Source organism: Acartia tonsa, chromosome 5 (genome assembly GCF_053477335.1).
Source record: "Acartia tonsa isolate MP-2025a chromosome 5, ASM5347733v1, whole genome shotgun sequence".
In the NCBI taxonomy this organism is placed as follows: domain Eukaryota; kingdom Metazoa; phylum Arthropoda; class Copepoda; order Calanoida; family Acartiidae; genus Acartia; species Acartia tonsa.
This window is the reverse complement of record NC_137264.1, coordinates 270591-414769: the sequence shown is the minus strand read 5'-3', so window position 1 is coordinate 414769 and position 144179 is coordinate 270591. Positions and strand designations below refer to the sequence as shown.

Sequence of the window (144179 nt, the reverse complement as noted above, 5' to 3'; positions counted from 1 at the left end):
TTTTTATAATCTTAGAGTCTCAATTCATTTTATATTCAGTCTGAAAATAAATAAAATAATGATTTTACAAGTTACACAATTCTAATAATGAGATCTTATTAATTGAATATAAGAAAATGAATTGGAGAACAAAAATTACATGATTTAGTTAAAATATAATTAATTTTTACAACTTTGTATAAATAAGTATTCCTCAAACTTAGGTTAGGGTAAATTGGGTATGTACATGAACAAGGTATCCCCGCAGCAGGGTTAGGGCAACACAGATTTGTGTTTAAACAATAAAGGAAACAAAGTATATAATATATATGATACTCTCTATTTAAACATTTTTAATCTAGGTTCCAATAACATTTTTTTCTTCAGTATCATGATTTTGTGTTTAAAATCATTTTCAGAAAAGTTAAATAAGGTAGAGTTGCACGAAGTGCATTTAACAAATTGGGGGTACTTATAGTAGTGAACCTCTAAATGTTTTTGTAGAATATGAGATATATACTGGTTAACTATGAAGATATTTGAAATGAAAATAAATTACCAGGCAGAATTGAGTTGCTTTCCTAAATCTCTAATTTGTGTACGTAAAAATCAAGATTTCAGTCTTGATTTTTTCAAAACTAGTGGTAGAAAATTTAAATTTTTCAAATATATGCCCTATAAAAAACATGTGGTTCATTAAATTCAAGTTCAAATGCATTTCGTGCATCAACCCCATTACTTTACACGTTTATCAAATCTTAAATACAAAAGTAAATTTTTAACAAAGCGCTTGCTAAAAGACATTTACAACAAATGTTTATCTACTTATACAAATTCTTCCTCTTTTATAATAACTTCCACACTCTCAGCTAACTTATTGAGATGTCCAGCAGTTTTAATGTGTCTTGTAAAGTTTGATCTATCATTAAAAGATTTCTTGCATAATTCACAGGAGTATGGCTTCTCTCCTGTATGAATCCTCTTATGTTCTGCTAATACATTTTGTTTTGAGAAAGCCTTATTACATGTATCACAAGAGTACGGCTTTTCTCCTGTATGGATCCTCTTATGATCAGTTAAATGTGCATTTGTACGGAAAGCTTTTTCACATGTATCACAAGAATACGGTTTCTCTCCTGTATGGATCCTCATGTGCAATGTTAAATTACCCTTTGTAGAGAATTCCCTGCAGCAGATATGACACCTATATGGCCTTTCTCCTGTATGAATTCTCATATGTATTGTAAAATGGCTCTTTCTAGAGAATTCCTTGCTGCAGATATTACACTTGATCATGATGGGTTATTATTTGTTCTTGCACCTGAGATAAACATTTATTTAATGCAATTCTTGAGTAGAAGTAAATCAATTAATCTTTATTATTTCATCTTTGATTGGGTGAGTGGGGGAAGATCAACCAATCAAATTAATTCTTACTTTGCCAAGCAAGCATTAGAATCACTCCCCCCTAAAAAAAAGAAAATACGAGATATTGAGTTTTTTTTCTTTTATCCTGACAATCCTGTACCCAATATAACCTAACCTAACCTAAAATAAAACACAAACACACATAAGATTACCTTGCACTCTAGAGGGGGGGGGGGGATGGGTTCTGACCTTGATTAGGCATATTAGGTATATTGAGAGAAACCATTCTTATAATAAATGAAAGAAAAAATAAATGGAAATTTTTTCCATTATAAGTTTGTATTACACTCTAACAAAAAACAATAACCTAGACTTATATAAAGATTCCTTAAAAAGAGAACTAAATTATTTCAGTGGTAAGTGAATTTTTTTTATATGGACAGACAGACATTTACTTACTTTAATTTGCTAAGATAAAACTTAAGCTAGATTTCTGTTTCCTTTTATGTTTCTCTAGAATTCCGTTTTATGATCTTGAGTCATATTTCATTTGATATATTTAGTCTGAAAATAAATATGATAATTATTTATGGATCCTTCTATGCTTTATAAAATCACCAATGTTAATAAATGATAAGTGTCACAAGAGTATGGCTTCTCATCTGTATGGATCCTGTTATGTCGAATTAAATTACCATTTTGCATTTAGCATTTTTGAGCTCAGCACCCATAAAAACTTATCCCTAGACACGTTACAAGCCCTATCTACTCATTCTACTCTTGGCCACTCCCAGCTGAGCTGCGGCCGTTACCCAGCTGCCAAATGGATGGGCCACCACTATTTTTGGTAGCATTTTTGAGCTCAGCACCCATAAAAACCTAATCCTGGACACGTCACATGCCCTATGTACTCATTCTACTCTTGGCCTCTCCCGTCTGAGCTGCGGCCGTTACCCAGCTGAGCTGCGGCCGTTACCCAGCTGCCATATGGATGGGCCGCCACTATTTTTGGTAGCATTTTTGAGCTCAGCACCCATAAAAACCTACCACTAGATACGTCACAAGCCCTATCTACTAATTCTACTCTTGGCCGCTCGCAGCTGAGCTGCAGCTGTTACCCAGCTGCCATATGGATTGGCCATCACTATTTTTAGTAATATTTTTGAGCTCCGCACCCATAAAAACCTACCCCTAGACATATCACAAGCCCTATCTACCCTTCATACTCTTGGCCGCTAATAGCCGTTTTCATCCGGTTCTAGCCGTTCAGCAGCTGGTACTAGAAATTTAAAAAATGGTTATTGCTATCATTTAACATGAATTAAACCAAAAATATGTTTTAAAATGTTGATTCCTACGTAATTAATGATGAATTTGCCCAAAAAATAGGCAAAAAACGGCTAAACGGCTGAGCTGCCAGCCGCCAGCCGTTACTTTTCCAACTTTTTGTTCAATTTAGGGAAAATAGACCTACCAAGGATTACTCATGCAAAATTTCAGCTCGAAATTCGAATTCTAAGTGCCATTTGCTCACTGATTACGAGATGGTTGCATTAAAACCCCCCCCCCCCCTTACTATCTTGAGCTTTAATTTTAAATACATACTATAGAAAACAATCATCCCAAACCCCAACTGTTTTTTTAATGATATTTTTGTTACAGCAAACTAATTCACTTTTATGACAGACAGATATACATACTTTATCTTAAATATTAAGATTTTAAAGATTCTGCTACATAATATTTGTATTATATATAAGCTGACTTACTTTACTTTGCAAACTCAAATAATTCGTTTGTTCTTTCTATTTATAATCATTGAGTCTCAATTCATTTTTTATTCAGTCTGAAAATAAATATAATAATAATTTTACAAGTAACACAATTTTAATTTTAAGAACTAATTGAAAATAAGAAATAATAAAAACTAGAAATGGTAGAAATACCTTGCTCAATAGGATAGAAAAATGTATAAACAGAAACGGTAACTAAATGATTTAGTGGAAATGCAATTAATATTTACAATATTATATCAATTAGTATTCAATTTTAGGTTAGGGTAAATTGGGTATGTATATGTACAAGGTAGCCCCACAGGGTTGGGCCAACGCAGATTTAAGTTTAATCAATAAAGCAAACAAAGTATATAAGATACTAGGTACTTATTTACACATTTTTACAAATAACGTTTTTTTTTCAAAGAATTATGATTTTTTTCTTTAAAATAATTTTTGGAGAAGTAATATCATTTACACACTACATCAAATCTTAGGACGACACATGTTTATGTTTAATCAATAAAGCAAACAAAATATATAAGATACTAACTATTTACACAGTTTGTTTAAAGAATTATGATTTAAAAAAAAAATTATTTTTGGAAAAGTAATATTATTTACACATATTATTAAATCTTAAATACAAACATAAATAAACATAATTAAGCACTTTTTAAAAGACATTTACAACAAATTCGCTATTTAGGGTCATGCATTCATCAAACATTTTTATTTCTATCTCTTAAACGAATTCTTCACTCTCAATTCCTTCTTCCTCCTGTATTTCCTCTTTTATAATTACTTCCACACTCTCAGCCTCAATCTTTATAGATATAGGATCCTCATAAAGAGTTTCATCATCTTTTATTTCCATCTTTATATTAGCTTCACCACAATCAACAAAACTGGTAGAAGCAGAAGGTGTGACAAAATTCCAACTGGATTTATGGATCCTCTTATGCTGAGTTAAATTACCTATATGAGAGAAAGCCCTGTCACATGTATCACAGGCGTATGGCGTCTCTCCTGTATGGATCCTCTTATGGTTATTTAATTCCCATTGATATAGGAAAGTTTTTTTACATGTATCACAAGAGTATGGCTTATCATTTGTATGAATTCTCATATGACTTATTAAACTACTCTTCATAGAAAATTCCTTGCTGCAGATATGACACTTGTGTAGAGTTAATTTACTAGAGTATGGCTTCTCATGCTCAGTAAAATGATAATTAAACTCATACTTTGTACGGAAAGCTTTGTCACATGTATCACACGAGTATGGCTTCTCTCCTGTGTGCATCCTTTTATGTAATGTCAACTCTTTACTGAGACGGAAAGTCTTTCCACAAGTATCACAAGAGTATCGATTTTCCCTTTTATGGATCTTCTTATGAGTAATTAATGCACTTTGTTGTGAGAAAGCCTTTTCACATGTATCACATTTGAATGGCTTCTCTCCTGTATGAATTCTCTTATGTACTGTTAAATTGCTTTTTGTAGAAAATTTCTTAGCACAGATATGACACTTGTTCATGATGGATTATTAATTTTTCTTGCACCTGGAATAAATATCTAATATAATACTTGTGTAGAATGGAAATTAATAAGTTTAGCTATATGTAGGGAGTGTCCGTCACTATGTATATAAAAGCAATCCAGATGTACTTTATAAAAAATATTCTCTCTACATCCTTATCTTATTTGTTATAGCTACTCTATATGTTGGGTGTGTCTGTCAATGTTATTTAATGTTGTGGATAAATCTATCCTTTTACTTGTTACAATCTAACTTACTTTAATTTTCTGAACTGAGACTATGCGAGGTTTGTTTCTCTTTATGTTGACTTTATGTTGTCTGAAAATAAAAAAAAATCATTATTTCATATGTAGTACAAATCTAATAATGAGATCTAACTTAATATAAGTGATGCCATATTATTCATTAAATATTTCCCTATAAAATACCAATGTAAAATATTATTTTTGCAATCATCTTTATAAAATGGGAAACTTAAAAATCACAAATTAACCATTTTTATGTGTATCTTCAAAACTGTCAAATAAAAGTTAATTTTCTTTCTAAAAACATTTCGTCTATGATATTAAAAGTATAAAAAGAAATATCCAGTAACAAACTTTATATCTTTTTTCACTTAATCTTAATTATTCTATCCAAGTCTAAATCCTGTCTACAAGATAGTTTCTATTTGAAGGGGACAGTTGTATGAAGAGCATTTAACGAGTTTAGGTACTTGAAATAGGGAAACATAAAATGTTTTTATAGAATATGATAATTATGTGTTGACAAAAAAAGATATTTGAATGAAAAATTAACTTTTATCTGGCAGTGTTTGAGGTACACCCAAATTTGTACAATTTGTTGTAGTTAAAAATAACATTTCAGTGAAATGATTGAAGGCATAGGTTACAAAAGTAATGATTAACATCTAGTGTATTACATACAGCAAAATTAGGAACCTTTAAATTAAGTTGGTTTTGTGAAAATAAGACACCTATATAAAATACATGTAATTTAAGAAAAAAAATATGTAGTTCATTAAATGCATGTCGTGAATCTACATCTTTATATCAAAAATACATCTAAAAAGAAATCCTTTATCTCTACTTAATAACCTATGGCCTTACTTCAATGCCTAAAGCAATAACTATGTACCTGTTTTTATTCGTGATATTTTTTATATACCATGTAAGAAAATTTCATTTTCATATTCTGAAAATAAAAAAATAATAAATAAATAAAAAAATTTTACGAACAAGAATTACTGGTTTACACTGAGAGATAACTTAAATTTAAAAATATATAACAAAATAAAAAAGTGAAAAAAGTCTTGTGTATATAACAAAGAAATAAAATAACTTTGTAGGTAAGTAATATTTTTATACAACAATTTCATTTACTGAAAATGGATATTTCTTATTAAATTCTTTTTTTGATAAAATCAATACTATCATAGACTTAATCATATTCAACTTTATGTTCGACTATGTCAATAATATTTATATGATCCTCATCAGGATTCCGTTTACAAGAAAGAGAATCTTTATCCTGAATTTCTTCTTCATCTATTTCCTGTTTTATAGTTTCTTTAACATTCTGCGCCTCCATGTTGACAGAGAGAGGATCTTCATCAAGAGTTTCTTCTTCTTTTATCTCTAGTTTAATATCAGCTTCACCACAATCAACAAAACTGGTAGAAGTAGAAGGTAGAATTGTATTCTTAGTCGGTTCCAGCTTGTTGAGATGTTCAGCTGATTTGTTATGTCTTAGAAGTTCTAAATTAGAGCAAACATATATCTTACATAACTCACAAGAGTATGGCTTGTTCCCAATGTGGATCCTTTTGTGGGCAGTTAACTCTGTACTTGTACGGAAAGCTTTTACACATGTATCACAAGAGTAAGGCTTCTCTCCTGTATGGATCCTTTTATGTCTTGTCAGATCATGATTCTTATTAAAAGCTTTTTCACATGTATTACAAGAGTATGGTTTCTCACCTTTATGGATCCTCTTGTGCTTAGTCAGGTCACTACTTTCTGAAAACGCCTGTTTACAAAAATTACAATTGAACGGTTTCTCTCCTGTATGAATAAAATACTATCCTCTGAAAATGTTTCTTCACACAATTCACATTTGAATGGCTTGTTTTCTTCATGAAATCTAAATGTATTAGCAAATCGCTCTTGAATGAAAATTTCTTGCGGCAAATATAACACGACAACATGATGAACAGTTAACTAATCTTGCACCTGAAATAATAATATAATATTTATATATAATATTTCATATATTATATTCCTCAGTAGAAAAGTAAATGATAATTTTTTGCCCTTAAACCGTGTTTTTAAATGAATGAAAAAAGAATAGTTTGCAGAGAAATTTTCCATCTGACTTTTCCTTTAAAAAAATTATACTACACCTCAACAAAGAGTAAAACTGAATATCAGTGGTAAGCAAAGTTATTTATTATTATTACAGATAGACAGACTTTGAGTTACTTTAATCTAATAAACTTACACTAAAGTTTTCTTTCTTTTGATGTTTATAATTTTTATTGACTTCAGCTTTATACTGTTAAGGCGTATTACATTTTATGTTCTGTCTGAAAATATATATGATTATCATTTTACAACTAACAAAAGTCTAATAATAGGATATAAATAAATCAAACAAAACTATTAACAAGATTTGAATAGAAATATTTTAATTTAGAAAAAAAGACATTGTAAGAAAATTATGAGTAAAAGCTGTCTCTAGTAACTAAGTATAATTAGAAATAGGATTTGTAGACTATTTTGATATTATCAAACATAATGAAAATCATTAAAATAAGAATTTGAATTTGATAAGATCATATAACAATCATATAAACTTTTGAATTGTTTAATACTAGGTTAGGTTGGGTTAAAAAAAACCCTAAAAACAGGGAAGCCACACATACATAGTTAAAGAACTATAGGTACTATTTCTACTAATAAGAATATGTAAATAATTTAGTCGCATAATTCACACTTTGAACTGTATTGTGTCTGTAAAAACTATCTATCTGGAGAGTATTCTTGACCATTGTAGTTGATTAAATCCTAAAATATTACAAAATTAAATAGAGCCATTAAGGAGGTAAAAATATTTTTGAGATAAAGTTAAAGATACACATTTCCTTATCATTAATTAGATGTGTCTTCTCTAACGACGCATTTCCTGTGCATTACAGAAATTGTTTGATATTGTTTGTATATAGGTCATATTCTAAATATATACGACTAATCCAAATTTTCCTCAATGTATAATTTGATGAGAGTGGTATCCCTCTAATTGTCAATCCAACATATTACAAGTTTAAATCAAAATAGCCTCAAACCATCGCAGAACCTATTGGAAGCTTTCTTAAAATGGAAAACTTGGTTTTGTGTTTAGTGAGGTCTTACTGTAAATCCTTATAATAAAGTAACAAGATGTCTGTCTGTTTGTCTGTACTGAAGGATATCGCTAACCGATCAGGTTCTTTTTAACAGGGTATCTTCTCAGAGGTCCCGGGAAGGTTTGTAACTATCTTGGGGGAGGGCACTACCACCCTCCCGAGAGAAATCGCCACTAGTATAAAATCTCCCCCTTAAAAAATCTAAAACTAAAGTAAAAAATGCTGTTAAAGGGGGAGGTGTCAACCTCCCTCCCAAATTTTTTTTTTTAAAAACCATTTTATAATCTAAATAAAAAATGGGTTTTGGGATTCAACTACCCTCTCCTCAAGTGCCCCTTGAGTCCATTAGTAATAGGATAAAATAGTAAGAACTAAATATCAAATCTGATAAAATTTTCAATTTTCAATACCTGATTTTGGATGGCATAAAAAAGATTCGCACATTCATTAAAATAATTTAATTGTTTAGCTTAGTCTGAAAAATAATAAGTATATTGTAAGTAGGGTTGGGCCGGATACTTTTTTGGCCGGATACCGGATACCGGATATCCGGCCAACGCCGGATATCCGGCAAATATCCGGTTATCCGGCCAAATTACCGGATATCCGGCCGGATAACCGGCCAAATTACCAGATATTACAGAAGCAAAAAAAAATTTCATCAGAAATCTTATATAAATTTACATAAAGTTAAACTTGTTCAGAAAAAATGTACTTCTAGCTTCAATAATAAGAAAATTATAGCCATTTAAAATTTAAAAAGCAGAGATTTTTGGTGTAAAGTATATAAAATTATAGAGCCGGATATCCGGCCGGATAGTTTCAATATCCGGTATCCGGCCGGATATTGAAAATGGCCGGATATCCGGCCCAACCCTAATTGTAAGACTCAATAAGATAACAAGTATTGATACAAAGTTAGATTTTACAGATATTATATCAGAGGAAAATAAAATTCAAGAATTATTTCAACAAAAATAATTTAAATTGAATGATGAAAAGTAAAAAAAAAACAGTATATACAAAATATTATTAGTTTAAAATATTTGTTAAATCTACTATGAATAAATATTTACATATTAGCATTTAGTTTATCATATTTCAATCTTGTGTTCAATAGAATTTATATAATTATCATCAGGATTCTGTTTACAAGAAAGAGCTGATTTTTAATGAAAACTTTTTCACATAAATGAACTAAATAGCCACTACATATTTCATTTTGGCACTTTCCAAAATGCAAATGTCAAAATACATTTACAACAAATTCGCAATTTGGGTTCACTCATTTATTAAACATTTTATTTTTATCTACTTAAACAAATTCTTCACTCTCAATTCCTTCTTTCTCCTTTATTTTCTCTTTTATAATTTCTTCCATACTCTTAGCCTCCAGCTTTAAAAAGAGAGGATCCTCATCAGGAGTTTCTTCTTCTTTTATTTCTAGTTTAATATCAGCTTCACCACAATCAACAAAACTGGTAGAAGCAGAAGTAGAAAGTGTGACTGTATTCTTAATAGTTTCTAACTTTTTTAGATGTCCAGCTGATTTGTTATGGTTTGACATACTAGAACTGTTGTAATAAGATTTCTGGCATAATTCACATGAGTATGGCATTTCTCCAGTATGGACCCTCGTATGTATAATTAAATGACTTTGTTGTGAAAAGCCTTTTCACAGATATCACAAGAGTATGGCTTCTTCCCTGTATGGATCCTCTTGTGCACTGTCAATGCACTTGGTTGTGAGAAAGACTTTTCACATGTATCACATGAGTATGGCTTGTCTCCCGAATGGATCCTTTTGTGTACAGTTAACTCAACGTTTGTACGGAAAAGTTTTTCACAGGTTTTACAAGAGTATGGCTTCTCACCTGTGTGGGTCATTTTATGAACAGTTAGATCACCATTTGTACGGAATTCTTTCTCACATGTATCACATGAATATGGTTTTTCTCTTTATCATTTACAGTTTACATCATAACTTCAGTACAAACATAAATATTTAAATAAGCGCTTGCTAAAGGACGTTCACATATAATTTTATCAAAGAATTGTGATATTTTAGAAATGTTTTTGGAGAAGTAATAGGTATTATTCACACATTAAATCGTGGCTTAAATACAAACATATATACATATATAACAAATTAGCAATTTAGGTTTATTCATTATCAAACATTTTTATTTTTATCTACTTAAACAAATTCTTTACTCTCAATTCCTTCTTCATCTTTTATTTCCTCTTTTATAATTACTTCCACACTCTCAGCCTCCATCTTTATAAAGATAGGATCCTCATCAAGAATTTCTTCTTCTTTCTTCTCTATTTTCATCTCGTAGCTTAACTTTTGTTCTAGATGCAAATTCTGTTCACAAGAAAGAAAATCTTCATTCTGAATTTCTTCTTTTGTTTCTTGTTTTATAGTTTCTTCTACATTCTCAGCCTCCATGTTGATAGTCAGAGGATCCTCATCTAGAGTTTCTTCTTCTTTTATTTCTAGTTTGATTTTAGTTTCACCATAATCAACAAAACTGGTGGAAGTTAATTTTAATGGCTTCTCACATGTATTAACCTCCTTATGACGAGTTAATGAACTACGTCGTGAGAAAGTCTTTTCACATTTATCACAAGAGTATGGCTTTTCACCTGTATGGATCCTCTTATGAACATTTAAATGACCTTGTTGTGAGAAAGACTTTTCACATAAATTACATTTAAATGGCTTCTTTCCTGTATGTATTCTCATATGTCTTGTAAAATTGAACTTTGTAGAAAAATCCTTGTAGCAGATATGACACCTGAGTAAGACACAAGAGTATGACTTTTCTCCTGTGTGGATCCTCTTATGGGCGGTTAACTGACCATTTGTTGTGAACACTTTTTCACATGTATCACAAGAGTATGACTTCTCTCCTGTATGGATCCTCTTATGCACTATCAATGCACTTGGTTGTGAGAAAGCCTTTTCACATGTATCACATTTGAATGGCTTTTCACCTGTATGAATTCTCTTATGTTCAGTTAAATGATATTTTTGTGAGAAAGCCTTTTTACATACATAACAAGAAAATTGCTTTTCTCCTGTATGAATCCTCTTGTGGACAGTTAACTCTCTTTTTGTAAGGAAAGCTTTTTTACATGTACCACAAGAGTATGGTTTCTCTCCTATATGGATTTTATTATGGACATTTAATTGAGCTTTTGTACAGAAATTTTTTTCACATTTGTCACACGAGAAAGGTTTCTCACCTGTGTGGGTCATCTTATGAACAGTTAAATTACTAATTGTACGAAATTCTTTCTCACATGCATCACAAGAGTATGGCTTTTCTCCTGTATGGATCCTCTTATGCGCTATCAATGCACTTGGTTGCGAGAAAGCCTCCTCACATGTATCACATTTGAATGGCTTTTCACCTGTATGAATTCTCTTATGATAAACTAGCGCATTTTTGAGTGAGAACGCTTTATCACATGTATCACATTTGAATGGCTTCTCGCCTGTATGAACTCTCATATGCACTGTTAAATTACTCTTGTAAGAGAATTCCTTGGAGCAGATATAACACTTGTTCATGATGGATTCTTTATTGTTCTTGCACCTGGAATAAATAATTTTTAATGTATAACTTGTGTGAATTAAAAATAATAAATTCAAATTTTTATTGTATATTCTGAATAGAAAATAATTATTCTTTGCTTACATTATTTTATTATTGTCTATTAGCTGTGTTTTAGTGAATTGGGGGTGTTGAGAAGGAGGACGTTTAACCAACAACATTATTTCTCTTTTTAGTGCTTTACCTTAATGTGCCTAGCGAGCATAAGCAACCACAAACCCTTGTTTTTAACAAATAAAATAAGTTGAAAATAGGGAATACTTTCTTTAAGCACCTCTCGTCATGGAGACCTACCCTGCAAGACCTATACCTGTAGTGTATTGGCGCTGCAATACAACCCAATATAACCTACTTAACCTGGACTTAAGTAAAACACAAAAGCACGAACGAATTCTTCCCAATATAGGGGGGAGGGGGGGGGGGATTTCTGAGCTTTACTAGGGAAATCATTATTATTTCAAATGAAAAAAAGGTAATTTTTTCAGTGGCCTTTAACTATTATAGGTTTGTACTACACACTCTAACAAAATTTAAAAACTATACCTATACTATACTATATTTAATCATTTCAGTAGTAAGCGAAGTCTCTTTTTGAGGACAGACAGACATTTAATTACTTTAATTTGCTAAAATAAAACATACCTATGCTTTTTTCCTTTAAATATTTCAATAAAATTCAGTTTTATAACATTTAGTCTTATTTCATTTTATATTTTGTCTGGAAAAAAAATCACTATTTTACAAGTAACATTTAGTTATAAGAACTAATTAAAGATGATAAAATGATAAATATAAATTGGTTTACAAAAATTAAAGTAGATATTTTAGCATTCAAGAGAAGAACAGAAAAAATAGAAACCGTATCTACATGAATTTTGAAATTATTGAAATTAAATAAATTTTAAAAATTTACAAGGTGGTATGCAAGGTTAGGACAACATGGGTTTACGTTTTTGATTAAAAAAAAATTTCAATTTTCTACCATGTAGTTTTTAAAATATTATGATTCATATTCTTCTGATATCTGCCGAATTTTTTTTTGCCTTTTCTCGGCGGTTTTCGGCGGTTGCGCCGCCGTTTCTTCACAGTTCCATATTGTACCCCTATAAAGCAACTGCCATGCAAAATGTCAGACCTCTAACTCTTTTTTTAGTTGAGTTCCTTTGACTTTTAGTTTTGGTTTCAAAAAGTGTCACTTTCGCCCCCCCCCCCCCCCCCCTATTAAATAGGAACATAAATATATAATAAAGCACTTACTAAAAGATCCTTACAACATATTCGCAATTAGGTTCATTCATATAACAAACATTTTTATTTCTAACTACTTAAACAAATTTTTCACTCTTAATTCTTTCTTCCTCCTTTATTTCCTCTTTTATAATTACTTCCACACTCTCAGCCTCAATCTTTATACATATAGGATCCTCATCAAGAGTTTCTTCTTCTTTTATTTCCATCTTTACATTAGCTTCGCCACAATCAACAAAACTGATAGAAGCAGAAGGTGTAACAATATTCCAACTGGATTTATGGCTCCTCTTATGCATAGTTAAATGACCTGGATGATAGAAAGCCCTGTCACATGTATCACAGGCGTATGGCGTCTCTCCTGTATGGATCCTATTGTGTATATTTAATTCACTTTGTGTCTTGAAAGTCTTTTTACATGTACCACAAGAGTATGGCTTCTCTCCTGTATGTCTCCTCTTATGGTTAGCTAAATTACCTGGTCGAGAGAAAGCCTTTTCACATGTATCACAAGAGTATGGCTTCTCTCCTGTATGGATCCTATTGTGGACAGTTAAACTACTACTTGTAAGGAAAGCTTTATCACATGTGTCACATTTGAATGGCTTCACTCCTGTGTGAGTTATCATGTGTTTTGTTAAACTACCATTTGTAGAGAATTCCTTGGAGCAGATATGACACTTGTTCATGATGGATTATTAATTGTTTTTGCACCTGATATAAAAAAAATTGAATTGATAAATAAGTTAAATTCAAAAAAATTATTTCAAGTCCTTATATAAATTTAACTATTATCATTTTAAATACTGATATTATTGTAACATAGACTCTATACTTAAGATGTGTCTGTTCGTTTGTTACTATGTAGGCAAAAGTATTCTAGATATACTATATAAAAACTTTCCCCCTTTCATTTATATCTTATATAGCAGGTTGTGTCTGTAGATATGCTGTGCTGTTTAATTTAATGTCATGTACTTGTTAAAAGCTAACTTACTTTCTTCTCATCTCAAATTTGACGTTTTATTTCTCCTTATGTAATCTTAAATCTTATTCTATTTTATATTCTACCTAAAAACAAACATATAATTATTTTTTTACAAATCTTATCAAAATGAATATAAGATAATGAAATAATAATAAACAAGATTTTAAAAGTCTAAATTAATTTAGATAATGCTCATAAAAATTAGGGATAAAAGTTTACATTAAAGCTTAAAAACAAAAAACACATTATATACATTAATATATTTTATCAACATTAAATCTACTGAATATTTTTGTAACAGCATTTAGTTTGTCATATTTGAATTTTATGTTTCACAACATCAATAGACCTATTCTATTCTAATCAGAATTATGTCTCATGATAATTATGTTCAGTAATGACATTAATTTCACCAAAACTTCTTGACATGTCAAGCTGATTTATTACCTATGTATTGAAAAATCTGAAGGAGAGGAACAGGAATTCTTGTACAATTTACTTCATGCATCTATCTCTTTCTTTTTGACAGACAAACGTACATCATATTACTTATAGGCAGTTAGACATCAAATAACCTAAATTCATGACTGGAAATTATTTTCTAATGACTTTAGCAATAGAAATTGAAAATCACATAAAAATAGGCCTAAATATCTAGAACTATAAAAAAAGTTTTTCCCAAAATAAAGTTTTGCTATAAACAAATTTTCGCCTGAGATAATATATTACAAACACACATCTTTTTGGAGACCACTGTTTTGGAGGTAAATAAAAATAAGGGGGTAAATAAAGAACGAGAGAGCATTAACAACCTAATTTAACCTAAAATAAAACACATAAACACCATAAACTACCACACAACATAGAGGGGGGGGGGGGTGAAGGGGGTTTCTGAGCTCAACTAGACACTTTGTGGAAAACTTTCTTATCTGAAATAAAAGAAAAAAGAATTTAAATATTCCTTGGGGCCTTTTTCCACACTACACTCCAACAAAGAAGTAAACAACCCAAAATTTGACTTATATTAAGATTTCTTAAAGAGAACTCAATCATTTCAGTGGTAAGCGAAGTCTCTTTATGAGGACAGACAGACATTTACTTACTTTAATTTGCTAAAATAAAACATACCCCAGCTTTTCTTTCTCTTTCAATTCTATCAACTTAAGCTTTATAATCTTGAGACTTATTTCATTCTATTTTCTGTCTGAAAATAAACATATAATTATTATTTTACAAGTAACACAAGTCTTATAATTAGATCTAAATGAATAAAAAAATACTTTAGTAGGTAGTTGATGAATATTAGAGTAAGAAAAATAATATTTATAGATAAGAGTACAGATTACAATTTTTATCTTGAGTAAAATTCTGTCTTTAGTTGTTAGTTAATATTAGGAATAGTAATTGTTGTAAGAGTTTATCCAGGGGGAAAACAATATCTAAATTAATCAAATACTCAGGCAGACAACTACAAATACAGACATTCAAATATCTCATATTTCATTTTATGAAGCAATACCTGGCAGTAAGCTCAAGTTTAACAGATTCTATTTAAATTAGAAAAAAACTTATTTTAACCTCAGCTTTCTGATCATTATTTGCTTTCAACATGAAAAGTGTAAAAAATTTATCCATTAGAAATTTAGTAAAAGTGATTGTTTTAATGTTTTATTCTGGGTTAGTTTAGGTTAAACTAGGGGCAGAATAATCCCGCATGGCTAGTGCATCGAAAGTGCTACATAAGAAAAATATATACATAATTTAGTTTGAAGATTCAATCAAAGACATTTATTATGTTAATGTTAAATGGAAGAGAACATTGTAACAAAAAAATTAAGCTTTGATTTGCAAAAAAAGAATACTTATATATATAAACAAAATATTCCTTAATCAAAAAGTGGGAAAATAGTAATTACAGATTAATACAATATTTACAAATTTAGGTATCTCATAAAAGAAAACCTATTGTTTGTCATATTTCAATTTTATGATCAACAATGTCAATAGAATTTATATAATCATCATCGGGATTCTGTTCACAAGAAAGAGCATCTTTATCATGACTTTCTTCTTCTATTACCTTTTTTATAGTTTCAGCCTCCATGTTGATAAGAGAGAGGATCCACATCAAGAGTTTTTTCTTCTTTTATCTCTAGCTTAATATTAGCTTCACCACAAACAACAAATCTGGTAGAAGTGAAGATGAAACTGCATTCTTCGTAGATTCTAAATTCTTAACATGTCCAGCTGTTTTATTATGGTTTGAACTAGAGTAATAAGATTTCTGGCATAATACACAAGAGCATGGCTTCTCTCCTGTATAGATTCTCTTATGGTCAGCTAATGTACTTTGTTGTGAGAAAGGCTTTTCACATGTATCACATTTGAATGGCTTCTGACCAGTATGGATCCTTTTATGTTCAATTAAATAAATTTTTTGTGAGAAAGCCTTATCACATGTTTCACAAGAGTATGGCTTCTTCCCTGTATGACGAATTAATTCAATTTTGGTACGGAAAGCTTTTTCACATAAATCACAAGAGTATGGCTTCTCTCCTGTGTGAATCCTCTTATGGACAATTAATTCACCTTGTTGTTTGAAAGTCCAAATAATCTTAAATAACCAGCAAAAGTAGAAAAATAATATTTACAGATTTTATAAAAAATAAAGTAAGGGTTGGGATGGGAGGTCGGGGAGAGTTTTGCCACAATCACTTACTCTGTAGTTATCAGGCTACGTAATTATGTTTGACAATATAACCTAAAAGTAAAGTTTTATCCCAAATAACCTATGGCCTGGCATTAATATCAAGTCTAATAATGATGGGGTAAGTGAAAGTGGCAAAACTCCCCTCCCTTTAATATTTACATTAAAAATAATACAATATTTACAAAATTTGTTATTTAACATAAGAAAACCAATTGTTCATCATCTTTCAATTTTTTGTTCAACGATTTCAATGTAAGCTTTATTCTCAATTTCTTCTTCTTCTATTTCCTGTTTTATAGTTTCTTCAATATTCTCAGCCTCCATGTTGATAGAGAGAGGATCCTCATCAAGAGTTTCCTCTTCTTTTATTTCTAGTTTAACATCAGCTTTACCACAATCTACAAAACTGGTAGAAGCAGAAGATGGAACTGTTTTTTCCTTAGCAGGTACTAACTTCTTCAGACGTCCTGCTGATTTAACTGATTCTAACTTCTTAAGATGTTTTGCTGATATATTGTGTGTTGACAGGTTGGAACTGGTGCAAAAAGATATATGGCACAAATCACAAGAGTATGGCTTCTCTCCTGTATGAATCCTCTTATGTTCAGCTAATACATCTTTTCGCGAGAAAGACTTTTTACATATATCACAAGAGTATGGCTTCTCTCCTGTATGGATCCTCTTATGGGCAGTTAACTCTCTATTTGTACAGAAAGCTTTTTCACATGTATCCCTGTATGGATCCTTTTGTGTCTCGTTAAGACACTACTGTCGGAAAATGCCTTATCACAAAAATCACATTTAAATGGCTTCTCTCCTGTATGAATTCTCATGTGTCTTATTAAACTACCGTTTGTAGAGAATTCCTTGCAGCAGATATGACACTTGTTCATGATGAATTATTAATTGTTCTTGCACCTGAAATAAATATTATATAATGTTATAAATGGTTCGTAAAAGTAAACAAAGGAACTCAACTAAAAAAAGAGTTACAGGTCTGACATCTTGCATGGCAGTTGCTTTATAGGGGTACAATATGGAACGGTGAAGAAACGGCGTCGCAACCGCCGAAAACCGCCGAGAAAAGGAAAAAAAACTTCGGCGGGAAACGGCGGTTTCGGCGGTTGCGCCGCCGTTTCTTCACAGTTCCATATTTTACCCCTATAAAGCAACTGCCATGCAAAATATCAGACCTGTAACTCTTTTTTTAGTTGAGTTCCTTTGTTGACTTTTAGTTTTGGTTTCAAAAAGTGTCACTTTCGCCCCCCCTCTTTAAAATATATACTTATACTTATATAAAGATGTTTTTTTCTTTTTATGTTACAATATAATTCAGTTTTATAATCTTGAATCTTATTTCATTTTATATTCTGTCTGAAAATAAACATACAATTATTAATTTACAAGTAAAACAATTTTAATTATGAAAACAAAAAAGTATGAGAAAATAAGAAATATATTTTGGTTAACTAACAAAAATTTAAAATGTATAATAAAAAATAACAATTTTTCAAATATCATGATTTTTTCTTTAAAATTGATTTTGAAGAAGCAATATTATTTACACATATAGGTAATCAAATCTTAAATATGAACAAATCTATAATACAAAGTACAATGATGTCTGTCCGTCTGTCTGTCTGTCTGTCTCTCCGTTTGTCCGTCCCTCAAGGTCTTGGTAACCACTGAACCGATCGGATTCTACTCTTCAGGGAATATACCTACTAATCCTGTGGTGGTTTTAGGCTATTTTCTTGGGGGGTGGGACACCCCCAACCCCTTCAAAAACAAAAAATCCCCCCAATTTTTTTTGGATCACCTCTTGGGGAAAAGCCCCTAAAGGCTAGGGGCGAAGCCGATAGTATTTAATAAAGAACTTACTAAAAGACGTTTACAACAAATTGGCAATTTAGGTTTATTTTTTTATCAAACACTAGCGGCTACGCCCCTTGGAGGCCTCTAGGGACATTTGAGGAGGGGTGAGTTCAATCCTAACACCCATATTATTTCGGGGGGGGGGGAGGTACGACCACCCTCTCCCCAACCTAATCTTTTATTTTCGTTTAAAATTTTGGGATGGTGGTGGTAACCTCCTCAACATAGTTAGTAACCTTCCAGGGACCTATGAGAAGCTACCTTGTTAAGGAGAACTTGATCAGTTCAGCAAGTAGTGAGATCCTTCGCTATAAACATACAGACAAACACAAACAGACAGACACACCAACATCCTGTTACTTTATTTTCATTTTTATTTACTTAAACAAATTCTACACTCTCAATTCCTTCTTCCTCCTTTATTTCCTCTTTTATAATTACTTCCACACTTTCAGCCTATATATTTATAAATACAGGATCTTCATCAAGGGTTTCTTCTACTTTCTTCTCTAATTTGATATTAGCTTCGCCACATTTAACAAAACTGGTAGATGTAGAGGGTGAAACTGTATTTTTAGTAGATTCTAACTTATTGAGATGTCCAGCAGATTTATTGTGTCTTGTCAGTTTGATCTATCATTAAAAGATTTCTTGCATAATTCACAAGAGTATAGCATCTCTTCTGTATGGATCTTCTTATGACGAGTTAATGCTCTCTGTTCTACAAAAGCTTTTTCACATGTATCACATGAGTATTGTTTTTCTCCTGTATGGATCCTCTTATGGACAGTTAATTGAATAAGTTGTGAGAAACATTTTTCACATTTATCACAATAGTATGGCCTTTCTCCTGTATGAATCCTTTTGTGTTCAGCTAATGTATCTTGTCGTGAGAAAGCCTTTTCACATGTATCACAAGTGTATGGCCTCTCTCCTGTATGAATTCTCACATGTCTTCTCAAATCACTCTTTTGAGAAAATTCCTTCAAGCAGATATGACACCTGTTCATGTTGAATTCTTAATTGTTTTAGCACCTGGGATAAATAATATTTAATGTAATACCTTTGTAGAATTGAAAATTATAAGTTTAAGCCTTTATTATTTTATAAATCTTTTTTAATGTATGGCTTTATATTTACAGCATCTCAATATTTAAGGTTGTGTTCATAGGTCTGTCACTGTGTAGAAAAAAATATTGTATTAAAGCTCTCCTCCTTACATCTATATCTTATTTATATAGCTCCTCTATAGGGGTGTGTCTGTCATTATGTACAACAAAGTACTTAAGTTACTTATATTTTTCTTTAAAATGTTGTTAGTTAATTTTTTTCTGTACTACTTAATTATAGATAAATTATCATTGTATTTATAAACTTACTTACTTTTTTTTCTGAACTACAATCGAAGTTTTATTTCTCCTTATATTTCAATTGACTTGAGCTTTGCATTCTTGAATCTACATTCTGTCTGAAAAAAAATATTTCTGTTAAAATATGTATTTGAGGCTAGTGACTCAAGGGACTGACTGGAAGATATCCTCCAAGCTGATTCACACCTCAGCTGCGTATACATACCATTGGTGAACAATTGATTAACTAGTTTTGATACTCAATATGCATATAAAAAAAAATTAGTACAACTCTTGGCCTTAGCTTCTCTATAAAGATCATTATTTTATAAATCCCCATAATACTGTTATACATTGGTTTTTAGTAGATAAGAAAATAAAAATGTAATTCATGAATAGCAAAGCTATACGATAAAAAAGAAAAGCAAAGCAAATGGAAAAGAAAAAAAACTGGGCAACAGACTGAAATATCATAATAAAGTAATTGCTATGGTTATATAATATATATCAGATTAATTTACTTAAACAATGTTTTTTTCATCCTTTATAAAATTGATATCGTATTCTTTCTTATTTTTTACTTTTAAGTGTTGATTTATAGGTATGTAAGTGCCTTAAACCTCCCACATATACAAGCTTACATCCTAAATACATCATCAGAGAAATCTTTGATCTCTAATAACCAATAACCTCATTTCAATGACAAGCCTTATTAATACGCAGTGTTCAAACATAGACGTCCAAGGGGGGGGGGGGGTAAAGTGGGAATTACCTCTCCCCAAAACGAATTTGTGCCGTGCAAATAAAAAAATCTCTAACAAAATTTTTGCGTGCTTCGCGCTCATTTTCAATACTAAATATTTAATAAAATTTAAATTACCCCCCCCAAAAAATTTTACCCCGGGGGTAAATTTGGGGGGGGGGGGTTAAACAAAAGGGGGGAGGGAAATGTGGTGACTCATCACACGACATACCAGCAATTTTATTTTGGGTGCTACTCCCTTAGTTTTAGAGATAATTGGGTGAAATCTTTTTTATTGTGTCACTAATTACCCCAGGTTTAGGTATCTTTCAAAATAAACGGCCGCTCCCGCCGCCGACCGCCGTTTCCCGCAGCCACCAAAAAAATTTTTTTTATTGTATTTCTCGCCGAATTAGGCAATTTGGAATCATATGAGACCATGTTATTTTTTCAAATTTTTTGAGGGGCAGTGGCGGAAAACGCCGGCGGCGGATGGCACGAGCAAGGTTGCTTGTAAAAGGAAAATTTTTGAAAAAAAACCACTTGATATAATTCCAAATTGCCTATTTCGGCGAGAAATGCAATAAAATTTTTTTTTGTGGCAGCGGAAAATTACGGCAAATTTTACCCCCGGGGTAAAAATTTGGGGAGGGGGTAAAAAAAATTTGCGGCGCGCTTCGCGCGACATTTCACCCAGGGTGGGGAAAAACCCAGGGTTTTTTAAAAAAGCCCAACCCAACCCGTAAAAACCCTTAAAACCCTGGGTTTTATTGGGTTTTTTTCGGGTTTTATTGGGTTTTTTCATTTAGGAGTCAAATACATTTGATATATTGATGTAATATTAATGTTTATGTTGTTGTAGGTAAAAGGTAAGCAAGATTTCACAATAAACAAGATAGATAATAAAGAAAGCTGGCATTCCGATCTATTATAAACCCTTATTAGCAATGGTGCACAAAATATTCTATTAAGGGGGAGGGAAGGTTAAAAGCTTCAAAACATGGAACCTCTTCCTCTATTCTTATGCTGTCAACACCCCCCCCCCCCCTTCCAGAAATTATTAAGGTCTTCCCTTTTTTACATCCCCTTAATAAAACCCTCTGCACGCCACTGTAACTATTTCCTTTCATAAATTGTTATGTTTTAGTTTAAAAATCAATTATGATTATGTAATTTACACAATTTATATATCATCAATTTAGTAGCAAAGCGTTTTCTGAAATTAAGTTTTGAGAGAAAGTAATTTTATAAACATTTGAACAATAAGTAGAGCATCATTTATATAATTACTTCATATTTTTTTCCGTATTTTAGGTAAAATTTGCTTTAAAATGTTATTAGATCCTAGTCTTTGAGTAAATAGAGGTTTAATTTGTAAATTTTAACGTGAAATTTCAATGTTTTTTCAAAAACTCAAAAAACCTTGGGTTTTTTTTCAATGGGTTTATTAAAAAACCCTGGGTGGGTTTTTTTGGGTGGGTTTTTTGTATGCCCACCCTGATTTCACCCCCCAAAAACGAATTACCCCCCCCCCCCTTAAAACTATTTTACCCGACCCCCCCAAAAAAAGCTTGGACGCCCCTGTGTCCAAATACCTGTTTTTATTTCTGATATTTCTATAATTCCATGTAACCAAATTTCATTTTCGTGTTCTGAAAATATAAAAAATAATCAAGAAATAAAATTATATGTACAGAAAACAAACAAGAATTACAAACATATTTACACAGGGAAATAACTTGTGTTAATATAGAAGAAAATAAAATAAATGGAAAAAGTTCTTGTTTTTATTACAAGAAAAAAATTAACTTAGTAGGTAAGTAATATATTGTCTTTTTATATTTAAAGCAATTTTATCAAAAAATTATCTTTCTTATCAACTGACATTATATCATTTAGTTTATCAAATTCAATTTTATGTTCGACTATGTCTATATTGTCTATCATTTTCTCATCAGAATTCTGTTCAAAAGAAAGAGATTTTTCATGATTTGAGAAGGTTAAACTCAAGGAAAAATATTGCTGGCATAATTCACAGGAGTATGGCCTTTCTCCTGTATGGATCCTCATATGTACTTTTAACTCATCATTTCTACAAAAATATTTTGTACATGTATCACAAGAGTATGGCTTCTCTCCTGTATAAATTCTTTCGTGCTTAGTCAAGTTACCACTATCTGCAAATGTCTTTCCACAAATATCACATTTGAATGGCTTCTCACCTGTATGAATTCTCAAATGTCTAGTTAAATCACTCTGGAAGTAGAATTTTTTTTTTGCAAATATTAACAACATGATGGATAGGGAACTGTCATATTACCTGGTATAAATATTATTCAATTAAAAATGTAAATAAAAAATAATAAGTTGTTGTCACATAGTCAATAACTTTTAGCTGAAACCCAGAAAGTCTAAGGCGGGGTGATTTCCCTCCCAATGTAGAGTTGCTTCACTTACAACCTTTTCCAAATTTTTGTAGAGAATAAATTAATGAAGTTAAAACGTACATCCCAATCTGTAAAGGAGACCGCCATGCCTCCTCATCAAGTGCCACTAGAGGCCTCTATGGGCGAAGCAGCTAGTCTCTAATATCCTATGAATTTATTTAAATGCCTAACCCAATAACAACGATCATCCAGAATGATACCTGTTTTTATTTGTGATATTCGTATTATTCCATGTAATCAAATTTCATTTTTAAGTTCTGAAAATATAAAAAATAATCAAGAAATAAAAATTATATGTACAGAAAACAAATAAGAATTACAGATTTACATAGATAGATAACTTTAAAATCCTTTAAAATAAGTAAGAAAAAAAATTGGAAAAGTTCTTGTTGATATAACAAAGAAATAAAATAACTTAGTAGATAAGTAAAATATTGTCTTTTTATTTACAACAATCTAATTACCTGAAAATTTATCTTTCTTATCAAATGATATTCTATTTTTAGATAAAATTAATACTATCATAGAATTAATCCTATTAAATTCTATGTTCAACAATATCAATGACGCTAATTCAATGTTCCCCATTCAAAAGGAGAAGAATGCAAATAGTAAAATAACAAGTATTGATACAAAGTTTGATTTTACAGAAATTATATCAGAGCAAAATAAAAGACAAAAATAATTTAAAATGATAAAAGTAAAAAAATTATAAATACACGATATCATTAGTATAAAATATTTGTTATAAACATTAAATCTACTATGAATAAATATTTATATATCATTACTTAGTTTATCATATTCAAATCTTGTGATCAACAATGTCAATGCTATTTTTATAATCCTCATCAGGATTCTGTTCACAAGAAAGCTAATTTCTATCCTGAATTTCTTCTCCCCCTTTCTCTTGTTTAATAGTTTCTTCAATATTCTAATCCTCCATGTTGATAGAGAGAGGATCCACATCTAGAGTTTCTTCTTCTTTTATCTCTGGTTTAATTTTTGGTTCTGGATGTAAATATTTGTGGATACTTAAGACTTCTTTAGATTTAAATATTTTAAAACAAACTTCACATGAGAAAGATTTTTCATTCGGAACTTCACTACAAGCAACAAAAGCAGAAGTATCAGCCTTAATCTTAATAGAGAGAGGATCTTTATCAAGAGTTTCTTCTTCTTTTATTTCTAGTTTAATATTAGCTCCACCACAATCAACAAAACTGGCAGAAGCTAAAGCTGGAACTGTATTCTTAGTAGATTCTAACTTCTTGAGATGTCCTGCTGATTTTTTATGTCTTGACAGGTCTGAACGGGAGATATAAAATTTCTGGCATAATTCCCAAGAGTATGGCTTCTCTCCTGTATGGCTCCTTTTATGTTCAGTTAATTCTGAATTTGTTTTATAATATTTTTGGCACATTTCGCAAAAGTATGGTTTCTCACCTGTATGGATCCTCTTGTGTATAGTTAACTCACATTGTCGTGAGAAAGTTTTTTCACATGTATCACATTTGAATGGTTTCTCACCTGTATGAATTCTCTTGTGCACAATTAAATCATATTGTCGTGAGAAAGTTTTTTCACATGTATCACAAGGGTGTTCTCTTGTATGGATCTTCTTATGTCGAATTAAATGAATACTGAAAATAAAAGCTTCTTCGCATAAATCACATTTGAATAGCTTTTCGCCTATATGAAACCTCATATGCATTGTTATATGGCACTTTTTTGAGAATTTCTTGTTACATGTATCACACGATAACATGATGAATTTTCCTTGCACCTGGAATAGATTTTTTAATGAAATACCTGTGTTGAAAAGAAAACAATTACATTTTGCCTCTAACTAGGCGCAACCCTAAGTTGGGTAAAGAGGGGAGAGGGAGGTGTACAACAAACAATTAATTTTAGTTTTAAAGTATAGAAAATTTAGTTGTTGAAGGAGAAATTTACCAGGGGGCTTTTTCTCAACGATAGTTTCAACCAAAGCATCTACCATAGAAGTGGGGGAAAAAATCTGGATCTCAAAGCCATAACGTTTCATATAGACCAGAATAAAGGGGTTAAATAACTGTATGTTCAACGTTCATGTGGTGTGGACCCTATTGCGACTTTCAATTAAGTCTTTGAATATTAGCCAATACCATCAGAAATAATAACACAGCTAAGTCGCTATAAAAGGGAAGAAATAGAAATTTGCTAGCAGAATAAAAAGTCCCCACCACTGGAACCATCAATAATTGTCTGGGTTATACATATGTACTTATACATTTATAGATCAGAGAACAGATCTAACCCTAACAATCTCTGAATTAATGACGTAAAGCCCGAAAAACTATAAATACCTTATGATGTGAAATAGATCTGTATAATGGATTTCTCTCTGTTCACTGTGATTGTTACTTGCTGACTGACAATGATACTTTTGTCAACCTAAATCATAAACAATGGTTAACTCTTGTTTATCAAGAAAAGCTAAACTAAATCTCCGCCCATTTACTTAAACATGATGCTCAATGCAGACTCCTCCCACTTTTAATCTGAAACTTGACAAGCAATTATTAGAGGAATAAAGATTCTGGCGGCAATTTATTTCATATCGTACATTATTACATGATATAGGTTTATAAAATGTACATTGTACTGTACATATATCATTTTGTCATTATATAATATAAATGTAATTTAGCGGCTCAAACAGAATAAATGTAAACTTAATACAGACAGACGGTCAAAATTGGAGAAAGGCTTTGTACATAAAATATGATAAGAAATTAAAGTACCTTTCATGAGTTTATTCCACAATCCAAAATTCCTCTGTGGATTTCTCTCTGTTTTCTGGAAATGTTAGTTACTAATGACATTGATTCTATTATCAATCTAAAATAAAAACAATAGTTATACTTACATTTACAAAAACTAAATCTCCGCCCATTTACTTAAATATGATGCTCAATGCGCGGACTCCTCCTACTTTTTATCAGGAACTGAACAAGCAAATATGATATGGTGTTATTTTAGATTAAGATAATGCGGCAAATTCAGGGTAAGAGGAGACAATGGAGATAATTATTACACTAGTCCCCAAGGTTTTATAAGTACGTTTTCCATTGACCATCAACTTTGGGGACTATAAATGCATTTCAATTGGTGGGTATATTAAGTTGAGTGTCCAAACGTTTGAACCAAAAATTTATACCTACAGAAGGGGTTATTTTATGTATTAACATTCGGGATTTACATCAAATTATCGGTCATTGTCTTATCCCTTTATACCCTTTCGGGAAATAAGGAAGAAAAATATACTAACTTTAAAATAGGAAAAATATTGTTTATTTATATAATAGACTGTTTTAAAATTAACACAATTCTAAGGACATTTTAATGCAGAGAGAGAGGTCAATCGGCTGATAAACGCAGAGTTAAAGTTCTGGAGAAGCAGTTAGAGAGAGTTGTTGCTGAGTACAACTATCTTCAAGGACTGTACGAGCAAGGAAGAATGAGGAACACAAAGATCCCCAACCGCAAGTTTGCTTAGCCTGAGGATTTCCTCATTAAGAAAAAGTAAGAGACCAAAGATCATTTGCTTTGTTAAGCCAACGGGATGAAAGACCAAAACAATAAAAAGAAGAAACTGTTTATAATGAATGTGAGAACAGACCAAAATATGTATTCCTACCTAGGTACCTGTGATGCCAAGCTAAAGACCAAATATGTGCCATGGAAGTGAACAGAAGAAGACATGATCATAGACCAAAGTATGGATACTTCTGTTACAGTGATCATAGACCAAAATTGTATTTTTGTATTTTTTATGTCACTTTAATGCTATTTTGTATATTTTAGAGAGGCATCAAATGATCAGGTTCTACTAGGTGGAAAATTACATTGTGTGTGTGTTAAGCCAGTTTTATACAACTTCTCAAGGGTGTCTCAAAAAACTGCGTCTTCCAGATTTAGGAAACAACCATTAGGAGCACCAAAAAATATCTATATAGAAATATACATCAAAGTTACTAAAGGTGTTTTTTGATCACTCTAAAAACAACGGCGAATTTTAAAGTAATTAATACTAAAAGGCATGAATGATAATTTTTCGGTCAGTTTTTAAGGCTTATTATATTGATTTATATAAAAATACTATTTCTATCTTACTAAAAAGATAAACAAACATTTTTATAGTCATTTAAATTTTTTTTTTAAATTTACTGAAACATAAAACACCTTTATATTAAGGGCCTAATGTTGCACAATTCCTGTCAAACTTTAAAATGGAATTGGAAATATTTAACGGACATTATAATTCACCCCTCTTCTTTTCAAATATTGGTCAACTGTTAAATATTTAAAAGTCAAAGCATTCATCTCACTTGCATAAATCAACATTTAATTAACATTAATTTGCAGGTTGCACTTTTAAGTAAATTAATCAAACTGTTGTAACTTTTTTGTTTTTAAAGATAACTTCTTGGGATAAAAAAGTATTTTAATTTTTATGTTATAAATTAAAATACTAAAAAGAGTTATTTCTCTAAAGTTTGTTCAACCAAGAGAAATAGGAAATATTGCAGTTTGTAAGGATCTAAAAAGCGTTTTTCAGAGAGAGAAAAATGAAAAAATTACAAAAACTTATGTATGGACTTTCATTTACCCATTTACTACATATGTCATCAATGTGCTTTTAAAATTTTTTTTTTAAAAATATACATACCTATATTTTTCATTGCTTTTATGTTTCAATAAAATTCAGTTGCATAGGTAACATTTATTTCATTTTATATTTGGTCTGAAAATATTTATAATAATTTTACATGTAATACAATTTTAATTATGAGAATTAGATATGATAAATGATAATTATCATATCTAATTAATATAAGGTATACAACACATTTTGGCATTCAAGAGGAAAGAAAAATGTGAATAAAAAAAGAAACAGTATCTACACGATTTAGTTAAAATATAATTAATTTTCAATTTTTATATTAATCAATACATATGGTGCATTATTTGCCAAGTGTATCACTTTTCTGCACTACCACTCCGATTTTGTTAATACTCTATATTTTGGTCCGTTGGGTGATTCAAGGATGCTGGATGGCTAAAAAAAAGTTTCAGAGTCCCTGGGTGTTTTGGCCATCCAGCATCCTTGAATTACCCAACGGACCAAAATATAGAGTATTAACAAAATCGGAGAGGTAGTGCAGAAAAGTGGTACACATGGCAAATAATGCACCATATTCATCAAACATAGGTTAGAGTAAATTAGGTATGTAATTGTACAAGGTTAGGTTAGGGCAATGCAGATTTATATCTATACAATAAGGCAAACAAAGTATATTGGGTATTGATTTTTTCTTTATAATTATTTTGGAGAAGCAATATTATATACACTTACTATAAAATCTTAAATCCTTATACTACAGGATGTCTGTGTGTTTGTGTGTCTGTACCGAAGGATCTCGCTAATTGCTAAACTGATTGAGTTCTCCTTAACAGGTTAGCTTCTCATAGGTCCCGGAAAGGTTTATAACTTTTTTGGGGGAGGGTACCACCACCCTCCAAAGAGAAATAACAATATATCAAAAAATTTATTTTAAGTATAAAGACTCAAACAACATATTGTAGAAACTTGAAACCAACAAAAAAACCAAACATTTAAAGTGCCATTAGAGGCCTCTAAGGGCGTAGCCTCTAGTACCAAGATAAAGAACATCATTTTTAATCTTTCAAACTTTTAATCTTAAATTTCACAATGTAAATAATGTTTTCTTTAATCTTTATGAAAGTTCTATTTATAAGATATTGAATCTTTTCTCTGATTTTCTTCTATTTCCTGTTTTATACTTTCTTCAACATTCTCAGCCTCCATGTTGATAGAGAGAGGATCCTCATCAAGAGTTTCTTCTTCTTTTATTTCTTGCTTAATATCAGCTTCATCAAAAACAACAAAACTAGTAGAAGGTGGATCTGTATATATAGTAGATTCTAACTTCTTGAGGTGTCCAACTGATTTATTGTGTTTTGACAGATCTGAACTGGAGAAATAATATTTCTGGCATAATTCACAAGAGTATGGCTTCTCTCCTGTATGGATCCTCTTATGAAGATTTAACTCGCCATTTGAACGGAATTCTTTTCCACATGTATCACAAGAGTATGGCTTCTCTCCCGTATGAATTCTCATGTGTTTTGTGAAAGCAGCCATTTGGGCGAATGCCTGTTCACATGCACTGCACTTATATGGCCTCTCTCCTGTATGAATTCTCATATGCACTGTTAAATTACTCTTTACAGAGAATTCTTTCTCACATATATCACATGAATATTGTTTTTCTCCTGTATGAATCCTCTTATGTTCAGATAATGCATCTTGTCGTGAGAAAGTCTTTTCACATGTATCACAAGAGTATGGCTTCTCTCCTGTATGGATCCTCTTGTGGACAGTTAAACTACTGTTTGTAAGGAAAGCTTTATCACATGTGTTACATTTGAATGGCTTCTTTCCTGTATGGATTCTCTTGTGGAGAGTTAAACTACTACTCGTAAGGAGAGCTTTATCACATGTATCACATTTGAATGGCTTCTCACCTGCATGAACTCTCATATGCACTGTTAAATTGCCCTTTCTAGAGAATTTCTTGGAGCAGATATGACACTTGTTCATGGTGAATTCTTAATTGTTCTTGCACCTGGAATAAATTGATATTTAATGTAATACTTCTGTATAATTGAAAATCATGAATCATGCAGGGTGGACCAAAATTCCAGTAGAAGTAAGAAAAAAATAATTATGTGTCCATAGCATGGTCAACGAAATATTCTAATAATCAAATTAAAAATTTAAAATGCCTTTTTTTATTTTTTGTTGTCAAACGCAGTTTTTTTTACAGTCCACCCTGTTATGTTTGGAGTACCCTTACATCTGTAACTATGAGAAAGAAGTTCCAGGGTTGTGCAAAACTTGGGGTTTTTCAAAAAAAACCACGGAGTCTTGGAAAATAGGGGTTTTACCCGGGTTTTAGGGTTTTAAAAGGGATTTTTGGGTTTTTATAGTTATTTTTGCTGTAAAAGCTTGAATAATACATGATATATAAATATCTATAATACTAAGTAGCTTGATGTATGTCCGTCCATCCCTTAAGATCTCGGTAACCACTGAACCGATTGGATTCTACTCTTCAGGGAATAAAACTACTGGTCCTGTGGTGGATTAAAGCTTTTTTTCTGTGGGGGTGGGACAACTCCAACACCCCCAAAAAAACAAAAAAATACCCCTCACTATTTATTTTTGGGAGTTGTGTGGAGTTACTTAATTTTATTTTTAAAATTACCTCTTGGGGAAAAGCCCCTAGTATTTTCACAGTAGCTTTTCTCTTATTTCTACCCCTGCGGGCCAATTATTACCCCTTAACTAACCTAACCTAAAATAACCTATTGATAGCTATTATAAAAAGAAAACCACTGTGCAAATCTTTTGTCATATTTAGAAACAGGCTATTACATAAGAAAGCTGAAAAGTTGGCTTCCATTTACAGGACAAACAGAAAAATTTAAAATCTAAAGATCCTAAAACTGTACATGCTTTCTAGCTGGTATTTTTTGTATAAATAATTAAAAATAAACTCATTTTTAAAACAATTTTTGCATTTAAAAAAAAAAACCAAAAAAAACCCAAAACCTCTTTTTTAGGTGGGTTAAAGGGCAAAAAAAGACGGGTGGGTTTTTTGTCTGCCATTTTTGGATACTCACCTACCATTGGGAAAACTTGTGGATATTCAACTACCATTGGGGGAAAAAAAGTTTGAAAAAAATTATTTTGGTTAGCTTTTTTGTTAATTTATACATTTTAGAATTGTCCTATTGATTCAATAAAAAAGGTACAATTTAGGAAGCGTAGCAACTCTATAATAGAAAGTCCGTAAGTCAATTTTAAACCATATTGCTTTTTTACCTTTTTAAAATTTTTTTTTCATATAATGTAATAAATGAAAGCAAAGTTTTTCTACATTTCTAGGAAATTATATCAACTCTATAAAATCGTGGCTTTAGGGATTTTTGGTGCAAAAAAAATATTGGATTATTAGCCCTGTAGATTGATCATTTTTAAAAGCGAAGCTTTTTATAATAAGGGTCTGTGCGACTGTCAGTCCGTCGATTTCAAACTTGGCGTTTTAATTCCTGTAAAGCACATTATAAAGAACGTAATTACCAACAAATCAAATTGATTATTGTATGCCCAACTACGCTTTTAATGATTTTGTCATCCTTGTTTTAAAGTGCAAGGTGCAATAAGTGGGTGGAGATTTTTCGGCTTCTTTGTAAATCTTAAATTCTAGACAAAAACATAGTGGATTGATTTATATCTAAACGGTATTTATTATTTATAAGTTTGAGGATATCTAGTATTTTATGATTACAATAAAATATGGACCTTAAAAATCACAAATTAACCATTTTTATGTGTATCTTCAAAACTGGCCATAAAAGTTAATTTTCTTTCCAAAATCTTTCTTACTAGCAAAAAATTTCAAATCATGAAGAAATATTTTTAGGTTTACTACTCCAACTAGATATTTAAATTCGTTAAATGCACTTCGTGCAACTATTCCTGTTAACATTAACTCTTAATTATAGTTATAGTATCAAATATTTAGACAGAATACATACAATCAAAATAATATAAAGCATTTTATCTCTTTATTAGTAAAATCATAGCAATAAGTTAAATATAAAAGATTTTAAAATAAGCAAAAATAAAGAAAAACTCTTAAATGTCATTAATACATTTTTAATATTGAAAGTATTAAATTATAAAATCTCCTATGAATAACTTTTATCTTTTATCACTCAATCCTAATTTTTTCTATTCAAGTCTAAATTCTGTTTACAAGATGGTTTCAATTTGGAAGGGACAGTTGTATGAAGAGAATTTAACGAGTTTAGGTAATTAGAGTATTGAACCTTGAAATATTTTTATAGAATATGATAATAATGGGTTGGCAATAAAGATAATTTAAAGAAAAATTTACTTTAGAGGTAACTAAAACATATTATTTGTGATAGAATTAAAGATAACATTTCAGTGAAATATTTTAAAGTATAAGTTACGAGATTAAATATTTACATCTAGTATTTGATAATTGAGTACTCTAAAATGGACTTCTGTTAATTTTGTGCTTTTAAGACACATATCTAAGATGAATGTAACATAAGAATTAGATTATCAAGTCTTATTTATCTTTATTTAACTGTGTGGTAGAAAAAAATGAAACTCTTTCAGATGTCTTGTAAATGTTGTTTTTATCATTTTACAAGAAAAACAATATGTGTTGGTCACTAAATTAAAATTAAAATGCATGTCCTGAATCCAAAATGGATTCCAAAAGAAATCCTTTATTGTTACTTAATAACATAGGCCTCACTTCAATGCCTAACCAAATAACTAGAAAAATAACTGTTTTTATTTGTGATATTTTTATTATTCCATGTAATCATATTTCATTTTTTTGTTCTGAAAATATAAAAAATAATTATCAATAAATAAAATATTATATGTACAGAAAACAAACAAGTATTAAAGATTTACACAGAGATAACTTTAATATCCTTATTTAATCAATTTAAAAATGTGTAAGAAAATAAATAGAGTGAAAAAAGTCTTGAAAAAAATAACTTTTAATATATTGTCTTTTAATTTACAACAATTTAATTTACCGAAAATAACCTTTCTAATGAAAGGACATTTTATATTTGGATAAAGTTCTTACTATCATAGAGTTAATCATATTCAATCTTGTGTTCTATAATGTCAATAGAATTTATATAATCATCATCAGGATTCTGAATTCCTTCTTCTTGTATTTCCTGTTTTATAGTTTCTTCAATATTCTCAGCCACCATGTTGATAGAGAGAGGATCCTCATCAAGTGTTTCTTCTTCTTTTATTTCTAGTTTCATATCAGCTTTACCACAATCAACAAGACTGGTAGAAGCAGAAGATGAAACTGTATTCTTAGTAGATTTTAACTTTTTGAGATGTCCAGCTGATTTATTATGTTTTGACAGGTTTGAACTTACATAAAAAGATTTCTTGCATAATACACAAGAGTATGGCTTCTCACCAGTGTGAATCTTCTTGTGTCGCGTCAAATCACTATTTGTACCGAAAGCTTTATCACATGTATCACAAGAATATGGCTTCTCCCCTGTATGGATTCTCTTATGGTCAGTTAAATGACTTTGTGCTGAGAAAGTCTTTTTACATGTAACACAAGAGTATGGCTTTTCTTCTGTATGGATAATTTTATGTTTAGTTAAATTACCCTGTAGTGTGAAAGTCTTATTACATGTATCACATCTGAATGGCCTTTCTCCTGTATGAATTTTTTTGTGCCTAGTCAAGTAACCACTTTCTGAAAATGTCTTTTCACATCTATCACATTTAAATGGCTTCTCTCCTGTATGAATTTTCATATGTCTTGTAAAATTAAACTTTGTAGAGAATTCCTTCCAGCAGATATGACACTTGTTCATGATGGATTATTGATTGTTCTTGTACCTGGAATAAATAATATTTAATGTAATGCTTGTGTAAAGTTGAAACAGCATTGTGGAGCCAGAGCCGTTATTTTCGTTAAAAATCGGCTCTGGCTCTGGGTTAGCTATAAAAAAAGATTATTTTTACTAATTTTAATTTGCTAACTCTATTTTGTCGTGTGAAAATGCCCATTTTAAGTTTTTCAAGTATATTTTTATCAAAAATTTAACTTTTAAAACCTTCAAAAGTAAAAAATAGACTTGTCAAAAAAAATATGTTGAGTTTTCTTGATTTTAAATTAAAGCCTGAGCCCTCACTTTCAAATGCGGCTTCTAGGAGCCAGAGCCGTACCAAAATCAAACGGCTCCACAACACTGGTTGATAATTTCATAAATCATTTCAGTGCAAGTCTTTTCTGTATGCTTTTGGATCTTACTATTTCATTAAATACTTTTTTAGTAACGGGGCTAGCCCATATTTAAGGTGTGTCCGTCACTTCGTAGGTTAACGTATTCTAGATGTACTCTGTGACATTTATAAATATATGTTGCATTTAGATGTCAAGTGACCTATGCCAAATACCGATGCCAAGCAGCTAGATGATAGGAGAGCTGTTCATGGCCTAGAAGAAGTTGACAGACATGGAGAACTTCTTCCTAGTAAATTAAACAGATGCCAAGTTAATGTATTTATTAAACGATGCCAAAAATATAATTGTTAATCTTATTCTGTGTTTATCTTTATTTATTTAAATGCAACAATTTGTGACAATCCACCAGATATCATTCTGGTAACTGAATCATGGTGTAACCCTAGTGTGACTGAAAATGTTTTAAAGCTTAATGGATTTAATATTGTTTCTGAACTCAGAAAAGACAGATCTGACACTCAAAATGGAATAGGTGGTGGCCTATTAGTTTATTCAAGAGAAAGACTTGATATTTTACCAAGTGACCAATATAATAATGATTTTAACCAATATTGTAATTTTAAGATTTCAACTAGTAATTCTTTTGTTAATATTGTTTTAGTTTATCGACCACCTAATTGTAGCAGAGAAAACAGTGAAAAATTAATTAAACTTATAGAAAATGCAACTGCAAATACAATGTTTATTGGAGATTTTAACTTACCTAAAATCAATTGGAATAATTTAACCTGTGATGGCAGTAATAATGTAAGTGCTGAATTTCTTGATAAATGTTTAGAATGTAATTTTAGTCAATATGTAAATTTTCCAACACACTCTCGTAATAATATACTTGACCTTGTTTTATGTAATGATGATAGTGTTATTAGTATTGATAATTTAGGACCCCTTGGAAATAGTGATCATGTTATGATGATGATAAATACCAATCATTTTATGAAACGTGAAGCAATTAAAGATTATGTTAGATATGATTGGAATAAAGCAGACTATGGAAATATGAAAAATGAGCTGAACAGAATCAACTGGGAAGAAGAGATTAACAGAGATATTCATAAAGGTTGGAAACTATTTAAAGATAGTATTCAAAAAGTGATTGATAAAAATGTGCCGAAAATTGTCTGCAAAGGTGATAATAAAAAGCCAATTTGGATGAATAGCTATATAAAGAGGTTAAAAAATAAAAAGCCAAAGTTATATAAAAAAATGAAGGCTCATAACAGTGAAGAAAATGTTAACAATTACAATGATTTGTCGAAGGAATTAAAAAATGCAGTAAGGAGAGCTAAGAGAAGAGTAGAGATTAATATATCTAAACAGACTGGTAATGCTGGCAGGAAAAAGTTCACATCTTATGTGAAAAGTAAAATGAGTGACAAAAAAGGCATAGGACCTCTTCTTGATGAAAATAAAAACATTGTGAGTGATGACAAGAAGATGGCTGACCTGTTAAATAAACATTTCAGTAGTGTTTTTATTCATGAAGAAAATGAACAACTTGGACCAAATATGGATAACATTAATATTGGAGTGGAAATAGGAGATATAGATATTACTTATGACAAAGTTGCCAAGAAGATTGATGAATTAAAAGTTGGAAAATCTCCTGGTCCTGATGGGATTACAAATAATATCCTAAAACAGTTGAAGGCTAGTGTAATAAAACCATTACAGATACTTTTCCAACTTTCAATTGAAACGGGAGACATGCCAGAGGATTGGAAACTTGCTAAAGTTATAGCCATTTTCAAGAAAGGTGCCAGAGGGTTACCTACCAACCATCGTCCAGTTTCCTTAACAAGTGGTGTATGCAAGATGCTTGAAGGTATTGTTAGAGAGGAAATAACTGATCATCTGTACACTAATAATCTCTTGAAAATGACACAGCATGGTTTTATGAAAGAAAGATCCTGTCAGACCAACCTATTGGAATTTTTGGACTTTGTAACCCAAGCTTTGGATAATTCTAAGCCTTTGGATGCCATTTACCTGGATTTCTCGAAAGCATTTGACAAGATTAGTCATCCCAAGCTAATACAAAAACTTCAGGCTCATGGGGTGTCTGGAAATGTCAGGAAATGGATTGAAAAATGGTTAACAAATCGTAAACAATATGTTTCAGTGAATGGAGAAGAGTCTGATGTGGAGTTAGTAACTTCTGGTGTGCCACAGGGAAGTGTGCTTGGTCCACTTCTGTTTATCATATTTATTAATGATATTGATGATGCTACAGCTGGAATTAATATGATTCGAAAATTTGCTGATGATACCAAAATTGCTAATATTGTTGAGACTCAGGAGGATGCTGAAAACCTGCAGGAATGCCTTAACAGACTTTACAAATGGAGCCAAGATTGGAGCATGGAATTCAACATTAAAAAATGCAAGGTAATGCACATTGGAAGAAGAAATCAGTCATTTAATTACACTATAAATGGCATTGAACTATCTAAGGTAGAAAAGGAGAGAGATATTGGAGTCTGTGTTCACTCAAACCTTAAACCTTCTCAACATATTCAGGAAAGTGTTGGCAGAGCCAGAGCAGTGTTGGGCCAAATAACTCGCTGTTTTCACTTTAGAGATAAAGTTGTTTTTCTGAGGCTATACAAACAGTTTGTAAGGCCACATTTAGAGTTTTCTAGCTCTGTGTGGTCTCCGTGGTCTATTCTTGACATACAGAGTCTGGAAAATGTGCAAAGGAAAGCTATTGGTATGATCTCAGGCCTAACATCAAGAACCTATGAAGACAGATTGACAGAGCTCAATCTTTGGACCCTTGAGCAGCGCCGAAAAATGTTTGATATGGTCCAAGTTCACAAAATTGTAAATAAAATTGGAAATGTAGAATGTGGTCTGAAGTTTGTTCAAAACAGAGAAAATAATCTAACTAGAACTCGAGCTGAACCTCTAAACCTAGTTAAATCTAGGTGTAATCTAGAGATTAGAAGGAATTTTTTCTGCGAGAGAGTAGTGGAGGGTTGGAACCTAATTCCTTCGGACATCAAACACACACCAGATGTTAAAAAGTTCAAGCAAAAGTTGGTTGAATGGATGCAGTTACGAGTTTAACAGAATATCAGACATTCTCACAGGGCCCCTAGCTGGGGACACAGAGAATTACAACATCAAGTATCCCAAGAAGAGCTCATTTCATTTGTTATTTGATTAAAATTACCTTTACAGAATAAGATATGTTTCTGGGCTTAAATTATTCTATAATTAGTTTCAGAATAGAGATGATATGTTTGTTCTTGTAGAATGTGCAACACCTGTCATTTATCACTGCGCTACCAGCTAAGGTCTATTTTTACAATGGTAGCAAAGTCATAAATTCGACTACGGCGCTGTCTTGACATTGATACTTGAAAAGCATCTCTCTTTAATTCTCTTGAAGTGAAAAAGACATTCCCAGAGGGAAAATTATTGATTGAGAGTCTCGAGTAGAGCAACAATAACGATATCAAACAGTTGCCCGATATCAAAACTGAAGGGGATAGAGGTCCTTAAATAAATCCTAGTTGGGGTTGCTCCTAGAGGGAGAGGAATCTGCTAGTTAAAGGTCTTGAGCAGAACAACATTAACGATATCAAACAGTTGCCCGATATCAAAACTGAAGGAGATACAAACAGTTGTACATTTTTGTCCTAGTTGGGATCACTCCTAGAGGGAGAAAATTCAGATTATAAAGCGTTTATAAACAATTAACTAAAAACGAAATCAAGTAGCCTGCCCTATATCAAAACTGACTGAAGTTTTTTTTCATATATATATATTCCATCAAGATATTATCATAAGTAGAACAACAATAACGATAACAAACAGGGTTGCCCGATATCAAAACAGTAAGAGGCCGAGGTCTAATTAAAAGGAGAAGGAGAAGTATAAACCTACAAAAACGCTTCCAGTAGAATAACAATAACGATATCAAACAGTAAGCCCTATATCAAAACAGAAAAAGTTTTTTTTTCTTCAACAGCGTATTATTCCAAATATTAAACAGGGTTGCCAGATATCAAGCTGGAAGTGAAAGAAGAAACAGAGGTAAGCCCAGGGGAAAGCACCCCAGGGGGGTCAAACAAAGGTGAAGGAGATTTGACCGATACCAAAACCGTAAGTAACAATCAAATACTGCCCGATAACAAAACCGTAACTGATAAGCAAATATTGCCCGATACCAAAACGGAAAAACAACAATTAAGCCCAGAGACAAAAATGGCAGAACAAAAGGGAGAGAGAGAAAAATGGACAGGATATGGGAAGGGATTAAATATTCCTTACATCGAAGACTACCAATCCTTTGATTTATGGACTAAAATGATCCATGCATGGAGCAAAACCACTCACATCCCACTAAAAGAACAAGGATTTGTCCTAGTACAAGATTTGCCCCTAAAAAGCGAACGTTATGGCGCCACACTGCGGGAAGATGTAATGAAAGAGTGTCCACCCGACAAATTAATCCAGGACGAAGAAGGTGTCACAAAGATCATAGAGTTTCTAAAGGGAAGATTTTGGGTAGATACAGAACAAGATGTTTATGACACCCATGATAAGCTAAAAACAATACACAGGCGCAAGGGACAACCGTTGAACGAGTATATCATCGAATTTGACAAGCTAATGAAAAAGGCCGAGCAATTAAAGATCCGTCCAATGGGAAAAGAAATGGATATGTGTTTGGCAATGGATTTAATATCAACTTCAGACTTGAACCCATATGAAAGAATGCTTATAAAATCGGTAACATGCGTAACGAGTGATGACGGGAAAAGATATGAAACCGTTAAATTGAAAATGCGCGAAATTCTTGGACAAAATGGCGATAAAAATATACCAAATAATGATAATAATGTCTTACTTACACAAAATAATTCAAATGGAGAAGACGACATTCAAAACCCTACAGACAAAGCATATCTAGCTAGGGGATGGAAACCGCCGCCAAAGCAAAATAACCGATACCAAAATAATTCCCTTAACCGATACCAAAACAAATATAAAGGGAACAACGTACAACAAAGCAACAATAGGAACCAATTTCTAATAAAGACCAAACCACAAAATCCATTAGGCAAAGATGGCAAACCATTGCAATGCTTAGGTTGCAAAGCTATTACACATTTAATAGCAGATTGTCCGGATGTAGATAAGCAACAAAACAAAAAGTACAAAGAAGTGCTTCTAGTTAACAAAGAATCAGAACAAGAAGAAAGATACCTACTTTAGATATCTTCAGCTGAAGAAGAACAAGAAGAAGGAGGCGAAGCATTTTGTTCAGTCTACTGTTCGGATAACAAGGAGGACCTGAGTAGCTTTACAGCAGAAGCCCTAAACAAGGCTGCGCTGGACACATGCTGTACGTCTAGTATCTGTGGAGAAAAGTGGATGAAAGTATACATGGATGCATTAGATGATGAAATAAAGAAGAAAATAGTTGGTCCAATGAAAAGTAATAAACACTTCTTATTTGGCAACCAAGGAAGAATGAAATCCACAGCCAAGTATTCTATACCAGTAAAAATAGGAGGAGAAGATAACATGATAACTGTGGATGTGATCCCATCTGACATACCAATGTTACTTTCAAAAGGAGAAATGAAGAAACTAGGAATGGCTTTAGATATCAAGAATGATAAAGGATTCATCAATGGCAAACCACTGATTCTCACAACTACAAATGCAGGTCATTATGTTGTTGATTTACTACAAAGCAAAGAGGAACTAGAAGAAGTATGCATTGCGGAACTAGATGATGATGTAGAACAAATCCAGATGAAAGCATTGATGAAAATTCATCGCCAATTTGGTCATAGACCAAAAGTACAGTTTGTCACTATTCTGAAAGAGGCTGGGAAATGGCAAGAGAAATTTTCCAAGATGATAGATAAGATAATGGACAGCTGTGAGGGGTGTATTCTGAGGAAGAGATGTCCAGACAGACCAGCAGTAGCACCACCCATGGCAAATGATTTCGGTCAAGTACTAGGAATGGATTTAAAAGTATGGGACAAAGACAAAAACATATATGTCCTGTATATGATAGATATGTTTAGCAGATTTCAAGTAGCAACAGTGATCAGAAGCAAACAAGCCTCTGAAATTGTCAAAGCTTTTACCACAAAGTGGCTACCAACATTTGGTAGAGTTGACAAGATTCTCACTGACAATGGTGGAGAGTTCAATAATGATGAAATGAGAGAAGTAGCTAGCCTGCTCAACATCGAACTACTTACCACCGGTGCCAACTGGCCCTGGCAAAACGGGACCATTGAAAAGAATCATGGGACCACCGATGGAGTAACACATGCAACCAAGAGAGACTTTCCAGACATGCCGTTGGAAGTAGCTCTAGCATGGGCGGTAAATGCTGTGAACTCTTTGTCAAGTGTGAGAGGATTCTCACCACATCAAATAGTATTTGGAAGATCAATCAAACTTCCAAATATTTTAGAGGATCCACCACCAACATGGGAAGAGCCACAAAAGAGCAAAGAGATGATGGATACTCTCAATGCTATACATGCTACAAGAGTTGAGTACATGAAATCAGAGAGGTGTGAGCGTATAAGAAGAGCGTTGAAAGCAAAGATCAGAATCAATGACACACTTTATGAGAAAGGAGATATAGTATATTTCAAGAAGGAAGGAGAAGAAACTTGGAGAGGGCCCGCCAAAGTAGTTTTTCAAGACAGCAAGGTTATCTTCATCAGAATCGGTTCAATCTACTACAGAGTGAGTGCCAACCGCCTCATCAAAGCTAGTGAAGGATTAACCAAAGACATCAAAGAGAAGGAAAAACAGGAAGACATGAACAATGAACAGGAAGAGAAGAGTGAGCCACTAAACATCAGAACGACCAGACAAACGATTCCCAAGACATCATACGAGGAACCAGACTGGCATAGACTAACAATGCAAGAAAGAGAGCAAGAGAAGAATGCTAATATCACAGAAATAAACATAGAAGGTGAAGAAGAACTGGAAGCTCCAATTACAACAGAACAAGAGGAGCAAGGTGCAACAGAACAAACCAAGACAGAACAAAACATACCTACTGAACAGACAGATACCAACAATAGAAAAGGTCGAAAGAGGAGAAAAGTGAATCAGAAACCTACTCCTGAAATAAACGAAGATGGAACAATCAGGAATGCAGCAGCAATCCTTAAAAGGTAGAATTGAGATTTTCGAGAACGGAAAGTGGGAGAAAGGTATGATTCTAGGTCACGGAGGAAAAGTAGGTGGAAAGCATAGTGGTTGGTATAACATCCAACTGGACAATGGACAAACTTTTCACGATGAAGTTTCAAGGAGAGAAATCAGATATGAGAACAACCAAGAAGATGATAACATCGAAGAAGATGAAGATGTTATGCTTGTGGTCAAATTAGATGATGGCAGGACAATAGAAATGCCTGACATTGCACAAAGAAGAATAAGACTAGAAAATGAGGAAGAAGCAATTGCGCTATTAGTCCAAGAAGATATTCTTGCAGTAATGGTACCTAGAGATCAGAGAGATTCACCAGAATGTATGACAGCAAAATTAGAGGAGCTTGCTAAATTACAGGCTTTTGATACCTACACTATAGTTGATGATGAAGGACAGGACAGGATAACAACAACCTGGGTCCTGACAGAGAAGGGAACAGAGAAAAGAGCAAGACTGACAGCACGAGGGTTTCAAGAGGATGGCACCTTCCCAACTGATAGCCCTACAGTGCAAAAGCATTCAATGAAATTGCTGCTAGCCATTGCTGCAACAGAAGGCTGGGATATAAGTACCACAGATATAACATCAGCGTTTCTACAAGGTAGCCAAATGGACAGAGATGTTTATGTAAAACCACCGAAAGAAGCCAATATGCTAAATAAATTATGGCTTTTGAACAAGTGTCTATACGGTCTAAAGGACGCCAGCAGGAAATGGTATTTGAAAGTTGTTGAGAAATTGAAACAACTTGGATTCAAAACCAGCTGCTATGATTCAGGAATGTTCTTTCTAATCAAGGATGGCAAACTGATTGGAATCGTAGCATTGCATGTGGATGACTTTCTACACACTGGCAATGACTTCTTTAACAGAGTCATTATGCCACAAGTTCTTGCCTGTTTTAAAGTTGGAAAGTCTGAATCACGAGAATTTATGTACACAGGATTTTACTTAAAACAGTCAGATCAAGGTGTGAGAATTGACCAGGACAAATATGTCAAGAATGTCAAGATTCCTGTAGTAGACTTACAGCAGCTGAAAGATCGCAAACGTGAAATGACACAGGATGAGCTCACTCTGTTAAGACAATTAACAGGTATTGTCAACTGGGCAGCTAGAGCCACCAGGCCAGATCTATGCTTCGAAATGATTGACCTATCAACAAAGTTCAAAGGAGGTGTGGTTGATGACCTCATAAAAGCCAAGAATGTGGCAGCAAGATTGAAGAAATTTGAAATGTCAATCATGATTTCCAATCTGGAAGATCTGAAGGATTGTGAAATAATAGTTTACACTGATGCAGCATTCAGAAATTTGAATGACAATACAGATAGCTGTGGAGGATATTTGATACTATTAACGAACATGAAGACAGGTAAAGTTGCACCATTGGAATGGAAGAGTGGAAAACTGAAAAGGAAAGTCCACAGCACATTGGGAGCAGAAACGCAAGCGCTCTACAGTGGGTTAGATGCCGCTGTTGGCCTGAAGCTGCTTTTATCAGAATTATATGATGGAGCAATGAACTTGGAAGTCAAGGCCATCACTGACAATCTTTCTTGCAGAACATCAATCTACTCAGAATCTGAGGTTACAGAAAGGCAGTTGAGGGGAGACATTGCTGTAATTAAGCAAATGATTGAGACAGGAATTTTTTTTTTTTTTATTTGTATTTTAATGTTTTATGAATGTACAATATAAAGTAAGATAAGGTTTAATTATAGGACACTCTCATAGTTTCTTCTTTAAGAGATTTCATATTCTACCTAATAAAGAGTGCAGGTTTTGAGCTAATTATCTTTGGATATGACTTGACTCTCCCCCCTCAAAACAAAATACAAAAGTATATTAAAAAGTTATACATCAAAATTTTAAGAAAGACAGGAAAGGTGAAAGAGATTCGCTGGGTGAAAGGAGAGGACATGTTAGCTGACCAACTGACAAAAAGAGGGGTAAACAAGCTACCTCTTATGGAAGTGTTGCAGACAGGTCGGCTCAACAGCGAAACACTCAGGTTGATTAGAGACTAAATCAACACAACAATCATTGGTCACATGACCAAACCGATATCAAGTTTTGTACAAAGAATTATTCAATTGTAATTATTATAATACCATAAAAATCCAAAAACAACACAAAATCCAGAAAAATATCACAAAAAGACATAAAAACCGAGTAAAAACAACAAAAACAGCATAAAAATCAAAGAAAAATAACCAAAGAATAAATATTGTACAATTATCATGATTTCATACAAATGGTGAAAACCCCGATATACTATGCACATGCTGGGAAAAAGTACAAAAACGACAATCAGAATTGTAAGAGAGTTGGCAACCTACACGAATGTGGAAGAACGAGCCGGGAAAATTACAAACGCGGCATTTATCAGAATTTGCGCAACGAGCCCGCAAAGAAAACGTGAAACAATTTTCTTCAAACAATTTACCGCAAATTAGAGTTTTTTTTAGCATTTCTCTGTATAAATAGTGAAAACCCCAGTATATACCAAATTCAATCGTATTTTTTTGTATGAATATCATAACAAAGTTTTTAAAACATGTTTTTCTCAAATAATTCCAGCCGTATACAACAATAATATACCAAATTTAGCCGTATTTTTGTATGAATATAAAAATGAAGCTTTTATACAACAAAAAGTGACGAACACACCAAAGTATACAAGTTTTTTTTATCAATGAGGCCTTAGCAAATTTAACATAGGCAAATATACCAAAACAGCACAGTTTTTTTAAATTAAAGTTTACATATGAAGCCCTAACAAATTTTTGGTAAACAAAATTTTCCAGTAATCAACAAGACATTTCCAGGACAACGATGAGAACAGTGACCTGGATGGAGATTCAGAGTAATTTCTTGTTTGTTCATCACAACACCAAAGAAACAAAAAGAATACCAAATTTATATTAGTGTGACATTTATAAATATATGTTGCATTTAGATGTCAAGTGACCTATGCCAAATACCGATGCCAAGTTACCGATGCCAAGTTAACGATGCCAAGCAGCTAGATGATAGGAGAGCTGTTCATGGCCTAGAAGAAGTTGACAGACATGGAGAACTTCTTCCTAGTAAATTAAACAGATGCCAAGTTAATGTATTTATTAAACGATGCCAAAAATATAATTGTTAATCTTATTCTGTGTTTATCTTTATTTATTTGTTATTTGATTAAAATTACCTTTACAGAATAAGATATGTTTCTGGGCTTAAGTTATGTCTATAATTAGTTTCAGAATAGAGATGATATGTTTGTTCTTGTAGAATGTGCAACACCTGTCATTTATCACTGCGCTACCAGCTAAGGTCTATTTTTACATACTCTATGAAAACTCTTTCCTTACACCCATTTCTTATTTTGTATCGCTACACTATAAGTAGGGTGTATCCATTACTATATTAGTAAAAGTATTCAAGATGTACTCTATGAAAATTCTCCTCTTCCATCTAATTTTTATCCCATTTTCTCTTCTATCCACTTACATGTACATGACTTTAGTATTATTACCCACTTTACTTTTAATGTTTTATTCAATGTCCATCTTCAGCTTAAATTTTAAATACATACTATAGAAAAGGGCATCAAAAACCCCAACTGTTTTCTTTAAATAATAATTTTATTGCAGAAAACTAATTAACTTTTATTACAGACAGACATCCTACATCATTAATACTAATATTTGTAATATAGGAACCTAACTTACTTTACTTTGCTAAACTCAAATTACTTTGTTCTTTCTTTTTATAATTGTAGAGTCTCAATTCATTTTATATTCAGTCTAAAATAAATATAAAAATAATATTACAAGTAATGCAATTCTAATTATAAGAACTAATCTAAAATAAGAAATAATAAAAATTAGAAATGGTAGAAATACCTTGCTCAATAGGATAGAAAAATGTATAAACAGAAACGGTAACTAAATGATTTAGTGGAAATGCAATTAATATTTACAATATTATATCAATTAGTATTCCTCAAACTTAGGTTAGGGTTAATTGGGTATATACAAGATAGCCCTGAAGGGTTAGGACTACACATATTTATGTTTAAACAATAAAGCAAACAAAATATATAAGATACTACCTATTTACACATTTTTACGAATAACATTTTTTCAAAGAATTATGATTTTTTCTTTAGAATTGATTTTAGAGAAGTAATATCATTTACACATTACATCAAATCTTAAATAAAAACAAAGCACTTGCTAACAGACATTTACAACAAATTCGCAAACTAGGTTCATTCATTTATCAAACATTTTTATGTTTATCTACTTAATCAGATTCTTCACTCTCAATTCCTTCTTCCTCCTTTATTTCCTCTTTTATAATGACTTCCACACTCTCAGCCTCTATCTTTATAGATATAGGATCCTCATCAAGAGTTTCTTCATCTTTCTTCTCTAGTTTGATATTAGCTTTACCACAATCAGCAAAACTGGTAGAAGCAGAAGTTGGAACTGTATTCTTAGTAGATTCTAAGTTCTTGAGATGTCCAGTGGATTTATTATGCGTTGTCAGGTTTGAACTGGAGTAAAAAGATTTCTGACATAAGTCACAAGAGTATGGCTTCTCACTGGTGTGGATCCTTTTATGTAAAGTTAATAAACTTGATCGTGAGAAAGCTTTTTTACACAAATTACATTTGAATGGCTTATCACCTGTATGGATCCTCATATGACTTACCAAATGTTGTTGTAGTGTAAATGCATTTTCACAAAAATCACATTTGAATGGCTTCTCTCCTGTATGAATTCTCAGGTGTCTTGTTAAACTACTCTTTGTAGAGAATTCCTTGCAGCAGATATTACACTTGTGTAGAGTTAATGGCTCACCATGCTCAGTAAAATGATGATTCAAATCATACTTTGTACGGAAAGCTTTTTCACATATTTCACACGAGTATGGCTTCTCTCCTGTATGAATTTTTTCATGCTTAGTTAAGTTACCACTTTCTGAAAATGTCTTTTCACAAAGATCACATTTAAATGGCTTCTCTCCTGTATGAATTCTCATGTGTCTTATTAAACTACCGTTTGTAGAGAATTCCTTGCAGCAGATATGACACTTGTTCATGATGGATTATTAATTGATCTTGCACCTGGAATAAATAATATTTATAGTAATACCAGTTTACATTTAAAGATAATAATTTCAATTATTTATCATCAGTTTTAAAACATTTCATTTTTATTAATTTAAGATTTATTTAAGATCATGTCTGAAGGCCCTTCAACACGTAGGAATTAGTATTTTATGAAAACTTTCTCCTTATATCAATATCTTAACTAGCATAGCAACTCTATAATTGTTACCAGTATTTCTGTACATAAAAATTTAAAATATGTTGATTTTTTACTCATATGATTTTTTTAAAGATAATTCCTAGGACAACGATGTAGATTGTTGTAAGCAAAGCATCCCTATTATCAAGTACTAAAAATGTAACTTTATTCTTAAAACTTTTTCATCTATTCAAGAAATTTTTGTATGTCCAACAATCTGATATTAAATTACATTGCTTTTATGGATGTTTTCAAACTTGTTTTTATATATAAAAAAGCTAACTTACTTTTATTTGCTAAACTCAATTTACTTGTCTTTTCTTTATCTCTATGTTTCTACTGACTTTAGTTTTATAATCTTGAGTCTTATTTCATATTACATTTAGTCTGAAAATAAATTAAATGAGATACTTACTAACACAATCTTTACCATCAATGGATAATTATATCCCAAGATATTTTATGAACAAGAGATAGATCATCAAAAATAACGAGGACATTTTTTCTGCATAGATTAGAAGGATCTTAAGCTTTAGACTGACAGATGGATCGACAGTGTTCTACTTTGGATTAAAGATTAGCTTCCTATTTTCAGGAGATATCACACATAAATAACATTTGAATAGCTACACACCTGTATGGATCTGCTTTTTTGTAATAATTTAATGGCTACAATCATCAAAAGCCGCTCCTGCCAAAAACCGCCGTTTCCAGCCGAATTTTTTGCCTTTATTCGCCAAATTAGACAATTTTTAATCATCTGGGCTAAACTTTTGTTTTCATAAGAATTTCCCTAATAGTACTTAACACTTGTAATGTTTCAAACAAGTCAATATTTGAATATTTACTATTGCAATTATAGAAACTACTTTTAGAAGCTGGCTGGGAAAAGTAGAGATAAACCTGTGGTTGTGAATGTAAATTGCAACTTATACTATTAGATAAATAGCCTACACTCCTTGAGATTTTTACAGCTTCACTGAAAAGTATAATAATTTTGAACATTAATTTTCAAGATATTACTGTTTACTATAGGATTAAGAAGACATAAAATTGGATTAGCTGTACTCCATGTATTTAAACAAAAAAATATTACCTAGGTACCTATTCTCAAAAAGTCATTATTCAGTAAAATATTTGAGGCTAAATGGCCAAATGGCTGACATATCTTTAATTGGTTAGAGGAGGAAACCAGAGAATGTTGTCATCTTACAACTACATCCACACTTCCATAAACTAAAAAGAAGGCACGCTCACCTAACAATATTTTACCCTAACAGAAAAGTTATAATGTACTAATTCAGACTACCCAGCTACAGATAATATATATATGATATTTGCTGTATGCATATATATACAAAAAGGGCATAGGTACCTAACTAATTAAACTTCTGAGATTGAGAATGTATTGAAGTTGGTTAAACTTTTTTAATTAGAACATTTATTAGCTTTCAAAATATCCTGTTTTACACCACCCTCCCCCCCCCTTAAATGCAGGTCTGTCCTACATTTTCAAAAGGATTATATATGATTGAGATATAAGATTGGTAAAAGCCTGTGCACCCAACTTAAAAAGTTGTCTTGCTATACCATTTCTGACCAAATTATGCTTTGTTTCTTATTATTCAAATAATTGTTTCATAACTAAATATAATATCTTTGGTCTTATTTAAGATAAATTAATAATTTTTTTGCATAAATAATTTAATTATGGCCTCATTTATTGTTTTTCATAGAAAAAATTAATATTTAAATTTTTTTAGGGCAATTGGAAGTACTTAAATATAAGGTATTTTTGAGCGGTTACTATTAGCCCAAAAATAGTGCTACAATTATACGCAGCAAAACGCGGCAACAAGACATGCTTAATAATGAGTGTGCAAAATCTCATTCACCCCATCTCACCCCATATGAGGCATACTTTTTCTTACCGTTTCGTTTTTTCCCCCCTGGCGGCTTGGGGGTGGGCAATATTTTTAAAATTTAAACCAAATGTTTTAGACATTTTTAAGACCTTTCCAAAACATATTTTAGATTTCTTGTAACTCAAGTATTACTTGCACTTCAAATTTTCAAATTTTTGAGCAATGTGTCTGAATTTCTGCGTTGAGTAAAACAATACGATTTTTTCATCAAAAATTTGAATATCTTGGTAAAACAACAGTAGAATTGATGAAATAATTTATATTTTTAAATTTTCCTATCAAAATACATGCAATCCCATTTTGTAAAAGGAAAAAATTAAGTCATAACTCCTAAAAATAAAAAAGTTATGACAGTTTCAACTGTTAAGGTCAAGATTTTTAAGCCAAAGATACGCTAAGGCCACTGTGTATTCATTGTTAAATATTATTTGTATTTGCTGAACTTAATAAGCCATTTCACTAGAAGTTTCCAATTTAAAAAAAAAAACTTTTAAAACTTAAAATTTTATTTATTTTAAAAGCACTTTTTATCTTTCTGCTGCTTATCATATATGTTATTTTCATTGATTTATTTGTGAACAATAACAGTTAATAGTAATTCAAAATATTTGTTTATAAACAATGCTCAAATGCCGCACTTTATGCCATTTTTTAAATGTCGTCTTTGATTACATATAAAACTATGTTAAAAATTCCTTTTGCATTTTTAAAATAAAAGAATAATAAATCCAAATATCATTTATAATTTGATTTAAAATTGTATTTTAACTATATACACAGCAAATTAAATTTATTTGTCTAAAGAAATTAAGAAAAATTTATCAAAAAAGATATAATGTTTTGTGGGAAAACATGTCATAGAATATTTCGACCAAACGTTTTTTAAAGACGACATTTAATACAAAATAGAGAGTGCGGCATTTGTACGAAGAAAATAAACAGAGCATTTTTCAAAACAATTTAAATAACAAAACAAATGTATAATTGTAGAATATGCTTATTTTTGTGACGAATTAATTATAATTTATGGTTAGACAAATATAACAGGAAGGAATATCTAATTTTAGATTATTTTAACATCACAAATGTTTATTTTTTAAAAAAAAATTTAATTATTATCATTATAATTTATAAATATTTAATTTCTTATTCATTTAAATTTTTAATATAAAGCAAAACTTACAGAGAAAGAAACATTCACATCAGTTTACTGAAATAATTAAGAGGGGGGTTTATTGTATGTATAATTGAAAAAAAAATATTAGAAAAAGAAATGTATGTTTTTCTGGTATCAAACCATTGATAATGTAAAAAATTGCTGCTAATTATTACAATGTGATCTTGTTAAGACATACATTCAGGGACAGTGATTCTGAGTAAGTAAGAATTTCACCACAACCAACTTCTTTCTTCCACCCCCCCCCCCTCTTTCTTTCCCACTTCCATTTAGTTACAGAGCAAAACAAATTTTTAATAATTTTATATGGATTTGATTTGCTGAATCATGACCCTTGCATACACAATACCTAGGTAAGTAAATAAGTAAAGAGATTTAAATATGTTCTTATTATCAAAAGGGACATTTGCAATAATTACATTGGATATAGATTAGTAAACACAATATTTCTAATATTTCATATGTGTTTATAGAGCATATAAATAAGTTAATTGAAATTTTTACCATGTTGTTTTTATAACACCAAGTGATATATGCATCTTTTAAATATGTAACATTTTCCTCAAAACAGCTTGACAAATTCTTTAGTGCCGCCTATATTTTTTTATTATTTTTTTACCTATGAAATACTAATGTATAACAGTTTTCTGGTGATTATGCTTGCAATTATTTTTCTAAAATGGCAACCTAAACAACCACAAATTAGTCTTATAAATCTTTAGATTCATATTTTGAAAACTTCCATATGATGATTAGTCCTAATTCTCTTGTGTTTGGATTAAGATATACAGTAATATTGGCAAGCACAGATGTTACTTGTGGAAGCCACTAAATTATTACATCACCCTGGACTTATTGAGTATGGCAGGTGTTCCATTTTGAATAGAACACTTTTAGGAATAAAGAGCAGAGATGAGGAAAATCCCTTATTTTTCATACACCTCTCCATCCATATTCTCAATGTTTTATTAGCTTGGTACCTGTATTTGTATAGACACCTCTCAAACCTCAATTTTAATATTATTATTAGCTACCTAGGTAACCCTAAGACTTTAATAGACTATAGTTTTCATAATGTTTTTCATTAGGTCCTTTTGGCTAGCTCAAGCTCCATGTTTATGCACATAAGTTCTTGATATGTTTTCATACAGCTCCTTACTATTACCTCACCTTTCTGAGTATGGCAGGTGTCCCAAATTAAATCACTAATAAATTATGATCTTTGCAGAGAAGCTAAGGCCAATGTTTTTTTTACATGCCTATTGATCAAAAATAGGTACTCATTAACCAACCAAGGGTATGTAGATGCAGCTGATGCATGCATGAGCCATGAAGAAATCTTCCAGTCAGTCCCTTGAGTCACAAGCCTCAAATACACATTTTAATAATAATATTGTTTTTCAGACAGAATATAAAATGAAATTAGACTCAAGATTGCAAAGCTAAAGTCAATTGAAACATAAGGAGGAAAAAATCTTCAATTTTGAGTTAAAAAAAAGTAGGTAAGTTAGTTTATACTTAACAAGTACAATGATAAATTTGAGTAAGTGTTTGAAATTTGTTATGTATTATCAAAAAGACGAATAAGTGACCATATATAAATAAGATATGGATATAAGGAGTAGAGTTTTGATACTTTTTCTACAAAGTCATAATATTGAAAAGTTCTTGAAATACCCTAGACTCTCATCTGATTCTGGGGTATATTTTCTTTTTACATAAATTGTTTTCATTGAGAGTTAATATTATTCCAGAATTCCAGAATTATTCCACCATGAACAATTGTCATATCTGCTTCAAGTAATTCTCTCAAAATGAGAATACATAAAGGACACCATTTAAATGTAAATTATGTGAAAAAGCATTTACAAAAAGCAGTGATTTAACAATGCACATGAGAATTCATACAGGCGATAAGCCATTCAAATGTTATTTGTGTGAAAAAGCTTTCACACGACCAAGTACATTTACTTTACATGAAAGGATACATACAGGAGAAAGGCCTTTCCAATGTAATACATGTGAAAAAGCTTTCCATACAAATAGTGAGTTAACTGTCCATAAAAGAATCCACAGAGGTGATAAGCCATACTCATGTGATTTATGCTAGAAATCTTATTACTCAAACTCAGAACTGACACAACATAAAAAATCAGCTGGACATCTTCTTAATTTAGAATTAACAGTTCCACCATCTGCTTCTACCAGTTTTGTTGATTGTGTTGAAGCTGATGTAAAACTTGAGACAAAAAAAGAAGAAACTCCTGATGAGGATCCTCGGTGTATCAACATAGAGGCTGAGAGTGTGGAAGTAAATATAAAAGAGGAAGAAGGAATTGAGAGTAAAGAATTTTTTTAATTAGATAAAAATAAAAATGTTTGATAAATTAATGAACCAAGTTTGTAAATTTGTTGTAAATGTCTTTTAACAAGTGCTTAATTATGTTTTTATTTAAGATTTGAAAAATGTGTATATAATATTACTTCTCCAAAATCAAATTTAAAGTTAATTAAAATCATAATTCATCGAAAAAAAAACTTTGTAAATTTTATATATTACTTTGTTTGCTTTATTGTTTATTGTTTAAGCATAAATCTGCGTTGCCCCAACCTTGTGGGGCTACCTTGTACATATCCAATATACCCTTACCTAAGTTTGACTTTGATTTAAAAATTGTAAAAATTAATTATATTTCAACTAAATCGTGTAGATACTGTTTAAAAATTTTCTGTCCTCTCTGCAAATGTATATTTACCTTCTTTAAATTTTAATTATTTCTCATTTTATTATTTTAGATCTTCTTTATAGAATTCTGTTACTTATAAAGTAATTTTTATATTTATTTTCAGACTGAATATAAAATGTATTGAGGCTTAAGATCATAAAACTGAATTCAATAGAAACATAAAAGGAAAAAACTAAAGTAAGTTTTATCTTAGCAAATTGAAGTAAGTAAATGTCTGTCTGTCCATATAAAAGACTTTGCTAACCACTGAGAATTATTCAGTTATCTTTTAATGAATCTCAATATAAGTCTAGGTATATATTTTTTACTTTTAATTGGAGTGTAGTATGGATCTTTAATGGTAAAAGGCCACAAGAAAATATACGATTCTTATTCTTTTTATTTAAGAAAATAAAGGTTTCCATGAAGTGTCAAATTGATATCAGACCCCCCCCCCCTTCTTCTTTATTGTGTTTGTGTTTTACTTTGGGTTAGGCTAGGTTATATTGGGTACAGGGTAGCATGATTCAAGAAAAAAACTCAATATCTCATAATTTTTTTAAAAAGTAGATGGGAGTTTCAGAGTGCAAAGTAAGAATTAATTTGATTGATCATTCAAAGATACAATAATAAAGATTTATTATATTCCTTCAACTCAAGAATTGCCTAAAATAAATGTTTATCTCAGGTGCAAGAACAAATAAAAATCCATCATGAACAAGTGTCATATCTGCTACAAGGAATTCTCTACAAAGGGTAATTTAACATTGCACATGAGGATCCATACAGGAGAAAAACCATATTCTTGTGATATATGCGAAAAAGCTTTCCGTACGAATGGACATTTAACTGGTCATAAGATGATCCATACAGGAGAAAAGCCATACTCTTGTGATACATGTAATAAGGCTTTCTCAAAACAAAGTGTATTAGCTGAACATAAGAGGATTCATACAGGAGAGAAACCATACTCCTGTGAATTATGCAAGAAATCTTTTAATGATAGATCGAACTTGACAAGACACCTTAAATCTGCTGGACATCTCAATAAGTTAAAATCTACTATGAATTTAGTTTCACCTTCTTCATCTAACAGTTTTGTTGATTGTGGTGAAGCTAACATCAAACTAGAGAAGGAAGTAGAAGAAACTCTTGATGAAGATCTTATCTTTATAAAGATAGAGGCTGAAAGTGTGGAAGTAATTATAGAAGAGGAAGAATTTGGATAAACATTTGTTATAAATGTCTTTTAGCAAGTGCTTTGTTAAAAATTTATTTTTTTAGGATTTGATAAATAAAGGAGTAGATGCACGAAATGCATTTAACTTGAATTTATTAAACAACATATTTTTTCCTGTTTAATTGTTTAAACTTTCCTTATAGGGCATATATTTAAAAAATTTCAATTACCAACCACTAGTTTTAAAAAAATCAAGACTGAAATAGTGATTTTTACTTACACAAATTAGAGATTTAGGAAAGTATCTCAATTCTGCCTGGTAATTTATTTTATTTCAAATATCTTCATAGTTAACCAGTATATATCTCCTATTTTACAAAAACATTTAGAGGTTCACTACTTTAAGGGGGAACTCGTTAAATGCACTTCGTGCAACTGTCCCTTATATTACTTTTCTAAAAATGATTTTTAACAAAAAATCCTGATACTGAAAAAAAATGTTATTGGCACCTAAATAACCCCTAAAAATTTTAAAATGTTTAAACAAGAAGACTAGTATCATATATACTTTGTTTCCTTTATTGTTTAAACAAAAATCTGCGTTGCCATAACCCTGCGCCCCTGTACAAAACCAATTTACCCTAACCTAAGTTTAAGGAATATTGATTGATAAAAAATTGTAAAATTTAATTTTATTTCAACAAAATCATTTAGATACTGTTTCAGTTTATACATTTTTCTGTTCTTTAGTGCAAAAGTTTTCTACCTACTTTAATTTTTAAATTTTCTTATATTCAATTAGTCGGATCTCATTATTAGAATTATGTTACATGTAAAATTATAATTATATTTATTTTTAGACTAAATTTAAAATGAATTGAGACTCTGAGATTATGCAAAGAAAGAAAACGCGGGTGATTTGAGTTTATAAAGTAAAGTAAGTTAGTTTTCCATAAAACGAATATTATATGTAGCAGAATCTTTGGAATCTTAGTATTAATGATGTAGGATGTCTGTCTGTCTGTGATAGAATTGATTTAGTTTTCTGTAATCAAAATATTCAAACAGTTGGGGTTTGGGATGGTTTCTTTTATAGTATGTGTTTTAAATAAAATCTAAAGATGGACATTGAATAAAACATCAAAAGTAGATCAATTAATAATGCTATAGTCATGTACATGTGAGTAGATAGAAGAGAAAGTGGGATAAGAATAAGTGTGAGAGGGGAGTTTTCATACAGAAGGTATATCAGATTCTAGAATTCTAGTATTTGAAATGATTATTGAAAATTAAAAATGCTTTAAAATTATTTTTCCAATTCTACACAATTATAACATTAAATATAATTTATTTCAGGTGCAAGAACAATTAAGAAACCATCATGAACAAGGGGGGGGGGGGGAAGTTTTGACACATTTGCGTAAACCTGGCACCCTGGCTTTATCTTTGGACTGAGAGGGTAGGTTATTAGGGATAAAATCATTCTTATATGATGAATTTCACGAAGTTTTAAGATTTTTTGGATAGGCCTCCAGGTTCCGGAGCTCCAGGCCTCCAGGTGGTCTCTGGACAGGTAAAAAAATAAAAAATTTCTTATTTGGACAGTTAGAGGTAAGTTTATAAAACAACATAACCTTCTTTTAATATATTATTTACATATTTGAAGAAAAAATTACAATCGGCCTCCAGGTTCAGGTGCTGGAGGCCTCCAGGTGGCCTCTGGACAGGTAAAAAATCCAGGCTGGCCACAAACATACTATTTCCACTATATCCACTATTTCCACTATTTTTGCATACTATGCAAACTATTCCAAAAAAATATGCTATTTCCACTATTGTCCAAAATTGCATACTATTTCCACTATTTCTTTGGATTTCAGATAAATCTTCAATTTTTAGGTAACTAAAACAAACTGATTTTTTTGATCATGAAAAGAAAGCCAAGTAGCAGGTTTCATCGCATTTTCACAGTATCTTTTCTCCTATTTCTAGTCCCTGCGGGGGGCTCTAACCCTGCGGGGCAATCATTAACACTTACCTAACCTAAAATAACCTATCAAATGCTACTGTGAAAATACGGCAAAATCGCTTCTTTCAGTTCAGATTGTTGTACCTTTATTGAAAGTTATTGGTATTTCTACATTCAATGTAAAGATTTCTTTTTTGAAAGATACCAAAACTTGGGGTAATTAGTGACACAACCAAAAATATTTCACCCAATTATCTCTAAAACTAAGGGAGTAGCACCCAAAATAAAATTGCTGGTATGTCGTGTCACGTGTGACGAGTCACCACATTTCTCCCCCCCCCCCCCCCTTTTGCAATTAGATGATAGGGTTGAGTTATCAATTACATAACACTTGTTGCTTCGCCCCTCGCCTCAGGAAAATAGCTTAAAACCAACCAAGTTTTTTATGAGCTTAGCTGAAAAGTATAACCGATTAGGACCAACATACTTTTGGCTTTAGAAAAACAAACTTACCTACTACTTATATTATAGGATAAAAATTAAACTAAAAATAATTGTTCATAAAATTGTGGCTAATCTTCCTTTGAATCATAATTAAATCATACTGACAATAATTATAAAGTATCTAACGGTTTCGGACATCATATAATGCAGTTTGAAAACAATAGGACAACTTTAACATATCTAAATTATCGTCAAGAGCTATCCGTTACGTACGGACGGACATACATGAGAACCTATTTATAGAAAAGCAGCACTTAAAAAAACTCCCAGCTGTAGTAAAGGTAAACAATATACTGAACATAACCTGTCGCGACAATATATTGACGTAAAAAGTATAAATTGATCATACACAACTTGAAATAGCGCAGCTACTGTCTATATGAAAAATGTTAAAAATGCTACGTACTTTCTAATCATAGATAGGCTGGTTTTAAGAATTTAGAATCAATTGTATACTATTGGAATGTGTCGATCTACTTTAAATAAATATGCCATATCTGGTATATCAGTTTTATTTCAGTATTTAGTGTTATCGCTGCGCTACATACTTTTGGACCGGATTGTCCTATATATGAACAACAAGGATGACAAAATCCATAAGTAGTGAAGCACAAACAAATAAATAAGAATTTAGATATTAGTTGTTTAAAGCATGTATATTAGGAAAAAATCACGAAACCTTTTCAACATTTGTTTTTAATCTCTTAATATTTATATTTCAGTACTATGACTAACAGACTGACGGTCAAAGTAAATTACACACTGGATGCTTAAACCAACGGGAAATTTAATTTTGATATATTTAACTACAAAAATTTTTAAAAGCGGACCATAAACACCAAAGATAGGAGGAAAAATATAAAAATAGCCAAAAACCTTCAAAAAGGCAGTCTGACCGCTATTGATGTTTTCTTGAAACGACAGGAAATTTAATTTTGATATATATAACTGAAAAACTTCGGAAATCGGGCCATAAACACCAAAGATATGGAGAAAAATGTGAAAAATACAAAAATAGCCTAAAACCTGCTTAAAGGCAGTCTGACCGTCATAGTTGTTTTCTTGAAACGACAGGAAATTTAATTTTGATACTATAACTGAAAATTTTTTGGAAATCGGACCATAAACACCAAAGATATGGAGAAAAATGTGAAAAATACAAAAATAGCCTAAAACCTGCTAAAAAGCGGTCCTACCACCATTGATGTTGTATAGTTAATTGTGCTCCTTAATAATGGGAATGTTGTCTAAAAATTTCAGCCTTTTATCTTATATAGGAGCCGAGAAAATCACGTTTCCCCCAAACTAAGACATACGGACAGACGGACATTTCAAATTACTGATAGCTAACCAACATTTTAAGGCCCTATAGTGTTTTAAATGCCTGCTATTTCATACTATTTTGTTTAAAATGCATACTATTTCATACTATTTTTTAAAAATTTGCATACTATTTTTAAAAATTTTACATACTATTGCATACTATTTACTTTTTTTTTGCATACTATTTTATACTATTTTGAAAAAAAGTCTGTGGCCACCCTGAAAATCTAAATTTCTTATTTGGACAGTTAGAGGTAAGTTTATAAAACAACATAACCTTTTTTTAATATATTATTTACATATTTGAAGAAAAAATTACAATCGGCCTCCAGGTTCAGGTGCTGGAGGCCTCCAGGTGGCCTCTGGACAGGTAAAAAATCAAAATTTCTTATTTGGACAGTTAGAGGTAAGTTTATAAAACAACATAAGCTTCTTTTACTATATTATATATATATTTGAAGAAAAAATTAGGATCGGCCTCCAGGTTCAGGTGCTGCAGGCCTCCAGGTGGCCTCTGGACAGGTAAAAAATCTAAATTTCTAATTTGAACAGTTAGAGGTAAGTTTATAAAACAACATTACCTTCTTTTAATATATTATTTAAATATTTGAAGAAAAAATAACAATCGGCTTCCAGGTTCAGGTCCTGCAGGCCTCCAGATGGCCTCTGGACAGGTAAAAAATCTAAATTTCTTATTAAAACAGTTAGAGGTAAGTTTATAAAACAACATAACCTTCTTTTAATATATTACTTACATATTTGAAGAAAAAATTAGGATCAGCCTCCAAGTTCAGGTGCTGGAGGCCTCCAGGTGGCCACTGGACAGGTAAAAAATCAAAATTTCTTATTTGAACAGTTAGAGGTAAGTTTATAAAACAAAATAACCTTTTTTTAATATATTACATACATATTTGGAGAAAAAAATTACAATCGGCCTCCAGGTTCAGCTGCTGCAGGCCTCCAGGTGGCCTCTGGACAGGTAAAAAATCAAAATTTCTTATTTGAACAGTTAGAAGTAAGTTTATAAAACAAAATAACCTTTTTTTTAATATATTACTTACATATTTGGAGAAAATTTACAATCGGCCTCCAGGTTCAGCTGCTGCAGGCCTCCAGGTGACCTCTGGACAGGTAAAAAATCAAAATTTCTTATTTGAACAGTTAGAAGTAAGTTTATAAAAGAAAATAACCTTCTTTTAATATGTTACTTAAATATTTGAAGACAAAATTACTATTGGCCTCCAGGTTCAGGTGGTGCAGGCCTCCAGGTGGCCTCTGGACAGGTAAAAAATCTAAATTTCTTGTTTGAACAGTTAGAGGTAAACTTGTAAAACAAAGTAAGCATATTTTCAAATGTTATTTATGTATTTCAGGTATAACCTTAAAAATATTTACCTCAATAATTGAAAATAAACATATTTTTTTATTATATTACTTACCTACCTCATTGATATCAAAAATTCAAATTACCTTCCATATTTTATACTAGGGATCGTTGGGAATCAATAATAATATAATAAATAATATATTAAAAGAAGGTTATGTTGTTTTATAAGTTGACCTCTAACTGTTCAAAAAAGACATTTTGATTTTTTACCTGTCCAGAGGCCACCTGGAGGCCTCCAGCACCTGAACCTGGAGGCCAATTGTAATTTTTTCTTGAAATATTTAAATAATATATTAAAAGAAGGTTATGTTGTTTTATAAACTTACCTCTAACTGTTCAAATAAGAAATTTTGATTTTTTACCTGTCCAGAGGCCACCTGGAGGCCTCCATCACCTGAACCTGGAGGCCAATTGTAATTTTTTCTTGAAATATTTAAATAATATATTAAAAGAAGGTTATGGTGTTTTATAGACTTACCTCTAACTGTTTAAATAAGAAATTTTGATTTTTTACCTGTCCAGAGGCCACCTGGAGGCCTCCAGCACCTGAACCTGGAGGCCAATTGTAATTTTTCTTGAAATATGTAAATAATATATTAAAAAAAGGTTATGTTGTTTTATAAACTTACTTCTAACTGTCCAAATAAGAAATTTTGATTTTTTACCTGTCCAGAGGCCACCTGGAGGCCTCCAGCACCTGAACCTGGAGGCCAATTGTAATTTTTTCTTCAAATATTTAAATGATATATTAAAAGAAGGTTATGTTGTTTTATTAACTTACCTCTAACTGTTCAAATAAGTAAATTTAGATTTTTACCTGTCCAGAGGCCACCTGGAGGCCTCCAGCACCTGAACCTGGAGGCAGATTGTAATTTTTTCTTCAAATATGTAAATAATATATTAAAAGAAGGTTATGTTGTTTTATAAACTTACCTCTAACTGTCCAAATAAGAATTTTTTTATTTTTTTACCTGTCCAGAGACCACCTGGAGGCCTGGAGCTCCGGAACCTGGAGGCCTATCCAAAAAATCTTAAAACTTCGTGAAATTCATCATATAAGAATGATTTTATCCCTAATAACCTACCCTCTCAGTCCAAAGATAAAGCCAGGGTGCCAGGTTTACGCAAATGTGTCAAAACTTCCCCCCCCCCCTTGTCATATCTGCTGCAAGAAATTCTCTAAAAAGAGTGAATTGACAAGACATGTAAGAATACATACAGGAGAGAAGCCATTCAAATGTGATTTTTGTAAAAAAGCTTTTTCACGACAAGGTACATTAACTGCCCATAAGAGGATTCATACAGGTGAGAAGCCCTACTCTTGTGATACATGCAAAAAAGATTTCCGTACATATGGTGAGTTAAGTCTCCATAGGAGAATCCATACAGGAGAGAAGCCATACACTTGTGATACATGTGGAAAGACCTTTACACAACGAGGTAGTTTAACTGAACATAAGAGGATCCATACAGGAGAGAAGCCATACTCTTGTGATACATGTGAAAAGACTTTCTCAAAACAAGATTATTTAACTGACCATAAGAGGATCCATACAGGAGAGAAGCCATACTCTTGTGATACATGTAAAAAGTCTTTCTCACAAAAAAGTTCATTGGTTGATCATAAGAGAATCCATACAGGAGAGAAGCCATACTCTTGTCATACATGTCATAAGGCTTTCTCGCATCAAAGTGCATTAATTGTACACAAGAGGATTCATACAGGAGAGAAACCATACTCTTGTGAAATGTGCAAGAAATATTATAAATCAAATTCCGAATTTTCAATGCATAATAAATCAGTTGGTCATCTCAAGAAATTAGAATCAACTAAGAATACAGTTCAATCTTCTGCCTCTACCAGTTTTGTTGATTGTGGTGAAGCTGATGTAAAATTAGAGATAAAGGAAGAAGAAACTCTTGATGATGATCCTCTCTCTATCAACATGGAGGTTGAGAATATTACAGAAACTATGAAACATGAAATAGAAGAAGAAATTCTGGATAAAGATTCTCTTTCTTGTGAACAGAATCCTGATGGGGATTATATAAATAGTATTGACATTGTGGAACATGAAATTGAATATTATTAACCATATAATGATAGTATTCATTTTATCAAAAAATAGAATGTCATTTGAAAAGAAAGATTAATTTTCAGTAAATTAAAGTGTTGTATATAAAAAGACAATATATTACTTACCTACAAAGTTATTTTTTTTCTTTGTTGATTGATTAAGTTTTAGATAAGTACTATGTAACACAAAATTTTACTGATAAGAATTTTTTTTAAAAGAAATTTCAACTTCCATAAAATCAAATTTTGTTTATTCTCATAAGGTTTAATTTTGTTTCCTCTCTCTGCAAAGATATTGTAGCAAAAATATCTCCTCTTGTAATTTAATATGATAATCCTTATAGCTCAAGTAATTATTTTTGAAGACGACATTATAACTGAGGCATTTTTCAAAAAAAAGCGGCATTAAGTACTAATGTACATACGCGAGTTGTTTGATGGATTGGAATGAGTATCAAATGTTTCCTTTTTAAATTGTAGATTATTTAGTGAATCCATTTTTTATATGTTTACAGTTTAGTTGTTAATTTGACTAAACTATTACTGTTCATTTAATTTCTTTGTTTTGCCATTTTAACTTTTGTTTCATTTGATCTCCCTTTATCAGATTATTTTAGGATTTGATTTGCCTTCATATATGTATTATTTTGTTATTCTTAAAAGAGTGTCAGTGATGTTCATGTTATAAACCTGTTATTTATCCAATGTGAGTTGTCTTGGTGCAACTTTTCCAATGTTTAAAAAGCATTATCACATATATATTCCTTTTTTATCTATATATCCTTATTTCATTATTATCCAACATATGTTGCTTGTATTTATATTTATTTTCAGATAAAATATAAATGAAATAAGACTCAAGATCATAAAACGGTCATTAACAACATAAAAAGGAACAAATCACCGATAGTCCAGAAACAAAGTAAGTTTTTTTTATCAAGTACAAGAATAATTTGGTCCATAACAAACCACAATAAGCTAAAAATATTTTCTTTTGGCTTAGCCCCTTGCATTATAAACATTTAAAAAAAATATTGTTATCATGAATTATTGTTAAGATACTTTTTGAATTAGATGTTAAAGAACATGAAATTAAACAATAAAGGTTTATTAACCAAACCTCATTACCCAAACTCATTAAATTCACTTTGTGCAACTATCCTTTTGGACATTATATCAAACAGCAAAGTGAATAATGATACTTGCTATATGTGTGTCATATACATAGATGTCTGCGTCCATATGACTTAGGAGAGTAGATAGAAGAGATAGAGGGAAACAATCGGATGTATTAAACTAAATATGTATTTTAATTTCAGATGCAAGAACAATCCATAATGAAGAAGTGTCATATCTGTCTCAAGTATTTCTCTCCCGAGGAGTATTTTCTAATCCATTTAGGAGTCCATTCAAAAACATTAAAATGTGATTTTTGTGAAAAGTCGTTTTGTTATCAAGGTGAGCTTAATGATCACATGAGAATCCACACTGGTGAGAGGCCTTACTCTTGTCAAATCTGTAAAAAAGTTTTTCGCACAAATGGTCAGCTAACTGTCCATAAGAGGATCCACACAGGAGGGAAACCATACTCTTGTGATACATGTGAAAAAGCTTTCCGTACAAGTAGTGAGCTAACTGTGCACAAGAGGATCCATACAGGAGAAAAGCCATACTCTTGTGATACATGTGAAAAAGCTTTCTATGAACAAAGTATTTTAACTTCCCACAAAAGGATTCATACAGGTGAAAAGCCATACTCTTGTGATACATGTGAAAAGACTTTCTCAAGACAAACTTATTCAACCATCCATAAGAGGTCCCATACTGGAGAGAAGCCATACACTTGTGATACATGTGAAAAGAGTTTCTCACAACAAAGTTCATTAGCTGAACATAAGAGGATCCATACAGGAGAGAAGCCATACTCTTGTGTATTATGCCAGAAATCTTATTACTCTAGTTCAAACCTGGCAACACATAATAAATCAGCTGGACATCTCAAGAAATTAGAATCAACTAAGAATACAGTTCTACATTCTGCTTCTACCAGTTTTGTTGATTGTGGCGAAGCTGATGTAAAAATAGAGGTTAAAGAAGTAGAAAATCTTGATGAGGATCCTCTCTCTATAAAGATGGAGGCTGAGAATTTGGAAGAAACTATAAAACAGGAAATAGAAGAAGAAGATTTTCAGAATAAAGATTCTCTTTCTTGTGAACATAATTCTGATGAGGTTAGAGTAGACACAATTGATATCATTGAGCATAAGATTGCAATGTAATTAACAATAGGTTTTCTTATATGAAATACCTGATTATGTAAATATTGTAATATTTTCAATGTTAATATTAATTACTTTTTTTATAAAATTAAATCTGTATATACTGTATTTTTTCTGCTTTTACTGTTATTTTAAGATAATTTTTTAAAAATTATATTCTCCTATTTTGTAAATCAAAACTAATTATTTTGTTACAAATTGTTCTGATTTTTTTTCAGACAAAACAAAATAATGAAATGAGATGAAAAAAGGATGATTCTTTCAGCCATCATTGAAATGAATAGCGAAAACAAGGTAAATATGTATTTTTATCTTTTCTTGCTGAATCAGATAATTTGAAATCATTTGAGATGTTATTTCTTTTACATTTTAGCGCAAAAAATGTTTGGATTTTCAAATAATTTGTTTATTGTTACTCAAAGTAGGAAAGTTGCAAAAGTAGTTTCTATAATTACAATGATAAACTTTATAGAAACAGTGCCAGAACAATCAAATATTTTCATTTACCACTGATGTTTTACAAAAAATATATCAGCAGCATTTTGATATTCTGCCAAAATGTGAAGGTATTTATTTTCTAGAGGTTGACTATCAACCCTTGTTGATGAATCTTACCAGAAAAAATGTTGCAAGCATTCAAAACAGCAACCATACAATTTCTAGATGTTAGGTAGGTATGTTTTTTTGGTCAAAACAAAAAAATAGTCATCTTGTATTTGAATATGCAGACACTATAATTCTGCAACCTGCAGTCATATGAGGATACATAGTACATAGTATACAGGTGATAAGCCATTCAAATGTAATTTGTGTGAAAAAGCTTTCTCGCGATCAAGTTTACTAACTTTACATAAAAGGATCCACACTATTGAGAAGCCATACTCTTGTAAATTATGTCAGAAATCTTTTTACTCCAATTCAAACCTGACAACACATAATAAATCCACTGGACATCTCAAGAATTTAGAATCTACTAAGAATACAGTTCCAACTTCTGCTTTAACCGTTGATTTTGGTGAAGCTAATATCAAACTAGAGAAGAAAGAAGAAAAAACTCTTGATGAGGATCCTATATCTATAAAGATAGAGGCTGAGAGTGTGGAAGTAATTATAAAAAAGGAAATAAAGGAGGAAGAAGGAATTGAGAGTGAAGAATTTGTTTAAGTAGATAAACATAAGAATGTTTGATAAATGAATAAACCTAGTTTGCAAAATTTACTGTAAATGTCTTTTGGCAAGTGCTTTATTATATAATTTATGTTTGTATTTAAGATGATTATATTGTGTAAATAATATTGCTAAAAAATGTAAAGATAATTAAAAATGAAAATTCTTTTAATAAAATGTTATTTGTAAAAATGTGTAAATAGGCAGTATCTTATATCTTATTGTTTAAACATAAATCTGCATTGCCCCAACCCAATGGGGCTACCCTGTACATATCCAATATACCCTTACCTAAGCTTGACTTTGATTTAAATTGTAAAAATTAATTATATTTCAACTAAATCGTGTAGATACTGTCCTCTCTGCAAATGTTTATTTACCTTCTTTAAATTTTTAATTATTTCTCACTTTCTTATTTTAGATCTTCTTTTTAGAATTCTGTTACTTATAAAGTAATTTTTATATTTATTTTCAGACTGAATATAAAATGTATTGAGGCTTAAGATCATAAAACTGAATTCAATAGAAACATAAAAGGAAACAGAAATCTAGAGTAAGTTTTATCTTAGCAAATTAAAGTAAGTAAATTTCTGTCTGTCCATATAAAAGACTTTGCTAACCACTGAGAATATCTTTTAATGAATCTCAATATAAGTCTAGGTATATATTTTTTACTTTTAATTGGAGTGTAGTATGGATCTTTAATGGTAAAAGCAGAGATTCGGATCCACATTGATTGTATGCGGATCCAAATTTGGTCAGTGCGAATCCGGATCCGGATCCTCGACAATAAAATTAAAATCACCAAATTTTTCAAAAAATATTTATTCTTTAATTCGAAGTCAAAAATACTTTTAATTTTCAAGTCTGAACCTAAACCTTAAAGATTGGCTCTCATCAAGAGAATGTCTGAGGTTTTATATAAATTTAGGTAGATTTTTCCATTTTTTCCGCAATTTTTTTAGTCCAAGGATCCTTGGACTCAAAAATATGCGGATACTAAACTCTGGGTAAAAGGCCACAAGAAAATATACGATTCTTATTCTTTTTATTTAAGAAAAGAAAGGTTTCCACTTTCCATGAAGTGTCTAATTGAGATCAGAACCCCCCCCCCCCCTTCTTCTTTATTGTGTAGTAGTTTTTTATGTGTTTGTGTTTTACTTTGGGTTAGGTTCAGTTATATTGGGTACAGGGTAGCACGATACAAGAAAAAAAACTCAATATCTCGTATTTTCTATAAAAAAAAAGTAGGGGGGGAGTGATTCTTATGCTTGCTTGGCAAAGTAAGAATTAATTGGTTGATCTTCCCCCACTCACTCAATCATAGATATAATAATAGAGATTTATTATTTCCCTTCTACACAAGAATTGCATTAATAAATGTTTTTTATTTTAGGTAAATTGTTACCTATGTGTACATGACTGTAGTGTAACTATATTTGCAGAGTTAAGTATGAACCCACACTTGTGACTTCTCAGTTATTGTTTCTTGGGCTACCTCTTCTCAGGTAGTCTTGTTCTTGTTCTTAATAGCAGCCACTCTTTTTTCACGGCTGCTACAACAATAATAAAGATTTATTATATTCCTTCAACTCAAGAATTGACTAAAATAAATGTTTATCTCAGGTGCAAGAACAAATAAAAATCCATCATGAACAAGTGTCATATCTGCTACAAGGAATTCTCTACAAAGGGTAATTTAACATTGCACATGAGGATCCATACAGGAGAGAAACCGTATTCTTGTGATACATGTGAAAAAGCTTTCCGTACAAATGCACATTTAACTGATCATAAGAGGATCCATACAGGAGAAAAGCCGTACTCTTGTGATACATGTAATAAGGCTTTCTCAAAACAAAATGTATTAGCAGAACATAAGAGGATTCATACAGGAGAGAAGCCATACTCCTGTGAATTATGCAAGAAATCTTTTAATGATAGATCAAACTTTACAAGACACATTAAAACTGCTGGACATCTCAATAAGTTAGCTGAGAGTGTGGAAGTTATTATAAAAGAGGAAGAATTTGTATAAGTAGATAAACATTTGTTGTAAATGTCTTTTAGCAAGTGCTTTGTTAATGATTTATTTTTGTATTCAAGATTTGATAAATGTTTAGAGGGGTAGATGCACAAAATGCATTTGAACTTGAATTTAATGAACCACATATTTTTTCCTGTTTAATGGTTTAAACTATCTTTATAGGGCATATATTTTAAAAATTTCAAATTTCTACCACTAATTTTGGAAAAATCAAGACTGAAATCATGTTCTTACCTACACAAATTAGACATATTTGAAAATAACTCAAAACTGCCTGGTAATTTATTTTTATTTCAAATATCTTCATAGTTAACCAGTATATATCTCATATTCTACAAAAACATTTAGAGGTTCACTACTATAAGTACCCCCAATTTGTTAAATGCACTTCGTGCAACTCTCCCTTATTTAACTTTTCTAAAAATGATTTTAAACACAAAATCATGATACTGAAGAAAAAATGTTATTGGAACCTAGATTAAAAATGTTTAAATAGAGAGTATCATATATATTATATACTTTGTTTCCTTTATTGTTTAAACACAAATCTGTGTTGCCCTAACCCTGCTGCGGGGATACCTTGTACATGTACATACCCAATTTACCCTAACCTAAGTTTGAGGAATACTTATTTATATAAAGTTGTAAAAATTAATTATAATTTATATTTTAACTAAATCATGTAATTTTTGTTCTCCAATTAATTTTCTTATATTCAATTAATTAGATCTCATTATTAGAATTGTGTTACTTGTAAAATCATTATTTTATTTATTTTCAGACTGAATATAAAATGAATTGAGACTCTAAGATTATAAAAAGAAAGAAAACACGAGTAATTTTAGGTTAGCAAAGTAAAGTAATTTTCTTTTCTACATACCTAACGAATATTATGCAACAGAATATTTATATTAAAGTTGTAGAATGTCTGTCTGTCTGTAATAAAGGTGAATTAGTTTTTTGTCATAAAATATTATTTTTAAAGAGAGAGGAGAATTTTCCTATAAAAGTATATCTTGAATACTTTTACCTATATAGTTACGGACACACCCTACGAATAGAGTAGCTATAATAAATAAGATATAGATGTAAGGAGATTAGTTCTCATAGAGTAATTTTAATGGAGCAAATCTAAAATACGTTGGCCTACATTATGATGGACAGCTCTGTTATTTCAATTGTGCATAAGTGTTACAATAATATTATTTATTCCAGGTGCAAGAACAATTAATAATCCATCATGAACAAGTGTCATATCTGCTCCAATGAATTCTCTTCAAATAGTAATTTAACAAGACACATGATAACTCACACAGGAGTGAAGCCATTCAAATGTGATACATGTGATAAAGCTTTTCTTACAAGTAATAGTTTAACTGTCCACAAGAGGACTCATATAGGAGAGATGCCATACTCTTGTGATACATGTGAAAAGGCTTTCTCTCAACCAAGTCATTTAACTAACCATAAGAAAAGCCATAAAGAAGAGAAGCCATACTCTTGTGGTACATGTAAAAAGACTTTCATGAAACATATTGAATTAAATATACACAATAAGATCCACACAGGAGAGACGCCTTACGCCTGTGATGCATGTGACAGGGCTTTCTCTCATCCAGGTCATTTAACTATGCATAAGAGGATCCATAAATCCAGTTGGAATATTGTCACACCTTCTGCTTCTACCAGTTTTGTTGATTGTGGTGAAGCTGATATTAAAATAGAAATTAAAGAAGAAGAAACTCTTGATGAGGATCCTCTCTCTATAAAGATGGAGGCTGAGAGTGTGGAAGAAATTATAAAAGAGGAAATAAAGGAGAAAGAAGGAATTGAGAGTGAAGAATTTGTTAAAGTAGATAAAAGTAAAAATGTTTAATAAATGAGTGAACCTTTATTGCAAATTTGTTGTAAACTTCATTTAGCACGAGCTGTATTATGTTTGTTATTTAAGATTTAATGTAATGTTTTTAATTCATATCATTTATTTCTCGTTTTCTCATCTTTAATTAGATCTGATAATTAAAATTGTCTTACTTGTAAAATAATAATTGTATGTTTATTTTCAGACAGAATATAAAATGAAATAAGACTAAATGTTATAATACTGAATTTTATTGAGACTTAAAAAGAAATAAAAATATAGGTATGTTTTATTTTATCAAATGAAAGTAAGTAAATGTCTGTCTGCCTATATTAAAAGATATCGCTAACCACTGAAATGATTCAGCTCTCTTTTAAGAAATCTTGATATAAGTCTAGGTTTGGTTTGTTTCCTTCTTTGTTGGAGTGTAGTGTGGAAAAAGGCCACAAGAAATATTTAAATTCTTTTTCTTTTATTTCAGATAAGAAAGTTTTCCACAAAGTGTCTAGTTGAGCTTAGAAACCCCCTTCACCCCCCCCCCCCTCTATGTTGTGTGGTAGTTCTTTATGTGTTTTATTTTAGGTTAAGTTAGGTTCAGGGTAGCACCGCTGAATAAGCCCAGCAGGGTAGGGCTCCATGAGTGGATAGGCATAAAGAAAAAAAAACTCACTTAATTTGTTTCTAAATAAGAAGGCGGGGGGGGGGGGAGGGTGGTTGCTTATGCTCGCTAGGCACTTTGTGGAAACCTTTCTATACTATATTTTATTAAAATGTTTCTTATATACTCATTATTTTTCAGAAAATTAAATAAATTGAAATGATATGAAAAAAAGAGTAATTCTTTAAGCCTTCTTAGAAACCAATATTCGAGATAAAATTAGGTTATAAGATTTAAAAATGCTGAGAAGTTACTTTTTTTACTAATTCTATTTTTTGTTAATGCTCTCTCGTCCTTTATTTACCCCCTTATTTTTATTTACCTCCAAAACAGTGGTCTCCCAAAAGATGTGTGTTTGTTTGTGTGTCTGTAATATATTATCTCAGGCAAAAAAATGTCTAACTGCCAAAGTAATATGATGTATGTTTGTCTGTCCAAAATAAAGAGTTGCATGAAGTAAATTGTACAAGAATTCGTATTCCTCTCGTTCAGATTTTTCAATACATAATAAATCAGCTTGACATGTCAAGAAGTTTTGGTGAAATTAATGTCATTATTGAACATAATAATCACCAGACATAATTCTGATTAGGACGGATTAGGTCTATTGATGGTGTGAACATAAAATTCAAATATGACAAACTAAATGCTGTTACAAAAATATTCAGTAGATTTAATGTTGGTAAAATATATTAATGTATATAATGTGTTTTTTTTTGTGTTTAAGCTTTAATGTAAACTTTTATCCCTTAATTTATGAGCATTATCTAAATTAATTTAGACTTTTAAAATCTTGTTTATTATTATTGAATTATCTTATATTCATTTTGATAAGATTTGTAAAAAAAATAATTATATGTTTGTTTTTAGGTAGAATATAAAATAGAATAAGATTTAAGATTACATAAGGAAAAATAAAACGTCAAATTTGAGTTGAGAAGAAAGTAAGTTAGCTTTTAACAAGTAGTACATGACATAAAATTAAACAGCACAGCATATCTACAGACACAACCTGCTATATAAGATATAAATGAAAGGGGGAAAGTTTTTATATAGTATATCTAGAATACTTTTGCCTACATAGTAACAAACGAACAGACACATCTTAAGTATAGAGTCTATGTTACAATAATATCAGTAATTAAAATGATAATAGTTAAATTTATATAAGGACTTGAAATAATTTTTTTGAATTTAACTTATTTATCAATTCAAACTTTTTTTTATATCAGGTGCAAAAACAATTAATAATCCATCATGAACAAGTGTCATATCTGCTCCAAGGAATTCTCTACAAATGGTAATTTAACAAAACACATGATAACTCACACAGGAATGAAGCCATTCAAATGTGACACATGTGATAAAGTTTTCCTTACAAGTAGTAGTTTAACTGTCCACAATAGGATCCATACAGGAGAGAAGCCATACTCTTGTGATACATGTGAAAAGGCTTTCTCTCGACCAAGTAATTTAGCTAACCATAAGAGGACACATCCAGGAGAGAAGCCATACTCTTGTGGTACATGTAAAAAGACTTTCAAGAGACAAAGTGAATTAAACATACACAATAAGATCCACACAGGAGAGACGCCATACGCCTGTGATACCTGTGACAGGGCTTTCTCTCATCCAGGTCATTTAACTATACATAAGAGGAGCCATAAGTCCAGTTGGAATATTGTTGCACCTTCTGCTTCTACCAGTTTTGTTGGTTGTGGTGAAGCTAATATAAAGATGGAAATAAAAGAAGAAGAAACTCTTGATGAGGATCCTATATCTATAAAGATTGAGGCTGAGAGTGTGGAAGTAATTATAAAAGAGGAAATAAAGGAGGAAGAAGGAATTGAGAGTGAAGAATTTGTTTAACTAAATAAAAATAAAAATGTTTAATAAATGCTTGGACCTTAATTACCATTTTGTTTTAAATGTCTTTTAAAAAGTGATTAATTATGTTTATTTATGTTTGTATTTAAGATTTGATAATATATGTAGATAACATTGCTTTTCCAAAAATGATTTTTAAGAAAAAATCATAATTCTTTGAAAAGAATGTTATTTGTATAATATTTTTACAAATCTTAAAAATAGGTGTTTGCCTTTTATGGTTATTGTTAAAACCATTCGGGGTTCCTTGTACATACCCAATGTACCATAAACTAAGTTTGATAATACTAATTGATAGAAATTTTAAAAATCATTTAGATACTGTTTCTGTTATATATTTTTTCTGTCCTTCTCTTGAATGCTAAAATACACCTACTTTAATTTTTGTAAACTAAATTTTTTTAGTACTTATAATTGTATGTTTATTTTCAGACAGAATATAAAATGAAAGAAGACTAAATATTATGAAAAAATGAAATAGGACTAAATATTATAAATCTTAATATTGAAACATAAAAAGAAACAAAAATTATACCTAGGTATGTTTTATTTTATAAAATTAAAGTAAATAAATGTCTGTCTGTCCATATAAAACATTTTTGCTTACAATTGCAATGATTTAAAGGAATATTTATGAGTATGTGTTTTTTGTTGGAATATAGTACAAACCTATACCTAAGGGAAAAAGGCAACTGGAAAAATTCCAACTCTTTTTTTTCTTTTATTTAAAATAAGATTTGTTTTCCCTCTATATTTCGAGGTAGTCTTTTGTTTATTTGTGTTTTACTTTAGGTCAGGTTAGGTTAGGTTATATTGGGTACAGGTATTAGAAATTGGATACTGGAATTGCTTTAGATATGAATATTTATCTCAGGTGCAAGATTAATTAAGAATCCATCAACCATGAACAAGTAAACATATTCTTCATCCACTCGGGCACATATAATAGTCAAAGATATAATTAGGGCAAAGAATTATCCTTTACTTTTCTACTCAGGAATATAAGATATGAAATATTATTTATTTCAGGTGCAGTTCATCATGTTGTTGTGTTATATTTGCCGGAAGAAATTTTCAATCTAGAGCGATTTGGTCGTTTCATAGCACACATGAGAATTCATACAGGCGAGAATCCTTTTAAATGTAATTTTTGTAAAAATGTGTTTTCAGACGGTAGTACCTTGACCAAGCACAAGAGGATCCACAAAGGTGATAAACCATACTCCTTTGATACATGTGAAAAAGCTTTCCGTTCAAATGATGATTTAACTGTTCATGAGATGATTCATACAGGTGAGAAACCATATTCTTGTGATATGTGTAATAAGACTTTCTTACGACAAGGTGACTTAACTGTTCATAAGAAGATCCAAACAGGAGAGAAGCCATATTCCTGTGATACATGTGGAAAGACCTTTACACAACAAGGTAGTTTAACTGTTCATAAGACGATCCATACTGGAGAGAAGCCATTCAAATGCGATTTGAGTGTAAAAGCTTTCTCACGACAAAGTACATTAACTCTTCATAATAGGATCCATACAGGAGAGAAACCATACTCTTGCGATACATGTGAAAAAGCTTTCTCACAAAAAAGTGCTTTAGTTAGTCATAAGAGGATCCATATAGAAGAGAAGCCATACTCTTGTAAAATATGCAAGAAATATTTTAAAACTAATGCTTCTTTGACAATACATAATAAATCAGCTGACATCTCAACAAGTTAGAATCTACTAATGACGCAGTTCCACTTTCTGCTTCTACCAGTTATGTTGATTGTGGTGAAGCTGATATAAAGCTAGAGATAAAAGCAGAAGAAACTCTTGATGAGGATCCTCTCTCTATCAACATGGAGGCTGAGAGTGTGGAAGTAAAAGAGGAAATAAAGGAGGAAGAAGGAATTGAGAGTGTAAGTAGAAAACAATAAAATGTTTAATATATGAATGAACCTAGATTACGAATTTATTTTAAATGTATCTTATAAAGTGCTCAAATATGTTTATTCATGTTTGTATCCAAGTATTTAAAAATAATTTTAAAGAAAAATTATAATTCTTTGAAAAAAATGTTATTTTTAAAAATGTGTAGGTAAATATGTTGTATTTTATATACTTTGTTTGCTTTATTGTTTAAACATCTGTGTCTTACGGAGCTTCATTACATACACATTTTTCTCTAACCTAAGTTTGAGGAATATCAATTGATTTAAGATTGTAAATATTAATTACATTTCCACTAAATCATGTAGATATGTTTCTGTTTATGCATTTTTTCTGTTCTCTTGAATGCAAAAATGTGTATACCTTCTTTAATTCAATTAGATCTACTTATTAAATGATAATTTTCTCTTTTTCAGACATAAAAATAAAATGAAATAATATTTGAAACTGAAGTCAACATAAAGAGAATCAGACCACGCATAGTGTCAGTTCAGAAAATTAAAGTAAGTTAGTTTTAACAAGTACAAGAATTCATTTGTCTATAACATTGAATAAAACATCACAGCATATTTGGAATACTTTTACTTACATATTGATGGACACACCCAACATACAGAGTAGCTATACTAAATAAGATATAGATGGAGAGTTTTCATAGAATACTTTATTATGTATTAACAGGCCTACGGACACAACCTTAAATATAGAGTAGCTCTTACAAAAAAGACATACAATGAAATGATTCATGAAATACTAAATGCTTGAAATCATTATTTCTAATTCGAAACAGGTATTCATTAAATAATGTTTATCCCAGGTGCAAGAACAATTAACAATTCGTCATGAACATTAACAAGTGTCGTATCTGCTGGAAGAGATTATCTAGTAGGAGCAGTTTAACATATCACAGAAGGATCCATACAGGTGAGAAGCCATACTCTTGTGATTCTTGTGAAAAGACTTTCACACAAAAAAGTCAATTAACTGAACATAAGAGGATCCATACAGGAGAGAAGCCATACTCTTGTGGTACATGTGGAAAGACTTTCGCAAGAAAAAGTCAATTAACCCTTCATAAGAGGAGCCATACAGGAGAGAAGCCATACTCTTGTGGTACATGTGGAAAGACTTTCGCACGAAAAAGTCAATTAACTGTTCATAAGAGAGGTCATGCTGGTGAGAAGCCATACTCTTGTGAAACATGCAATACATCTTTTAAATCATATGCAGAATTGTCACAGCACAAGAAAACAGCTGGCCATCTCAAGAAGTTTAAATCTACTAAGAATACAGTTCCATCTTCTGCTTCTACCAGTTTTGTTGATTGTGGTGAAGCTGATATTAAACTAGAAATAAAAGAAGAAGAAACCCTTGATGAGGATCCTCTCTGTGTATGATTTTATGTTGATTACAAGAAGTTTTATCAATAATATCATGTATAAACCTTTTTTTTATTTATTGTCTTAATTCCAGAGCTGGATCTTTAAATGTGTAGCCGTTGGCGTTGCCGTAACCGTAACCGTGGCTGTTGCCGTTGCTGTAGTTGTAGTTGTAGTCGTAGTCGTACCTGTAGCTGTAGCTGTAGTCGTCGCCACAGTGCTGCTAATAAAACATGGATTTTAAAATGATTTTACAGAAGTGCAATGCCGGCTATCCTAGAATTATGGATATCTAAAATCTTTTATGGCCCACCTAAAAATAAATTATTTTCATCAAAGAAATGAAATTATATTTTATACAAAATTACTATTTTAATAACACATTTTAAATGTTTGTAATATTTACATATTATTAAGGGCAAGATCCAATGTAGTTGGTACTACGGCTGGTATGGCCTATATCGTGCCGGGGCACGGCACAGCACGACATTGCACGCCCGGCCAATTGCCCAGCACGGCTGGACAGACAGCCACTACACACAAGACAAAGGGAGAGTCCAATAAATTCAATATAAATAAAGAAATACATTCGATTACTAAAATTTAAAAAATGTAATCATATTCCAACCTTATCAATAATATTGCAGTAATAAATCCCCAAAAGAATTTAATTTAATTTAAGTATATATTTATAGTTTTATCATATTAATTTCCTAAAAACTGTCTCTTTGTGTAACACAGGCAACATACTTTATAAGTATTACCCAATACCCATACTTGACGGTTCAATATTAACTAATCATTCCATGCCCGTACGTTATTTTATACATCATATAAATAAACTACATCCTAACTTTTATAATTTACTTTAGCAACGCTTTAGCCACACTAACGGACTGTAGCTTCTTTTAGCGTGGCCAACCACGACTACGACTACGCGTTGCCAATATGATTTAAAGATCGCATTTTGGTACTTGCTTACATGTGGTAGACTGGAGCACCGAAACCCCATTATGCCCCAAAACATGAATATCCCTGTTATAAGGTTTCCCCTCTGATATACTGGATTTACTTGATTTACCTCACTCAACTTTCTGGCGTGTTGTACAGTGAAAAAACTACCCCCCCCTTATTTTTGATTTTCTTCAAAATTAAGGGGGGGGGGGTTAATTCTTTGCCTTGCCATGCTTTTTTCCTCCTTGCCGTTTTCCAGACATTAAAAAACTACCCCCCCCCCTTATTTTTGATTTTTGTCAAAACTAAGCGGGGGGGGGGGGGGGTTTTCGGTGCTCCGGTCTTCACATGTAAGCAAGCACCCGCATTTTTTTGTGTGGCCACAGCAACGCGTGGTTAATATGATTTAAAGATCGCTATTAGGTTGGTGGCTGTAACTCTGACCACGACTACGGCAACGGCTACGCTTTTAAAGATCCAGCTCAGAATTCATTCAATTATATAAGTTCTTATATTTTATTTTTCTCTGTTAAAATGGGACTATGCAGGAATTAGAGCAAATAATTTGAAAAGGTGATAATTTTTTTTGCTTATTTTCCATAAAGGTATATGTTCTAATCTTTAAAACAGGAGTAGAATGGTAAAACTTGACATGGCAGTTGCTTTAATGGGATACAATTTGGCTTAAAAAAAACAGTGGTCGAACTGCCAAAAGCAAACAATATCTTTTTCTCGTCAATTAGACAATTGTGAATCATTTGATACAAACTTTTTTCCCAAAAAAAATCCTTTTTATTTCACTTCAACTTTTGGTGGCGTTAGGTTTTCTTATAAGAAATACCCGAATTTGTAAGTATTGTAATGATTTCTATGTGAGTAATAATTAGTTCATTTTTGTAAAATGATATCTGTATATATTATTTTTCTACTTTTTAATTTAACAATATTTTGTTTAAAAGTATTTTTATTATTCTGCAAATAAAAACTGATTTTTTTTGTTGCATTGTACTAATCTTTTTCAAATAATGCAAAATGAAAAGTTAAATTCTTAGATCCTTCATTGGAACCAGTAAATAAGATAAATCAGGTAAAAATGAATTTGCCATAATAGAAAATGAAAAAATTAACAATCCTTCCTATCATAGAAAGCAGTCATTTATTTTGTTTGTTATCAACTTATTTCAAATAGGTATTTCAATTAACAAAAGAAAGACAGCCTAGTGGAGTGAAAAGTGACATTACAGATTTTTGTATGTCAAGTATATTGTACATATTGTTCATGTCTTTGAGGAGAGTGGAGAGAAATAGAGCAGTAAGAATTGGATGCAAGGAAAAGGGTTTTTCATAGACTACATTAACCTACATATTGACAGACTTACGGACACACCTTAACTAAATCAGTATTTTAAATTATAGTAAAATTATAAAGGCTTGAAATTAATATTTTGAATTTTACTTTGTTATTTCAATAAATATTTTTATTTCAGGTGAAGAAACAATTAAAAATCCATCATGAACAAGTGTCTTATCTGCTGCAAGGATTTCTCTAAAAAGGGTAATTTGACAAGACACATGGTAACTCACATAGGAGTGAAGCCATTCAAATGTGATTTATGTGAAAAATCATTTGCTCATAGTAGTTATTAAACAACACACATGATAATTCATAGAGGTAAAAAGACATTCAAATGTGTTACATGTGAAAAGGCTTTCTCAAAAAAAAGTCATCTAACTGTCCATAAGATGACTCATACAAGAGAGAAGCCAAACTCTTGTGAATTATGTAAGAAAATGTATTACAATAGTACTAGCATGTATTACCATAATAGATCAGCTGGACATCTGAAAAAGTTAGAAACTATTAAGAATACAGTCACACCTTCTGCTTCTACCAGTTTTGTTGATTGTGGTGAAGCTGATGTAAAACTAGAGATAAAAAAAGAAGAAACTCTTGATGAGGATCCTCTCTCTATCAACATGGAGGCTGAGAGTGTGGAAGAAACTATAAAACAGGAAATAGAAGAAGAAGAAATTAAGGATAAAGATTCTCTTTCTTGTGAACATAATTCTGATGAGGTTATAGTCAACAGTATTGACATTGTTGAACATAAAATTGAAATATGATTAACACTAGGTATGTTAGTAGGAATTTTAAAAATAAAATATCCTTTCATTAGAAAGATCATTTTCGGTAAATTAAATTGTAGTAAATAAAAAGACAATATATTATAAGTTATTTTTTTCAAGACTTTTTTCACTCTATTTTATTTATTTTCCGTACACATTTTAAATTGATTTGATAAGGATTTTAAAGTTATCTCTCTGTATATAAATCTGTAAATCTTGTTTGTTTTCTGTACATATCATTTTTTTTCTTTATTATTTTTTATATTTTCAGAACACAAAAATGAAATTTGATAACATGGAATAAAAAAAATTATCACAACTAAAACAGGTATTAAGACGCTCTGTAGTTATTGGGTTAGGCATTAGTGATGCCATAGGTTATTAGAGATAAAGGATTTAGTATGTAGACTTGTAAAAAGTAGTAAGTTTATTTTTGTATGTCAGATAAGATCTTGTAAAGGGTTAAAGATATATAAATGGTTTTAGACTATCTTATAAAGGGCATAAAGTAGTAAGTGTATGTTAAGATGTTGTAAATGACCAAATGTTATTTAATGATCTATGGGAGGTTTTAGGCTATTTCATATTTTTCGGGCACTTTATTATGATATTTTTGTCAGTTTTTCTTTCCATTTGCTTTGCTTGTCTTTTTTTATCTTATAGCTTTGCTACTCATGAATGTTGTCATCCATGTTAGATTCATTTATAAAAATAAAAAAATATGTTATTTATTGTTTTCTTCTTTTCCATTACGTTAAAAAACATTTATAACAGGTGCAAGAACAATTAAGAATCCATCATGTAAACTTGTGATATTTGCCGCAAGGAATTCTCTTTAAAGATTAATTTAACAAGACACTTGAAAACTCATACAGAAGAGAAGCCATATTGTTTGATTCATGTGGAAAGACTTTCTTACAAAAAAGTTATTTAACTGTTCATAAGAGGATCCATACAGGAGAGAAGCCATACTCTTGTGAATTCTGCCAGAAATCTTATTCCTCTAGCTCAGAATTGTCAAAACATAAAAAAATCAGCTGAACATCTCAAGAAGTTAGAATCTACTAAGAATACAGTTACACTTTCTTTTCCATACTCTTGTGAATTATGCCAGAAATATTTTAAATTAAGATCTGAACACTCATTCCATACTGTAACAGCTGAACATCTCAAGTAGTTAGAATCTTCAAAGAATACAGTTCCAACTTCTGGTTCTACCAGTTTTGTTGATTGTGGTGAAGCTGATGTTAGTCTCGAGATAAAAGAAGAATAAACTCTTGATAAAGATCCTCTCTCTATTAGGATTAAGGCTGATACTTTTGCTTTTGTTGCTTGTAGTGAAGCTCCGAATGAAAAATCTTTTTCATGTGAAGTATGTTTTAAAGTATTTAAATCTAAAGAAATCTTAAGTATCCACAAATATTTACATCCAGAACCAAAAATCAAACTAAGAGAAAAAGAAACTCTTGATAAGGATCCTCTCTCTATCAACATGGAGGCTGAGAATGTTGAAGAAATTATAAAACAAGAAATAGAAGGAGAAGAAATTGAGGATAAAGATTGTATTGATATCCTGGAACATAAAATTGAAATATGATAAACAATTGGTGAATTCTTATGTGAATATTGTATTTTTGTTAATGTAAATATTAAAGTCAAGGGGGGGGGGGGGTGCAACTTTCACTTACTCCGTCATTATAAGGCTTGATATTAATATTAGACTATAGGTTATTTGGGATAAAACTTTATCTTTAGGTTATATTACATTATTACCTAGCTAAATAAAAGTAACTTGGGTACATAGTCATTGATTGACTTAGTTAGAGCATCAATGTTCAGGCCTGTGGCATAGATAGAAATATCATCGGCGTGTTGGACAACCTGAACATTGTCTGGAGGGTTAGGGAGGTTGCGTAGATAGAAGTTGAAGAGAATTGGTGATGTAACTGTTCCCTGGGGAACTCCAGCTCTAACCTTCCTGCACTTAGATGTTGTGTTCCTGAAGTTTACCTTGGATTGCCTGCCTTTCAGGTAACAGCAAAACCATCTTTTCAGGAATCCGGGCAGGGGAGACTGTCCCAAGTCTTTATGAAGCTTGTCATGTGAGACCATATCGAAAGCCTTGCTAAGGTCAATCTGAAGAAGGACAGTTCTGTCTGGTGGTCTCCCTTTACTGAAACCGTTGGTAACTTGGTCATTGAAGTCATTGAGTGCAGACACAGTTGAGTGATTCTTTCGAAAACAGGTTTTGGAAAACAGGAATTTGAAGAGAATCTGTAAGAGTAGGGAGAAGCAAACGTTCAAGGATTTTTATTGCTGGAAAAAGGAGGGAGACTGGACGGTAGGAATTGGAGTCTTGAGGATCTTTGCCAGGTTTAAGGAGTGGGATAATGACTGAAGTTTTCCAAATGTCGGGTATGATGCTTGAAGCAAGTGAAAGATTAAATATCTTAGTCAGATATTCCAATCCCTTGGGTCCAAGATGTTTAAGATGCAGGTTGGAGATATTGTCAGGTCCTGCGGCCTTGGATGCTTTACAAGCTTTAATAGCTTCTGCTGTCTGGGTAGGGGTGAAAGAGGATGGGTTCTCCAAGCTGTTCTTTTTTATGCCTTTAGAAATGCTACGTGATGTTTTAGAGCTTTGGTGTCTCACAATGGATGTATATTGTTTGTTGAAGCTGTTGACTATACTTAAAGAGGATGTTAGATATTTGCCTTTGAATTTGATGGCTTGGTTGGTGTTGTTGTTGCCGTTTTTTCCATTGAGGTTCTTGATGAGTTTGAAAAGCTTGGAGGGGCAGACACTTGTTATTTCATTAATCTTTTCTCTCCATTTACATTTCCAATGTTTATTTATTTCTTGAAGGATCTCGCGGTTTAGAGTCTGGATATTTGGAGAGTCTGGGTTTGTGGCTCTTAAAGTGTCTCTTGATTTCTTTGATTTTGTTTGTTGTCGTGGTGGGTATTTCTGGTATAATATCTTTAATTCAGCCTCCAGGAATAGTTTTCTTGGAGACTTGGTTTATCATTTTTCTGAACTTTTTCTCAGCAGAATGGACATTTGTGGGTTCTGGGAGTCTTACAAACCTTTCTTCTGTGATTTTATTGAATTTGTCCCAGTCAGCTTTTTTGAAGTTGACGTATTTTCTGTAATCACTTTTGATCTCCTGTATATTTGTGTTGATCTTTATAATTATTGGCAAGTGATCAGAGCTGAGAGCAGTAACAGTTTCCCATTCGATATAAAGTAAAGATGTTAAAGCTATGGATAAGTCTGGAGAAGTAGCCTGTCCATTAGATGGAAGTCTGGTAGGTACGTCTTCATTCAGAATTCCATAGTTAGAGTCACCAATTTCTTCAGCAATCTTGTCTCCTCTTGCATCTTGGATGCTAGAATACCACAAAGGATTGTGAACATTAAAATCTCCCAAAACTAAGGAGTCTGGTTCAGACAAAAGTGCTTGGATGTTAGGTATGAACCCCTGAGTGCAGCTGGTTACTGGTGGGATGTAAACATTTCTAATGGTAATGTTTCCCACCTTAACACCTTTACTTTCGGTGTGGCCATCTCCAGGAATGCCTTTGGCCTGTGTAAACAGGATGGATTTGTGGACAAAGGTAGCGAGGCCACCCCCATTGTCATTATCCCTGTCTTTACGAATCAGAGTAAAGTTAGGAATCACAGGAGTTGTAGATTTTGGAGAAAGTTTGGTCTCTTGTAGTGTTATGATTTTGATTTGATGTTGGTTTACAAATGAGATTAGTTCGGGTAGCTTTGATTTTATACCATTACAGTTCCATTGTAGGATATTCAGACTGTAGTCTATGTTGTTATTGATGGAAGAAAAGTGTTGAGGATGTGTGTGAGATGAAGGTGGGGTAGTAGATGTGGTTAAAGAGGATGCTGGAGGTGATGGCGAAGAATTAGTTGCTGAGGGAATAGTTATTTGCTGAGGTGGGTAGGTAAGTGGATCATTAAGGCAGGAGGAACAAACATAGGTCATCTGGTCATAATGTCTTGAGTTAGTGGATTTTAAGCCGCTACAGTTGTTGGTTTTGCGGAAGTGTACCCATTCAGTGCCTTGCTGCATTGTAAAAATACAGTTACACCTTCTGCTTCTACCAGTTTTGTTGATTTTGGTGAAGCTAATATAAAAGAGATAAAGGAGGAAGAAACTATTGATGAGGATCATTTATCTATAAAGATGGAGGGTGAGGGTGTGGTAGTAATTATAAAAGAGGAAATAAAGGAAGCTGAATTAATTGAGAGTGAAGAATTTGTTTAAGTAGACAAAATGTTTGATAAATGTAGGAACCTAAATTGCGAATTTGTTGTAAATGTCTTTTGGCAAGTACTTCATTTTTTATTTATTTTTGTATTGAAGATTTGAAAATATGTGTAAATAATAATACTTCTCTAAAAACAACTTTAAAGAAAAAAATTACAATTCTTTGAAAAATATGTAGTAGTATCTTAAATACTTTGTTTGTTTATTGTTTAAACATAAATCTGAGTTGCGCTAACCCTTCGGGGCTACCTTGTACAAATCCAATTTACCCTAACCTAAGTTTGAGGAATACTTATTGATAAAAATTAATTATATATCAATTAATTCATTTAGATAATGTTTTTGTTTATATATATTTTCTGTCGGTCTCTTAAAGGCCAAAATACATTCTTTAATTTTTGTAACAGATATATATTTATCATTTCGTCATATTTAAGGGAAGGGGGGGCATAATGACATTTAACTTAAAGGGAGTGTGAACGTAAAAATTTCTCATCTGATTATCAAATCTTAACATTTACTAAGCACATTTCACTACACTGATCAACCAAAAATGTCCTATTCACAAAAATATCCAGAAATAATGCCTTGATTTTATGGTATTTTGAGAGGGAAAAAGGAAAAAACAGGGAAAATCTGAACGTTTTTGTTTCTTATAATGTTTGTAGGGATATTTAAGTTGTCATATATAATTGAAACAATTTACTTACTGTTAAGGATTTATTTTATGCTATAAAATTGCCATTTCGTTTTTTTATAACGTAGTAATTAGGTAATAAAGACATATTTTAAATTCGTATTATTGACAAAAAAAATACCCCACTGTCTACAAAGGGTTGAATCTCATAGGTTATATAAAATAATAATATCCTTTTTTATTGTGTTGAACAATAAATAACCCACTTTGGAGAATTAGTTTACACTTTTATCAGACTGTTTATAAAGAAATATTGCGTCTTTATTATTTACAAATTTGTAATTAAAGGTGGGCGAGAGATGGGCTATTTAAAGTTAATTGGATACTAATAAAAAACCTGTTTCTGGCTTTGTTATTGTATTTGGTTTTCAATAAAAAAATATTGCTTATTTTATCAATTTCTAAGTAACTATACATTGGATTAAAGCAAGGATTATGTTAAAAGCCAGCTTAACTGTTAGGAAAAATCTAGAACTATGTGAAAAAGTTTAATTTTAGCTATAATGGGAGAAAAAAGCAATTTAATGCACATTTTATATAATACGGAAAATTTCTTCCTTTCCCCGTACCTTATAAAAATCGTCGGAAAAAGCCGTTTTTTAAGCAAACAAAAGCGCGTTTTGCTCTATCTGTGAGATATTATGAATGAGATAATGTTAAGATTTGATATTAAGATGAGAAAAATTTACGTTCACAGTCCCTTTAAATAGTGAGCAAAATGGTCTAAATATTGAGCTATATTCTTGAAACTTGGTACATAAGCCTAGTCTTTTAGGTGCTCTATCTAAATGGCAAAAACTCAGAAAATTTAATTTTTATGTATGGTTAGGTAAGAAAAACCCTGCGAAAATGGGATTTTTAGGCCTTTTTTGGTCTATTTTGATTTAGAAACTTAAACAGTTGGTCTATTTTAATGTAAGTTTATGTAGACACCTACTTTTTTGTTTTTTTCTTAGGTTTTTTCCCTTGAATACACTGTGTCTATACACAAGGGCATTATTTAAGATGATTCAGCAAGTCGGGTACCAACCCCAGCGGGCTAGGTTGGTGGCTCGCAGGAGTAAAGTGCATTTTTCTAAAGTTTGTGTGTCATATATCAAATATAGGTTTTTGAGTTTTGGTCCCAAACTTGCTGAATCATCTTAAATAATGTCCTTATGAATAGACTTACTGTATTCAAGGAATAAACTTAAGAAAAATGAATTAAAAGTAAGTGTCTAAATGAAATTATATTAAAATAGACCAACTATTCAAGTTTAGATTTCATTTCACCCCCCTCTCTCTCTTAGTTCTCATAATTGATATATATTGAGAAAAATGCACTTAACCCCTGCGGGCCACCCACCTAGCCCGCTGGGGTTGGTCCCAGACTAGCTGGATCATCTTAAAGAAAGTCCTCATTAATAGATATAACAAGATATATATAGGAAAAAATGCACTTAACCCATGCGGGCCACCAACCTAGCCCGCTGGGGCGCTGGGGCTAGCTTCAGATTAGTCTAATGCTCATTTTAGCTCTGAATTTGAGTTCCTTGACCTAAGAAACCTATAATTTGATGTATCACAACATATATATTATGAAAAATGCACTTAACCCCTGCGGGCCACTCACCTAGCCCGCTGGGGTTGGTCCCAGACTAGCTGGATCATCTTAAATAAAGTCCTCATTAATAGACACAGTTTATTCAAGAAAAAAAACTGTAAATATATCAGTAAGTTTCTAGGTTAGGTAAATGCTCTTAAGCCCTGCAGAAAACCAACCTAGCCCGGGGGGGTTAGCTTCAGGTTAGTCTAATGCTAATTTTCGCTCTGAATTTGAGTTTCTTGACCTAAAAAACCTATATTTTGATATATAACAAGATATATATTGGAAAAATGCACTTAACCCCTGCGGGCCACCAACCTAGCCCGCTGGGGCTAGCTCAGATTAGTCTAATGCTTATTTTAGCTGTGAATTTGAGTTCCTTGACCTAAAAAACCTATAATTTGATGTATCACAACATATATATTGGGAAAAATGCACTTAACCCCTGCGGGCCACCCACCTAGCCCCCTGGGGTCGGTCCCCGACTTGCTAAATCATCTTAAATAATGTCCATATAAATAGATAAAGTGTATTTAAGTTAAAACCCTGAGAAAAAACAATTTAAGGCAAGTTTTCACATTAAAATAGACCAAAAAAAGCCTAAAAACCCCATTTCCGCAGGGTTTTTCTTACCTAACCTAACCTAAAAATAAAAAATTTTGATTTTTTTTGCCATTTAGATGTAATACCTATAGGACTAGGCTTATATACCAAGTTTGAAGGGTCTAGCTCAATATTTAGACCATTTTGCTCACGGATTAAGAATAAATGTCATTACGCCCCCCCCCCTTAGTTCTCATAATTAAAATTGTTTAACTTGTAAAATAATAATTTATGTTTATTTTCAGACAAAATATAAAATGAAATAAGACTTATGATTATAAAGCTGAGGTCAATAGAAAAGAAGACGTAGGTAAGTTTTTATGGAACAATTTATAGAAAGTAAATGTCTGTCTGTCCATATAAAAAGAACTCCAGGATTCATACAGGAGAGAAGCCATACTCTTGTAAAGGCTTTCTCACAACAAATTCATTTAACTCACCATCAGAGGAACTGTGGTATCCGCCTAGGGTAAATGGCAGACACCAGAGTTCGAATAAAGACTACGGCAGTGTGAACAGACGTGGACACCTTACTATAGAGAAGCTACGCTTCTCTAGCATTCACTAGACAAGAATCAACATCTATTTCAGTTGTCACTTTATTGAAGGTTTAAAGGATACTAAAGCTATATACAACAAACAATAACTACATGGATAGGAATAAATAATCATAACATAAAAGCATTATAATACATATACAATAGTCAGTTTGGGCAATCATGATCCCCCATCCCTGGAAAGGGTGGGGGGAATTAAGAATACAGTTAACCATAATATAAATACATATGGATTAGGAATAAAGATAGTTAAAGATAAATCATACAGTAAAACATAGATAATTGCAATGGTTAGGTAGATGGCTATCCCTGTCTGGGGCAGGCAGGATAGCCCATGGAGCAGCACAATAGGTAGATAAGCATAGAGGGGTTGAGTGGTAGGTCTGGGTACTAAAGAGGGAAGGTTTGATGATTACTTGTGACAACAACAGTCTGTGTGGGGGTGATTCTATCAGGTGAGGGCAGGTTTAGATCCTTTATCCTCAGGGTTGAGGTGGTGCTGATAACTTGGTGGTTGAAGGGGAAGGTTCCGGTGCTTAAGATGGGAGAGGGAGGGGTAACACCCCTCCCTCCATTTGCAGGACAACTGAGAGATGAAATCAGTACCGTTATCTGACATATTTTCAGGTGGCTTTACAATTGTAGAATAACAGGATTTAGTTAGGTGCGTAGCATCACTATAATGTCTTGGTGTCTGCATGCTCCAGAGCTGCCGCATACCACAACTCTCCCCTCGGAAGGCTGGAGGGGTTGTCTGCACCGCCAGACTTCCGACAGTGGTTGCAGCCTTCAGTTTGTTGTCCTTGTGGAATGGGTCCGCCAGGATACCAGCTGCTGACTGGTGGTGGACTCCAGCCCTCCCCAGGTCGAACGGAATCTACTATATCTGCTGGAGTAGCTGGTCCTGTTGGATGTTCTGGCCGTTGGATGTGTACCTCTGAGGCCACCCTGGCAACCTCCAGGGGTGGCACAGCACATGAGGGGGCTTGGACCAACAGCCGCCTGGTATACACCTCTTCCGGTTTCTCCACTGGGCTGGTGGTCTCCATCGTGTTGGTCACCTTGCTGCTGGCAGGCTGGCTACTGGATGCAGGCGCAGTTTCTTCGCCCTCGGGGCTGGTCAGGTTCATTCGGCTTCCAGGGTCTCTGTCAACGCGGGCAGGTGGTGGTTGCCATACTGTAGGAGCGTTGCCTTCCTCAGGCTCATCCTGGACATTGGCAGGGGGGTGCATGGCAGTCAGACCTGCGGGGTAGGGGAAGGTAACAGTCCATCCCTTATGCCGGAGGCTGTCTTGGATCTGCAAGGGTGGCTCCGCTCTAGTTGGCTGGGAGACAGGCCCATCCACGGCCACTGCTGCTGGTGGACTGGAGGCACAAGGCTCCGGATTTCCTCCCCTAGCCTGAAGGGGTCCAGGCACATCGTCTCTATCTTGGGTAGACATAATTGTTGGGGATCCTCTACTTCTATGGTTAGGCTCGGCACTGGGCGCATCTGGTTGAGTTACTCCCCAGGCGGCGGTCAAAGCTTCTTCAGTTTGGCTGGTAATGGCTGATATCCTGGTTCCTGGGGCAGATGCAGGGGGCGCAGGCAAGTTTGGCCCAGCCCAAGCTTCCTGATACACCAGTGCAATACAATTACCCTGGCTTGGTTGAGGGAGGTAGACAGCTGGATGCAGTTGAGGGTGAGGGACAGCTGGACTCTCCCTGCTGGCTGAGGGCTCTGGCTGGCTGGGGGTGACGGGTGTCACCCCTTCCTCTGGGGCTGCGGGCTCATTCTGGGGTCCAGGTATCTCGGTGGCGGCGACGGTTGTCGCCCCAGGCACCAGCGTGGGGGCGCTGGATAGCACCCCCCAGTCTTCACAGGGGTCCAGGTCTCTCGGTGGCGGCGACGGTTGTCGCCCCAGGCACCAGCGTGGGGCGCTGGATAGCACCCCCCAGTCTTCACAGGTGGCGGCGACGGTTGTCGCCCCAGACATCAGCTTGGTGGTGCAGGGGAGCACCTCTCGTTCCTTCCAGGTGGCGACGCCGGTTGGCGTCCCATACATCGACTCAGACTCGCTGGCTAGCGCCTCTTGCCTCTCCCACTCGGCGGCCGCCAGGGCCTCCCCGTACACCGTCCCTGTGGCGCTGGGTAGCGCCCCTCGGCTCTTGCTGGGGGTGACAGGGGTTACGGACACCAGTCCCCTGTGGTTGAGGCTGAGGTCCAGGCCAACCCGGTTGGGTTCAGCCGCTCCTCCCAGCACGTTGATCCTGGCCACTATGGTCCCAATCTGAGACACAGACTCCTGGGTAGCCGCGGCCCCAGCGGCGGCAGCTGGTTGGGGTGACGGCTGGGCACCTCCCTCCAGGTGGACCTGGGTGTCAGACTGGTTGCATGCAGGTTGTTGGGCGGCCTGGTGTTTCTTCTTTGCCTGGTCCCAACCGGTTCTGCACTTGGCGGCTGTGCGGCCGTTGAAGCGGCAGCGCCCCTTCGTCCAGCTGGGTCCCATCAGGCCGGCTTCCCCAGGGTGTATCAACCTGCCAGGTCTCTCCTCCTCCAGTTGGGGCACCAGCTGACAAACAGGGTCTCCCCTACTAGGGGTCAGGCGGTGCTGGGCTGCTTGTGGTGGCTCCTTGGTTACATTCAGCCTCCTCCCCATACACACAGGTCCCTTCCATCCAACAGCGGCTCTCCTCTCCTGGGTGGCAAGGCCAGCCTCGGCCTTAGCTTCTGCAGGTGCTTCTCCACATGAGGGATCCTGCCTCTGGGTACGCCAGGTAGTTGGTAGCAAAGGCCGTTGATGGTGCCAGTCGGAAAGGGGGCTATGATCTCTGGGGGGTACCTGTGGCCAGTGTGTGGACAGGTACCCACAGTTGAACCAGCAAGGCCCAGAAGATGCCATCCGGATGGTAGCCTGAACTGTATTCTGGACTGCCAGCAGGCTGTCGGTAGCCACCTGAGTTGGGCCAGAGTTGCCAGCTGGTATTGCGTCCCTGCCAGGCTCCATCAGCTGCTGGTGGGGAACCCCTGCGGTGGTTCTGGTTTTGGCAGGGGGTGGCCTTCTTATTGACTTCCCTAGTTGGAGCTCTGCATCCTGGTGGGCCTCCATCTTCAGCAGCATGGGGGAACTTGGCTGGGACATGTGCAGTGGTTCAACAGAGTAGAGGCATCTGGTCTTGGAGTGTGGGGGAACAGCCTCACTGCTGCTGGTCAACCCTGCTCCCTCCGTGCTGGGTAAAGCCTTCCACTGCAGCAGGTCGCCAGTTCCCATCCTCAGGCCAGTCCCCAGTCGTTCCATGCCTGGGGGCTCCCAAGGAGGCTTGGGTGGCGGCTCCCCCACCCCCAGGTACGCGTCGGGCATCTGGGTGAAGAGCCTATTCCCCTGGGACAGCTCCCCATCCTCCAGCTTGGTGAGGCCAGCGCCAGGGAGGACCTTTCCACCCCAGAAACAGGTGGTACTGGCCCTAGGGCTGGGCCCCGTTGGAGTCTCAGTTCTGGTGGTAGTGTCCATCTTGGGGCTGGCCACTAAGTCTCTGAAGCTTGTCACCTTCTCATTAGGCTCAGTTGCATCGTTCAACACCCCCAGGAGGACACCTACAGGCTCAGCAATCCCCAGTCCAGTATTGCTATTTCTCGTGCGTTGAGCACCAACTGAACAGGAGCTGTGCAGCGGACATTCAGTCACCCTTCCAGACAAGGGCATCTCAGGGACCAGGGGTCTGTGACCTGGCATGTGTTTGATGTTCGCTGTACTCAACACAGTAGGCCAAAGTAATAACAGAAGCAGTATCTTGTAGATATAGGAGCAGAGTAGAGTAGCCGCGCCGCAAGGAGGTTCGAGCCGGCTCACCCCTAGTATAAATACTATAGCTGTGTAATTAGGGTGGTAGTCCACGTAGCCGTAGGCTCGGTTTCTGTGGCTGGCGCGCCCCCATGATAAGTAGCAGGGGGTTGGTCTGTTGGTGCCAGCGTCTTGTTTAACTGTTGAGCCTGAGTTGTTCTCCTTTCCAGTATAGCTCTTGATTTCTGTGGTAACCAGCGGATCTTAGCTTAAAGGTAACAGGGAATATGTTAGGTATCCACAGATGTCTCTAGGAGCGTATCCGCTAGTAGATATATGGATAGGTAGGCTATCTATATATATACATGGCTACACGCCCATATATATATATATACGTGTATAGGAATATCCCCAGAGCTAGCTAGCTTTTCCTCCTTGCTCCAAAAAAAAATCACGCTTCCTCTGTATATAGTTCACAACTGTGAGGGTCGAAGGTCCAGGTACACACCACCACTGCCCAGTGTGGGGCAGCAAGTCAGGCTATGTCCACAGGGTGGGCGTACTTTCGTTCAGTTACCATATCAGTTTCCAGTGTTGTTTGGTGAGGTTAGTATTCACTTACTTGTACCCATGATACAAAAAAAACAACATTATTTATCACTTGGGTATTTATATATACATATATTTGTTTCACTAACCACTCAGCTTTGAAGTAGGGTTGGCAGGGCTAGGAAGATGTTGAGGGTCTGAGCGGGTTTAAGGAACTGGTTTAGTTTTCCTTATCACACTGTAGACAGGGAGGGAGGAGCTTGCAAGTTTCTCTCCTAAAAAAATATCTCTGTTGTATGCTATAGAGTGGCCCCTCTCCTGTGTGTGTGTGTGTGTGTGTGTGCGTGAAATCTCCTTTCCGTGCAGCGCGCTTACGCACCGTCAATCCGCGCACACAGATAAAACGCGCACTTATCCCTCAACTCGCTCTCTCGTTGGTCCGCTTTGTCCGTTGAATTCTATGATATTTCCGCACTCCGTTGCGCTACCCGTAAATGGCGCTCTGTGTTTCTGGTCACTAGCTCCACACCGCGGGCGGACTTAGTCAAGTGTGGGTAGGAGGGGGGAAGCGCGTGAGGGGACGGGGTAAATCCGTCCGTTCCCCCTGTGAGGAAGGGGGGAATGCCGTGGGTTTTGAGGCAACTGTGTAATGAGGTAATGTTGCCCTCTCTCCTTAATCCTAGGTTTATTTTTATATCACCTTGATTGTATTCTCTTCAATGGAGAGTGAGCCCCTCCCTTTCCTCTAAAATAAGGGGTGTATTGTTGTTGTGCTGTAGGCTTGAGGTAATTAGATTGTGTATCAGGGCATTTGTTATATTACATCTAGCTTCTATTTTTGTCCTTATCACAATTACATAACAGATTTGTTTACCAACCCTGTTCTATTTTTAGTTGTTATCACAATACACAGTAAATCCAAGCCTGTTCTATTTTTAGTTTTATCACAACACAACAAATTGTTTGCCAATCTTTGCTCATAAATCTATTGTTTAACCATCACACCAGGGTGGTAATCCCTGCAATGTGATATAATATCTGTTTTTCTAGATGGGTGGCTGCGTTGTAGCCTCTCAGGATACTTGGAGTTGACGTAGTTTTCTCTGCTTTGGTGCACTACACTCGTATGTTGGCTCGCAGCTCGCAGCTATGTGGCGTGTTTCAGCCTATCGGCGGCAGGGAATGTCCCGTCCTGCTAGCGCCGCTTGCAGCTATGTGGCGTGTTTCAGCCTATCGGCGGCAGGGAATGTCCCGTCCTGCTAGCGCCGCTTATCCAAATCCAGCTGATGGCGGCAGGGAATGTCCCGTCCTGCTAGCGCCACTGGTTCGGATCCTGCTATCTCTTGCAGTAAAATTGGCCTATTTTCAGCCGTTTACACTTATTTGGCTTGTTTCAGCCGGTCCGCAGGCCTGTTTCAGCCTTTTGAGCGCTCAATTCTCCGTTAGATGTCGGCGCTTCTCGCTGTTCTTCGTCAAGTTTCACTTCCACAACTGCCGGATGCAGAGTTAGACTTGCTGTCCAGGGTGGGTAATTCAGGTTGCTTGTGTCAGTTTTGCCAGTTTCACTGCTGGGAGTACCTTAGCCTCAGCTGCGCGTCTGCTCTACACTTGTGGTTCGCCGTAATCTCACACAGCTGTCACCAAAAGTTGTGGTATCCGCCTAGGGTAAATGGCAGACACCAGAGTTCGAATAAAGACTACGGCAGTGTGAACAGACGTGGACACCTTACTATAGAGAAGCTACGCTTCTCTAGCATTCACTAGACAAGAATCAACATCTATTTCAGTTGTCACTTTATTGAAGGTTTAAAGGATACTAAAGCTATATACAACAAACAATAACTACATGGATAGGAATAAATAATCATAACATAAAAGCATTATAATACATATACAATAGTCAGTTTGGGCAATCATGATCCCCCATCCCTGGAAAGGGTGGGGGGAATTAAGAATACAGTTAACCATAATATAAATACATATGGATTAGGAATAAAGATAGTTAAAGATAAATCATACAGTAAAACATAGATAATTGCAATGGTTAGGTAGATGGCTATCCCTGTCTGGGGCAGGCAGGATAGCCCATGGAGCAGCACAATAGGTAGATAAGCATAGAGGGGTTGAGTGGTAGGTCTGGGTACTAAAGAGGGAAGGTTTGATGATTACTTGTGACAACAACAGTCTGTGTGGGGGTGATTCTATCAGGTGAGGGCAGGTTTAGATCCTTTATCCTCAGGGTTGAGGTGGTGCTGATAACTTGGTGGTTGAAGGGGAAGGTTCCGGTGCTTAAGATGGGAGAGGGAGGGGTAACACCCCTCCCTCCATTTGCAGGACAACTGAGAGATGAAATCAGTACCGTTATCTGACATATTTTCAGGTGGCTTTACAATTGTAGAATAACAGGATTTAGTTAGGTGCGTAGCATCACTATAATGTCTTGGTGTCTGCATGGTCCAGAGCTGCCGCATACCACAGAACCACACAGGAGAGAAACCATACGCTTGTGATACTTGTGAAAAGACTTTCTTGCAGCAATGTAATTTAAAGGACCATAAGAGGATCCATTCAGGAGAGAAACCATACTCTTGTGATACATGTGAAAAATCTTTTCGTACAAAAAGTGCGTTAACTGTACGTAAAAGTAACCATACAGGAGAGAAACCATACTCTTGTGATACATGTAAAAATCTTTTTGTAGAAATGGTGAGTTAAAAATACATTTGAGGATCCATACTGGAGAGAAGCCATTCTCTTGTGAATTATGCCATAAATATTTTAAATCAAGTTCAGATTTGTCAAAACGTAAAAAATCTGCTCGACATCTCAAGAAGTTAGAATCTACTAAGAATACAGATTCACCTTCTGCTTCTACCAGTTTTGTTGATTGTGGCGAAGCTATTGTAAAACTGGAAATAAAAGAAGAAGAAACTCTCGATGAGGATCCTCTCTCTATCAATATGGAGGCTGAGAATGTTGAGGAAACTATGAAACAGGAAACAGAAGAAAATAATAAAGATTATCTTTCTTTTGAACTGAATTTGCATCCAGAACAAAAGTTAAACAACAAAATAAAAGCAGAGAGGAATGAAGAAGAAATTCTTGGTGAAGATCCTCTCTCTGTCAACATGAAGGCTGAGAATGTTGAAGTAATTATAAAAGAGGAAATAAAAGAGGAAGAAGGAATTGAGCGTGAAGAATTTGTTTAGGGTAGATAAAAATTGATGATAAAATAAGAAAATTGTGAATTTGTTGTAAAAGTCTTCTATTAAGTGCTTTATTCTATATTTAATTTTGTATTTAAGATTTGATTTAATGTGTTAAAAATATTAGGTACTTATCCAGAAACAATTTTAAAGAAAATATAACAATTCTTTGAGAAAAAAATGTTATTTGTAAAAATGTGGGGTATAGTCCCTTTCGTGGCAACGCCCCTTACTTTCACAGTAGCTTTTCTCCTATTCCTAGCCCCTTTGGGGGCTCTAACCCTGCGGGACCAATTGACTAATTCTATGGGGCAATCACCTAACCCAATATAACCTATCTAACTTAAAATAACCTATCATAAGCCATTTTGAAAATATGAAGAATAGCCCCACGAAAGGGACTATACCAAAAATGTGTAAATAGGTAGTATCATTATTAGCTTTATTGTTTAAACATAAATCTGCGTTGCCATAACCCTGAGGGGCTACCTTGTATATAACCAATTTACCATAACCTAAGTTTGAGAAATACTAATCGATATAATAATGTAAAAATTAAATATATTATAACTAATTCATGTATATACTGTTTCTGTTTAAATATTTTTCTATCCTTCTTTTTAATGCAAAAAATTATTATTTAGCAATATATTTCTCATTTTCATAATTTTGATATTTTTCAGATTGAATAAAAATGAAAAAAAGACTCCAGATTATGAAACTGAATTGAATAGAAACAGATAAGAAGACGTAGGTAAGTTTTAATTAAGCAAATTAAAATAAGTAAATGTCTGTCTGTCCATTACGCTTACCACAAATTTGATTCAGTTCTCTTTTGAAGGAATCGTGATTTAAATCTAGGTAAGTTTTTTTTGTAGGAGTGTAGTTTTAACAAACCTATAATGGGAAAAGGTCACTGGTTTTCCTCAAAGTGTTTGGTCAAACTCAGAACTCCCTCCCTCCTTCAATGAAGGGGGTAGTCTTTCGTATGTTTGTGTTTTATTTACATTAGGTCAGAATAGGTTAGGTTATATTGGGTAAGAGTAGCACCACACAACAGGGCTAGTACAGTAGTTAGGTATAAAGAAAAACAAATACTCACAACCCACTGTTTTCAACTTATTTTCTAAAGATAGGGAGGGTTTGCTTATGCTCTCCAGATTAAGGTAGAATTATATTATTGGTTGAACCCCCCCCCCCCTCCATCTCACTTTTAAGCACAGTAAAGCAAAGATAAAGTAATCAAGTCAAAGAATTATTATTGTCTTTTCTATTCAGGAATGATGTCAAATATTATTAATTTCAGGTGTAAAAACAGGAATCCATCATGAACAAGTGTCATATCTGCTGCAAGGAATTCTCTACTAAGTGTAATTTGACAGTACACATAAGAATTCATACAGGTGAGAAGCCATACTCATGTAATACATGTGAAAAAAATTTCTATACAATTAGTGATCTGAAAAGACATAAGAGGATCCATACAGGTGAGAAACCATTCAAATGTAATACATGTGTAAAAGCTTTCACACAACAAAATCATTTAACTGACCATATGAGGATCCATAAAGGAGAGAAGTCATACTCCTATGTTACATGTGAAAAAACTTTCCGTACAAATACTGATTTAACAGTCCATAAGAGGATTCATACAGGAGAGAAACCATACTCTTGTGATACATGTGAAAAGACTTTCTCACAACTAAGCCAATTAATTAACCATAAGAGGATTCACACAGGAGAGAAACCATACTCTTCTGATACATGTGAAAAGGCTTTTTCACGACAAAGTCATTTAAATGACCATAAGTGGATCCACACAGAAGAGAAACCATTCAAATGTGATACATGTAAAAAGACATTTACTGTCAGGAGTTCCTTAACAACACACAGAAGAGACAATAAATGTGAGAAGCCATACTCTTGTGATACATGTGAAAAGCCATTCTCACAACAAAATCAGTTAATTGTACATAAGAGGGTCCATACTGGTGAGAAGCCATACTCTTGTGAATTATGCCAGAAATCTTATTACAAAAGTTCTAGTATGTCAAACCATAAGAAATCAGCTGGACATCTGAAAAAGTTAGAAACTATTAAGTATACAGTCACACCTTCTACTTCTGCTTCTACCAGTTTTGTTGATTGTGGTGAAGCTGATATTAAACTAGAAATAAAAGAAGAAGAAACTTCTGATGAGGATCCTCTCTTTATAAAGCTGGAGGCTGATAGTGTGGAATAAATTATGAAAGAGGAAATAAAAGAGGAAGAAGAAATTGAGAGTGAAGAATTTGGTTAAGTAGATAAAAATAAAAATATTTAATAAATGAGTCAACCCAAATTGCAAATTTGTTGTAAATGTATTTTGACATTTGCTTTCTTATAAATAAATGTTTGTATTTATGATTTGATAATATGTGTAAATATTATTGCTTCTCCAAAAATAATTTTAAAGAAAAAAGTAATAATTCTTTGAAAAAAAAAATATTTTTAAAATGTAAAAATAGGTAGTATCTTATATATTTTGTTTGCTTTATTGTTTAAACATCTGTGTCGTCCTAACCTTACAGGGCTACCTTGTACATACCCAAAACATCCTAACCTTAAATTTATGGAATACTAATTTAAAAATTTTTAATATTTCAACTAAATCGTGTAAATACTGATTCTGTATATACATTTTTTCTGTCCTTCTCTTGAATGCAAAAATGTGTATAACTTCTTTAATTCAATTAGATCTACTTATGAAATAATAATTTTGTTTATTTTCAGACAAAAAATAAAATGAAATGAGATTTGAAACTGAAGTCAACATAAAGAGAAACAAACCACACATAGTCTCAGTTCACAAAATTAAAGTAAGTTAGTTTTTAACAAGTACAAGAATAAATATGTCCATAACAATGAATAAAACAGCACAGCATATTTGGATTACTTTTACTTACATATTGATGGACACACCCTACATATATACAGTAGCGATACTAGTTAAGATATGGATGTAAGGAGAGAGTTTTCATAAAGTAAATATTGACAGACCTACGGAAACAACCTTAAATAAAGAGAAGCTGTAATAAGAAAGTTATACAAATAAAAAAAATAATAAAAGTGGAATTATTATTCCAATTCTACAATAGTATTACATTAAATATTATTTATTCCAGGTGTAAGAACAATTAAGAATCCATCATGAACAAGTGTCTTATCTGTTCTAAGGAATTCTCTAGAAAGGATAGTTTAACAGTACATATGAGAATTCATACGGGTGAGAAGCCATTCAAATGTGATACATGTGAAAAAGCTTTCTGTACAAGAAGTGATTTAACAGTACATATGAGAATACACACAGGAGAGAAGCCATACTCTTGTGATACATGTGAAAAAGCTTTCCGGACAAATGGTGAGTTAATTTCCCATAAGAGGAACCATACAGCAGAGAAGCCTTACACTTGTGATACATGTAAAAAGGCTTTCTCGCGACAAGATGCATTAGCTAAACATAAGAGGATCCATACAGGAGAAAAACCATACTCTTGTGACACATGTGATAAGGCTTTCTCACGCCAAAGCAACTTAATTGTACATAAGAGGATCCACGCCAGTGAGAAGCCATACTCTTGTGAATTATGTCAGAAATCTTTTTACACCAAATCAAACCTGACAATACATTATGAATCAGCTAAACATCTCAAAAAGATAGAATCTTCTAACATTAAAATTCCACAATCTGCTTCTACCAGTTTTGTTGATTGTGGTGAAGCTGACATAAAACTAGAAATTAAAGAAGAAGAAACTCTTGATGAGGATCCTATATCTATAAAGATTGAGACTGAGAGTGTTGAAGTAATTATAAAAGAGGAAATAAAGGAGGAAGAAGGAATTGAGAGTGAAGAATTTGTTTAAGTAGATAAACATAAAATGTTTGATAAATGAATGAACCTAGTTTGCGAATTTGTTGTAAATATCTTTTAACAAGTGCTTAATTATGTTTGAAAATACGTGTAAATAATATTACTTCTCCAAAAACAATTTTAAAGGAAAAAATCATGATTCTTTTATAAAAATGTTATTTGTAAAAATGTGTAAATAGGTAGTATCTTATATCTACAGGGTGCGCCACATAAATCCGGACTTTTTTAAAACGGCCATAGCACCGAAACTACTTGACCAATCAGGACGTTTGACCCCACTATAAAAAGCTAAGGTAATGACCTCTTTGCCCATGAAAATCTTTGGAGGATGGAGGACGTGTGCGCCGAGCTGGCCGCACATATGTTCAACAAGGCAGATTCGAATTGCGCAGATAAATTACCGTGGATTTATGTCTTGGGCCTACTAAATCTGACCTCAGCCCATCTGTAGGTGAGATGGACTAATGAAACTTGCTGGAGATACTATCAGATACCAAGTGAAAACACTAGAAAAGACTAGAGCTCTCTATCCCAGCTGATTTGGCTGTAGTTCTCCGACAAAGTGGATAGTGGTAGATTTTAAGATGTCAAAAACGTAAAAAATCTTGAAAATTTCTCGGTTCTTGACTTCAGGGGCCCATATGGAACCTTGAAACTAGTTTTAGACTATGTATTGCGATGATAACCATATCTTAATCTTTGTGCCATTTTTAAAAAGGTATAAAACGTTGTTCTAGCTTAACTGTGGCCCAAATGAGAGCCGCCGTGTCAAAGGGTAGCTTTAAAGATGGGTTAATTTGGATCCTGCTGTTACTCACTCCTTAAGGAAATGTGGCCTCCCAGCAGCCCCGATCTTAATCCAATGGACTTTTGGGCCTGGAGCGCCATTAAAGCATAAACCAATTGACGCGCCCATACCAAAAAGACCTCTCTCATTGCTCCTATCTTGGAGAACTTGGCCTGCTTGAACAGGGACATGGTGACTAGGGTCGGCGGGCGGTTCAGGGGGCGGGTAGAGGCGGTGATTGAGGCTGGCGGCGATTTTATTAAATAATCTAATAGTCATATACCTAGGTTGCTTCCCAGTTTTTAAAATTCAATAAAATCTTTAAAATTGACGATTTTATGTTTATTTCTTTAAAAATAAGAAAAAGTCCGGATTTATGTGGTGCACCCTGTATTTTGTTTACTTTATTGTTTAAATATAAATCTGTGTCATCCTAACCTATCCTTGTACAATTACATACCCAATTTATTCTAACCTTAGTTTTAGGACTATAAATTGATATGAAATTGTAAGAATTAATTTTCTTTACTTAAATAATCATTTCTGTTCATACATTTTTCTATCCTTTTGTGCAACAGTATGTAAACCTTTTTTAATTTTTCATTATTTTTTACTTTTTTATATTTAATTATTTAATTCCTTTTATTAAGATTGTGTAAAATTATTATTATATTTATTTTCAGACTGAATTTAAAATGACTCAAGATCATAACATTGAATTCATTAGAAACAGAAATCTAGAGTAAGTTTTATCTTAGCAAATTAAAATAAGTAAATGTTTGTCTGTCCATATATAAAGGCTTTGTTTACCACTGAAATGATTCAGTTCTCTTGAATCTTGATATAAGTATAGGCATAGTTTTAATTTTTGATGAAGTGTAGTACAAACCTATAATGGGAAAAGGCCACAATATTTCCTATTCTTTCATTTAAAATAATAATGATTTTCCTTCAAAGTGAGTGCAGCTCATAACCCTCTTCCCCCCCCCCCCCCCCCCTGTATATTGGGGAGAATTTTTTCGTGATTTTGTGTTTTACTTAAGTTCAGGTTAAGTTTGTTTTATATTGGGTTGCATTGCAGCGCTAGTACACAACAGGTCTTGCAGGGTAGGCTCCAGGACATGAGGGGCTTCAAGAAAATATTCCTAATTTCAACTTATTTTATGTGTTAAAAAGAAGGGTTGTGGGTTGCTTATGCTCGCTAGGCACATTAAGGTAAAGCACTAAAATGAGAAATAATGTTGTTGGTTAAACTTCCTCCTCCCCCCCACCCCCAATTCATTAAAGCACAGCTAATAGTCAAATACAAAATAATGAAAGCAAAGAACAATTATATTCTATTCAGAATATGCAATAAAATAAAAAATGCTTGAATTTATTATTTTTGATTCACACAAGTTACAAGTTAAAATTACATTAAAAATTATTTATTCCTGGTGCACAAACAATTAATAATCCATCATGAACAAGTGTGATATCTGCTCCAAGGAATTCTCTTACAAGAGTAATTTAACAGTGCATATGAGAGTTCATACAGGAGAGAAGCCATTCAAATGTAATTTATGTGATAAAGCTTTCTCACTCAAAAATGCATTAGTTTATCATAAGAGAATTCATACAGGTGAAAAGCCATTCAAATGTGATGCATGTGAAAAGGCTTTCTCACAAACAAGTGCATTGATAGTGCATAAGAGGATCCATACAGGAGAAAAGCCATACTCTTGTGATGCATGTGAGAAAGAATTTCGTACAATAAAAAAATTTAACTGTTCATAAGATGACCCACACAGGTGAGAAACCTTTCTCGTGTGACAAATGTGAAAAAGCTTTCTGTACAAAAGCTCAATTAAATGTCCATAATAAAATCCATATATGAGAGAAACCATACTCTGTGGTACATGTAAAAAAAAATTTCGGACAAATGGTAACTTAATTGTCCATAAGAGGATTCATACAGGAGAGAAGCCATACTCTTGTGACACATGTAATAAGGATTTCTCACAAAAAAGTCATTTAACTGATCATAAGAGAATCCATACAGGAGATAAGCCACACTCTTGTAGTTTATGCCAGAAATCTTATTACTCCAGTAAAGACCTGTCAAGACATAATAAATCAGCTGAACATCTCAGGAAGTTAGAATCTACTAAGAACACAATACAACCTTCTGCTTCTACCAGTTTTGTTGATTGTGGTGAAGCTGAAGTAAAATTAGATATAAAAGAAGAAGAAACTTTTAATGAAGATCCTCTCCTTATAAAGATGGAGACTGAGAGTGTAGAAGTAAAGGACGAAGAAGGAATTGAGAGTGAAGAATTTGTTTAAGTAGATACAAATAAAATTGTTTCACAAATACATGAACCTAAATTGCGAATTTTTGTAAATGTCTTTTAAAAAGTGCTCAATTATGTTTATTTATGTTTGTATTTAATATTGCTTCTTCAAAAATAATTTTAAAGAAAAATTCATAATTCTTTGAAAAAAATGTTACTTTTAATAATGTGAAAATAGGTCTTATATACTTTGTTTGCTTTATTGTTTAGACATAAACCTGTGTCGTCCTAACCTAACAGGGTTACCTTGTACAATGTACATACCCAAATTATCCTAACCTAAGTTTGAGGAATACTAATTGATAAAAAATTGTAATTTTTTCTGTCCTTCTCTTGAACGCCAAAGCTTTTATAACTTCTTTAATTTTTGTTATCCAATATATTTCTAATTTTTTTCTCATAGGTATTTAGAATTGTGTTACTTGTAAAATTATTATTATATTTATTTTCAGACTGAGTAGGTATAAAATGAATTGAGACTCTAGTATTATAAAAAGAAAGAAAACACGAGTTATTTGAGTTTAGCAAAGTAAAGTAAGTTAGATTTCTATATTACAAATATTATGTAGCAGAATCTTTAGAATATTAATATTAAAGATGTAGGATGTCTGTCTTTCTGTAATAAAAGTAAATTAGTTTTCTGTAATCAAAATATTATTCAAACAGTTGAGGTTTGGGATGGTTGTTTTCTATAGTATGTATTTTAAATAAAAGCTGAAGATGGATATTGAATTACAAAAAGTATTTAGATCAGTAATTATAACACTATTATCATGTACATGTGAGTGGATATAAGTGATAGTGGGGTAAGAAATAGATGTAAGAGGAGAGTTTTCATAGATTACATATGAAATACTTTTACCACACGACAGCCACACAAATGCACCTAATTATTTACTAGCTGTTAAAATAAAATCACTATTTAAAATGATTAGTAAAAATTATGAAGGATATTTATAAAGACTAAAGTTTATTTGGGATAAAACTTTATCTTTATGTTATATTGTCTAACATTAGTACCTAGCCTAATAATGAAGGAGTAAGTGAAAGTGGCAAAACTCCCCCCCCCCCCAAACACCCCCAACCCTTACTTTATTTTTATAAAATCTGTATATATTATTTTTCTACGTTTGCTGCTTAATTTAGATTATTTTGTTAAAAATATTTTTCTCTTTTATGGCAATTAAAACTTATCATATTTTTGTAACTTTTGATTTTTTTTACCGAAAACGGATAACAATGAAATGAAAATATAATTCTTCCAGCCTTCATTAATTTGAATAAATAGCTAAGATAAATTAGGTAAATGTGATTACTTTCATTAACCCTTAATAGTCGGGCCCCTTGCCGCTCCTTTATCTGTTGGGGGGGGGGGGGGAAGGTAAGTTGTACCCTCCTTCAAATTAAGTATTAACCCTCCCATGACCTATGAGAAGCTACCCTGTAAAGGAGAATCACATCGGTTTAACGGTTAGCGAGATCCTTTGGAACAGACAGACAAACAGAAATCCTGTCACTTTATTAGAAGGATGTAAGGGTATCTTGTTTTAATTTCATATCATGTTTTATATGGAAAGCAAATCTTCAATATTGTTATCTGTCAGTTTATACACATCAAATAACCTTTGAATTGTGCTTTTTCTAAACAGACTATTTCATATAAAAGAATATTTTCCCTATTTTAAAGTTAGTATATTTTTCTTCCTAATTTCCCGCAGGAACATAAAGGGATAAGACAATCGCCGATAATTTGATGTACATCCTATTACACTTCTGTAGGTATAAATTTTTGGTTGAAACGTTTGGACACTCAACTTAATATACCTACCAATCAGAATGCTTTTATAGTCCCCAAAGTTGTTGGTCAAACGAATAAGAAAACGTGATTAAAGAACCTTGGGGACTAGTGTAATAATAATCTCAATGTCTCCTCCCTTCCAGAATTTGCCGCCATTTAAAATCTTTATTAAAATAACACCGTTTCATTTTTGCTTGTTCTGTTTCTGATTGAAAGTGGGAGGAGTCCACGCATCGAGCATTATATTTAAGTAAATGGGCGGAGATTTAGTTTTTGTAGATATAACTATTGTTTATAATTTAGGTTGATAATCGAATCAAAGTCAGTTAGCAACTAACTTTCATAGAGAACAGAGAGAGAAATCCATAATACAGATCTACTTTATTTTATAAGGTATCTATAGTTTTTTTGTTCTTTACAACAGAAATAGTTAAGTTTAAATTTGTTGTATACCAAGTGGTGGGTACCTTTTTTCTGCTAGCAAATTTCTTTTCCCTCTTTTATAGCGATGCTAAAAGCTGATTTTTAAAGACCCAATTGACAGTCGGCACGGGTTTCCTCTCCAGAAATAAATGATACATTTATTCAACTCTTGCCTCCTCTATGCTTTTACTTTACTATTTTATACGAAACTCTGCATTTATTAAACTATTATAAAAAATTGCAAAGATATATCCTGTTTTAACAATTTATGCCTTATTTGATTTTTAGTATACCAAGCTAATTACACATAAATTCAATTTTCAACGTCTTTTCATGCATCTATCCGTTTTTTGTTTGTAAAGATTCCCTATTCCAATGATCATCAAATATTTAATTTCGGTAATGCACTGGGGTATTTTAAATTTCTAGAAGATAAATTTATGGTGGATTTTTGTAGGGATAGGAAATCTATCTCAAACCCATTCACTTATTCTATTCAAGGCTGATTTTTAAAAGCCAAGCTTTTGTGTAATTAGGGTCGGTCCGTCTGGAACAGTTTGCTCTTTTCATTTATTTTGTCATGTTAGAATTGTCCTATACATTTCAAACTTAACTTCATGGTGATATCTTAGTAGCAATTATATATTCGTTACTAGAATGTCCGTACATCCATTTAAAGTATGTTGATTTCTAACCTTTCTCACAACAAAGTTTTTATGTGTTATAATTATCTTATTTATCTGTTTTTTTGGAATACAGATTCCAATTATAACAAGGTACAATTGAAAGAGGATGCATCTCTATAATCAAGTTCTTAAACTGTAAGTGTGTCCTGTAAATAAGCAGTTTTGCAACAAGGGGGGGGGGGGGGGGGGTAAAATGTGGTTACTCTGCACACGACATACCTGCAATTTTATTTTGGGCGCTACTCCCTTAGTTTTAGAGATAATTGAGTGAAATCTTTTTGGTTTTGTCACTTTCACCACATTTTACCCCCCCCCCCTCCCCTTTACTTTAAATCTTCCTTAGACATTATATTGTGAGTGGGAAAGAGGACAATGAGGTTTTTTATTACAATAGTCCCCAAAGTTTTATATAACGTTTCCTTATTCGTTTGCTTATCAACTTTGGAGATGTTGTCATCAATGTTTTTCTTCTATGATAACATTTTATTTCCAGTTCTTATGAATGTATTTATTTATATTTACCGCCCTAACTGATATATGTCCTGGGATGGAGGTTAAGGAGTGCTTACCCCATACTTTGAAATCCCTCATTTTATTAACTCCTCCCTTTTCTCATTGATTTAGAACAATTAAAGTAGGAGGAGTTGCTAAATATTTTTGAAAATAATTATAAAAACTAAATCTGGGGAGAAGAGGGTGGGGGGGGATGGTTGAGTTATAAAATGTTTTTCAACCTCTGTACACGAATATAAATGTTATTTCATGTTTGTCAGCTTCGCTTTTATTAATGTTGTTATCCTTGTATATTACTTTCGAGACAGCGCAAAATGACACCAAAAAAATGACGTCATACGATAAAATAACCAATGAGAGGGGAGTATAAATTTTACCATTGGTCAATTACAATTTAGACTGGCCTCTCATTGGACAACTTTATTTTATGACGTCAAATTTTTAGTGCCAATTTGCGTTGTCTCATTACTTTCTTTCTACAACTTTAAAAGCAAAGCTTTTTTACATTTGTCTGTATATACGTTTATAACACTAGCTCTTATTGTAAATTTAGGCATATGCAGAATTGTTCTGATGATTCCTTTAACAATAAGTAAAGGATCAGTAAAATTGATGCTAGTAATGTCGTTTGTCCTTTAAAAATTATTTATCTTTATTGACAACAACTTGGATACGACTTTCTTATTTGATTGCTTTGCTTCTATGGAAATTGTTATCCTAGTTGAAAATAATAACATATGTTTTATTAGTAAAAATTATATTTTAGAAGATTGAGAGAGGATATACCAGCATGATTACCTGTCATATTTGTAATAAGAATTTTACAAAGAAATCTAACTTGGTTGTTCACATGAGAGTTCATACTGGTGAGAAACCATACTCATGTGATCAATTTGAAAAGACCTTTGCAAATAGTGGTAACTTGACTGCCCATAAAATGATTCATACTGATGAGGAGCCATACTCATGTGATCAATGTGAAAAGACATTTTCCAAAAGTAGTCATTTGACTAGACATAAATTGATCCATTCAGGTGAGAAGCCATACACATGTGATCAATGTGAAAAGACATTCAGACAAAGTAATGACTTGACTAAGCACAAAAGGATCCACACTGGTGAGAAACCATACATATGTGATCATTGTGAAAAGTCTTTCTATGATAAAAGTACTTTGATTAAACACAAAAAATCCATACAGGAGAGAAACTATTTTCATGTGATCAATGTGAAAAGGCTTTTAAGCATGGTAGTCATCTAACTGAACACAAAAGGAGACACACAGGTGAAAAACCATACTCATGTGATCAATGTAAAAAGTCATTCACAACGAATAGAGATTTAACAACACACAAAAAAATCCATACAGGAGAAAACCCATACTCATGTAAACTTTGTGACAAACATTATATCTCTAGTTCAGCCCTATTAAAACATAATAAATCCCCTGGACATTTAGAAATGATGAAAAGCTGTAATAATACAGTTCAAGCTTTTGTATCTATTAGTTTCATTAAAAGTGAAGAAGTTGATGTTAAAGAAGAAATTAAAGAAGAAGAAATTAAAGAAGACGAAATATTTGATGAAGATACTCTCTCTATCCAGATGAGAGCTGACAATATTGAAGAAAATATTAAACAAGAAATAAAAGATCCTCTTTCTTGTCAACAGAATTATGATGAAGATAGAATTGATACTATTGATACTATTGATATTGTTCATCATAAAATATAAACCTTTAATTGTCATTCGATACAAATGTTTATTTAGAGAGACAGGATTAATGCTAATTGCTCAATTTAAATAAAAATCTACAGTAACACTCACAATTACTTCTCCAAAATCACAATTCTTTGTAAAAAAAAAATTATGTAAAAATGTGTAAATATATAGTATCTTATATACTTTGTTTGCTTTATTGTTTAAACATAAATCTATGTTGCTCTAACCCTGTGGGGCTTTAGTAATTTTATTTCAACTAAATTGTGTTGATACTATTTCTGTTTAGACATTTTTCTATCCTTTTGTGCAACAGTTTATTAACCTTTTTTGATTTTTTTTATTTCTTATTTTTTTATGTTCAATTATTTAGTACTTTTGATTAAAATTGTGTATAATTATTATTTTATTTATTTTCAGACTGAATTTAAAATGAAATAAGACTCAAGATCATAAAACTGAATCCAAAAGAAACACAAAAGGAAAAAGAAAACTAGAGTAAGTTTTATCTTCGCAAATTAAAGTAAGTAAATGTATGTCTGTCCATACTTAATGTTTTTGCTTACCAATGAAATGATTCAATTCTCTTTTAAGGAATCTTTATATAAGTCTAGGTGATTGTTTTTTGTTAGAGTGTAATGCAAACTTATAATGGGAAAAATTTCCGTTTATTTTTTCTTTCATTCAAAATAAAAATGATTTCTCTCAATATGCCTAATCAAGTTCAGAACTACCCCCCCCCCCCACACACTCTATATTGCGGGGCTGTCTTTTGTGTGTTTGTGTTTTACTTTAGGTTAGGTTATATTGGGAACTGGGTAGTAGGATACAAGAAAAAAAAACTCAATATCTCGTATATTCTAAAAAAAAGTAAAAAAAAGTAGGGGGAGTGGTTCTTATGCTTGCTTGGCAAGAATTAATTTGATTGGTTGATCTTCCCCCACTCACTCAATCAAAGATATAATGATAGAGATTTAATAATTTCCTTCTACTCAAGAATTGCATTGAATAAATAATTATCTTAGGTGCAAGAACAAATAAGAATCCATTATGAACAAGTGTCATATTTGCTGCAAGGAATTCTCTAAAAAGTTTAATTTGGCAGAACATATGAGAATACATACAGGAAAGAAGCCTTACTATTGTGATACATGTGATAAGGCTTTTACAACAAATGGTCAGTTAACTGTTCATAAGAGGATCCATACAGGAGAGAAACCTTACTCTTGTGATGTATGTGATAAAGCTTGCCTTACAAGTAGTGAGTTAACAGTCCACAAAAGGATTCATACAGGAGAGAGGCCATACTCTTGTGATAAATGTGATAAGACTTTTTTACAACAAAGTCATTTAACTGGCCATTCATACAGAATTCATGCAGGAGAGAAGCAATACTCTTGTAATACATGTGACAAAGCTTTCCATACAAATAGTGAGTTAACTAAATGTACTAGAATTCATATAGGAGAGAAACTATTATATTGTGAGTTATGTCAGAAATCTTATATATGCACTTCAAGCCTGACTAGACATAAAAAAACAGCTGAACATATCAAGAAGTTACAATATAATAAGAATATAAATCCACTTTCAACTTCTACCAGTTTTGTTGATTGTGGTGAAGCTAATATCAAATTAGAATTAAAAGAAGAAGAAACTCTTGATGAGGATCCTCTCTCTATCAACATGGAGGCTAAGAAAGTTAAAGAAACTGTAAATCAGGAAATATAAGAAGAATGTCAGTATAAAGATTCAATTTCGTATAAATAGAAATTTGATAAAGATTAAAAAAAACAACATTATTTACATTGTGAAATTTAAGATTAAAAGTTTAGAACTTTCCATGGGATATTTAATAATGAATAGTAAAGGGGGGGGGGGGGCGTAATGACATAAGCTCTTTATTCAAGAAAAAAACCTGTGAAAATATAAGTAAGTTTCTAGGTTAGGTTAGGTAAATTCTCTTAAGCCCTGCAGAAAACCAACCTAGCCCGGGGGGTTAGCTTCAAGTCAGTCCAATGCTAATTTTCGCTCAGAATTTGAGTTTCTTGACCTAAAAAACCTATAGTTTGATATTTAACAAGATATATATTAGAAAAAATGCACTTAACTCCTGCGGGCCACCAACCTAGCCCGCTGGGGCTAGCTTCAGATTAGTCTAATGCTTATTTTGGCTCTGAATTGAGTTCCTTGACCTAAAAAACCTATAATTTGATGTATCACAACAAATATATTGGAAAAAATGAACTTAACCCCTGCGGGCCACCCACCTAGCCCCCTGGGGTCGGTCCCCGACTTGCTGAATCATCTTAAATAATGTCCATATGAATAGATACAGTGTATGTAAGTTAAAACCCTAAGAAAAAACAATTTAAGGCAAGTTTCCACATCAAAATAGACCAAAAAAGCCTAAAAACCCCATTTCCGCAGGGTTTTTCTTACCTAACCTAACCTAAAAATAAAAATTTTTGGATTTTTTTGCCATTTAGATGTAATACCTATAGGACTAAGCTTATATACCAAGTTTGAAGGGTCTAGCTCAATATTTAGACCATTTTGCTCACGGTTTAAGAGCTTATGTCATTACGCCCCCCCCCCCTTTATGAACTTTAAAATCATTTATATCGATATGCTTTCTAATATTTTCCTTCTGTAAAAAGCAAAACTTTTGAATGTTCTAGTGTTGAAAGAAATTATCTTGATTCATCAATATTTTATTAATTGTTCATTATAAAACTTATGTTGCTTGTAAAATAATAATCATATTTATTTTCAGATAGAATATAAAATAAAATAAGACTCAAGATCATAAAACATACAGAGAAACAAATCACCAATAAATTTGAGTTTAAAAACAAAGTAAGTTAGTTTTAAACATGTAAAAGGATAATTTTATCCAAAACAATCTACAACAAGCCAAAAACATTCTAAAAACATAATTGTTCTAATAAGTTTATATGTATATTGCTAAGATACAAATTTTGAGCTGTGTGTTTTTCTATGGATGTCATTGCATGGTCTCTTTTCAACACCAGTGCCGTGTATTATTCTATTTACAATTTTATATATTAGGTATTTTGTATGTGTCATGTTTATTGTACATAGATAGGCGCTTCCACGTGACTAGAGAGAGACATCTAATAATTTTACCTAAATAGTGACTGATGTGCGGAAACCTTAATTATAGGGTAGCTTTGTTAATGAAAACAGTTCATGAAATAAAAAGATCTAAAAACATTGTTCCTACTTTAATATTACATTAAATATTTTTAATTCCAGGTGCAAGAACAATAAAGAATCCATCATGAACAAGTGTCTTATCTGTTCTAAGGAATTCTCTAGAAAGGATAGTTTAACAGTACATATGAGAATTCATACAGGTGAGAAGCCATTCAAATGTGATACATGTGAAAAAGCTTTCTGCACAAGAAGTGATTTAACAGTACATATGAGAATACACACAGGAGAGAAGCCATACTCTTGTGATACATGTGAAAAAGCTTTCCGGACAAATGGTGAGTTAATTTCCCATAAGAGGAACCATACAGCAGAGAAGCCTTACACTTGTGATACATGTACAAAGGCTTTCTCACGACAAGATGCATTAGCTAAACATAAGAGGATCCATACAGGAGAAAAACCATACTCTTGTGACACATGTGATAAGGCTTTCTCACGCCAAAGCAACTTAATTGTACATAAGAGGATTCACACTAGTGAGAAGCCATACTCTTGTGAATTATGTCAGAAATCTTTTTACACCAAATCAAACCTGACAACACATTATGAATCAGCTAAACATCTCTAAAAGATAGAATCTTCTAACAATAAAGTTCCACAATCTGCTTCTACCAGTTTTGTTGATTGTGTTGAATCTGATATAAAACTAGAGATAAAAGAAGAAGAAAATCTTGATGAGGATCCTATATCTATAAAGATAGACGCTGAGAGTGTGGAAGTAATCATAAAACAGGAAATAAAGGAGGAAGAAGGAATTGAGAGTGAAGAATTTGTTTAAGTAGATAAACATAAGAATGTTTGATAAATGAATGAACCTAGTTTGCGAATTTGTTGTAAATTTCTGTTAGCAAGTGCTTTGTTTTATATTTATGTTTTTATTTAAGATTTGATGTAATGTGTAAATGATATTACTTCTCCAAAAACTATTTTAAAGAAAAAAATCATAATTCTTTGAAAAAAAACGTTATTTGTAAAAATGTGTAAATAAGTACCTAGTGTCTTATATACTTTGTTTGTTTTATTGTTTCAACATTAATATGTGTCGTCCTAACCCTTCAGGGCTATCTTGTATATACCCAATTAACCCTAACCTAAGTTTGAGGAATACTAATTGATATAATATTGTAAATTTTTTTGATATTTCCACTAAATCGTGTAGATGCTGTTTCTGTACTTCTCTTGAATGCAAAAATGTGTTTACCTTCTTTAATTCGATTAGATCTACTTATGAAATAATAATTTTGTAATAACTTTGTAATAATAACTTTCAGACAAATATAAAATGAAATAAGATTTGAAACTGAAGTCAACATAAAGAGAAACAAACCACGCACAGTCTCAGTTCACAAAATTAAAGTAAGTTAGTTTTTAACAAGTACAAGAATAAATATGTCCATAACAATGAATAAAATAGCAGAGCATATTTTGATTACTTTTACTTACATATTAATAGACTTGGACACACCCAACATATAGGGTAGCTATATTAAAAGCTATATTAAATAAGATATGGATGTAAGAAGAGATAGTTTTCATAGAGTACATCTGGAGTACTTTTACCTACTTAGTGACAGACACACCCTACATATAGAGTAGCTATACTGAATAAGATATTGATGTAAGAGGAGAGGTTTTATAGAGTACACCTGGAATACTTTTACCTACATAGTAACGGACACACCCTGCATATAGAGTAGCTATACTAAATAAGATATGGATGTAAGGAGAGAATTTTCATACATACATTTGGAATACTTTTACCTACTTGGTGAGAGCCGCACGAACAAACCTAATTATATACTAGCTGTTATACTAAAATCAGTATTAAAATGATTATTAAAAATATGAAGGCTTGAAATTATTATTTCCATTTCTTCACAAAAATTGCATTAAATATAATTTATTCCAGGTGCAAGAACAATTAATAATCCATCATGAACAAGTGTCATATCTGCTGCAAGGAATTCTCTTACAAGAGCCATTTAGCAATTCATATGAGAATCCATTCAGGTGAGAAGCCATTCAAATGTGATACATGTGAAAAGGCTTTCTCTAACCAAGGTCATTTAACTGGTCATAAGAGGATCCATACAGGAGAGAAGCCATACTCTTGTGATACATGTAATAAGTCATTTTCACAAAAAGTTCATTTGACTGTCCATAAAAGGATCCATACAGGAGAGAAGCTATACTCTTGTGTTTTATGTCAAAAATCTTATAATGATAATTCAAAGCTAAAAAGACATAATAAATCAGCTGAACATTTCAACAAGTTAGAATCTACTAAGAATACAGATTCACTTTCTGCTTCTACCAGTTTTGTTGATTGTGGCGAAGCTGATATTAAACTAGAGATAAAAGAAGAAGAAACTCTTGATGAGGATCCTCTCTCTTTTAATATGGAGGCTGAGAATATTGAAAAAACTATAAAACAGGAAATAGAAGAAGAAGAAAGTCAGGATAATAATTCTCTTTCTTGTGATCAAAGTTCTGTTGAGAATTATATAAAGACTATTGACATTGTGAAAGATTAAATTGAATATGCTTAACTCTAAGATAATAATATTTTTATCTAAAAAAAGAAAGCTCAATTTTCAGTACCTAAATTAAATAGCTGTATGTAAAAAGATAATATTGCCTACCTTCTAACTTATTTTTTACTTAAGAACAAGAACTTTTTTCATTCTTTTTTTTCTACATTTTTAAATTGATTTGATAAGAATTTTAAAGTTATTTCTCTGTGTAAATCTGTAATTCTTGTTTGTTTTCTTTACATATCATTTTTTATTTCTTGATTATTATTTATTTTCAGAACATGAAAATGAAATTTGATACCATGGAATAATAAGAATATCACAAATAAAAACAGGTATTTAGACACTCTTAAGTTAATTGGTTAGAAATTGGCTAAATGTTTATTTATAGTCTATGGAAGTTTTTAGGCTATTTTATATTTTATATACCTATAGAACAACACCTTAAAGTAAAAAATAAATTTTATAAAATTGTGTCGTCATTATCTAACTAAAATACAAGCTATTTATAATTAGAGTCTGTCCGACCGTCCATCCCAAACAGTTACCTCTTTTTTTAAATTTAAATAAGTTAGAATTTTACTATCGATTTAAAATTTTGCATGGTGATTCCTGGTATGATTTAAAAAGCGTAGCAACTCTATAATTGTTACCAGAATGTACTCTATTTTAAACATGTTGATTAGACTATAAAAGTTGGAAAGATTTTTAATCAATATAATAGATTTGAAATCTGCATAAAATTTTAAGGATTTTTTATAAAATTAGTTTTTTATATAATTCTTTATTTAAAGGCGCAAATACAAATTAAGTTAAATAATTTTGAGATCTGTGATTGGTGGATTGAAAACTATCTGCGCTCTGATTGGAGAAGCTTAAGTGACGTACATCATTCAACCAATTAGAGCGTAGGTAGTTTCCAATCCAGCTATCCTATTGGTCAAAATTTATTAACTTAAATAGTATTTGCGCCTTTAAATAAAGAATTATATAAAAAACGAATTTTATAAAAAAATCCTTAAAATTTTATGCAAATTTCAAATCTATTATATTGATTAAAAATCTTTCCAACTTTTATAGTCTAATGTTGATTTTCAAATTTTTTTAACAACAAATTTGTATGTGATATAATTATCTGATTGGATTTTTAGAATACTGATTAATGTTTGTTTGTCCTTCCATTTCATAGCTTCGCATTCATGGATGTTGTCATCCTTTTTATAATTTTTCTTTGTAAATTTATGTACCTTACCTCGAAAATTTATGTAAGGGTATCTTGTTTTAATTTAATATTATATTTTTTATGGAAAGCAAATCTACAATTTTGCTATCTGTCAGTTTATACACATTAAAATCAGGGATCTAAAAGGATAAGACAATGTCTGATAAATTAATGTACATGTATAAAATTAATACACAAAATTACTCCTTCTGTAGATATAAATTTTTGGTTGAAACGTTTGGACACTCAACTTAGAATACCAACCAATCGGAATGCATTTATAGTCCCCAAAGTTGTTGGTCAAACGAATAATAAAACATAATTATAAAACCTCTAGGACTGGTGTAATGATCAGCTCAATGTGTCCTCCCTCCCTGAATTTGCCGACATTATCTTTTTCTAAAATAACACCACATCATATTTGCTTGTTCAGTTTCCCTCCCTGAATTTGCCGACATTATCTTTTTCTAAAATAACACCGCAAATAAAGTAAGACAAAAATAAAAAAAAATAAAAAATATAAAATATGTTTTTCGTCATGAAAGGGTTGAGATGTTGAAAATTTTGAGTACAGAAAATGATCAAATATATTCATTCTAGATTTGAGTCGCGAAGTATAAGGAAGTGTGTATTTGTTAGGTGAGTAGTGGGTATTTAACATAATAACAATTAAATACTGCTAACAATTCCAATTGATTTGACTTTTTTCTGTTTTACTTGAATGCTCAAATAACCTTTGAAATAATAAATTCTGTTTAATTATGATTATTGTTCTTTTTATTAAGTGTATTATTTTAGTTGTTTATTTTCCTAACGCAGTGGAAAATAAGCAAATAAAGTAAGACAAAAATAAATAAAAAAATATAAAATATGTTTTTCGTCATGAAAGGGTTGAGATGTTGAAAATTTTGAGTACAGAAAATGATCAAATATATTCATTCTAGATTTGAGTCGCGAAGTATAAGGAAGTGTGTTTACCCACCCTGCCCTCCCGTAGGTAAATGAATATATTTTAAAGTGATTAAGTTATAAGTCTATATGTAAATTTTCTAAAAAATTAATTTTTATATAATTTATCTTTAATTATAAAGTTGTTTTATTCAAATATTTAAAGCAAATAGGATTATGTGAAAAGAATATTAACATTAAGTGGTTTTTGAGCATAAAGATAAATAAGATTATTAAGTGTGAATATTAAAAACAATTTATACATAGTTTATAAATATTGCAGTATTTCCGAGACGAAGACTGGTATTTGTTTTGGCAGAAATAATTGGATATTCTGCTTTACTTGAATGCTCAAATAACCTTTGAAATAATAAATTCTGTTTAATTATGATTATTGTTCTTTTTATTAAGTGTATTATTTTAGTTGTTTATTTTCCTAACGCAGTGGAAAATAAACATCATATTTGCTTGTCCAGTTTCTAATTAAAAGTGGGAGGAGTCCGCGCATTGAGCATCATATTTAAGTAAGTGGGCGGAGATTTAGTTAATTTTAATGAATATAACTATTGTTTATGATTTAGGTTAATAATTGTATCATTGTCAGTCAGCAACTAACATTCATAGTGAACAGAGAGAAATCCATTATACAGATCTACTTTATATCAAAAGGTATTCATATAGTTATCTGCGAAGATTTTCTATACTTACGGTCGGCCCGTCCGTCCGTATGGGTCAGCTCTTTTAGTTAATTTCGACATGTTAGGATTGTCTTATCGATTTCAAACTTTGCATGATGAGTTCTATAACAGTTAGGTACAATTTAGAAAGCGTAGCAACTGTATGATCATTTTGGAATACTGATTCCTAAAATTACATGGTACAATTGAATAAGGAGGCATCTCTATAATCAAGTTCTTAAAATGTAAGTGTGTCCTGTAATTAAGCAGTTTTGCAACAAATTTACTTTAAATCTTCCTTAGACCTATAAATACATTTATATTCTGCTTATTTAGTTCTGACATTCTAAATGTGTAATGTCATTTGTTTCAGAGCTTCACTTTTATATATGTTGTCATTCTTGTTTTGTAAAAAATTTGCCGACCATTTCCGAACATCGCACCTACTCTATATATCACTTGATGTATTGGTCGTCTGCTCTGTCTCAAATTTTTATAAGAAATATGCCTTTCCTCAGCTTTTATCAAAGATAGATTGCAGATTTTTTTCAGAGGTCCCCAAAGTTTTATAGTTTACGTTTTCTTATTCGTTTGCTTAACAACTTTATTGACAACAACTTGGATATGACTTTTACAATTTTTATTGCTTGTCTGACCACCTGTTTTTCTTGCTTTTTTTACATGGAAGTTGGTTTCCTTGTTTCAGTTTTTACATGAATTTTGTGTTTATTTAAAAATATTGGAAAACAATATTATATGTTTTTAATAATAAAAATAATATTTCAGGAGATTGAGAGAGGATATCATGAATACCTGTGATATTTGCAACAAGAATTTTACACAAAGAGATAGAATGGTTGTTCATATGAGGTTTCATTCTGGAGAGAAACCCTACTCGTGTGATCAATGTGAAAAGACATTTACTCGTAGTAGTCACTTGACTCAGCACAAAAGAATTCATATGGATAAGAAACCATTCTCATGTGATCAATGTGGAAAGACATTTTTTCAAAATAGTGATTTGACTAGACACATAAGACTTCATACAGGTGAGAAGCCATACTCATGTGATCAATGTAAAAAATATTTTTCTCAGAAAAGTTCATTGACCTCTCACAAAAGAATACATGTTGGTGAGAAACCATACTCATGTGATCAATGTGAAAAGACATTTTCTCAACTTAGTACTTTGACTGCCCATAAAAGAATTCATACTGGTGAGAAACCATACTCGTGTGATCAATGTGAAAAGACATTTTCTCAAATTAGTACTTTGACTGGACATAAAAGAATTCATACTGGTGTGAAACCATACTCTTGTGATCAATGTGAAAAGACATTTACATCTAGTAGTAGTTTGACTCACCACAAAAGAATCCATACAGGAGAGAAGCCATTCTCATGTGATCAATGTGAAAAGACCTTTAACAGAAATAGTCATTTGACTAGACATAAAAGCAGTCATTCTGGTGAGAAGTCATTCTCATGTAAACTTTGTGACAAACATTATATATCTAGTTCACAGTTATCAACCCATAAAAAATCCCCTGGACATTTAGAAATGAGTAAAAGCTGTAATAATACAGTTCCAACTTCTGAATCTATTAGTTTCATTGAATGTGAAGAAGTTGATGTTAAAGAAGAAATTAAAGAAGAAGAAATATTTGATGAAGATCCTCTCTCTATCCAGATGAGAGCTGACAATATTGAAGAAAATATTAAACAAGAAATAGAAGGTCCTCTTTCTTGTGAACAGAATTATGATGAAGATAGAATTGATACTATTGATATTGTTCATCATAAAATATAAATATAAAGATTTAATTGTCATAGGATACAAATGTTTATTTAAAGAGACAGGATTAATGCCAATTGCTAAGTTCAAATAAAAATCTAAATATCATTTTAATTGTTAAAAAGCAATTTAATTTGTTAATTTTTTTTCATTTATCAAAGTTGTTTAATCCTATTTTGCTTACAACTTACTTTTGTAAAGGATTTATTTTACTTTAATTTTCTGTGAATAATTTTGGTGTTTTTAAGCATAATGACAATCATTAATTTATTGGTTTCTGTGTGAATAGAATATTTATCAAATGTAAACATATTATTTTCAGATAAATATTAATAATACATAAAAATGCACCAAGTATAGATAGCAATGTTACAAAGAAAACAAGTTTCCGACCAATATTGTTTCTAAATGCACAGGTTATTTATTTTTATTCTTACTTAAGGCTACACATTATTCTCAAAGGGGTCCAACTTAATAGAATTTACATGGCTGGTTCTAGAAATATGATTCCTACTCGTGAACCAGCGCCGCTGGTATGTGCAGCGATGACTCTTTCTCCTTGTTCTTGTTTAGGATTGTTCATTGTTAAAAAGTTGAAAATTTAGAAATTTGAATCATGGGCAATTAAACCCTTTAATCTTGGTGCAGAGGGGAAAAGACATAGGCGAAAGATAGAAATTTGGTAGAAGAAAAGACAAGAGTTCTACACCTTTTTGTTTTGCTAAGCCGTAAGCCCCTGTGCCAACTTCAAGGCTTTGTGTATCTATGACCCCCTCTTAACCCACCTAGTCTAATGCTCCCTTTCGCACAGCAAAGTATGGGGGAATGGACTTAAAAGGCCATATGGTACAAAAGACCTAATCCTACATAAAGCCTAAATTAATTATAGAATAAATTCAAGGAACACAGCATCCACAAATCTGGAGGCCCTAACCCTGCGGGGTTACTTAACATTACCTAACCTAACTTAAGTATGTAGGTAGGATAGATTAGGTATTTATTTATTTTATGTTTTTTTTCATAAAGATAAAAAATAATTTCCCGCCAGAATAAGTTTCTGATTATGTATTAGTAGGCGGAGTCCACGTTGAGTAAATGGGCGGAGATTTTGTTTAGCTAAATATTCAGAAACAAGAGTTAAAATATTGTTTGTATTTTAGGTTGATAATTGTATTAATGTCAGCAACAAACATTTACAGTGAACAAAGAGAAATCTGCAGAGGAATTTTAATTGTGGATTAAACTCATGAAAGGTACTTTAATTTCATTGTTTGCATTGGTTTTCACACTAAGTTTACACTCATCCTGTTGGAGATGATACATTATATTAATATACATTATCATAACAAAGGAGGTCATTATTTTCGCGTATTTTCCATTAAGGCGAGTGTTTTAAGACTTTAAAATAGGAGTAGAACTCTAAAATTTGGCCTCGCAGATGCTTTAATGGGGTATAACATGTATTTTTGAAGAAATTGCGACCGAACTGATTATTAGATAATGATAATTAGTAATCAATTATAAACAATAATTTACTGTCAGAATCTTTTTTATTTAAATAACATCACAACCTTTTAACAAAAATAATGGCTTGTCCAGTTTCTGATTAAAAGTGGGAGGAGTCTATGTTGAGCATCATTTTTAAATAAATAGGCGGAGGTTTTGTTGCACTTTGATTTTATCAAAACATGAGTTAAATATTGTTTATGATTTAGGTTGATAATTGAATCAATGTCAGTCAACAACCAACAGTCACAGTGAACAGAGAGAAATACATCATACAAATATACTTTATATTATAAGGTATTTATACTTTGCTTTACTTCAGAAATAGTTAGAGTTAGATCTGAGCTGGATCTTTAAAAGCGTAGCCGTTGCCGTAGTCGTGGTCAGAGTTACAGCCACCAACCTAATAGCGATCTTTAAATCATATTAACCACGCGTTGCCGTGGCCACAAAAAAAATGCGATCTTTAAATCATATTGGCAACGCGTAGTCGTAGTCCTAGTCGTGGTTGGCCACGCTAAAAGAAGCTACAGTCCGTTAGTGTGGCTAAAGCGTTGCTAAAGCCACAAAGACAGCTACTTTTGATTATTTTAACGTAAAACCATTGAAAACGTAAATTATAATTGTTAAATGAATGTATAAATAATTGTACAGGCATGGAATATTTTATTTTAAAACTATCATAATAATATTTTAATTGTGGTTTTTATAAATAATAAAGAGACAGTTTTTAGGAAATCAATATGATAAAACTATAAATATACTTAAATTAAATTAAATTCTTTTGGGGATTTATTACTGCAATATTATTAATAAGGTTGGAATATGATTACATTTTTTAAATTTTAGTAATCGAATGTATTTCTTTATTTATATTGAATTTATTGGACTCTCCCTTTGTCTTGTGTGTAGTGGCTGTCTGTCCAGCCGTGCTGGGCAATTGGCCGGGCGTGCAATGTCGTGCTGTGCCGTGCCCCGGCACGATTTAGGCCATACCAGCCGTAGTACCAACTACATTGGATCTTGCCCTTAATAATATGTAAATATTACAAACATTTAAAATGTGTTATTAAAATAGTAATTTTGTATAAAATATAATTTCATTTCTTTGATGAAAATAATTTATTTTTAGGTGGGCCATAAAAGATTTTAGATATCCATAATTCTAGGATAGCCGGCATTGCACTTCTGTAAAATCATTTAAAAATGTTTTATTAGCAGCACTGTGGCGACGACTACGGCTACAGCTACAACTACGGCAACGGCAACGGCAACGGCTACAGCCACGGTTACGGTTACGGCAACGCCAACGGCTACACATTTAAAGATCCAGCTCTGTTATCTGATCTTTAATTATATATAAGTATACATGTTGATTGATTGATTGATTTTTAGTATACCAATTAATTAAATTTTCGACGCCCTTTCGTCCATATTAAAAGAATTTCGGCAGAATGCGGCGGTTTTTGGCAAAAGCGGCAGTTCCGCAACTGTTTCTTCACAGTTCCAAATTGTCCCCCTGTTAATCAACTGCCATTCCAAATTCTAGAGCTGTAACTCGATATGTTTTTAGTTGAGTTCCTTTGAATCGGTTTCTAAAAGTGTCACACCCGCCTCCCCATTTTCTAAAGCAATATTTATGCCGGATTTTTTATAATGATTCTTCTTTGTATAGGGAATCTATCTTAAACCGACTCTCTAATATTATTGAATACTGATTTTAAAAATATTTTGCTGACCATCATGACGTATAGCAATAGTAAGAATAAACAGCTAAATATTCTAATAAAGTGTATTAATTCAAGACAGATTAAAACATACAATAATATAATATTAAATATAATAGCAAGTATTCACTTTAGGGTTCGTGCCGAGTCGCAGAGCAAAGTCTTGCTCCGAGACGGTTGACACAAGAACTGAAAGCTAATATACAAAATACATATAATGCTCTCAAGTCAGGAAGAAAGGGACTATACATCACATTTCTCCCCGGCTTTAACATGAACATAAATTTCGAAACTGTAACATTACAGATTGAATATAACAATATGTTTATTACATGTTAATTATCAAATATATTATAAGTAGCATTGAATGCTTATTAAATAGATAATAATTGATCTGGTATGACACCTGCCATATTTTTTTAATTTTTTTTTTTTATATTTTATTTCCAGATCTTTAAACACTTCATATACATTTTTTTTTTATTTTGGTTCCTTAGAACTCTTTTGTGTTTTTTATATGTTCCTTTTTTTTCTTTTTATGTGTTTTTTTTTTCTTTTTATTATTTTTTAAAAAAAAACATTGATTAACATATAATCATTGAAAAATGTATTGATTAACATATAATGCATTGATTAACATACAAACATTGGAAATGCATTGATTAACATAGTTATTATAAATGCATGATAAATAAAAACATATAACCATCAGAATGCATTGATTTAAAAACATGGCATTAGAGATGCATTGTTATAAAAGCATTAATATTGAACCTTTTCGAGACTACTACTGCCTCAACAAATACTTAATACATAAAAATAAAATAAAATATGAATTAATACACAGTAAACTATAATTATTACTTTCTTTTTCCAGCTGCTCTTCCTTTCTTGCCAGATTCTTCAATGTCCATTCAAAGGAATGGTAGCTTCATCATCATTCACTCCAAGTTTTGCGGTCTCATCACACAAGCCGTCTTGAGGCATCCTTGCCTCAGTATCACCAAGCATATGTAAACATCTTTCAAATCCGCTATTAACCGCAACTGAAATCGAGGTTGCAACGCTATCAACCTCCTCTTGATTATCCAAAATCTTTTGATGCTTACGACTAACCTCCTCCTTGAATTTATCAAGCACCATCAATATTCCAGGCGTGTGTTCCATCCTCATCTCCTCCATCGCTTGTTCATCAACACGCCATTGCTGACCTGACAATTCAAGGTCTAGACAAACAGGAATGTTCTGATCCAAAGGCTGATCCTGCTGAACACAAACAGGACCCCCAAACCGAGTAACCAACTTAAAATCACCCTCAAACCACTCATTTACTTTGTGTTCAGGATTGAACTTCCACTCGAGATTGGTTGCCAACAAACTTGTATGAACTTTTCCATCCAACTCCAATCTAAGTTCCTTTACTACATTCTCTAAAGTAGTACCTGGCTCACATAGCAACGTCTGCTTGACTAGAGTCGGACGGAGACGTTTGCAGCGCATCTGCATTTCCCAGGTCAAAACTCTTCCGTCTACTTTATTGTTCACCAAACTACCTGTATATGTAGCACTCACAAGATTTTCAATTATTTCTCTTTGTCCATCCAATCTAACATAACGTATCTCAGCTGGCATCTCTCCACTGGTAATTAAGCTGACCGAATTCACGTTAAAGATGCGTGGAATAAAAACCGATAGGTTCATGTATTCATTCACATGAATAGCGTCAATAAACACTTTAGCACTCAAATCCTGTTCAGACTTTCCTTCAAGCCACTCTTTTTGTAACTCGAACAAAGTTGTGGATGGCATCTGTTTCAGAATAAAGGAAACTTTATTCACAACGTCTTTCCAATGTGCCAGGAGCCGGATAGCTGATGCAACCTGCGTCTTCAACCGCGCATCAATGCTATTGCCCACCGTTCTCAGCACCGTCTGAAGACTCATTCGACCATCTGCAGGTATGACGTCAACTCTGGAAAGTTGATGCCAGTCATCTAGTTCCCCCATATGCTTGATTATGGGTAACAATTCTCCCAACGTTTGGCAGCTTTTTCTCTCATCTCCATCCAGGTATTCAATCTTGGCAAGCAACACCAAACTTGGTAACATTTCACAAACAAGCTTGGAGAGAAACATAGTTGCACTCAATTTATTCAAATTGTTTGTCTCGTTCCAGTACAACTTTCTGTTTATGGCTTTAGAATGCTCACCAGCCGCTATCAGGTTCAAGTGTCTTGAGTTCTGGCTGGTAAAGATAGGGATCCTGTCCAAAGCCCAGTCTATTGAGTTGATACATCTCCCCATCTCTAACTGCAACGAAAGCATGTTTATTAAGTTCAATTTAAACCTTGGTTCATTATCAATAAGACGAACTAAATCTGCAAGTGGCATGTCCTCACTGTTCATAAACACATTCCTCGTCGATCTGCCCACACTCAACATCGGCAGCTCGACGCGCGACATTATCAACACCAGCCGAGATGCAGAGTTGCTGACCAACGCGCTCACTGGTAGACCAGGTTTGACTTGATTTCCTTCATCCGCAGATTGTTTGTGGCGACCATTTTCTTCATTGCTCAATAACTGTTGATTCATTGTTGCCGCCGTAACCAACCTGCAAAAATACAATATAATTAAATTTCAGCATAAGAATTTAAAATCTAGCATTAAATTCTTCCTCGGTAAATCTTTTTTTATAACACCATGAACAACAACAATACAAAACTACCAACATGGGAATTATACCTAACAACAACATCAAAACAATCAATACAAACTTAGCAAACAATGGTAGTATATCTTTAAACAAATGTTCTAAACCAAACCAAGAACCTGTAACTTGTTCGAAAAATGACAACTTATGATCAACAAAATCCAACTTAGAAGCCTGTCCATTAAAATCCTCAAAATCCTCTAAGCCCTGATATCTAATAGTCTTATTAAAATCAGCAATAAACACCTTTTCATCATTCTGAAAAATTTTTTGTCCCACATGTTCAGATTTCTCATTGGCAATGTGAAGAATTTCGAGTCCCTGCCCCTGATTCCCAAGGAACAAATTAGCTGTCAACTTCAAAAATACCGGACTTTGCGAGCAATTCAACAGTTTTATGTCCTCTACTGTAACAATCATTCTACTATATTCTTGTATCCCAACTGTCTCACCTTTATATTCCACCAACAAATGTCCTACAGCACATCCATAATCCACACCTAACTTTACTGGAATTTCAACCGCTGTACATTTTTCATACTTAGCAATCTCTCCCAGGTATATAATTCTGAACCCATGATGCAACTGTACATTTGATCTAACTTCTGTTTGAGCACATCTAGAAATACTGAAAAGTTCCATCATCCTCTCATTCCTTTCTCTACTAGCCAAAAACATAGCATTTAAATCAAACCTGGCTTCTTGTTTTAACAAATCCCCAAAATAACTTCTAACAGCCGCCTTCGGTTCCTCTAAAAACTTGATACCCTCCAATTCTGTTACAAAAATCTTAAAATCCAGATGCTGCAAAGCAAGTCTCTCTGTTCCCATAACTTTAACTAAAATATTCCTTTCCGAGTTAGAAACAAAAAGTTGATCATTCCACGTAGTTAAATTGAATGTATCTTGAAAAACTACCTTAAAATTACTGGCCGGTTTTCGTACTACATACGGAAAATAGCGTGAAGTTGATGTTGCCCACAAATGATTTTCTTCAAAATTCGCCACAATCGTCTTTTTATCATAATCCATAACAACATTTCCCTTGATCAAAACTGGAGTATTTTTTACTAAAATATGCAAAGTCCCAATAGCAAAACCTAAGTTGAACCACATGTTGTGCGCGTATACTCCCAGTGTCTTGCATTGAATGTTTTCACCACCAACATCCCCAAAAGGTGACAATGTTCCATTAACCGTAAAGCTGTGAACAGTTGGCAAATCTATGTTCACTTTAAAACTAATACCATCATGCTGATACTTGCCAGAATGAAAAACCCTTCTACATTCATCCATACTCAACTCAACCTGTGTTTCATGTGGCACGTCTAACACGTGCACATGACTCGCAGTGCCGCAAAACCAGCGCTCCAACTTTAGCCTAACCTCACAACTAATAGCCTCCGACAATATAAAATCAGTTTCTGCTAACCCCAGTAATTCCACAGATCTGACCGGTTCCATCCTATCATGCAAACAGGCAGCCGATCTAAGTTCAACAGCACTTATTTGAGAACAATCATAAGCCGCTAACCGTGGATCCTGTGACGCATACATACCACCAACAATAATAAAACAATAGGTCTGCATCACAACAACAAATAACAAAATATCCAAGTACCTGACTCCTCTATCATCCTTGGATTTCTTCACAGGTATTGGTCCAGAACGTCCACTTTTTGAACTACAGGCGTCAGGTGACCTCTTTCGCATACCACGATCTCCCTCTCGTCTATTCCGGTCATGTCTGTCACCACCGCCGCCTCCTCGCTTGTCGTCACGCTCCCGACGGTTATCATGGTAATCTCTTCTCCTGCAAATATTATACAAATTATTACAAATATTATTTTTTAATCAATTTTGCGAGGTTCCTAGTTACTACATCTGCTACAGAATAACGTTCTAATCTATCTTTATCTCTATTTTGTCTATCCTCATCCAATTTTTGTAATTGTCCTTCATTTGTAGAACCTTTAGGACGACCTTTCACAGGAATAGTTTCAGACATTTTTTGCGATTTTGCATTATCTAACGATCTATCTAATTCATCCTCCTCAACATCCCTACCCCGTTTAACACTTCCCCTTCTTTGTTCCAAGTTTACAATTTTACTCTGAAGTTTTGGAAAAGTGTCCTCTAAAATACTCATTCGAGACTCTAATTCTCTAGCAGATTCCATGTTAATATCCTCTACACCCAAACTGTTGTCTATTAAACTATTATCAGTCGCATAATCTCCATGAAAAACACTATCTTTACTAATAGTAGAATATGTAGAATCTAACTTAGTTTTGTCATTCGTATCATTTGTATCTACACTTTCAGAAATATGAGTACTTTCCAAAGTATCACTAAGATCCTCAACTAAATCATCTAAATTTTCATTATCCTTAGATACATTTTACCTTTACTGTGACAAGCCAACACCCAAAAAAGATTCCTCCAAAAAATCTGGTGTTACCTGTCCATCCTTCCGCCTTCCAACCACCTCTGGACTAGCGCCACAACTATTCTCCTCTTCAGTAACGCCTGAACAAGATAAATTTCTTAAGGTATTGGGAAAATCATAGTTTATTTTCAAGTCATTGTCCACAGAGAAGAACTCATCTGTAACCACTAAGTCAATCTTTTCATCTGGAGTCAAATCTAGAGTACTCTCTATAACATATATTTTATCCCTTGGCACAATTCTTACCCCTTTGTCTTTCAATCTACACTTTTCTAGGGGTTGAACCTCAAACAAACTGTCAGAAATTACTTTTGTCACTAGACACGGACCCACCCATAACGAACAGAGTTTACGAGCTACACCAATCGTTGTGACGTCATAATAAATATAACAATAGGAATTTATAGCTATCGGCCGACCTATCCTTTCTGTATTTTCTACCTGTAAATACTTCTCAGTCCTCTCTTGTCCAGTTCTCCAATTTCTGTCAAGACAATCCAATAACTCTGAAAAATTCATATATTTAATCTTTGTGCGTGTTAAAGGATCAAATGCGTCAAGTGGAAGTTTAGGGTTTCGTAGGAAAAACTTGAAAAACGGGGACATCCTAACCTCCGATTAAAAGAAGTGTTCATACAAAATTGTGTAGCTTTAAGTTTATGAGCCCAATCTCCATCTTGAAAACGTAAATCAGTCTTAAGAAACGAATACACCGATTGGTTGTATCTTTCACTAAAATTAGAATTAGCTGATCTGGGAGGGATAAAAATTTGTTCAATACCCAACCTTAAACAAACTTCCCTAAAAACTTTCGATTTAAAACTTTGTGCATTGTCAGTCCTAATTCTCTCGCACAATCCCCAAACAGAAAATAAATTAAACTTCAAACATTCAATAATTGTTTCAGCTTTAACATCTTCAATAGCAAACAACCACACATATCTAGTACAACTGTCAACTACTATTAAAATATGCTTACAAATGACTCCATTATATTCACACTCATTCAAAGGACCTATCGCATCTATGGCCAACTCTGCCATAGCCTCCCCAGCCAAAGGTGAAAATTCTATATTATGATTATGTTTCGGTTTTTTACGCCTATTCAAACAAATGACACAATTTGCAACTGCTGCAGCTACATATTTAGACACATAGGGAAAAATAAAGTGTCTGTTAATCCTGCTCAAAGTCTCCAGGTAACCCCTATGTCCCGCTGTAACATCTGCATGAGCCAACAAAAAAACTTTATTGTACATTCCAATAGGTACCACTACCCGTTCTATAAATTGAAATTCCTTCTGGAGCCGCATAGGTGAAGTCAAAATAATTAAACCATCTTTAAAACTCAAATGTTCGAAAAACCTTAATATTTGTTTACCACGATAAGGCATTTGAGACAATTCTCTGGACGTGGGCTTTACATTATTTACAATAAATTTCCTCACCTCCACTAGAACAGGATCCTTTTCCAGACTACGACTGAATTCTCTCGCCTTCAATCTTGACGCTATTTGACTGGCCGTCTCTGCTCCAATTCCTGCAATAAGACATAATTTAGGATCTTCTAATTGATATACAGTATCCAATATTAACTCTCCTTGTTCGTCCGTCGATAATTTAGATATCCTATCTTTACTATCCTCTAATGTAGTACGTGACAATATATCAACATTAGTATGCATCTTGCCCTGCCTATGTACAACCTCATAACTGAAGGTGGATAAAAAATTTATCCACCTTATGGTGAGGCCAACAAAATATCCGTTTTGTCTCCAAGTAGATAGATGTTTCAGTGCAGCTGAATCAGTTCTCACGATAAATTTCTTGTGTCTCAAATAACATTCAAATCTTTCAACAGCATTTACTAATGCACATAATTCTCCTTTATGCGCTGCATAATTGGCTTCATGAGTTGAACAAACACGTGACCAACACGATATCATTTTCTCTTGACCATTTTGTTTTTGACTTAACACTGCAGACATAGCTGTAGATGACCAATCTGTATCCAACACAAATGGTTCAGCCTCCATCCTCCAATCTGGAAATGATTTGCTTATTTCTTCACAGAACAATTCTCTAGTCTTTGTAAAAGCTTCCATACTTTTTTCATCCCATTCTATTTTACTACTGTTTCTGAATTTGTTCAATGGTGCCGTAATATCAGAAAAATTCTTGAAATATGAACCATAATAATTTATGAAACCAGTAAATCTTTGAATATCTTTACCTGTTTCAGGTACTGGCCAATTCTTAATTTTTTCAATATATGCTTTGTCCATGAATATGCCTTCTGCATTTATAATATGACCCAGAAATTTCACTTCCTCTGCAAACAATGTACATTTTCCAAGATTAATCTTGAGGCCTGCTTCACAGAAGGTTCGTAGTAGTGTATTCAGATGCTCCAGATGTTCCTCTACATTCATGCTATACACAAGAACATCGTCTAAATAAACTAGACAAAATGCTCTTAATTCAGGACTCAAATCCATTACTCTATCCATCAATTTTACAAACGCACTTGGAGCATTGGTCAATCTGAACGGTAGCCTCTTGAAGCAATACTGCCGTCCATTAGAACAAAATGCTGTATATTTCCTGACAGATTCCTTCAAATGCATTGAATTATACGCCGAAGTAAGGTCAATAGACGTAAAAATCTTCTTTCCTCCAAGTTTGTCAAATAGCTCACCAATGTTAGGCAAAGGATAACATATCTTCTCAGTTATCTCATTTAACGAGCGATAGTCCAGGACAAACCTGACTTTCACCTCGTTAGTGTTTCCCACTTTCTTCTTAACAGCAAAGATTCCAGAATTAAACGGTGAATTGCATTCTTCTATCACATCTGTCTCCAACCATAAATCAATCTGTTCTTTTAGTTTCTCTGCATGATGAGGATTAAGTCTAATCATTCTATTTTTGAAAGGTTGAGCTCCAGGAACTAACTGAATATCATACTCCTCCAAAGTACAAGATCCAATATCCGTAGGGTCAATCGATAACGCCTTAAAATTCTTTAAAAACAAACCAACTATTCTACCTTTCAAAGAGACGTTATCTTTTAAAAACGGAACTTTATCCAACTTCAATTTATCTTTAATAAAACGAATCTTCTTTAATGTTGTTGACACATCTTCTTTAACTCTATTCTCTTGCAACATCGCTATCTTCTCCGCTAAAAACAAATTTCCAACCAAAGTACCAGCAGGAACAGATTTCTTAAAAGTTTCAAAATTCGTAATTTTAGTCATAATTTTACCGTTTTTTCCCACCTCCGTAATTCCTTCATTTATCAACAAGTTATTCCGGCTACAGTAACCTTGTCTAGGAGCTATATAACACAACTGTCCTTCAGGCATATTTCCCTTAGTTGAAACTTCTACCACAACTGTACTTAATGCTGGAATTTCTATTCGATCTTTCAATGAACAAATCCATTTTTGGTCTTGTAACTCGGCTACATTAATCTCAGGTTTCTTAGTTCTTGCCTTCTCCATTTTCTCCAGAACCGTATGAACCAAATTCTTCACTACAATCTTTCGTTTAGCTACCAAATTCACACTGATTCCATGCATCTCAATCCTGTTACCATCTTTGGCAAATATCGTCTTCACGTGATTTTTGTTAAGCCAATGACTGCCTAGATTCATAGGTACAGTCATGCCAGAAATCACAAAGCAATCTTCTTTAAAACTGTGGCCTCCAATCTGAAATTCAACATTCCGAACAACACCGTTTTGATTGATTAGCCATAGTTTCTTAGGGTTTGGACCTAAGTAGTCATGGAGTAGGCTGAGACACTTTTGTACAGCCACTAGGGCTATCAAGCTCCACGTTCAAGCACATTATGACTTGACCCGCTATCTCATGAGAGCTACTCATTATTACCTCACCCTCGCCGAGTATGGCAGGTGTCCCAAATTAAGTCACCGTAATGAATGACGCTCTCCGCAGAGGAGCTTGGGATAGGGGTAGTACTGATATTATGTACTTAACTATTAAGTATCCAAACTTACTCAATAATCCCCTTCTTACACAACCAGGGGAAGTTGCATGAATGTATTCAACTGAGAAATTTGAGTTGCCACATGGGGACTAGAACTCGAACTCTCATCACCGTAACTCAGTGCGTTACCACTGAGCTACGACGCCCCAACAACACCGTCAATCTTGATGCTGGAACCCTGCACGCCTGTTGCTTTCGAATCCGTCTCCTCAATTGTACATTCAAGTTTTCTAGCTAACACTCGAGAGATCAGGCAGCCACGGGCATTACCGCTGTCAACTAAGGCCAGGATTTCAATGCCACCAATCTTCATTGGAACGTAGACTTCAGCCGCTCCAGCCGCCATCTCAGAATCTTCATGAAAATTAGAAAACAGCTATCTAACCAACACCAGCAGTTATGAGGTTGTAACTATCCAATTTTTCCTATCAAATAACTATCTATCTTTTTGCAACAAAACAATAGAATAACAGAATAACAAAATAAAACAAAACACTCACCGACAATATTTCCTCCTCCAACAGAAACGTCCAAAATATCTCAATCCACAATCAACAAAACTCCTCCTCCAACAGAAACGTCCAAAATATCTCAATCCACAATCAACAAAACTTCTCTCCGACCAATCTAAAATATTACAAATATTTTAGATGCCAATTAGTAGATAAATCACTTTAAATAAGAATTAATATCGGTATTAATATATATAACTAATTGTTTACAAGACTGATTTTCGAACAGCAATATATATAATAGTAATCAAATATTTAACAACATAAAAAAAATCTTAATAACTCACCATCAAATAAATAGTATATCTCAACCACTACAAATACTCTTCCCGACCAATCTAAAATAAAATACAATTATTTTAGATGCCATACTTAAATGTTATCACTAAACAAATAAACTTGCAACACATTTAATAAAAGAGATTGTATTAAGAAATATAATATTAATCAAATATTATCAATCACCAAGCAACTAAATCAATCTTTCTGAATGCCATAAATTCAATTTTTTTTTTAATTCAATAAAATATTACCTAATAATACTATTATTATCAGATTAATAACTGATCTCCTGCACACTATTTTTTTTTTTGTATGAAATATTTGAAAGTCGAAACTCAACTAACTATATATCTCCATACCTGAGAGCACCTTCTTGCGCAGCTCAACTTCTGTGTGCAGCTCAACTTTCTGCGCATGGAACGCCCCACTCCTGTTAATCATTGCAGCTACCTCTCTACACCACCCCATTTTGCGCACACCAGCTCTGAGAGATAGTGCAAACTTCTTTGCAAATATGTTCACTCCCCCTTTCTCCTCAAAAGAGAGACAGCTCCACCATTCTTGCGCATACCAACTCCGAGAGACAGCGCAAAATATCTGCCAACCCCTCCCTTCCTTTAGAGAGAGTGGCTACTCCATGATGATATCTAATGCATTATAACAATTTTGCTTCATGAAATTCTAAGCTTCATAAAAAATTTGCTGAATCAACATTACTAAATCGCAATATAATTGTTTTAAAACTAAATACTTAAAACCACAATAACTGACTCAACTTTTAAAACAATTTTTCACATTTTCATCAAAATTTAATACTTTTCAAATATCTAATTTCACATTTTTATCAAATTTGATTCAATTTTAAATTAAAATTAATATTCTTTCAATAGCAATTTTACAAAATTGTATTCCTATTTCGTTATTCCATTTTTCACTTCTTTATTATTCTTATCTCTGTTAGACTCCCCAACAGTCTGAAACAAAAATGAATTTTTCTAATTTCAACAAAACTTAATCGAAAACTAAATTAATTATTTTGATTTCTATTATAACATAATCTCATAACTTCATATACGGTAATAAACAATATGTTATCTTTTCATAATTCAAAATAAACCATCAAAATAAACTATCACAGTATTAGAGTTGCTTCGTTCACTCTTTATCATTAATTTTGTTTTGTTGTTGTTTATTTACAATGCGCATAAATCAAAACAATGCCGCGTAACATGTAAAAAATGGAATAAGGTTTTAGTGGTCATAATACATACAAAACATTAATACCATAAAATGTCATCTATAATAGCACTATTCCATGCCTCAACCTCCGCTACAAGATCATCTTCATAATCGCGTGCCCCTAAACCATCGACATGCGCCACTTCCTTCGTATCTGCTTCATCCTCCACCCCTTCTTCAATTCCACCAACCAATTTCTTTTTATCAATGCCATTTTCATTCTTTTTAAAACTCTTTTGCCCCGTCTTATAGGGAACAAAAGGCTTGTTTCCCCACCGCAAAAAGTATTTTCCTTTAGGATTAGGTAACTTTTTATCTCTAATATCAAAGCAATCCCTCATCATGTGACCTTTTCTATTGCAATAATAACAAATAAAACCACCTTGAATTGCGCCAATCAAAGGAATAAGTTCAGCTGGTCCGCCAAATTCATCAGCTAAATCAATTTCACATTGATTTATTTCGTATGAAAAATTATCTTCATCACTAACCTGATCAATAGTTACAGGATTTGACTTGGAACCAACGCCCCCAACCATCGTTTTAGCCAACGCCATCTGGTTTGTTGTACATCCTCTAGCCATTGACCCTGAAATTTGATTAAATTGTAGCCCTTTAACAATCAGCTGTGCTTTAACTATTAACTCTGTCCGAAACTTCGTTATCATTCGCACTTGTCCGTCACGCTCCAAATCCAACGAAAATTGACGCATCTGATTAGCCAAAAGTGGAGATAAAATCACATTACACACTTGAGAATAGAAATCCATAAACATATCATCAGTTGGTTTCGGATACGCACGTTTCCAGAATGATAATATCTTATCAAAAAATGCATCAATCTTATCATTTTCATGTTGCTTAACACACAAATACGCATCTTTACACACATTTTTCATGTCGGGTGGTAAAAATGTCTCTCGCATTTTACACAAGTACCCCTTTAATGTTAATCGTCTATTCTCCATATCAGCAGGTTTTAGCGTATAACCACAAGCGGTTCTTACACCCACACACTTATCAAACAGAATTTCCTTGCACACTTGATGATTAGTCATATGATACCGTCTAGTAGTCATCCAAAATCTCTCTAAATAATCATCAAAGAAAATCACATCATCGTCTACTAAAAATTCAGGCACATTCTTTCTGAACTGATCATCAAGCTTAGCACACGTTTCATTGTACCTATGAACATTCTCCTCCCCCTGCGAAACATACAAAGATCTATCTGGTACATAAACAAGAGATTTACACCAACTAACCTGTGATTCACTCAGTCCAGCCTCAAAGAAATTGAGCGTATTAAAATCCTCCGCTTTAACCTCAGAAAGGGCTGGCCACCACATGAGAACTCCATTGTAGATATTATCCACAGCATCAACCTTAGACAACTCCCAAAGTTTTATGATCTTATCTTCATGATCTTGCATTCCACCAAAAATAGTTCGAGAACCACTAGCAAACAATTTAGGCTTCTCCTCTGGTACAGATCCTCCAGCCGTCCTCTGCCAAGGCATAGAGTTATTCAAACTATTCTGCTGGGTATTCAAACTATTCTGCTGGGCAATTCTATCCAAAATTCGCTGCTGGCCAGTCATAAACTCATCAACAACCGTCACATTCTCGGTTTTGATATCATTATCAACACTAGGCACCACCACCTTATTAAGGCGATCTTCCAAATCGTCCATACGAGTAGCCAGTCCAGTAACCGCGGCACTATTAGTAGTAACATTATCCGTCAACTCTTGAATACTAGTCTCCAGGGGCGCTATACGCCCACCCATCTCCGCCGCCACATTATCAATTCTGGTCCCAAGAGCATGAATCTCATTCTTGACCGTACCCCAAAAACTTAACATGTACACATTAAGGCGGGTTGATTTTCAACTTTTTTGGAATTTCACATTTTTTCACATTGGCAAGGGTTACTGGGCCAATATAAAACCCTGTGAAATTTGAAAGAGGTTTTTCAATCAAAAAACAACGGGCGCGCGGGGGTTATAAAATGTGCCCACCCCCTTATATAACCAAAAATTGAAATTCCTTCAAACACAGGCATGTTGCATATCAAAATGACCGCATTGAAATGCTGATTACAGATCTGAAAACCGTTTTGAAAAATATTGATTCAGTCTGAAATGGTTTTCAAATAACCTACAAAAATGACCAATTTTGACTAAATCAGCCTTTTTAGGTACTTAATGAGCTCTTATTCGAACTAGGAGCAATGTTTTTCAAAACGGTTTTCAGATTCATAATCAGCATTTCAATGCGGTCATTTTAATATGCAACATGCCTGTGTTTGAAGGAATTTCAATTTTTGGTTTTATAAGGGGGTGAGCACTTTTTATTCCCCCCCGCGCGCCCGTTGTTTTTGGATTAAAAAACCTGTTTCAAGTTTCACAGGGTTTTATATAGGCCCAGTAACCCTTGCCAATGTGAAAAAATGTGAAATTCCAAAAAAGTTGAAAATCAACCCGCCTTAGTACACATCCTTCTCCTCCTGAGACATCTTTCTCCATTCAGCAATGTCCATCCTGGTCACTGCAAATATCCTGAACAAAAACCAAAAGCAAAGAAATAATACAATTAAAAGAAAATCTGAGCTATAGATTCGTACTACACTACTGCGCCAAAATGACGTATAGCAATAGTAAGAATAAACAGCTAAATATTCTAATAAAGTGTATTAATTCAAGACAGATTAAAACATACAATAATATAATATTAAATATAATAGCAAGTATTCACTTTAGGGTTCGTGCCGAGTCGCAGAGCAAAGTCTTGCTCCGAGACGGTTGACACAAGAACTGAAAGCTAATATACAAAATACATATAATGCTCTCAAGTCAGGAAGAAAGGGACTATACATCACAATCATTTCCAAATTCCCACCTACTCCGCATTTAAATATACATCTCTTCAGCTTTTATCAAAGATTTTGTGTTATAATTCTAATTCATATAAATAATTTCAGGAGATTGAGAGAGGATATACCACCATGAATACTTGTGATATTTGTAAAAAGAATTTTACACAGAAATATAATTTGCTGGTTCATAGGAGGGTACATACTGGTGAGAAGCCATACTCATGTGATCAATGTGAAAAGGCATATTCTAGTAATAGCGATTTAACTAAACATAAAAGAGTCCACACAGGTGAGAAGCCATTCTCATGTGATCAATGTGAAAAGACATTTACAACTAGTAGTTTTTTGACTAAACATAAAAGAGTTCATACAGGTGAGAAGCCATACTCATGTGATCAATGTGAAAAGACATTTTCTCGTAATGAAAGTTTGACTGACCATAAAAGAATTCATACTGGAGAGAAACCATACTCATGTGATCGATGTGGAAAGACCTTTGCAACTAGTGGTCACTTGACTAAACATAAAAGAGTTCATACAGGTGAGAAGCCATACTCATGTGATCAATGTGAAAAGACATTTTCTCGTAATGAAAGTTTGACTGACCATAAAAGAATTCATTCAGGTGAGAAGCCATACTCATGTGAATTATGTCAGAAATCTTATTACACTAGCACAGAACTGTCAAGACATAAAAAATCAGCTGGACATCTCAAGAAGTTAGGATCTACTCAGAATACAATTCCAGCTCCTGCTTCTACCAGTTTTGTTGATTGTGGTGAAGCTGAAGTAAAATTAGAGATAAAAGAAGAAGAAACTCTTGATGAAGATCCTCTCTTTATAAAGATGGAGGCTGAGAGTGCGGAATTAATTATAAAAGAGGAAATAAAAGAGGAAGAAGGAATTGCGATCGAAGAATTTGTTTAAGTAGATATAAATTAAAATGTTTTTGATATTTATGTTCGTACTTAAGATTTGATTATATGTGTAAATAATATTACTTCTCCAAAAACAATTTTTAAAAAAAATCATAATTCTTTGAAAAAAATGTTATTTGTAGAAATGTGTAAAATCTTATATATTTTGTTTTAACATCTGTGTTGTCCTTACCTTACAGGGCTACTTTGTACATACCCAATTTACCCTAACCTAAGTTTGAGGAATACTTATTGATAGAATATTGTAAAAATTTTTAATATTTCAACTAAATTGTGTAGATACTGTTTCTGTTTATACATTTTTTATGTTCTTCTCTTGAATGCAAAACTGTGTATACCTTCTTTAAATCAATTATATCTACTTATGAAATAATAATTTTGTCTATTTTCAGACAAAAAATAAAATGAAAAAATAATTGAAACTGAAGTTAACATAAAGAGAAACAAACCACGAATAGTCTCCATTCAGAAAATAAATGTAAGTTAGGTAGTTTTTAGCATGTACAAGTATAAAGTGGGAGGTAGGTTGTGCTAAAATTCCGTAAAAGTGTGAGTTTTAAGGCTTAAAACCAGTAGTAGAATGATAATATTCACTAAATATTTTTCACTAATATTTTTGTTTATAGTTCTTTTCAATAAGGAATACACATATTTCGTGAATATAATATTAAATAAAACAACACACCATATCTGGAATACTTTTACTTACATATTGATGGACACACCCTACATATAGTGTAGTTATAGTTACTTAATAAGATATGGATCTATACGGGAGAGTTTTTATAGAGTACATCTAGAATACTTTTACCTAAATAGTAAAGCCCTACATATAGAGTAGCTATACTAAAAAAGATATAGATGCAAGGAGAAATATTTTTATAAGTACATATATAATAATTTTACCTAGGTACTTAGTGACAGTATTTAAGCAGGACACACCCTACATATAGAGTAGCTATACTAAAAAAGATATAGATGCAAGGAGAAATATTTTTATAAGTACATATATAATAATTTTACCTAGGTACTTAGTGACAGTATTAAAGCAGGACACGCCCTACATATAGAGAAGCTATACTAAAAAAGATATGAATTCTCATAGAGTACTTTTACCTACTCATTGTCAGACGTACAGACGGACACACTTTAATTTTAGAGTAGCTATTACAATATAATCAGTTATTAAAATGATTAATAAAAAGGATTAAAATTGTTATTATTAATTCTACACAGGTATTACATTAAATATTATTTATTTCAGGTGCAAGAATAATTATGAATCCATCATGAACAAGTGTCATATCTGTAGCAAGGAATTTTCTTTAAAGAGTAATTTGACAAGACATATGGGAATTCATACAGGTGAGAGGCCATTCAAATGTGATTCTTGCGGAAAGACTTTCTCACAACAAAGTGTATTAGCTCGTCACAAGACGGTCCATACAGGAGAGAAGCCATTCAAATGTATTTTTTGTAAGAGGGCATTTTCGCACAATAGTGACTTAACAAAGCACAATAGGATTCATACAGGTGAGAAGCCATACTCTTGTGGTACATGTGAAAAAAGTAGTGAGTTAACTGTTCACAAGAGGACCCATACAGGAGAGAAGCCATACTATTGTGAATTCTGCCAGAAATATTATTCCTCTAGCTCAGAACTGTCAAAACATAATAAATCTGCTGGACATCTCAAGAAGTTAGAATCTACTAAGAATACAGTTCTACCTTCTACTTCTACTCTTGATGAGGATCCTATCTTTATGGAGGCTGAGAGTGTGGAAGTAATTATAAAAGAGGAAATAAAAGAAGAAGGAATTGAGAGTGAAGAATTTGTTTAAGCAGACAAACATAAAAATGTTTGATGAATGCATAACCCTAAATAGCAAATTAGTTGTAAATGTCTTTTAAAAAGTGCTTAATTATGTTTATTTATGTTTGTATTTAAGATTTGATAATATGTGTAAATAATATTGCTTCTTTAAATCATAATTTTTTGAAAAAAATGTTAATTGTAAAAATGTGTTACCTTACAGGGCTACCTTGTACATACTCAAATTATCCTAACCTAAGTTTGAGGAATAATAATTAATATAATAATGTAAAAATTAATTATGTTTCAAATGTTTCTGTTTATACATTTTTTTTCTGTCCTTCTCTTTTATGCAAAAATACCTTCTTTAATTCAATTATATCTACTTATGATATAATAATTTTATCTATTTTCAGACAAAAATAAAATAAAATAGATTTGAAACTGAAGTCAACTTAAAGAGAAACAAGCCACGCATAGTCTCAGTTCAGAAAATTAAAGTAAGTTAGTTTTTAACAAGTAAAGATAATTTTGTCCATAACATTGAATAAAACAGCATAGCATATTTGGAATCCTTTTAATTAAATATTGATGGACACACCCAACATATAGAGTAGCTAAACTAAATAAGATATGAATGTAAGGAGAGAGTTTTCATATAATACATAGTGACAGACCTTCAGAAACAACCTTAAATAAAGAGAAGCGGTAATGACAAAGTCATACAAAAAAATAATCAAAGTGTAATTATTAATCTAGTTATAAAATTGTATTACATTAAATATTATTTATTCCAGGTGCAAGAACAATTAGTAATCCATCATGAACAAGTGTCATATCTGCGATAAGGAATTCTCTACAAAATACAAGACATATGAAAATTCATACAGGAGAGAAGCTATTCAAATGTGATACATGTGAGAAGGCTTTCTCACAACAAGGTCATTTAACTGTCCATGAGAGGATCCATACAGGAGAGAAGCCATAATCTTGTGATACATGTGATAAGACTTTCTTACAGCAATGTGAATTAACTTTCCATAAGAGGATCAATACAGGAGAGAAGCCAAAGATTGATGCTGAGAGTTTGGAAGCAATTATAAAAGAGGAAATAAAGGAGGAAGAACGAATTGAGAGTGAGGAATTTGTTTAAGTAGATAAACATAAAAATGATTGTTTTTAATTGCGAATTCATTAAGTGATTTATTTTATATTTATATTTCATTTCAATTAAATAAAAGTAAACGTAATTTTTGAATTCATTTCAAAGAATCAAATGAGTTGTTCAGTAAGATCAAATGAGTAGTGAAGTTAAGTTTCCCTGTTCCTATCTTCTTTAATGGTCTTGTTTTTCTTTAAAAAAATGGCTTAAAGATACCAGATAAGATTTTATAATAAGATCTTGCTTTTCAAGTTTCTAGTTTTAAATTATTTTTGTTTCCTATTAAGGTATCCAAGACAACCTTTGACGACGAAAATTTTAGACAAAGCCTGCATGATTAATATCTACAAACCTTACCCTTTCTCGAGGTTTTTACCTAGACATTACCTGGTTTCTGTTAAACCATCTCACTCTGGGGGGTGATTCTACTCGAACATTTATCAGCGCCATATTATTACATTTTTTACAAATGTGTTTGCTCAAATTATAAAGTTATAGGGTTAATGTCCCTAAGTTATACAAGAAGGAGTGCAAGGTATACACCAGCTAATACACAAGAACCTGTTTTTATATCCCCTCAAGTCAATCCAAATCAGGAATAAAATATTCACACTATGTACCAGCACTTAATTTGATAAGTGCAAGGTATACACCAGCTAATACACAAGAACCTGTGTTTATATCTCCCCAAGTCAATCCTAATCAGGAATAAAATATTAAAGCTGATACATTGTTGACATGTCCCTAAATTAAGCATTTTATAATTCACTCTTTATAAAAATTGCGTAACCACAACAAGATAATTCAAACTTTATCTAGTTGTTATGTAAATTAATAGTAGATAGTAGTAAAATATTTCAGCCGTTAATTCATTCTTTAATAATAAATTAATTAATTAAAGCGTAAAATATGCAATAGTTTGTATTTAAGATTTGATAGTAAGTGTATATAATATTGCTTCTCCAAAATATTTTAAAGAAAAAATCATAATTCTCTGAAAAAAGTTTTGTATAAAAATGTGTAAATAGGTATCTAGAACCTTATATACTTTGTTTCCTTTGTTTGCTTTTTGTTTAAACACAAATCTGCGTTGCCCTAACCCTGCCGGGCTGCCTTGTACCAAATTTATCCAAACCTAAGTTTTATGAATGCTAAGTGATGTAATATTGTAAAAAATATTTTATATTACAACTAAACTGTGTAGATATTGTTACTGTTTATACTTTTTTCTGTTCTTTTTTCTTGTTCTTTCTGTCTTCCTTCTTTAACTTTTGTTCCCCAATTTATTTTCTTTTATTCAATTAATTAGATCTCATAACTAAAATTGTGTTTTATGTAAACTTATTATTATAAATATTTTCAGATTGAATATGAAATGAAAAAGACTCAAAATTATAAAACTGAATTTTATAGAAACATAAAAAGATAAGAAACATAGGTAAGTTTTAATTTATCAAATTAAAAACAGTAAATGTCTGTCAGTCGATATAAAAAGATTAGCCACCCACTGAAAAGTATTTGTTTTAAGACATCTTGATATAAATCTAGGTATACTTTTTTACTTTTGTAGGAGTTTAGTACAAACCTTTTATGGGTTTCATTTAACAAAGATGGTTACCCCCTAAGTGCCAAGTTAAGCTCAATACTCCCCCCCCTCCCCCTATATTGTGGGAAAGTTTATATGTGCATGTGTTTTACTTTAGGTTAGGTTAAGTCATATTGGTATAGGCTCCGAATGTTAGGGCCCAAGGAGTGGTTAGGCATAAGGTGAAATAATTAACTCATCACCTTTTTAAGCATACTTTTTTTTGTTTAAGGAGGAGGGGGGGGGGGGGTTCTTATGCTTGCTATGCACTTTGGGAAAGCACCAAAATAAATTAAGATATTTTTGATTAAAAACCAATCCCCCCATTCATTTGAGCACTGCTACTAGTCAAAGATGAAATAATAAAGACAACGATTTATAATTTTGTTTCTTTCTCAGAAATTATGTTCAATATTTTTATTACAGGTGAAAGAACAATTTCCATTCCATCATGTTGTCTTGTGATATTTGTGAAAAGAAATTCTCCATCAAAGACGCTCTAACAAGGCATATGAGAGTCCATACAGGAGAAAAGCCTTTCAAATGTGATTTATGTGGTAAAGCATTTACGCAGAAATGTAATTTAATTACACACAAGAGGATCCACACAGGAGAGAAGCCATTCTCTTGTCAAACATGTCATAAGGCTTTCTTACAACAAAGTTCATTAACTGTACACAAGAGGATCCATACAGGAGAAAAGCCATACTCTTGTATATTGTGCCAGATTTCTTTTAACTCATGTTCACACCTATCAAGACATAAGGGTTCAGCTGAACATCTGAAGAAGTTAGAATCTACCAAGAATTCAGTTCCACTTTCTACTTCTACAAGTTTTGTTGATTGTGGTGAAGCTAATATAAAACTAGAGATAAAAGAAGAAGAAACTCTTGATAAGGATCCTATCTTTATAAAGATAGAGGCTGAGAGTGTAGAAGTAATTATAAAAGAGGAAATAAAGGAGGAAGAAGGAGTTGAGCGTGAAGAATTTATATAAGTAGATAGAAATAAAAATGTTTGATAAATGAAAGTTTGTATTGAAGATTTGATAATATGTGTAAATAATTTTACTTCTTCAAAAATGATTTTAAAGAAAAAATCTTAATTCTTTGAAAAAATGCTATTTGTAAAAAGTTTTAAATAGATAGTATCTTATATACTTTGTTTCCTTTATTGTTTAAGCATTAATCTGCATTGCCCTAATCTAACCTTGTACAATTATAAACCAAATTTACTCTAACCTATGTTTGATGAATACTAATTGATATAATATTGTAAAATTATTTCAACTAAATCGTGTAGATACTGTTTCTGTTTTTACATTTTTTTCTGCCCTTTTGTGCAAAAGTTTTTATAACTTCTTTAATTTTTGTCATCCAATATATTTCTCATTTTCACATATTTAATTTTTCTCATATTTAAAATTGTGTTACGTGTAAAACTATACCTATTATTATATTTATTTTCAGACTAAATATAAAATGAATTGAGACTCTAAGATTATAAAAAAAAAAATCACGAGTAATTTGAGTTTAGCAAAGTAAAGTAAGTTAATTTTCTATATTTTAAATATTATGTAGCAGAATCATGATATTAAAGATGTCTGTCTATCTGTGATAAAAGTAAAAAACAGTTGGGGTTTTTGATGGGTTTCTTAATAAATAAAAGTTAAAGATGGACATTGAATAAAACATTAAAAGTAGATCGGGTAATAATACTTTTGTCATGTACATGTGAGTGGATAGAAGAGTAAGTTGGGTAAGAATTAGATGTAAGGATAGAGTTTTCATAGAGATCATCTGGAATATTTTTACCTACACAGTGACAAACACACCATACATATAGAGTAGCTACACTATATTAGTAATAAATATAATGAGAGAGTTTTCATAAAAAATCCCTATGTATACTAAATAAGATATGATTGTTAGGATTTTTTCATAGAGTACTTTTACATAAACGTTTGACAGACGTACGGACACATATCATTTATAGAGTAACTGTAGTAATCATTATTTGAAATGATTATTGAAATTTTTAAGGCTTAAAATTATAATTTCCATTTCTACACCAGTATTACATAATATACTATTTATTCCAGGTGCAAGAACAATTAAGAAACCATCATGAACAAGTGTCATATCTGCTGCAAGAAATTCTCTTACAAGAGCCAATTAACAACACATATAAGAATTCATACAGGAGAGAAGTCATTCAAATGTGATTTTTGTGAAAAGGCATTTTCAGAAAGAAGTGCCTTGATAAAACATAGAAGAATGCATACAGGCGAAAAACCATATTCATGTGATACATGTAAAAAGTCTTTCTCACATCAAAGTACATTAGCTGCACATAAGAGGATTCATACAGGAGAGAGACCATACTCTTGTGATACATGTGAAAAAGCTTTCTCACAACTTAGTCATTTAATTCTACATAAGAGGATCCATACAGGAGAGAAGCCATTCAAATGTGTTTGGTGTGAAAAAGCTTACACACAGCAAATTAATTTAACTGTCCATAAGAGGATTCATACAGGAGAGAAGCCATACTCTTGTGATACATGTGACAAAGCTTTCTCACAACAAAGTGCATTAACTATTCATAAGAGGATTCATAAAGGAGAAAATCGATACTCTTGTGATACGTGTGGAAAGACTTTTGGTGTCAGTAAAGAGTTGATATTACATAAAAGGATGCATACAGGAGAGAAGCCATACTAGTGTGATACATGTGACAAAGCTTTCTCACAACAAAGTGCATTAACTATTCATAAGAGGATTCATAAAGGAGAAAATCGATACTCTTGTGATACGTGTGGAAAGACTTTTGGTGTCAGTAAAGAGTTGATATTTCATAAAAGGATGCATACAGGAGAGAAGTCATACTCTTGTGATACATGTGAAAAAGTTTTCTTATATCAAACGGAGTTAACTGAACTTAAGAGGATCCATACAGGAGAGAAGCCATACTCCTGTGATACATGTGACATGACTTTCTCTACACGAGGTTGTTTATCTAACCATAAGAGGAGTGTTTTATGCCAGAAACCTTATTACTCAAGTCCAGAATTGTCACAGCAAAGCAAATCAGCTGGACATCGCTTGAACTACGAAACTACTAAAAACTCAGTTCCACCTTCTGCTTCTACCAGTTTTGTTGATTGTGGGGAAGCTGATATAAAACTTGAGTTAAAAGAAGAAGAAACCTTTGATGAGGATCCTCTCTCTATCAACATGGAGGCTGAGAGTGTGGAAGAAATTATAAAAGAGGGAATAAAGAAGGAAGAAGGAATTGAGAGTTAAGAATTTGTCTGGGGTGTATATTCTACATGGGATCCCCGGCTCAGGGGGGGGGGGAATAAAAAATTAGTGGTTGGAGGGAAAAAAATGTAAAAATTAAGAAAACATAAAACATTTTTTCCATTTACCCCCCCCCCCCCCCTCCCCCCCTCCTTAGTAAAAAAAACTAAAAGAATGTGTGGTAGGAGGGATAAAATAAATAAAATATAGAGTTCTTTTAATATTTTTCCATTTTCCCCCCTACTTGGTAAGAAAAAACTAGGGGGGGGGGGGGGAATAAAGAAATTTGTAGCCGGGGAAAAAAATAAATCTTGTGCAGAATATACACCCCTGGAATTTGTTTAAGTAGATAAAAATGAAAATATTTGATAAATGCATGAACTTAAATTGCATATTTGTTCTAAAGGGGGGAGGCGGATGTGCCACTTTTTGAAACCAAAGGTAAAACGTGCATGATCTCAGCCCATAAAAGAGTTATAACTCTAAAATTCGGCACAGCAGTTGCTTTTGTGGTGAACAATATGGAACTGTGAAGAAACGGCGGCGGAACCGCCGCTCCCGCCGTTTCCCGCCGATATTTTTTGCCTTTTTTCGCCAAATTGGACAGTTCTCAATCATCTGAGATAAACTTTTTTTCTCATAAAAATTTCCCTTATATTTTCACGTAACACTTTTTAAACATGTCAATATTAAAGTGTAAAATCTTACAAGTGTCGGGTAAAAGCTAAATTTTTATGAAAAAAAAGTTTATCTCAGATGATTGAAAATTGTCTATTATGGCGAGAAAAGGCAAAACAAATTCGGCGGGAGCGGCGGTTCCGCCGCCGTTTCTTCACAGTTCCATATTGTTCACCACCAAAGCAACTGCTGTGCAGAATTTTAGAGCTGTAACTCTTTTATGGGCTGAGATCATGCACGTTTTACTTTTGGTTTTAAAAAGTAGCACATCCGCCTCCCCCCTTTCTTTTAAAAAGTTTTTAAAAATTATGTTTTTTATGTTTGTATTTAAGATTTGATAGTAAGTGTATATAGTATTGCTTCTCCAAAAATAATTTTAAAGAAAAAAATCATAATTCTTTGAAAAAATACGTTATTTGTAAAAATGTGTAAATAAGTACCTAGTATCTTATATACTTTGTTTGCTTTATTGTTTAAACATAAATCTGCGTTGCCCCTTGCACATATACATACCCAATTTACCCTAACCTAAAATTGAGGAATACTAATTGAGATAAAATTTAAAAATTGAATATATTTCAACTAAATTGTATAGAAATTGTTTCTTTTTATACATTTTTCTCTATCCTATTGAGCAAGGTATGTCTACCATTTCTAATTTTTATTATTTCTCATTTTCTTACATTCAATTAATCAGATCTCTTTATTAGAATTTTGTTACTTGTAAAATAATTATTATTTTTATTTTCAGACTGAATATTAAATGAATTGAGACTCTGAGATTATATACAGAAAGAAAACAGGAGTAATTTGAGTTTACAAAGTAAAATAAGTTAGTTTTATAAATTATAAATATTATGTAGGAGAATCTCTAGAATATTAATATTAAAGATGTAGGATGTCTATCAATTTGTCATAAAAGTGAATTAGTTTGCTGTAATCAGAATATTATTCAAACAGTTGATGTTTGGGATGGTTGTTTCTATTGTATGTATTATAAATAAAAGCTAAAGATGGACATTGAATAAACATCAAAAGTAGATCTTGTAATAATACTATAGTCATGTACATGTTAGTGGATGGAAGAAAAAGTGAGATAAGAATTAGATTTAAGAGGAGAATTTTCATACTGTACAGCTGGAATACTTTACCTACATTGTGACGAACACACCCTACATATAGTGTAGCTTTACTAAATAAGATATAGGTGTAAGGAGATGAGTTCTCATAGAGTATGTTGACCTACTAATGGACAGACGTACGGACACACCTTAATTATAAAGTAGTTATTACAATAAAATCAGTATTTGAAATGATTCATAAAAAATAAAAAGGCTTGAAATTATTATTTTTAATGCTTTACTGGTATTACATTAAATTTTATTTATTCCAGGTGCAAGAACAATTAAGAATCCATCATGAACAAGTGTAATATCTGCTGCAAGGAATTCTCTACAAAAGTCAATTTGAAAGTACATGTGAGAATTCATACAGGAGAGAAGCCATACTCTTGTGATATATGTAAAAAAGCTTTCACACAAAAAAATAATTTAACTGTCCATAATAGGATCCATGCAGGTGAGAAGCCATACTCTTGTGATACATGTGAAAAAGATTTCCGTATTGTGGGTGATTTAACTCGTCATACCAGGATCCATACAGGTGAGAAGCCATACTCCTGTGATAAATGTAAAAAAGCTTTCCGTATGGTTGGTGATTTAACTCGTCATACCAGGATCCATACAGGTGAGAAGCCATATTCTTGTGACAGTTGTAAAAAATTATTTATTAACATTGGTGACTTGATAAAGCATAGAAGGATCCATTCAGGAGAAAGACCTTATTATTGTGATTTATGTCAGAGATCTTATAAATCAAGCTCAGACTTATCAATACATAAAAAGTCCACTAAACATCTTAAGAATTTAGAATCAACTAAAAATACAGTTTCACCCACTGCCTCTACCAGTTTTTTTGATTGTGGTGAAGCTAATATTAAACTAGAAATAAAAGAAGAAACTATTGATGAAGATCCTCTCTCTATCAACATGGAGGCTGAGAATGTTGAAAAAACTGTAAAACAGGAAATAGAAGATGAAAGTCAGGATAAAGATTCTCTTTCTTGTGAACATAATTCTGTTTAGGTTATAGTCAGCACTATTGACATTGTTGAACACAAGATTGAACTATGATAAACTAAATGCTAATATAAAAATTTGAAACAAATAATATCGTGTATTTACTGTTTTTTTTTTACTTTCATTATTCAATATAAATTTTTTCAGAACTATTTTAATTATATGAGTTTTTGTATTTTATTTTGCTTTGGAACAATTTCTTTAAAATCAAACTGCATAACAATGCTTGTTTTACTGTTTTGATTCTGCTCCTATTTAATGGGGAACATTATATTCATCTTAGATTGTGTCTTA

General features: G+C 32.7%; 11 protein-coding genes, 3 long non-coding RNA genes and 1 pseudogene across 21 annotated transcripts; 9 read left to right on the top strand and 6 right to left on the bottom strand.

Annotated features, from left to right (window-relative positions):
* Positions 1–3288: 3288 nt before the first annotated feature.
* On the bottom strand, positions 3289–7513 carry LOC145319875 (uncharacterized). Its single transcript, XM_080162279.1, has 4 exons — positions 7508–7513; positions 5803–6744; positions 4923–4983; positions 3289–4687 (listed from the first exon to the last, which is right to left on the bottom strand). Exons 1-2 carry the CDS (start codon positions 7511–7513, stop codon positions 6106–6108), a joined length of 645 nt encoding a protein of 214 aa, XP_080018405.1. The 3' UTR covers positions 3289–4687; positions 4923–4983; positions 5803–6105.
* Positions 7514–9185: 1672 nt separating this feature from the next.
* LOC145320031 (uncharacterized) lies at positions 9186–12411 on the bottom strand. Its single transcript, XM_080162472.1, has 2 exons — positions 12334–12411; positions 9186–11673 (listed from the first exon to the last, which is right to left on the bottom strand). The coding sequence occupies exon 2, from the start codon at positions 11646–11648 to the stop codon at positions 10266–10268; it is 1383 nt and encodes a 460-aa protein (XP_080018598.1). The 5' UTR covers positions 11649–11673; positions 12334–12411; the 3' UTR covers positions 9186–10265.
* Positions 12412–12952: 541 nt separating this feature from the next.
* Positions 12953–14012, bottom strand: LOC145318468 (uncharacterized). Its single transcript, XM_080159739.1, has 2 exons — positions 13937–14012; positions 12953–13653 (listed from the first exon to the last, which is right to left on the bottom strand). Exon 2 carries the CDS (start codon positions 13626–13628, stop codon positions 13017–13019), a length of 612 nt encoding a protein of 203 aa, XP_080015865.1. The 5' UTR covers positions 13629–13653; positions 13937–14012; the 3' UTR covers positions 12953–13016.
* Positions 14013–19099: 5087 nt separating this feature from the next.
* LOC145319874 (uncharacterized) lies at positions 19100–23044 on the bottom strand. The gene is made up of 3 exons (XM_080162278.1): positions 22453–23044; positions 19949–19980; positions 19100–19530 (listed from the first exon to the last, which is right to left on the bottom strand). Exons 1-3 carry the CDS (start codon positions 22896–22898, stop codon positions 19136–19138), a joined length of 873 nt encoding a protein of 290 aa, XP_080018404.1. The 5' UTR covers positions 22899–23044; the 3' UTR covers positions 19100–19135.
* A 756-nt stretch (positions 23045–23800) lies between these two features.
* Positions 23801–25910, bottom strand: LOC145318469 (uncharacterized). Its single transcript, XR_013879345.1, has 3 exons — positions 25837–25910; positions 25399–25486; positions 23801–24836 (listed from the first exon to the last, which is right to left on the bottom strand). It is a non-coding gene; the product is annotated as an uncharacterized LOC145318469 (long non-coding RNA).
* Positions 25911–45130: 19220 nt separating this feature from the next.
* Positions 45131–46937, bottom strand: LOC145320030 (uncharacterized). The gene is made up of 2 exons (XM_080162471.1): positions 46836–46937; positions 45131–46364 (listed from the first exon to the last, which is right to left on the bottom strand). The coding sequence occupies exon 2, from the start codon at positions 46337–46339 to the stop codon at positions 45539–45541; it is 801 nt and encodes a 266-aa protein (XP_080018597.1). The 5' UTR covers positions 46340–46364; positions 46836–46937; the 3' UTR covers positions 45131–45538.
* An 11768-nt stretch (positions 46938–58705) lies between these two features.
* On the top strand, positions 58706–63251 carry LOC145319872 (uncharacterized). Its single transcript, XM_080162277.1, has 3 exons — positions 58706–58725; positions 59833–60826; positions 62136–63251. The coding sequence occupies exons 1-3, from the start codon at positions 58706–58708 to the stop codon at positions 63093–63095; spliced, it is 1974 nt and encodes a 657-aa protein (XP_080018403.1). The 3' UTR covers positions 63096–63251.
* Positions 63252–64735: 1484 nt separating this feature from the next.
* On the top strand, positions 64736–66541 carry LOC145318463 (uncharacterized). The gene is made up of 3 exons (XR_013879343.1): positions 64736–64815; positions 65659–65770; positions 65889–66541. It is a non-coding gene; the product is annotated as an uncharacterized LOC145318463 (long non-coding RNA).
* A 547-nt stretch (positions 66542–67088) lies between these two features.
* On the top strand, positions 67089–68374 carry LOC145318460 (uncharacterized). 3 transcript variants are annotated; one of them, XM_080159729.1, is made up of 2 exons: positions 67089–67154; positions 67525–68374. In XM_080159729.1, the coding sequence occupies exon 2, from the start codon at positions 67550–67552 to the stop codon at positions 68183–68185; it is 636 nt and encodes a 211-aa protein (XP_080015855.1). In that variant the 5' UTR covers positions 67089–67154; positions 67525–67549; the 3' UTR covers positions 68186–68374. The 3 variants fall into 3 exon arrangements, with proteins under 3 accessions (XP_080015855.1, XP_080015856.1, XP_080015857.1); XM_080159730.1 differs by having other exon boundaries at positions 67089–67163; XM_080159731.1 differs by having other exon boundaries at positions 67089–67168.
* LOC145318461 (uncharacterized) lies at positions 68374–71110 on the top strand. 3 transcript variants are annotated; one of them, XM_080159732.1, is made up of 3 exons: positions 68374–68452; positions 69699–69772; positions 70061–71110. In XM_080159732.1, the coding sequence occupies exon 3, from the start codon at positions 70086–70088 to the stop codon at positions 70695–70697; it is 612 nt and encodes a 203-aa protein (XP_080015858.1). In that variant the 5' UTR covers positions 68374–68452; positions 69699–69772; positions 70061–70085; the 3' UTR covers positions 70698–71110. The 3 variants fall into 3 exon arrangements, with proteins under 3 accessions (XP_080015858.1, XP_080015859.1, XP_080015860.1); XM_080159733.1 differs by lacking the exon at positions 69699–69772; XM_080159734.1 differs by lacking the exons at positions 68374–68452; positions 69699–69772 and adding an exon at positions 68968–69051.
* A 1959-nt stretch (positions 71111–73069) lies between these two features.
* Positions 73070–96460, top strand: LOC145318459 (uncharacterized). Of its 3 annotated transcripts, none has more exons than XR_013879342.1 (2): positions 73070–73158; positions 73473–74102. XR_013879342.1 is itself a non-coding variant. In XM_080159728.1 (2 exons), exon 2 carries the CDS (start codon positions 95552–95554, stop codon positions 96263–96265), a length of 714 nt encoding a protein of 237 aa, XP_080015854.1. In that variant the 5' UTR covers positions 73070–73158; positions 95527–95551; the 3' UTR covers positions 96266–96460. The 3 variants fall into 3 exon arrangements, 2 of the variants coding, with proteins under 2 accessions (XP_080015854.1, XP_080015853.1); XM_080159728.1 differs by lacking the exon at positions 73473–74102 and adding an exon at positions 95527–96460; XM_080159727.1 differs by lacking the exons at positions 73070–73158; positions 73473–74102 and adding exons at positions 95133–95220; positions 95527–96460.
* Positions 96461–110582: 14122 nt separating this feature from the next.
* Positions 110583–115103, top strand: LOC145318458 (uncharacterized). Its single transcript, XM_080159724.1, has 3 exons — positions 110583–110641; positions 113058–113145; positions 113940–115103. The coding sequence occupies exon 3, from the start codon at positions 113959–113961 to the stop codon at positions 114961–114963; it is 1005 nt and encodes a 334-aa protein (XP_080015850.1). The 5' UTR covers positions 110583–110641; positions 113058–113145; positions 113940–113958; the 3' UTR covers positions 114964–115103.
* A 165-nt stretch (positions 115104–115268) lies between these two features.
* Positions 115269–135396, top strand: LOC145319871 (uncharacterized). Its single transcript, XM_080162276.1, has 6 exons — positions 115269–115364; positions 116109–116201; positions 116664–116751; positions 132375–133190; positions 133487–133539; positions 134472–135396. The coding sequence occupies exons 4-6, from the start codon at positions 132399–132401 to the stop codon at positions 135046–135048; spliced, it is 1422 nt and encodes a 473-aa protein (XP_080018402.1). The 5' UTR covers positions 115269–115364; positions 116109–116201; positions 116664–116751; positions 132375–132398; the 3' UTR covers positions 135049–135396.
* Positions 135397–139234: 3838 nt separating this feature from the next.
* LOC145318457 (uncharacterized) lies at positions 139235–141081 on the top strand (annotated as a pseudogene). The gene is made up of 2 exons (XR_013879341.1): positions 139235–139312; positions 139869–141081. The product of XR_013879341.1 is annotated as an uncharacterized LOC145318457 (transcript).
* A 1415-nt stretch (positions 141082–142496) lies between these two features.
* LOC145318464 (uncharacterized) lies at positions 142497–143610 on the top strand. The gene is made up of 2 exons (XR_013879344.1): positions 142497–142570; positions 143141–143610. It is a non-coding gene; the product is annotated as an uncharacterized LOC145318464 (long non-coding RNA).
* Positions 143611–144179: the final 569 nt, after the last annotated feature.

Excerpts from the sequence above, each read along its gene's own strand:
- LOC145320031 (XM_080162472.1), bottom strand. The coding sequence starts at position 11,648 with ATGAACAAGTGTTATATCTGCTCCAAGGAATTCTCTTACAAGAGTAAT.
- LOC145319871 (XM_080162276.1), top strand. The coding sequence starts at position 132,399 with ATGAATACTTGTGATATTTGTAAAAAGAATTTTACACAGAAATATAAT. Across the intron at positions 133,191-133,486 it reads GAATTGCGATCGAAGAATTT|ATACTGTTTCTGTTTATACA; the intron begins GTTTAAGTAGAT and ends TAAATTGTGTAG. Across the intron at positions 133,540-134,471 it reads TCTCTTGAATGCAAAACTGT|GTGCAAGAATAATTATGAAT; the intron begins GTATACCTTCTT and ends TATTTATTTCAG.
- LOC145318468 (XM_080159739.1), bottom strand. The coding sequence starts at position 13,628 with ATGAACAAGTGTCATATCTGCTCCAAGGAATTCTCTACAAATGGTAGT.
- LOC145318461 (XM_080159733.1), top strand. The coding sequence starts at position 70,086 with ATGAACAAGTGTCATATCTGCTCCAAGGAATTCTCTACAAATGGTAAT.
- LOC145318458 (XM_080159724.1), top strand. The coding sequence starts at position 113,959 with ATGAATACCTGTGATATTTGCAACAAGAATTTTACACAAAGAGATAGA.
- LOC145318459 (XM_080159728.1), top strand. The coding sequence starts at position 95,552 with ATGAACAAGTGTCTTATCTGTTCTAAGGAATTCTCTAGAAAGGATAGT.
- LOC145319874 (XM_080162278.1), bottom strand. The coding sequence starts at position 22,898 with ATGTTGTTAATATTTGCAAAAAAAAAATTCTACTTCCAGAGTGATTTA. Across the intron at positions 19,981-22,452 it reads GATAATTTTTTGATAAAATT|ACAGAATGTAGATTCAAGAA; the intron begins GCTTTAAATATA and ends ATTTTTTTTCAG. Across the intron at positions 19,531-19,948 it reads TTCAAGAATGCAAAGCTCAA|AATTCAACATGAACAGGTGT; the intron begins GTCAATTGAAAT and ends AAAACAATTAAG.
- LOC145318460 (XM_080159729.1), top strand. The coding sequence starts at position 67,550 with ATGAACAAGTGTCATATCTGCTCCAATGAATTCTCTTCAAATAGTAAT.
- LOC145319872 (XM_080162277.1), top strand. The coding sequence starts at position 58,706 with ATGTTATTTATGTATTTCAG. Across the intron at positions 58,726-59,832 it reads ATGTTATTTATGTATTTCAG|TCCAAAGATAAAGCCAGGGT; the intron begins GTATAACCTTAA and ends CTACCCTCTCAG. Across the intron at positions 60,827-62,135 it reads TGGAACATGAAATTGAATAT|ATGCAAGAACAATCCATAAT; the intron begins TATTAACCATAT and ends TTTTAATTTCAG.
- LOC145320030 (XM_080162471.1), bottom strand. The coding sequence starts at position 46,339 with ATGAACAAGTGTCATATCTGCTGCAAGGAATTCTCTACAAACGGTAGT.